At 44.4% G+C, this 144,097-nt stretch overlaps 1 protein-coding gene across 4 annotated transcripts; it reads left to right on the forward strand.

Moving 5' to 3' along the window:
- Nucleotides 1-5,574: 5,574 nt before the first annotated feature.
- SNX14 (sorting nexin 14) lies at nucleotides 5,575-120,658 on the forward strand. 4 transcript variants are annotated; one of them, XM_069726415.1, is made up of 30 exons: nucleotides 5,577-6,147; nucleotides 8,189-8,309; nucleotides 18,268-18,344; nucleotides 18,425-18,503; nucleotides 21,303-21,346; nucleotides 22,380-22,467; nucleotides 25,268-25,352; nucleotides 26,792-26,948; nucleotides 27,487-27,562; nucleotides 30,264-30,308; nucleotides 30,408-30,488; nucleotides 30,798-30,912; nucleotides 45,865-46,020; nucleotides 52,205-52,329; nucleotides 54,235-54,293; nucleotides 55,527-55,562; nucleotides 56,519-56,545; nucleotides 63,564-63,699; nucleotides 69,336-69,543; nucleotides 69,674-69,757; nucleotides 75,881-75,981; nucleotides 91,460-91,571; nucleotides 91,873-91,913; nucleotides 91,991-92,110; nucleotides 92,195-92,318; nucleotides 94,483-94,647; nucleotides 100,629-100,724; nucleotides 102,859-102,950; nucleotides 103,485-103,541; nucleotides 119,960-120,658. In XM_069726415.1, exons 1-30 carry the CDS (start codon nucleotides 6,008-6,010, stop codon nucleotides 119,969-119,971), a joined length of 2,859 nt encoding a protein of 952 aa, XP_069582516.1. In that variant the 5' UTR covers nucleotides 5,577-6,007; the 3' UTR covers nucleotides 119,972-120,658. The 4 variants fall into 4 exon arrangements, with proteins under 4 accessions (XP_069582518.1, XP_069582516.1, XP_069582517.1 ...); XM_069726417.1 differs by lacking the exon at nucleotides 55,527-55,562 and having other exon boundaries at nucleotides 5,575-6,147; XM_069726416.1 differs by lacking the exon at nucleotides 56,519-56,545.
- The last annotated feature ends 23,439 nt before the right edge of the window (nucleotides 120,659-144,097 follow it).

Below are 144,097 nucleotides of genomic sequence, written 5' to 3' on the forward strand. Positions count from 1 at the left end.
CCTGACTGCACACACACCCTCTGCTCTCCCTGCACTGAGGGCTGAGGCTATGCCCTGACTGCACACACATCCTCTCCTCTCCCTGCACTGAGGGCTGAGGCTATGCCCTGACTGCACACACACATCCTCTGCTCTCCCTGCACTGAGGGCTGAGGCTATGCCCTGACTGCAAACACACATCCTCTGCTCTCCCTGCACTGAGGGCTGAGGCTATGCCCTGACTGCACACACACATCCTCTCCTCTCCCTGCACTGAGGGCTGAGGCTATGCCCTGACTGCACACACATCCTCTGCTCTCCCTGCACTGAGGGCTGAGGCTATGCCCTGACTGCACACACATCCTCTCCTCTCCCTGCACTGAGGGCTGAGGCTATGCCCTGACTGCACACACATCCTCTGCTCTCCCTGCACTGAGGGCTGAGGCTATGCCCTGACTGCACACACACCCTCTGCTCTCCCTGCACTGAGGGCTGAGGCTATGCCCTGACTGCACACACATCCTCTGCTCTCCCTGCACTGAGGGCTGAGGCTATGCACTGACTGCACACACATCCTCTCCTCTCCCTGCACTGAGGGCTGAGGCTATGCCCTGACTGCACACACACATCCTCTGCTCTCCCTGCACTGAGGGCTGAGGCTATGCCCTGACTGCACACACATCCTCTGCTCTCCCTGCACTGAGGGCTGAGGCTATGCACTGACTGCACACACATCCTCTGCTCTCCCTGCACTGAGGGCTGAGGCTATGCACTGACTGCACACACACATCCTCTGCTCTCCCTGCACTGAGGGCTGAGGCTATGCCCTGACTGCGCACACATCCTCTGCTCTCCCTGCACTGAGGGCTGAGGCTATGCACTGACTGCACACACATCCTCTCCTCTCCCTGCACTGAGGGCTGAGGCTATGCCCTGACTGCACACACACCCTCTGCTCTCCCTGCACTGAGGGCTGAGGCTATGCACTGACTGCACACACACATCCTCTGCTCTCCCTGTACTGAGGGCTGAGGCTATGCACTGACTGCACACACATCCTCTGCTCTCCCTGCACTGAGGGCTGAGGCTATGCACTGACTGCACACACACATCCTCTGCTCCCCCTGCACTGAGGGCTGAGGCTATGCCCTGACTGCACACACATCCTCTGCTCTCCCTGCACTGAGGGCTGAGGCTATGCACTGACTGCACACACACATCCTCTGCTCTCCCTGCACTGAGGGCTGAGGCTATGCCCTGACTGCGCACACATCCTCTGCTCTCCCTGCACTGAGGGCTGAGGCTATGCACTGACTGCACACACATCCTCTCCTCTCCCTGCACTGAGGGCTGAGGCTATGCCCTGACTGCACACACTCCCTCTGCTCTCCCTGCACTGAGGGCTGAGGCTATGCACTGACTGCACACACACATCCTCTGCTCTCCCTGTACTGAGGGCTGAGGCTATGCACTGACTGCACACACATCCTCTGCTCTCCCTGCACTGAGGGCTGAGGCTATGCACTGACTGCACACACACATCCTTTGCTCTCCCTGCACTGAGGGCTGAGGCTATGCCCTGACTGCACACACATCCTCTGCTCTCCCTGCACTGAGGGCTGAGGCTATGCCCTGACTGCACACACATCCTCTCCTCTCCCTGCACTGAGGGCTGAGGCTATGCCCTGACTGCACACACACATCCTCTCCTCTCCCTACACTGAGGGCTGAGGCTATGCCCTGTTATGCTGTGCTATCAGGCAACACAGTGTGCAGTAATCAGCGCACATACAGTGATATGGCAATAACCCAAAAACAATAGAACAAGCTCTTAGACGTTGAATCTCTGCAGACTGCAATACCTGAACCTATCCTCACACAACTAAAAGCAGCAGTGGATTGCGCCTAACACTACCTATGCAACTCGGCACTGCCTGAGGAGCTGACTAGCCTGAAGATAGAAATACAAGCCTGACTTGCCTCAGAGAAATACCCCAAAGGAATAGGCAGCCCCCCACATATAATGACTGTTAGCAAGATGAAAAGACAAAACGTAGGAATGAAATAGATTCAGCAAAGTGAGGCCCGATATTCTAGACAGAGCGAGGATAGCAAAGAGAACTATGCAGTCTACAAAAAACCCTAAAGCAAAACCACGCAAAGGGGGACAAAAAGACCCACCGTGCCGAACTAACGGCACGGCGGTGCACCCTTTGCGTCTCAGAGCTTCCAGCAAAAGAGAATAGCACAGCTGGACAGAAAAAACGGGAACAAAAACAAAGTAACACTTATCTAGCAGAGCAGCAGGCCACAGGAAAGATGCAGTAGCTCAGATCCAACACTGGAACATTGACAAGGAGCAAGGAAGACAGACTCAGGTGGAGTTAAATAGCAAGGCAGCCAACGAGCTCACCAAAACACCTGAGGGAGGAAGCCCAGAGGCTGCAATACCACTTGTGACCACAGGAGTGAATTCAGCCACAGAATTCACAACAATGCCCTGACTGCACACACACCCTCTGCTCTCCCTGCACTGAGGGCTGAGGCTATGCCCTGACTGCACACACATCCTCTCCTCTCCCTGCACTGAGGGCTGAGGCTATGCCCTGACTGCATACACATCCTCTGCTCCCCCTGCACTGAGGGCTGAGGCTATGCCCTGACTGCACACACACCCTCTGCTCTCCCTGCACTGAGGGCTGAGGCTATGCACTGACTGCACACACACATCCTCTGCTCTCCCTGTACTGAGGGCTGAGGCTATGCACTGACTGCACACACATCCTCTGCTCTCCCTGCACTGAGGGCTGAGGCTATGCACTGACTGCACACACACATCCTCTGCTCTCCCTGCACTGAGGGCTGAGGCTATGCCCTGACTGCACACACATCCTCTGCTCTCCCTGCACTGAGGGCTGAGGCTATGCCCTGACTGCACACACACATCCTCTCCTCTCCCTGCACTGAGGGCTGAGGCTATGCCCTGACTGCACACACACATCCTCTCCTCTCCCTGCACTGAGGGCTGAGGCTATGCCCTGTTATGCTGTGCTATCAGGCAACACAGTGTGCAGTAATCAGCGCACATACAGTGATATGGCAATAACCCAAAAACAATAGAACAAGCTCTGAGACGTGGAATCTCTGCAGACTGCAATACCTGAACCTATCCTCACACAACTAAAAGCAGCAGTGGATTGCGCCTAACACTACCTATGCAACTCGGCACTGCCTGAGGAGCTGACTAGCCTGAAGATAGAAATACAAGCCTGACTTGCCTCAGAGAAATACCCCAAAGGAATAGGCAGCCCCCCACATATAATGACTGTTAGCAAGATGAAAAGACAAAACGTAGGAATGAAATAGATTCAGCAAAGTGAGGCCCGATATTCTAGACAGAGCGAGGATAGCAAAGAGAACTATGCAGTCTACAAAAAACCCTAAAGCAAAACCACGCAAAGGGGGACAAAAAGACCCACCGTGCCGAACTAACGGCACGGCGGTGCACCCTTTGCGTCTCAGAGCTTCCAGCAAAAGAGAATAGCACAGCTGGACAGAAAAAACGGGAACAAAAACAAAGTAACACTTATCTAGCAGAGCAGCAGGCCACAGGAAAGATGCAGTAGCTCAGATCCAACACTGGAACATTGACAAGGAGCAAGGAAGACAGACTCAGGTGGAGTTAAATAGCAAGGCAGCCAACGAGCTCACCAAAACACCTGAGGGAGGAAGCCCAGAGGCTGCAATACCACTTGTGACCACAGGAGTGAATTCAGCCACAGAATTCACAACAATGCCCTGACTGCACACACACCCTCTGCTCCCCCTGCACTGAGGGCTGAGGCTATGCCCTGACTGCACACACACCCTCTGCTCTCCCTGCACTGAGGGCTCAGGCTATGCCCTGACTGCACACATATCCTCTGCTCCCCCTGCACTGAGGGCTGAGGCTATGCACTGACTGCACACACATCCTCTGCTCTCCCTGCACTGAGGGCTGAGGCTATGCCCTGACTGCACACACACCCTCTGCTCTCCCTGCACTGAGGGCTGAGGCTATGCCCTGACTGCACACACATCCTCTGCTCCCCCTGCACTGAGGGCTGAGGCTATGCCCTGACTGCACACACACCCTCTGCTCTCCCTGCACTGAGGGCTCAGGCTATGCCCTGACTGCACACACATCCTCTGCTCCCCCTGCACTGAGGGCTGAGGCTATGCACTGACTGCACACACATCCTCTGCTCTCCCTGCACTGAGGGCTGAGGCTATGCACTGACTGCACACACACATCCTCTGCTCTCCCTGCACTGAGGGCTGAGGCTATGCACTGACTGCACACACATCCTCTGCTCCCCCTGCACTGAGGGCTGAGGCTATGCACTGACTGCACACACACATCCTCTGCTCTCCCTGCACTGAGGGCTGAGGCTATGCCCTGACTGCACACACATCCTCTGCTCTCCCTGCACTGAGGGCTGAGGCTATGCACTGACTGCATACACATCCTCTGCTCTCCCTGCACTGAGGGCTGAGGCTATGCCCTGACTGCACACACATCCTCTGCTCCCCCTGCACTGAGGGCTGAGGCTATGCACTGACTGCACACACACATCCTCTGCTCTCCCTGCACTGAGGGCTGAGGCTATGCACTGACTGCACACACATCCTCTGCTCTCCCTGCATTGAGGGCTGAGGCTATGCCCTGACTGCACACACACATCCTCTGCTCTCCCTGCACTGAGGGCTGAGGCTATGCACTGACTGCACACACATCCTCTGCTCCCCCTGCACTGAGGGCTGAGGCTATGCACTGACTGCACACACACATCCTCTGCTCTCCCTGCACTGAGGGCTGAGGCTATGCACTGACTGCACACACATCCTCTGCTCCCCCTGCACTGAGGGCTGAGGCTATGCCCTGACTGCACACACATCCTCTGCTCCCCCTGCACTGAGGGCTGAGGCTATGCCCTGACTGCACACACATCCTCTGCTCTCCCTGCACTGAGGGCTGAGGCTATGCCCTGACTGCACACACACATCCTCTGCTCTCCCTGCACTGAGGGCTGAGGCTATGCACTGACTGCACACACACATCCTCTGCTCTCCCTGCACTGAGGGCTGGGGCTATGCCCTGACTGCACACACATCCTCTGCTCTCCCTGCACTGAGGGCTGAGGCTATGCCCTGACTGCACACACACATCCTCTGCTCTCCCTGCACTGAGGGCTGAGGCTATGCCCTGACTGCACACACATCCTCTGCTCTCCCTGCACTGAGGGCTGAGGCTATGCCCTGACTGCACACACATCCTCTGCTCCCCCTGCACTGAGGGCTGAGGCTATGCCCTGACTGCACACACATCCTCTGCTCTCCCTGCACTGAGGGCTGAGGCTATGCACTGACTGCACACACACATCCTCTGCTCCCCCTGCACTGAGGGCTGAGGCTATGCACTGACTGCACACACATCCTCTGCTCTCCCTGCACTGAGGGCTGAGGCTATGCACTGACTGCACACACATCCTCTGCTCTCCCTGCACTGAGGGCTGAGGCTATGCCCTGACTGCACACACATCCTCTGCTCTCCCTGCACTGAGGGCTGAGGCTATGCCCTGACTGCACACACATCCTCTGCTCTCCCTGCACTGAGGGCTGAGGCTATGCACTGACTGCACACACATCCTCTGCTCTCCCTGCACTGAGTGCTGAGGCTATGCCCTGACTGCACACACATCCTCTGCTCCCCCTGCACTGAGGGCTGAGGCTATGCCCTGACTGCACACACATCCTCTGCTCTCCCTGCACTGAGGGCTGAGGCTATGCCCTGACTGCACACACACATCCTCTGCTCTCCCTGCACTGAGGGCTGAGGCTATGCACTGACTGCACACACATCCTCTGCCCTCCCTGCACTGAGGATCTTCTGACAACTCGGGCAGTAGTATCACAGGTTATCAGAGGGGCGGGGCCTCGCCAGTGACGCAGTTTGTCACATTCCAGGAAGAAGACCGGAGCCGCCGTCATGTCCGCGGCCTGCAGGATGTTGTGGCTGCATGTGAGGCAGCGGCTGCGGACCGGCGCAGTGCGGGACATCTGCCGGCAGTATCCGCTGCTCTGCTTTATCCTCATCGTCCTGTCGTTGTCCACCGTCCTGCTCCTCAGGTAACGCTCCCGGTGTCTGGCTTCCACCCGTGCTGCTGTATGTGTGCACTCCATGACAGCGGTGCTGAGTGATGCAGTATGTATCCAGAGGGGAGCAGGCAGACGCTAGAAACAGCCGGATAATGTACATTAGGGGTCTTCTGGGACCCCCTATAGCTCCTTATACTTCACCCAGGTGTCAGCACCAAATACCCCAACTGTGAAAGTCAGTAATAAGTTGACACTTGCGTTGTGCAGTCCGTTCAACACATCCGTAAACGGACTGCACTAGCGCAAGTTACGACGTTTGCACAGCGCTAGCACACATAGAGCATCTGCGCTATCTGCGCTAGCAGTGACGGACCCGGAAACACTGCAGCCCGCGATGACGGCACATCGCTAGTGCTCCCCCATTGTGGGCGTACGCTAGTGATGCGTTCGACATTGCAGTATATGGCGGCGTTAACAGACTACGTTACACCGTGTTATGCCTCGGTGTAACGTAGTCCGTTAAACGGGTCACACTATTGCAGTGTTAACCCTTCCCCCACCTCCTTGGAAATTCCATGGCTTCATAGGCTCTGATGGAGGGAAGTCACCATCTCAGACAGTCATGAGTGCTGCCTTCGTGATGACATTGCATGGACTGAACCCCTCAGGCTCTCCACAGGAAAGAAGAAGCTTCCATCACAGTTCATGATGATTAGTTCTAGCACAGCACTGTGGTCTGCAACCTCTGACCTAGAAAGCCATACTCCGCTGTGAGAGCTAGAATGCGGCTCGCCAACTACGTGACGACATTGTAGAAAACGAGAGGACTGGAAACTTCTCCAAATAACAAAAACATACGGTAGATTAGACTTCACTGTTTTAGCAGTGCCATGAAACTATGTTTGGCTGCATGAAGCGAGTCACTGTATAAAGAAAAAATGCAGCAACTTTTTTCATGTCCTGGAAACCTATTTAGTTATTGAAGATATTATCACCAAAATGAATAACATATCCACACTGTTATCTTAGTGGCGGTTAGCACTAGTGATGAGCGAATATACTCATTACTCGAGATTTCTCAAGCACGCTCGGGGGTCCTCAGAGTATTTTTTAGTGCTCGGAGATTTAGTTTTCAGTCCCGCAGCTGAATGATTTACATCTGTTAGCCAGTATAAGTACATGTGGGGGTTGCCTGGTTGCTAGGGAATCCCCACATGTACTTATGCTGGCTAACAGATGTAAATCATTCAGCTGCGGCAATAAAAACTAAATCTCCGAGCACTAAAAAATACTCTGAGGACCCCCGAGCGTGCTCAGGAAATCTCAAGTAACGAGTATATTCGCTCATCACTAGTTAGGACATAAGTGTATCAGTGTTTTCTCTCATGTTTCAATAAAGCCATTGTGAGACAAATGTAGAGCCTTTTATGCCCTGGTCTTGAGCATTACACTCATTATGAGCATGACTAACACCTGTACCAAGAGGGAAGTACAGAGCAAGGAAAAGAGATGGAACAGGAGGGAGCGGAGCAGGAACATGCTGCTTAGGAACTACCGTACCTAGGAGGAGATGGCGGCCAAGCAAAGAAGGGTGACGTCACCAAACAGGAGGACGAGGCCGCCGCAGCACCGCTGAGCCGTTTTCTGATTCATCCTCCATCCCCAATGTGTCTGCTACATCTGACATGAGCCACGGGTTACAGGTCCCTGGTGTAGAAGATGACAGATGAGCCCCCTAACTGTATGGTTGTGTTACCACAGCACACAGAGATGCTACTGGCTCTATCTGGGCATGTGATGATTTACTCATGCATCATGGGACTTATAGAAGATCAAAATATGGGGTGAAATCTGGGAATCAAGATGAAGGATCAAAATAACCTAAAGGATTCTGTACCACATGGAGCAAAGTGCACCAGGTATAAAAGAAATGTGGAGTGTGACACTCGGGTCTGGGTGCATGGATAGGGGAAAGAACAATCACTAGACCGCTTCTTTAATATGTTTTGTTTGGTATAGTAGTTAGCCTTTATTTTTTTATATTAGTTCACCACGTTTTCTCTTTTTTCAGATACCTCCATATTCTTATGATCTTCTGGTCTTTCCTTGCTGGCGTTGTTACATTGTATTGCACTCTGGAGCCTGAAACTCTCCTTCCTAATATTCTTTTTAATATAAAACAAAAGCCCAAGGTACAGTATTTAATTACATCATTGCACGTTTGAGCCTCTATTAACAATAATGAGTCAGAATGGCCTAACGAGGCCAAAAAGCTCTGACTGCCCATCCCGTTCTGTCCTAAAGCTGCTCTGGCAATCTGCAGTGCTTATGTTATTACACACATTAGGTGAGATCTCCTGAAGTGTTGGAAAATCTGGTTTTACAGTAGACCGTGCCCAACACGCTGCTAATATATGACCGTTAAAGGGGTTGTCTGGTCTAGAATGAGAAGTCTGCAGTCACACACTTGTGAATCCCCCCATTACACGCACTGTGCGCTGCAAGGACTTGCCTGTTAAGTATTCAATATGCATAATCCTGGACAGAACCTGTCTGGTGGGTGCGACTTTGCTCCATACACTTGATAGATCAAGGTAGACTGAACTTCTTTATATTGACTCTTCTTACAGGGAAGGTGCCATAAAAAACTAAACAATTGAAAAAATGTAAAGTATTAATGTTAACCTTGTAAAAAAATATATAAAATTATCAAGTGTTTTTAATCGAGTAAAATATGAAAAATAATCATAAAAAAATGTTTGGTATTTCCACTATTAAACAATTGGGGGAGCAGCTGCCTAAATTTGCAATGAAAACCTAGTATACAACTAGCTCACTTTACGACTGCAGCACATATGGGGGGGGGGGGGGGAGTTGCTGACATGTGAAGCCGCTTCCCCTTCTCTCAAAAAGATCAAAGAGGATGAAGTTTAGGATCACAGTGCAGAGCCATTTTGTTGGTGACTGCCAGTGATACTGACAAGTAGATAGTGTCACTGAGGATGGCCGGCTGCACCGATTCTGTTGGTGCTGCTCGCTGTATCATAAACTGGGATTAGATACACATAGTGTGTATCACAGTGGGATTATTCACATCACATGTTACACTACACATATCTAGATATAGGAATAGGTGTAGTGTATAATATGATTGGATTAGACACAGTGGTCAGGGGCATATCATGCAAGATGGGTTTAGATACACTGGTCTGGGGTGCATCTTGCATGATGGGATTAGATATACCGGTCTGGAATGTATTACCCATGCCCATGATAGTAATAGATACATGGGTCTTGGGCGTATCACCCATGCCAATGATGGAATTATATGCACTGGTCTGGGGCGTATTACCCATGCCCATGATGGAACTAGATACACGGGTCTGGGGCGTATCATGCTGGATAGGGATTACATACATGGGTATGGGGTGTATGATGCCGGATGGGGATTACATACACGGGTCTGGAAAGTATCATGCTGCATGGGGATTACTTACATGGGTATGGGGTGTATGATGCCGGATGGGGATTACTTACACAGGTCTGGGGGCGTATCATGCCGCATGGGGAATACATACACAGGTATGCGGCGTATGATGCCCGATGGGGATTACTTACACGGGTATGGGGTGTATGATGCCAGATGGTGATTACTTACACGGGTCTGGGGAGTATCATGATGCATGGGGATTACTTACACGGGTCTGTGGCGTATCATGCCGCATGGGGATTACATACATGGGTCTGGGGCGTATCATGCAGGATGGAGATTACATACATGGGTCTGTGGCGTATCATGCAGGATAGAGATTACATACATGGGTCTGTGGCGTATCATGCAGGATAGAGATTACATACATGGGTCTGGGGCGTATCATGCAGGATGGCCGGCTGCACCGATTCTGTTGGTGCTGCTCGCTGTATCATAAACTGGGATTAGATACGTAGAGTGTATCACACTGGGATTATGTCTGGGGCATATCATGCAAGATGGGGTTAGATACACTGGTCTGGGGTGCATCTTGCATGATGGGATTAGATATACCGGTCTGGAATGTATTACCCATGCCCATGATTGTAATAGATACATGGGTCTTGGGCGTATCACCCATGCCAATGATGGAATGATATGCACTGGTCTAATAGATGCGCCTTCTCTGGGCAGCTGGGGGGACAATATCCATGGCATTTCTCCATCGTCTCATTGGGGGACACATGACTGGGTGTAGGCTACTGCCGCCTTGAGGCTGACACTAAGTAGACACAAAAAAAGTTAGCTCTTCCTCCGTAGTATACACCTTGACACTGGCCCTGACAGCTCCAGTTTATGCTTAGTGTCCGTAGGAGGCACATCTCTGGGTTTCCCTAGATACATTTTCTCTGAGGATGAGACAGGGACGACGGATCCTTTTGAAGGGGTCCGATCTCCCCAAACCAACAACGGGCGAGCACGTGGAGTGTCGCCTCCACGTATCCTCTCCCGCAACGTGGGACCTCGTTTGCCGGACTAAAACCTGACCACCCTGAGGTAAAGGAACCCTAGGTTGTACAGGCATACATGCTTTGTCCGTGCAGCCTCCACTTCATCACCAATGCACTGACTGCGGAGTTTAAAGGAGGCAGGCGGTCCCTCTCCTCACCTTCTGAAGGGTCTACGGAGTTAGGGTGCCTGCACCGTCTTTCTATATATATATATATATATATATATATATATATATATATATATATATATATATATATATATATATATATGCTTCGTCACGCGTTCTGCTGGTGCAAAGTGCCATACTGCACCCGGCACAGTGCTGTTTTCCGGATTCACGTGCGCTGCTTATTTGTTATTCCCCAGCACGGGCGGAAGTCCCGCCCCTATCGGCTACTTCCAGTTTTAGACCCTCGGCCTGTTGCATCATGGATCCTGTAGTTTCCAGCAAGGACACGGCCCCATCGACCGCGTTTACTTCCGGCCGCGCGTGCGCCCAGCTTTCCTGGGAGAGTTCAGGGAATTAAAAATCAAGCCCCCTGCTTCGGCCTATTTGCGGGCCGTGCGCCAGTAACTCCTCCCCCTTTTTTTCTCGGGCACATCCGCCCTGTAATCTGGAACATAAGGAAGGTTTTGCACAGAAGCATGGTTCAGTGTTGGATCAAGACATACGGGGACACAGGACTGGGGTAAGTGCTACTTCCCTCAGCCTGACAGCGGCATTGTTTTAGATCCAGTAGCTCATAAAGGGTACGGACAATAGCAGCAGCAGAGTCATCATGTCTAGAAAGACTAAGACTCATACAGTCCTGTATACCTCATGTATTACCTGTCGGTCTACTTTTCCACATGCGCAAACTAACCGTTTCTATGAGGCTTGCGACTCCGAACGCGCTCAGGAACCCCACCCTGCGACCCTGTCCGGTGTGCCTGTACCTGAGACAGCGGTATCGCCCCCTGAGCCGGTCATATCCTTAACGCAATCTATGGCGTCACTAACAAGGGCGGTTGAGTCCCTTCAAGCCCCTGTCAGGGACATTCATCTGCCTGTCTTGGAAAGATCCTCCGATTCTCAGGATCCTCCGGCCTGCAGGGGCCGTGTTCCCTCTAGGCAGATGCAGTGGAAACGAACCCACACAGCGTCTCTCGGTCCGTTGGATGCATCAGCATCTTTGAGTTCCGTCTCTCGTTCTCCCTCACCTGTGGAAATGAGTGAACACGGTTCGGACTATGACTCAGAAGGGTCTCTTGATTTAGAAGCTCCTGATTATCAGGAATCAGTTGAAAGTCTCATTGAGGCCGTTAACTAGACTTTGGGAGTAGAGGATGTAGCCATCTTACTGTACCTTCGGGTCATAAGGTGTCTTTTAAGAAATTCAAGCAACCTCATAAGGTGTTTTCTACTCATCCTGAGTTTGAGGATTTAGTCCAACGCCACATGGAGCGACCGGATAAACTTTTTTAGGCCAGAAGGCCCTAGGTGCAAGGTATCCTTTCGCACCAGAGCTTCGTAAAAAGTGGGCAGAATCCCCTTCAGTGGATCCCCCCGTGTCCCGTTTGGCCGCTAACACGCTGCTGTCTCTGCCCAATGGGTCTGCTATTAAGGATCCGACTGATCGGCTCATAGAGAGTCTAGCTCGGTCTGTGTTTGAGGCTTCAGGTTCAGCCCTCGCGCTGTCTTTTGCGGTGACATGGGTTGCCAAAGCCATGATAGCTTGGTCAGAGTCCGTAACTAAGGCTCTTAAGGATAGGGAGTTACCTATAGAAGTGACGGAGATGTCTAATCAGATATCTTTAGCTGGAAGCTACCTGATTAACGCAGCCCTGGATGCGGCAAATTGTGCAGCATTGGCAGCTGCAAATGCTATTTCTATCAGAAGGGCTCTAAGGCTGAGAACTTGGTGGGCGGACTCTATCTCAAAGAAATCCCTTACATCTCTTCCTTATCAGAGTGGCCGACTATTTGGCGCAAAGTTGGATCAGCTTATATCTGATACCACAGGAGGAAAGAGCAATTTTCTTCCACAACAAAAGGTTAAACAACCGTTTCGTCGCCAATTTCAAGCAAGGTTTAAATCCTTTCGTAACACCCGGTGGACTGCAGCGCCAAGCTCAGTTCCTCCAAGTCGGTCTAACCAAGACAGAGAGCACCAGGTTTCATATAGGGCCAATCCATTGGCAAGAATGCGATCCCAACCGCCAAGATCAAGGGGATCTAGGTATCCTCGGTTTTTGGCTAAATGACTGGAGGCAGCCTCAGGTTGCTTCCAACAGAGTAGGCGGTCGCCTACTTCTGTTCCATCAGTCCTGGCTGTCAGTCGTTCACGACAGATGGGTTAGAGAACTGGTGGTTTCAGGGTACAAAATAGAGTTTATCACTCTCCCTCCAGGCCTTTTTTTCCGTCCAGTCTTCCCAGTTCAAAATCCCACTTACGAGCTTTATTCAAGGCAGTCGAGTCTCTTCAGTTCAACGGGGTCATTGTTCCCGTTCCAAAGGAAGAAAGGTTCCAAGGATTCTATTCCAATCTGTTTATAGTTCCACTTATAATAATTCAAATACTATAAATTGGGTAAGTATCAAAAGCATAAATCATACAATTCCCCATAAAACTCAATTTTATTATATAACTCTTAAAATGCCACCAACCTGTGGCGCCACAGGTTGGTGGCATTTTAAGAGTTATATAATAAAATTGAGTTTTATGGGGAACTGTTTATAGTTCCCAAGAAGGATGGGGCCGTAAGACCCATTCTGGACCTAAAGTGTTTTAAACAAATTTGTCAGCACTCGTCACTTCCGAATGGAGTCTCTCCACTCTGTCATTGCGGCTTTGGAAAAGGGAGAATTCCTAGCTTCCATAGACATTCAAGATGCCTATCTGCACATTCCCATATTTCCTCCACATCAAAGATTTTTACGTTTTTCCATAGGCGAACTGCACTTCCAATTCACGGCGTTGCCTTTCGGGCTCGCCACCGCTACCAGGGTGTTCACAAAGGTAATGGCAGCAGTTGTGTCCATCCTGCACTCTCGGGGCATAGTCATTCTGCCATACTTAGACGACCTCTTGGTCAAGGGGTCAACTTTTCGGGCATGCAAAGAGAACGTCAGCATCACTCTGGACACTCTATCCCGCCTAGGGTGGCTGGTCAATTTAAAGCAGTCATCTCTAGTACCATCTCGAAAGATTTCTCTTTTAGGGATGGTCTTCGACACCTCTCGGGGTCTGACTGTCCTCCCCCAGGACAAGGTACTCTGCCTCCAGCAGGAACCGAAAATTCTTCGGCAGCCGAGTTCCCACACAATCCGGTTTTGCATGAAGGTCTTGAGAAGGATGGTGGCTGCTATAGAAGCAGTACCATTTGCACAATTCCATCTTCGCCCACTCCAACATGCACTTTTGACAGCTTGGGACAGGAGTCCTTTTTCACTCAATCTCAGGTGTCGTTTGTCACTCCGGGTCAGGCAATCCCTGATATGGTGGATAAGGAGTTCCTCTCTGCAGCAGGGGAAAGCCTTTCCTCCAGACCATTGGCTGGTAGTCACTACAGACGCCAGTCTTCTCGGTTGGGGAGCAGTGTTTCGCCAACACAGAGCACAAGGACGTTGGTCCCCAAGGGAGTCATCTCTTCCGATCAATCTGTTGGAATTAAGGGCGATTTGGCTGGCACTGCAGCACTTTCACCATTTTCTGCCGGGTCGCCCGGTTCGGATCCAATCGGACAATGCTACGGCTGTGGCCTACATAAATCAGGGGGGCACCCGCAGCAGGTCAGCCATGCACGAGGTAGAGCAAGTCCTCCGCTGGGCCGAAAACAACCATTCGGTGATCTCGGCAGTTCACATCCTGGGCAAGGAGAACTGGGCGGCGGATTTTCTGAGCCGACAGGGTCTTGCGTCCGGGGAATGGTCTCTTCACCCCGACGTTTTTTGGCAGATATGCCAACGCTGGGGAACCCCGGACGTGGATCTAATGGCCTCCGGGTTGAATGCCAAGGTACCCAGGTTCGTCACATGGTATCAAGATCCAAGAGCAATTGCCGTAAATACATTAGTCCTATCTTGGAACCAATTTCGTCTCCCATATCTGTTTCCCCCTATGGCGCTGCTCCCAAAGGTAGTCAGGAAGATCAAGACAGAGGGAGTTCCTGCAATACTAGTCGCTCCAGATTGGCCTCGGCGGTCATGGTATGCAGACCTGATACAGCTGATTGCCAGGGTTCCTTGGCAACTTTCAATACAGCCAGATCTTCTGTTGCAGGGGCCGATATTCCACCAGAACTTAGAGGCCCTGCGTTTGACGGCCTGGCCATTGAATCTTGGATTCTAACCCAGGCCGGTTTTTCTCAAAAGGTAGCTTCCACTATGATTAATGCTCGAAAGACAGCCTCGGCGCGCATTTACCATCATACCTGCAGTAACCACCGATTGACCAAACCGCTGCACGGCCAGCTCTACCCTCACCTACTGTATCCTCACCCATCCCTTGTAGATTGTGAGCCCTCGCGGGCAGGGTCCTCTCTCCTCCTGTACCAGTTGTGACTTGTATTGTTCAAGATTATTGTACTTGTTTTATTATGTATACCCCTCCTCACATGTAAAGCGCCATGGAATAAATGGCGCTATAATAATAAATAATAATAATAATACCTGGAAAGTCTTTCTCTCATGGTGCAGGAAGCAGGGTCTTCCTCCACTATGGTTCTCCATTCCTAATATTTTAGCTTTTCTCCAAGCTGGTCTGGATTCAGGTCTCGCACCAAGTACCCTTAGAAGGCAAATATCAGCCTTATCGGTTCTTTTTCAGCGCAGGATCGCTATCAATTCGCAAGTAAAAACTTTTTTGCAGGGAGGCTCTCACATGGTTCCCCCTTACAGAGCTCCACTAGAACCTTGGCACCTTAACTTGGTCTTGAGTGCTCTTCAGGAAGCTCTATTTGAGCCCCTCCAAGACGTCTCTTTAACGTATCTTTCTTGGAAGGTTTTGTTCTTGGTAGCTATAACCTCCATTAGGCGGGTGTCGGAATTGGCAGCCTTGTCCTGCCAGGCTCCGTTTTTACAATTTAATCAGGATAAGGTGATGCTAAGACCAGCACCTTCTTTTTTGCCAAAGGTAGTTTCCTCATTTCACATCAATGAGGATATTGTCTTGCCTTCTTTTTGTCCCGCGCCAACACACCGTGTGGAAAAAGCTCTTCATACCCTGGATCTGGTGAGAGCTCTGAGAAGATACGTTTCTCGGACAGCTTCTTTTCGACAGACGGATGTGCTGTTCATTCTTCCTGTGGGTCATAGGAAGGGACTCGCAGCCTCTAGATCGACCTTAGCCAGATGGATACGAGCCACCATTCAGGAGGCCTACCGCATCAAGGGCGTAGCCATCCCGGCTGGGATCAGGGCACACTCCACTCGAGCAGTAGGGGCTTCCTGGGCACTTCGGCACCAAGCATCAGCAGAACAGGTTTGCAAAGTGGCAACTTGGTCCAGTCTGCACACCTTCTCCAAACATTATAATATCCACACTCAGGCCTCTGCTGATGCAAGTTTGGAAAGAAGGATTCTTCAGGCTGCGGTATCACAACTATAGGCGGTAAGTGCCTAGGGGTTTATTCCAGGGAGTCTTCTTCCCACCCTGGGGCTGCTTTGGGACATCCCACAGTCCTGTGTCCCCCAATGAGACGATGGAGAAACAGGGATTTTTGTGTTACTCACCATAAAATACTTTTCTCTGAGTCGTTCATTGGGGGACACAGCTCCCGCCCTATTCATCTTTTGATTGTCAATGGGGTTGTTCAGTCAGTAGAATTATTATAGACATGTTGACCTTGCACTAATGCTGTTTTGTTTTTTCTATCTCCTACTGCTTGTGCACCAAACTGGAGCTGTCAGGGCCAGTGTCAAGGTGTATAGTACGGCGGAGGAGCTAACTTTTTTTGTGTCTACTTAGTGTCAGCCTCCTGGCGGCAGTAGCATACACCCACAGTCCTGTGTCCCCCAATGAACGACTCGGAGAAAAGGATTTTACGGTGAGTAACACAAAATCCCTGTTTTTCTTTCATTCATTCTTCCCTGTTTGCCGGCTGAGCTGGGGAGAATAATGACAGCTGCGTTCAGCACCACATGCAGGGGAGCAGCGCTTTCTGCAGCATTTCTTCCCCCGCGGCCGTCCGTGTAGTACTTATGCGGCACACGGATGTATCACACGGACACGGATATCTCCGGTACCGTGTTTACCGGTACTGGAAATATCAGGACGTGTGAAACCGGCCTGAGAAGGAGTCCTGGAGGAGTTCTAAGTGACTGTTGTTTGGTTTGTATGCTTGATAATCCCTTATCTTTCCCTGTTTTGCTTGCTTCCCCTTCCTGCACACCCTGATGGATTCCTCTTTTATATATGAGTAAATATTTTGTGTGTGTAGTTTTCAGTTTACCCTCGTCTTTGTTGCCCTGTTTGTCGGGTTGGTGTACTGTGGTGCACGGTATCTCCCCCTCTTCTCTCGGTGGGGGAAGGGGGCAGACGAAGGGGTAACTTAGGAGATAAGGCAATGGCGGAGACCCCGGTGTCTTCGCCATCTGAAGTATCCCAGGGAACAAGGTGAGCTAGGGAGCCCCCTAGTGTTAGGGCCAGGAAAGGAGCCCCTGGTCCCAGGTCTCTCGACAGCTTTTGTTGTGACATCTGGTTCTAGAACCCGCTGGCAGTCAACTGGTTTTACTAAAGATATACGCACATTTAATGCCTAGTGGTGCTCATGTCTTCAGTGCAGGAGCCGCCTTTCCCCCTTTGGTTCTGTTCTCAATGCATTTGAGCCTTCAGTAGGAGGTATGCATTGAAAGTAATTTCCCAAAGTCTATATACTTCTAATAAAAGGTTTTAACATGTGCAATTGTATTGGTATACACTGAGGCTTGTAGGCCTCCATAAATTACATGATATAAGATTTGTTTTTTTGTTTTTTTTTGCTGTATGGCAAACAGGGCTTGGTAAGTTCATTTGCATATATGTCGGATGCCGTGCTCCACTGTTGCCACCACATTGGTCAATAAGGGAATCGTGTCACCAGGTTTTAATCTTGAGAGCAGCATAATGCAACATAATGTGAAGCGGAGACCCTGATTCCAGCAATGTGTGACTTATTGGGCTGCTTGCTGTAGTTTTAATAAAATCACTGTTTATCATCAGGGAATTATCACTAGTAGACTAGTAAACTAGATGCCAGATAGTCCCACCACGCCCCCACCACTGATTGGCAGCTTTATGCCTATGCACAGTGTACTCAGAAAGCTGCCTATCGGTGGTGTGGGCGGGGTTATACAGAGGTCAGCATTCAGAGAACTGCTAGACCTGCAGCAGATAAAATAGTGATTTTATTAAACTTTCAGCAACCAGTAAGGTAAGTGATAAATAACTAGAATAGGGTTTCTGCCTCCACATTGTGCTGCTCTCTGATGGGGTAGCAAAAACCTGGTGATAAATTTCCTTTAAGTACTCTAATAGGACATATAGACAAGAATGGCATTAATGGGCTATCACGGTTTAAAAATCCCGTGGTCACCTTACCATGTCATTATAGTGTGTCGCTTCTTCCTCATTGCAGCTTGTATACTAGTAGTTCTACAACTATAGTAACTGTTCACATAACAGAGCTGGTCTATTTCTTCTCTGTAGCAGGCAGAAATACAAGAGCTTTTCCCACAAGGCCATAGCTGTGCAGTGTGTGGGAAAGTTAAGTGCAAAAGGCATAGGTAAGTTCAAGCCTAATGTAGACTAGAGCTGCACCATACTTCATTGTATTTCTAGGAGTAAAGGTTGTAATGTATTTCAGGCCAACACTGCAGCTGGAAAACTATCAGCCATGGCTGGACTTGAAGGTTTCTTCCAAAGTGGATGCATCACTCTCCGAGGTATTCCTGTTTTCTATGGGCATACTCTCAGGCTACGTGCTTACATTGAGCTTTTTGTGCGTTTTTTATGCTGCGCAGTTTTGCTGCTGCAAAAACACAGCGTCTTACAGTTCCAGTACAGTTGATGGGAATTATAGAAATCTCACGCCCACTGGGCTTTTATTTTACTCAGTGTAAACTGAGTGCGTGTTTGAGATCCGCAGCATGTCAACTTCTGACTTTTCTTCTGAGGATTTTTCTCATAGACTTGCATTAGATGCGGAAAATCTGCAGAAAAAAACTGCTTGTGAGATTTAAGGGCTTTTTCCGCTGTGGAAATGTTTTGTCAAAGCAAAAAGACAACAAACAAACAACAAAACAAAAAGTATCAAAGTATAAAAAAAGGTATAAAATATAAAGCAGCTTTATTTATAGCATGACACATTGAAAACACATGGGAGAAAAAAAACAGCACACAAAAGCGCAAAGAAAAACCGCAAGTAACCCAATTTAAATAATAGGTGCAGGAATTCCTGAGCGCCAAAAACTCACCAAACACTCATAATAATTAATAACCTTTTGGGGGGTTGTCTTGGCAAAAACATACCGTATATACTCGAGTATAAGCCGACCCGAGTATAAGCCCCGCCCCCTAATTTTGCAACAAAAAACTGGGAAAACTTTTTGACTCGAGTATAAGCCTAGGGTGGAAAATGCAGCAGCTACCGGTAAATGTCAAAAATAAAAATAGATACCAATAAAAGTAAAATTAATTGAGACATCAGTAGGTTATGCGATTTTGAATACCCATATTGAATCAGGAGCCCCATATAATGCTCCATACTGTTCATTATGGCCCCATAAGATGCTCCATATTAAAATATGCCCCATATAATGCTCCATACAGTTCATTATGGCCCCATAAAAAAATAGGCCCCATATAATGCTCCATACAGTTCATTATGGCCCCATAAGATGCTCCATATACAAATATACCCCATATAATGCTCCATGCAGTTCTTTATGGCCCCATAAGATGCCCCATATAATGCTCCATGCAGTTCTTTATGGCCCCATAGACGCCTCATATAATGCTCCATGCAGTTCTTTATGGCCCCATAGATGCCCCATATAATGCTCCATGCAGTTCTTAATGGCCCCATAGATACCCCATATAATGCTCCATGCAGTTATGTCCCCATAGATGCCCCATATAATGTTCCATGCAGTTATGTCCCCATAGATGCTCCATGCAGTTCTTTATGACCCCATAGATGCCCCATATAATGCTCCGTGCAGTTCTTTATGGCCCCATAGATGCTCCATATAATGCTCCATGCAGTTCTTTATGGCCCCATAGATACCCCATATAATGCTCCATGCAGTTATGTCCCCATAGATGCTCCATGCAGTTATGTCCCCATAGATGCTCCATGCAGTTCTTTATGGCCCCATAGATGCCCCATATAATGCTCCATGCAGTTCTTTATGGCCCCATATACGCTCCATATACAAATATACCTCATATAATGCTCCATGCAGTTCTTTATGGCCCCATAAGATGCCCCATATAATGCTCCATGCAGTTCTTTATGGCCCCATAGACGCCTCATATAATGCTCCATGCAGTTCTTTATGGCCCCATAGATGCCCCATATAATGCTCCATGCAGTTCTTAATGGCCCCATAGATACCCCATATAATGCTCCATGCAGTTATGTCCCCATAGATGCCACATATAATGTTCCATGCAGTTATGTCCCCATAGAAGCTCCATGCAGTTCTTTATGACCCCATAGATGCCCCATATAATGCTCCGTGCAGTTCTTTATGGCCCCATAGATGCTCCATATAATGCTCCATGCAGTTCTTTATGGCCCCATAGATACCCCATATAATGCTCCATGCAGTTATGTCCCCATAGATGCTCCATGCAGTTATGTCCCCATAGATGCTCCATGCAGTTCTTTATGGCCCCATAGATGCCCCATATAATGCTCCATGCAGTTCTTTATGGCCCCATATACGCTCCATATAGCATTGTGCCACATGTAATGCTGCTGCACTAAAAAAAAAAAAAAAAAATGACATACTCACCTCTCGTTGCTGCCCGCTGCTCCTCAGCGTCCCGTCTCTCCGCAGTGACTGTTCAGGTAGAGGGCATTGTGCACACTAATGCGTCATCACGCCCTCTGACCTGAACAGTCACTGCAGACGACACGGAAGATGAGGCAGTGCTGGAACGCGGAAAGGTGAATATGACATACTTATCTACTCCCGGCGCTCCTGACGCTGTCCCTGCCTGTCCCACGTCTCCGGGAGTCAGCAGCTTCTTCCTGTAGTGAGCGGTCACGTGGCACCTCTCATTACAGTAATGAATATGCGGCTCCATCCCTATGGGAGTGGAGTCCATATTCATTACTATAATGAGCGGTACCAGTGACCGCTGAACAGGGAAAGAAGCTGCCGCGCCCCAAGACCGTGGGACATGTGGGACAGCGCCAGGAGTGCTGGGAGCAGGTGAGTATTTGACAGTCCTCGCTCCCCCTCACCTGCCGATCCCCCCGCCTTCCATTACTCGAGTATAAGCCGAGAGGGGCACTTTCAGCCCATTTTTTTGGGCTGAAAATCTCAGCTTATACTCGAGTATATATGGTATATATATTTCTTTTTAATTCATATTTTAGTATTTTGAGCTAAAAGGTATACATTGAGTACTGCTATACCTAGTACAGTGTTTTAGGAGGTGCATGGATTCGAAGAAAAGAATGTTCTGATTATGACTGTTCAAAGGCTTATCATGCGTTATTTTCTTTATAGGTGTTTGAACTCGTACTGGAAAACTTTGTTTACCCCTGGTATCGGTACGTTGGTATCCCAAATCATTGCCTAATTGATAAATCTGTGGCTCACTTCATTATATTTTTTCTTTTTTCAGAGAAGGGTCACATGCTCAGATCGCCCCTGTGTAGTAGAATTAGAGCATTGCTATGAGCGTCGACCACAGGGTGGTTCTCATAGCAATCTGGCATCAACAACCATAGAGGTCTCAAGGAGACCTTTGGTTGTCATGCCGACACACGGCTGACCCCGATGGCCGAAAGCGTTTGTTAAATGCCGCTGTCAGAGTTTGACACTGACATTTAACTAGTTAATAGATAACTAGTTAATCACTGTCCGCCCGCGCCTATTGCGGGCACATGTCAGCTGTTCACCGTCGGAGCTCTCATCAAAGCGGGGGTTCTGCCATCAGACGTACTATTCTGTCCGATGGCAGAAAAGGGGTTAATTACTTTTTTTAGTGATTTAATTCAGAATTGAAGTGAGTTTAATGGACTTATTTATAGGAAAAAGTGATACTATTTTAAAAACCGTACCCCTCAACATATTCAAAACTGCTGTCAGGTAGTTTAACCCTCGAGGTGCTTTTCAGGAATTAACACAAAATGGAATGACAAGACTGAAAAAGTGTATTTTTTCCCACTAAAATGTCAGTAACATCTGAACAGGCCATTGTAGCTGTCAGACTCTAAAGCCATTAACTGGCCTTGTATTGACATGGCAACCATCAGGACCACACAATCGTGATCTCAGAAGGGAACCCCCACACTATTGAGCATCTAGAGGCCGATGTCACTATTGACAGCCGCATCTATGTGCTTAACCGGCTGTGGTCAGTCCCAGTAGGAATCGTGGCAGAGGCAGCATTGTGTCAGATATAGTGTTCAGCTGACAGATTCAACATTTCCCCTGTTGGATGCTATCCTCTTATTTCAGGCCAGCTAAAAGGTGTATGGGTGATCATTAAGAGGTTAATGTAATTTGTTTTCTCCGCATGTGAAGGATTTCTTTGCGATATTCTAGTAATAAATGTATTTTTGTTTTAATTTATGACAGTCACATAACTGAAGATGAATCTTCCGTAGATGAACTGAGGTTGACATTGAGATTCTTTGCGTCAGTTCTTGTGCGAAGAATACAAAAGGTGATCACATGATAATTTTATTACTATTTTATTTTTACATTTGTCATGGATTAATGGTGCTATTAAATAATGATGATGTACAATCAAAAATTATATTGTGGTACTGTGTTGGCCAGAAAAATCATAAATTATTTCATGTCCAAAAAGACACAAGCATTCTGCATGTCATACATTTGTTGGCTAACCAGAATCAGCTGTGACCCCCATGCTGTCCTGTCTGTATACTCTTTTGCTTCCTCCCCTGCCCAGGAGCTGTGGTATGATCAGACCATGTCCCTGTATGGTCAGACACACCCATTACACAGTAAACAGCAGGGGCACATTAATAAGATTATATCAGCACAGGGACATTTTATTTAATCACATCCAATTGTGGAAATTATTATTATTCCAAGATCTACTGATTGAAATGTATTTTGCTGTGGTAGCTATTAATAAACAAATCAAATGTCACCCACCCACCCTGATGTTTAAGATGCTATTGCTGCAGTAAAGGTACCGTCACACTCAGCGACGCTGCAGCGATATAGACAACGAGCTGATCGCTGCAGCGTCGCTGTTTAGGTCGCTGTAGAGACGTCAAACACAGCAACTTCAGAACGATGCAGGAGCGATCCAGTGACGTAACGGTGACTCACTTATCGTTCTCGCTGGTTGTTGGCTCCATGTAATAACATTGCTGGCATCGTTGCTTTTGATGTCAAACATGACAATACACAACGACCTGACGACGAAATAAAGTTCTGGACTTCTAGCTCCGACCAGTGATGGCACAGCGGGATCCTGATCGCTGCTGTGCGTCAAACACAACGAGATCGTTATCCAGGACGCTGCAACGTCACGGATCGTTGTCGTTCTCGTTGTAAAGTTGCTGAGTGTGACGGTACCTTAACTGACGTCATATGAGTCATGGTCAGAGCTTCTGAGCTCAGTAATTGACTGCAGCACTGTTGACCTAATATTAGCACTGCAGACAAACAGAGACTTCGGCAGCAGCGGAGAACTGACATTTGACCTAAGGACAGTCATTCATCCCTTGGATGTATCCATACCTCCAGGTTGGTAAAGACATACCACTCTTGGACGTATGGATACTCCATAGCTTTAATGCGGCGCTGCAGCAGGGCACCAAAAGGCATCAGTCAACAGGAGGAGTGGGGTAGTGCTGCACCTCTGCAACTACGATCTCTGTTATTGGCTGTTCAATTATCAAACAAATTTTACCACTGTCATGATTTACAATAAGTCACGAAAAAACAGTCTCAGAATCACTGTGATCTGTTGAAGCGTTCTAGAGTTGTTACAACAGAAAGTGACAGTGGTCAGAATTGTAAAATTTGACCTGGTCAGGAAGGTGAAAACAGGCTTGGGAGGTAAAGGGGTTAAATGAGTTCATTCTTGGTTTGGTTCTAAAAGGTGATAACCCTTTTATAAAGCTACATTAATCATAAAAAAACTGAGCCTGCTCCATACTCAGCAGATAATGGCTTAACAAAGATCGGGAGCAGCCGATCTCCGTCTTTGCTGTTAACTTAAATGTCACTGTCGATGTCAGACAGATGCATTTAAGTTATGTGGTCTAGGGGCACACGTCATTCCACATGCCCCATGTGTCCTCCTCTGCCTCGTGGTTGCGGAGTGCTGGTGGGTTATTTGGGGTCTGATGAAGACCACTGTACCTGCTGTTAAAGGGAGTCTGTCAGCAGGTGAAAGAAAGCATGTCACTTAATCAAAATGACGGTGCCTGCGCGCCTTCTCTTATTGGCTAGTGTCTATTACCTTCCTGTGTTTCAAAGAACAAAAATTGCCATCTATATGGCGCCGTCGGGTGCACCTGCGCATTAGCATCTATTGCGTTCCGATAAATGCTGCGCAAGGACCGCCACCAGCTCCTTGTTGCTGCAGCCCTAAAAAATGTACACTGCAAGAAAATAGCACCAGCTCTGTACGAGATAGATGCTACTGCCCAAGCACCTCCGCTGGCTTTTTGTTGCTGCAGTAAAAAAAAAAAAAAGTACACTACAAGAAAATGGCGGTGGTGCTTGCGCAGTAGCATCTATCGGAATGCGATAGATGCTAATTTGCAGGCGCACCCAACGGCGCCATATTGATGGTGATTTTTTTGTTCTTTGAAACACAGAAAGATAATAGGCATTAACCAATAAGAGAGAGTGCGCAGGCGCCGCCATTTTGATGAAGTGACATGTTTTTTTCAAATACACACATTAGTATATTCATTATGCAAACTAGGGGGCAGGTCAGTGAGGGGTCAGTGAGCTGTCAGCAGTCTGCATTATGAATATCTAATGAGAGCACCACATACACCAACCACACCTTAGGACATAGCATATCATTAACACAAAACTGAAAGTAAAGATTGCGAAACAACCACGAGGGATTTCATCAACCAAGGTATCATTTCATTCAGTATAACGGCGCTGACCTGACACTGTATGTGGGTTACTGTGCACAATCCCACTGACAGGTTCCCTTTAAGTCATGGACACTCCTTTTTAAGATAATCCATTAACACAGTAAAGAAAAAAAAATTAAAAGGCCAAAATAGCTGAGCTAGCCCCCTCCACAACACAGCACTAACTACGTGCCAACACTGCACACTCTTCCCTGTGTTGGCTAAAGCCATTCCTTGAGGTGCCACCGTTCATAATTGAAGCATATTAGGAAGTTGTTTCTTTCTTTCTATTTAAAATGCATCCAAATATTTTTTTACCTATTTTTTTTAGCAGGATAGCCTTTCCTAAAGTGCAGATTAAAAAAAAAAATGTTTTCTCATTTCTAGGTGGATATTCCATTTGTTATAACGAGAAAACTATTAAAAGCTGCTATGAAGCATATTGAAATAATTTCAAAAGCCAGACACAAAGGTAAATTGGCTTTCAGGATATTACAGCATATTTGACATCTCCGAATCAACCCTCTGGTCTTTATTATCTTTTTACTTTCATGATTAGGGAATTTCGTGAACACATCAAAGACTTAGGCTACGTTCACATTAGCGTTGTGCACCGCTGCGTCCACGACGCACGCAAAAACGCACCAAAACGCACGCAGAAACGCTGCGTTTTGCGATGCATGCGTCGTTTTTTGCCGAAATTTGGACGCAAGAAAAATGCAACTTGTTGCGTTTTCTTGGTCCTACGCTTGCGGCAAAAAAGACGCATGCGTCGCACAACGCAACAAACAAAAACGCATGCGTCCCCCATGTTAAATATAGGGACGCATGCGTCGCCGCTGCGTCGCCCGACGCAAACCCGACGCAAACTAGCATAACGCTAGTGTGAACGTAGCCTTAGTGAACCTGACAGCTGATACATGCTGGCCAATCAGTCTGCAGCATGTCTCCTCTTGTAGAAAACTTGTCACTCGGGTAAATGTTGTAAACACATGATTTTATTGTGTGCAAGCAATAAAAAGTGAGGAAGACATTTGAGTCCTACAACGACCTTCATCAGTCAGACAGATTGCAGTGTGCACAGGGTTCCAGGCAGAAACGACCGCTCAGGATCAGCAGCACATGTATCAGGCACTGGCTGTATTATCTCAGCCTGGTAGGTTTGACTCTGAAATGCAGCAGCGTTTCCGAGAGAAAACTTACTTTTAGTAGCTGGGGGGACTGAGCCGCACTGTACACTAGTCGTACAGGCAGGTCCCCGGCGGTTTCTCCCTTTCCTGTGAAAGTGGCTGACAGGTCTGTGCCTATACGCGTCCCGTACATGTCAGTTACTGTCAGCGGGCAGGAAGAAGCCGAAGGTGCGGATCGGTCCCCCGTGCAGCAACATTCATTTTGCATGGTCCTTTTGGTATACTGTGTATGGTATGGCTAAACAAGGTCTCGCTCACGTTTATCAACGGATTATAATTGAAGGATGCCGATAACACGGTGTGTTGTGAGGGACAATGTCCTCAGAACTGTTGCTCTGAAACTGCAAATCTAACATACTTGAAGACACAAAAAGAGCATAGCGAGGTCAAAAATACTCTGTTGTAATGAAGTCACAGTAAATGAGCAAGTGCTAGTCAAAAAATGAAAAAAAATACAGGGTATTTAGTTAATAAGTTTTTTTGAAAAAAAATGTATATTAAGCTGTTCCACCAATCGCCAAGGTATACCCATATAGAGCAGTCCTATCTAATGTATATAATCCCTATCTGATGTATTAAAAACCTGATCATCTGTATAATACCTGTATAAGCAGGGTTCAGAGAGAAAATCTATCTAACATACTGTAATGGTTGGGGAAACGGTATTGGTTCAGATCGTTAATTTTTTAATACTTTTTTTCATTTTTTTTATTTCAATAAGTAAAAAACTCAGAGTTTCTGCAGCAGGCGGCACTCGAGGAATATGGACCTGATCTTCATGTTGCATTGAGAAGTCGCAGAGATGAACTTTGCTACCTCCGAAAACTTACGGAGCTTCTTTTCCCATTTATTCTACCACCAAAAGCAACAGAGAGCAGGTGAATTTTCAGTTTTGTCCTAAGTGACAACATCCTCCTTTCAGTTTGTGCTTTAGTTATGATCAGATCTTCCTAGATGTACAGCGGGATATTTTGTAGTTTGTAAATGCCAATATTTTAATACTCTTTATTGTCAGTCCATTTGATGGTAAACGGTAGTCTTATCAATGTAATCCCCTCTCTAAAGTAAGCTGCTCTGGCGACAAGTGAATTTTCATGGGTTCAGCTCCTGAGACCCCCAGCAAGTTGCCAGTGTCTGTATATTCCCCTATCTAGTGTCTATTGATATGTATGTAATGCATGGATGGGCTAGACCACAGTGACCGGAGCCGCTCTTACACTCATGGCTCTCTGCTCTGCTTTCATGATGTCCATACGCTTTAACAGGGCACATGTGCAAGAATTATATCCAGGGAAAAAAATGTAAACGTCTCTCTAGTAGTAGTATAATATTTCTGAAGCAAAATTCTTTTTTTTGTCAAGTATGCACAACAATATCCATTTCTAATACCACGTTTTTGTATGTTAATTATTGCAGACCTTTGACATTGCTTCTGAGAGAGATTCTTTCTGGTTCTGTGTTCCTCCCCTCAATGGACTTCTTGGCTGATCCAGTAGGTTTCTATGAATATATTGCAGATTTGTTAGTTTGTAGGTGGGGGTAATATTATGTGCTCATATGGTAATATAGATCTTTGCATCAATAGTTGAAAAAACAAGCAAAAACTAATTAGTCCGGGGTCACTTTACCGTATAAAATGGCTGAGCTCTGAGATAAAAAATTGCATAGCATTTGTGATTTTCTCATGTTGATTAGGCATGAGAGAAGAATGGCAGCATGCTGTGATTTGCAGGGAGACTCTGCTCACTCTCACCCATACAAGTCTATGGGTGAGAGTGACAACGCACAGCACTCGGATATCACCTGAGTGCGGTGTGATATACGTCGGCAGCAGAGGAGGTGGAGAAATGAATTTCTCCACCTCCTCCACAGCTGTGAGAGATGATCAGAGCCCAGTAGCATGACCCTCGGCTCCCGCTCGCAGCAGAGCTGGAGCTGAGGGTCATTAGCATATCACATCCGATGCCATCTGCTAGTGTGACCCCAGCCTTAGTTGTGTACTCCAAAAATCTGGTCTTTTATGGAAGCGTGCCATTTACAGTTTACACAAAGCCATATGAGGGGGTACCACAAAAAAAATGAGAATTACTTATTCATTTTTTTTTTATTCAAGATAAAATTTTGGAAATATTAATCCCCTTCAAAATACTGTGCATTAGATAATATGCACTTGTCCCAACAGTTTTTCCATTGTTCAAAACATATATTCTTCTTAAGTGATGCTGGTAAGTGCCTCCAGCTATTTTTTCTTAACCTCTTCTACGTCCTGATAACGCTTTCCCTTTGGGTTTTTGTTTGTTCTTTGGGATCAGAATCCGTCGCAACTAGCAAGGGCTAGGTCTGGTGAGTAAGGGGGGTCAAACTGCTGTCATGCCGTTTTTTTTCTAAAAACTAGTTGATTTTCAATGCTGTGTACGCAGACTAATTGTCGCGATGAAGCAGCCAGGCCACCTATCACCACTATTCAGATTTTTTTTTTGTCACTGCCTCACACAATCGCTTCAGTACCTCCAGAAAGTAATGTTGGTTCACAGTGGTTCCTTGAGGAGCAAATTCAATGTGAATGACTCATTTGATGTTGAAAAAATAAGCAATCATGGTCTTTTAAACTTGATTTCACTTGCTGTGCTTTTTTTTGGTCTGGGCTATGAAGCGGTCTTCCATCGGCTGGACTGCTGGTTTTGTTTCAGGATCATAAGCGTAACACAAAGATTCATCACCTGTGGTGACTTTTGACAAAAAGAAATCATGGTCAGTCTGTGCCTGTTCTTTCAATACCCAACACATTCTCATACGGTTCTCCCTCTGGTCATCGGAAAGAACTCCTGGAACAAACGTTGCTGCTGCGCATTTCATATTCGACTCTTCAGTTGGATTCTTTGGCATGAACCCCAGGAAATTCCAGTTATTTCCTGCAATTTTCTGATTGTTTTGCGATGATCAAGCATGTTGAGGGGCAACCTGAAGAGGTTTCATCTTTAAGTGACATTTGGCCTCTTCTGAACCTGGCAGACTACTTGTAAATCCTGGCTTAGAGCTTCCTTCCCATAAGCTTCTAGAAGCATTGAAACGGTTCCTGCCTTTGCTTTCTTTAACAGGAAACAGAATTACATGTTTGCAGGTTGGTTCTTAAAATTTGCCATCGAAGAGAGCGTTGGGAGAGTATAGTTTTTTGGTGAAATGCAAAACAGTTTGTGGCAGAAAATTAATACTGCACATCACCCTGAAAACACCATCCCCACCGTCAGACATTGTTGTGGCAGCATCATGCTGTGGGGATGTTTTTCCTCAACAGTGACACGGTAGCTGGTCAGCGTTGATGGTTGGAGCTAAATACACTGGAATCCTGGAGGAAAACCTTTTGAATTCTGCAAAATAGGGTTTAAATCAAAGCATATCCATGTGTGTGAATGGCTGTCACAATCTTGACCTAAATCCCTTTGAGAATCTGTGGCAAGGCTTGAAAATTGCTGTTCACAGACGCATCCATCCAATCTCACGGAGCTAGAGCTAGTTTGAATGGGCAAAAATGTCAGCCTCTGGATACGCAAAGAAGGTAGAGACATACCCCAAAGATATATCGCAGTAATTGCAGCAAAAGGTGGTCCTACAAAGTATTAAGTTGGGTCTGAATACAAATGCACGTCACAATTTTCAGTATTTATAGTTTTTCAATATTTAGAAAACCAGGTATCATTTCCTTTACATTTCACAAATACTTGATACTTTGTGTTCGCATATCAGATCAAATCCCAATAAAATATATTTAAGTTTGTGGGTGTAGCGTGATAAAATATTGAAAAGTTCACCGGGTATGAATACTTTTTCAAGGCACTATGTGACATATCATTTCTGAAGGCCAAGCTCTGAAATTGTAAGCAAAATCCAAAAAGATTTGGTGCAGATTTCCCTGTGGATTCTTTCAGAGTTACTAGGGATGACATAGCTATTCCTGTGTGTGATTTTAGCATTATAATTGGATGTGCCATCTTTTTATCTTATAGATGTGTGATCTGTCCTTTTTGTATGTCAATATAATAAATAGAAAATCTACTTAATTTCATCAAATGTAAAAGTTTGTTTCTAGTTACCAGTAATTGTTTTTTTTTCTCCCTGTGCGTGAGCGAATAGATATATTCGTATATGTGTGTGCAACACTGTTTATTTGTAATGTATGTGAATGTTTTTTCTAGGACAATGTTAACCGGTTGCTCCTTATTTTCATTGACAATAGTCCTGTGAGTATTTTTTTATTTTTGGCATACTATTTGCTCTTCAAGTCTTCTAAGTTCTTTTCATTTTTTTTTTTAACATGTGTCGATTAAATTTTGTTTTAGCCTGAACAAGCAACTGAGCCAACTTCCAGTTTGGTACCATTCCTCCAAAAATTTGCAGAGCCTAAAAACAAGAATCCTTCGGTACGTGCCATGCTTTGCTTTAAATAACAAAATCATACTCTTAAATTAAATCAAAATTGAAATATATCTGAAGTCAATGACCATAAAAAATGTATTACAGATATTTTTGGGTGTCCTGTTCTGGACGGTTTGAATTAGGAAAAATGAGCAATAGTTTATTGTGAAAAATTACATATCTAAAATTTCAATGATTGAATTACCATTGGGATAGCACTGTTTTATTGTTGTTGTGAAATCATACTTTTTTGCCCGATTTATGTTGTGTTCTACCAGTTTCTTAATGATTTAGTGGACTTATTTAATTTCCAGGTCCTGAAGCTAGAGTTGAAGGAGATCCGGGCAGAGCAGGACCTTCTTTTCCGCTTCATGAATTTTTTGAAACAAGAAGGAGCTGTGCATGTTTTACAGTTTTGCTTGACCGTGGGTAAGTTAATGGAAAATCACAGAAGCCATGTGCAAGCTAAAAATGAGAATTAAAATGATTTAAAACCCCTTCATGACCAGGTCTGCCAGCTGCTGTGACCTGTTCAGACCATGCTATCAGCATGATCTAAGAGGCTTCTGTCAGAGTAGCACTGACCAGTGATTAAAATAATAAAAGTCCCATAGAGGGACTAAGTAAAAAAAAAAATTGTAAAATTCTAAAAAAAATAAATAAAATTCTACCAATAAATACATATGAAAAAGACAAAAATTTAGCGTGGTATACTTGCAGCTCATAAACGCATGTTCACTTTGGCCATAAAGCATACAAAACCTACAAGAAGCAAAATAAACATAAATCCTGCTGTAAATAAGTAAAAAGCAAGAGGGCATTTAAATAACACAGGGTTCTTTGTAATAATGTTTTTGATCAAAAATGGCATAAAATCCATCCCACAGTCGACAAGGTGATTCTGATCTGGACGGTCCTACGCTGTCTAATATTAAAAACCTTACCATGTGTCAGAGTTGACCTCCTTGTGTGAATAAGGGCAGACAAAAGGACTGGGTCCCGACCTGTGGACACCAGCCTGGGGAAGCTTTTAAATGTAATTTCCAGCTCAAGGGAGAGAGGGAGGCCACACCCCGGCTTGCACAGAATGCAAAAATACAAAAAAACAAACAAATTGAGCTTGGTATAAGTTGGTATACATGTAGCACATAAATGCATGTTCACTTTGGCCATAAATCATACAAAACCTACTAGAAGCAAAATAAACATAAACCATGCTGGTAAGGTTTTTAATATTAGAAAGTGTAGGACCGTCCCAATCGGGGTCACCTTATCAATGGTGGGATGGCTTTTATGCCAATTTTGATCAAAAACAGTATTACTATGAACCCTGTGTTATTTAACTGCACTCTTGTTTTTTACTTATTTAGTTACAGCAGGGTCTGTTTATTTAGCTTCTTGTAGGTTTTGTTTTCAATAAATACAGGTTTATGTAAAAAAAATACACATAGAGAAATAAATTATATCTCTTAGAATTAGAGCGATGCGATAATTCTTTTTTCTATAAAATAGTTTTTGTGTAAAAGCACGAAAACATAAAATATACAAATGTGGTTTCACTTAAATCATACTGACCCGAAGAGTAAAGCTGTTTCATAACTTTTACCACACGGTGAACTGCATATACCTTCCCCCCCAAAAAAAAAAACAAAAACAAAAAAAAAAAAAAACTTTTTTTTAATAATTCTGTCTCCCTAAAATAGGAATAGAAAGCGATCTAAAAATGTCATGTGCCCAAAAATGGTAACCATAATAAAAACCTCAACTCGTCCCGCAAATAAACTGTCACATGGCTGTCGTTAGAAATGTAGAAAGAGTATAACTCTCAAAATATGGAGATGCAAAAACTTGTGTTTGCAAATAATAGCATCTTTTAGTTTGACAGCAGCCAAATGGTACAAATAAAAGTAAATTTTTAGAGTATCCTCTAGGCTGGTAATATGCTTATGTGGTTATACTGAGGAGGTGCCATGTTTTATATAAAACACTAGCTGAAGAGCCCGGCGTTGCCTGGGCATAGTAAATATCTGTGGTTAGTTATAGCACCACACTTCTCTTATTTTCCCATCACGCCTCTCATTTTCCCAATCACATCTTTCATTTTCCCCCTCACATCTCTCATTTTCTCCCTCACACCTCTCATTTTCTCCCTCACTCCTTATTTTCCCCCTCACTCCTTATTTTCCCCCTCACTCCTTATTTTCCCCCTCACTCCTTATTTCCCCCCTCACTCCTTATTTCCCCCCTCACTCCTTATTTCCCCCCTCACTCCTCTCATTCACCCCTAACACTTGTCATTTCGACCTCACATCTGTCATTTTCTGATCACTCCACTATTTTCCCTCACTCCTCTCATTTTGCACTCACACCTTTTCATTTTCACTTCACACCTCTCATTTTCACCTCAGTATATACATGTTTGTCATCTCCCTTATATATAGTATACACCTGTATGTCATCTCCTGTATATAGTATATACCTGTATGTCATCTCCCCTGTATATAGTATATACCTGCTGTGTGTCATCTCCCCTGTATATAGTATATACCTGTATGTCATCTCCTCCTATATATAGTATATACCTGTATGTCATCTCCTCCTGTATATAGTATATACCTGTGTGTCATCTTCTCCTGTATATAGTATATACCTGTATGTCATCTTCTATATATAGCATATACCTGTATGTAATCTCCTCCTGTATATAGTATATACCTGTAGGTCATCTGCTCCTGTATATAGTATATACCTGTATGTCATCTCCTCCTGTATATATATGTACCTGTATGCCATCTCCTCCTCTATATAGTATATACCTGTGTCATCTCTCCTGTATATAGTATATATCTGTGTGTCATCTCCCCTGTATATAGTATATACCTGTGTGTCATCTCCTCCTGTATTAGACCTCGTTCACACGTTATTTGCTCAGTATTTTTACCTCAGTATTTGTAAGCTAAATTGGCAGCCTGATAAATCCCCAGCCAACAGGAAGCCCTCCCCCTGGCAGTATATATTAGCTCACACATACACATAATAGACAGGTCATGTGACTGACAGCTGCCGTATTTCCTATATGGTACATTTGTTGCTCTTGTAGTTTGTCTGCTTATTAATCAGATTTTTATTTTTGAAGATAATACCAGACTTGTGTGTGTTTTAGGGCGAGTTTCGTTTGTCAAGTTGTGTGTGTTGAGTTGTGTGTGGCGACATGCATGTAGCGACTTTTGTGGAATGAGTTTTGTGTGGCAACATGCGTGTAGCAATTTTTTGTGTGTGAAGTTGCATGTGACAGGTTAGTGTAGCAAGTTGTGTGCAGCAAGTTTTGCGCATGGCGAGTTTTGCGCGTGGCAAGTTTTATGTGTGGTGCCTTTTGAGTATGTGCAAGTTTTGTGTGAGGCAACTTTTGCATGTGTTGCAACTTTTGTGCATGTGGCAATTTTTCCGCGTGTGCAAGTTTTGCGTGTGGTGAGTTTTCCATGAGGTGTGTTTTGCACTTGTGGCGAGTTTTGCGTGAGCCTAGTTTTTGCATGTGGCGAGTTTTGAGCGGCGACTTTTGTGTTTTGACTTTTATGTGGCGAGGTTGGTGTATGTGTGGTGAAATGTGTGCTGAGGGTGGTATATGTGTTCAAGCACGTGGTAGTGTGTGGCGCATTTTTTGTGTGTGTTCATATCCCCGTGTGTGGTGAGTATCCCATGTCGGGGCCCCACCTTAGCAACTGTACGGTATATACTCTTTGGCGCCATCGCTCTCACTCTTTAAGTCCCCCTTGTTCACATCTGGCAGCTGTCAATTTGCCTCCAACACTTTTCCTTTCACTTTTCCCCATTATGTAGATAGGGGAAAAATTGTTTGGTGAATTGTAAAGCGCGGGGTTAAATTTCCACCTCACAACATAGCCTATGATGCTCTCAGGGTCCAGACATGTGACTGTGCAAAATTTTGTGGCTGTAGCTGCGATGCCTCCAACACTTTTCCTTTCACTTTTTTCCCCATTATGTAGATAGGGGCAAAATTGTTTCGTGAATTGGAACGCGCGGGGTTAAAATTTCGCCTCACAACATAACCTATGACGCTCTCGGGGTCCAGACTTGTGACTGTGCAAAATTTTGTGGCTGTAGCTGCGACGGTGCAGATGCCAATCCCGGACATATACACACACACACACACACACACACATTCAGCTTTATATAGTAGATATAAAATAAAACATATAAATCTGGTATTGCTGTAATTGCACCGACGCAAAGATTAAAATTGTCTGATCACTTCTATCGCGTGAGGAATGGCGTAAAAAATAAAATCAATACTTCACCTGCTGTTGATTGTTTCACTCTACCTCCCTTAGATGAATTAAATGTGAGGTGTACTTAGGATAGTGGGGGTCATTTATGGGAGAGTTCTGCTGTTTTGGCACCTCTCCAGTGGGTCATGGCACCCACAAACCATAACTGTAAAATCTGCACTATAATCTGGAGCTCCTTCCCTTCTGAGCTTTATACTGTGCCTGAAAAGTATTTCCCCATTACATGTAGAGTATTAGTGCATTCAGGAGAAATTGCACAACAAACTGACGTTCGTTTTTTCCTATTAGCCCTTAAAAAAAATCAACAATTTGAGGCTAAAACAGTTTAGTGGTAAAAATGTAGTTATCCTTTTTTCACCTCCCAATGGTATAACATTCTGCGAGGCACATATGGTGTCAATATGATCACTCACCCCTAAATGAATTAATTGGGAGGTGTAGTTAATAAAATGTGATCACTTATGGGGGCTTCCGCTGTTCTGGCACTTTAGGGGTTTTGCCAACGTGACATGGCACCCTCAAACCATTCCATCAAAATCTAAACTCCAATATGGCGCCTCTTCCCTTCTGAGCTTTGCACTGTGCCTCAAAAGTAGTATTCCCCCAAATATGGAGCATTGGCGTACTCCGGAGAAATTGCGTAACAAATTGTACTGTTCATTTTTTCCTATTATTCTTTTTGAAAATTAAAATCATGGGCCAAAGCAACATTTAAGTGCAAAAAATGACAACTTTTCATTTATTAAGTCTAATATGATACAATTCTGTGAATCGCCTGAGGATTAAAAATGGTCACTGCACCCCTAGATGAATTCCTCAAGAGGCGTAGTTTCCAAAATTAGGTCACTTGTGGGGGTTTCTGCTGTTTGTGAATTTTTTGCCAAAATTACAATATTTTCACAAATAAATGTCAACAAAAGGTCAACCTAAATTTACCACTAACATAAAGTGCAGTCTGTCAAGAAAAAACAGTCTCAGAATTAGTGGGATCCGTTGAATTGTTCCAGTGTTATTAACCCATAAAGTGACATTGGTCCGGAAAGTGAAAATCGGCTCGGGGGTGAAGGGACCCAGGTTGTGGTAATAGGAAAAAGACATCATATGCTCATTTACTACACCGGTACTACTCCTCCAAACTCAATGATGTGTAACAGGGGGCATCAATATCTGGTAGGGCATCATGTGACCGCTGCAGCCAATGAACACAGTTTATTATTCCGATTAAATGTGAAAGTAGCAGATAATTACCATACAGTAGACGCTAGAAGCCCCTACAGTAGTGCATAAGGAGGAGCAGTGCCATACCCCATCTGGGCCCATTGAGAATAACATTTTAACCCCTTCAAGACCCAGCCTATTTTGACCTTAAAGACCTTGCCGTTTTTTGCAATTCTGACCAGTGTCCCTTTATGAGGTAATAACTCAGGAACGCTTCAACGGATCCTAGCGGTTCTGAGATTGTTTTTTCGTGACATATTGGGCTTCATGTTAGTGGTAAATTTAGGTCAATAAATTCTGCATTTATTTGTGATAAACACGGAAATTTGGCGAAAATTTTGAAAATTTCGCAATTTTCACATTTTGAATTTTTATTCTGTTAAACCAGAGAGATATGTGACACAAAATAGTTAATAAATAACATTTCCCACATGTTTACTTTACATCAGCACAATTTTGGAAACAAAATTTTTTTTTGTTAGGAAGTTATAAGGGTTAAAATTCGACCAGCGATTTGTCATTTTTACAACGAAATTTACAAAACCATTTTTTTTAGGGACCACCTCACATTTGAAGTCAGTTTGAGGGGTCTATATGGCTGAAAATACCCAAAAGTGACACCATTCTAAAAACTGCACCCCTCAAGGTACTCAAAACCACATTCAAGAAGTTTATTAACCCTTCAGGTGCTTCACAGCAGCAGAAGCAACATGGAAGGAAAAAATGAACATTTAACTTTTTAGTCACAAAAATTATCTTTTAGCAACAATTTTTTTATTTTCCCAATGGTAAAAGGAGAAACTGAACCACGAACGTTGTTGTCCAATTTGTCCTGAGTACGCTGATACCTCATATGTGGGGGTAAACCACTGTTTTGGCGCACGGCAGGGCTTGGAAGGGAAGGAGCGCCATTTGACTTTTTGAATCAAAAATTGGCTCCACTCTTTAGCGGACACCATGTCACGTTTGGAGAGCCCCCGTGTGCCTAAAAATTGGAGCTCCCCCACAAGTGACCCCATTTTGGAAACTAGACGCCCCAAGGAACTTATCTAGATGCATAGTGAGCACTTTGAACCCCCAGGTGCTTCACAAATTGATCCGTAAAAATGAAAAAGTACTTTTTTTTCACAAAAAAATTCTTTTAGCCTCAATTTTTTCATTTTCACATGGGCAACAGGATAAAATGGATCCTAAAATGTGTTGGGCAATTTCTCCTGAGTACACCAATACCTCATATGTGGGGGTAAACCACTGTTTGGGCACATGGTAAGGCTCGGAAGGGAAGGAGCGCCATTTGACTTTTTGAATGAAAAATTATTTCCATCGTTAGCGGACACCATGTCGCGTTTGGATAGCTCCTGTGTGCCTAAACATTGGCGCTCCCCCACAAGTGACCCCATTTTGGAAACTAGACCCCCCAAGGAACTAATTTAGATGCCTAGTGAGCACTTTAAACCCTCAGGTGCTTCACAAATTGATCTGTAAAAATGAAAAAGTAATTTTTTTTCACAAAAAAATTCTTTTCGCCTCAATTTTCTCATTTTCACATGGGCAGTAGGATAAAATGGATCATAAAATTTGTTGGGCAATTTCTCCCGAGTACGCCGATACCTCATATGTGGGGGTAAACCACTGTTTGGGCACTCGGCAGGGCTCGGAAGAGAAGGCGTGCCATTTGACTTTTTGAATGGAAAATTAGCTCCAATTGTTAGCGGACACCATGTCGCGTTTGGAGAGCCCCTGTGTGCCTAAACATTGGAGCTCCCCCACAAGTGACCCCATTTTGGAAACTAGACCCCCCAAGGAACTTATCTAGATGCATATTGAGCACTTTAAACCCCCAGGTGCTTCACAGAAGTTTATAACGCAGAGCCATGAAAATAAAAAATAATTTTTCTTTCCTCAAAAATGATTTTTTAGCCTGGAATTTCCTATTTTGCCAAGGATAATAGGAGAAATTGGACCCCAAATATTGTTGTCCAGTTTGTCCTGAGTACGCTGATACCCCATATGTGGGGGTAAACCACTGTTTGGGCGCACGGCAGGGCTCGGAAGGGATGGCACGCCATTTGGCTTTTTAAATGGAAAATTAGCTCCAATCATTAGCGGACACCATGTCACGTTTGGAGAGCCCCTGTGTGCCTAAACATTGGAGATCCCCCAGAAATGACACCATTTTAGAAACTAGACCCCCAAAGGAACTAATCTAGATGTGTGGTGAGGACTTTGAACCCCCAAGTGCTTCACAGAAGTTTATAACGCAGAGCCATGAAAATAAAAAAAAAAATTATTTTCTCAAAAATGATCTTTTAGCCTGCAATTTTTTATTTTCCCAAGGGTAACAGGAGAAATTGACCCCAAAAGTTGTTGTCCAGTTTCTCCTGAGTACGCTGATACCCCATATGTGGGGGTAAATCACTGTTTGGGCACATGCCGGGGCTCGGAAGTGAAGTAGTGACGTTTTGAAATGCAGACTTTGATGGAATGCTCTGTGGGCGTCACGTTGCGTTTGCAGAGCCCCTGATGTGGCTTAACAGTAGAAACCCCCCACAAGTGACCCCATTTTGGAAACTAGACCCCCAAAGGAACTTATCTAGATGTGTGGTGAGCACTTTGAACCCCCAAGTGCTTCATAGAAGTTTATAATGCAGAGCCGTGAAAATAATAAATACGTTTTCTTTCCTCAAAAATAATTATTTAGCCCAGAATTTTTTAATTTTCCCAAGGGTAACAGGAGAAATTTGACCCCAATATTTGTTGTCCAGTTTCTCCTGAGTACGGTGATACCCCATATGTGGGGGTAAACTACTGTTTGGGCACATGCCGGGGCTTGGAATTGAAGTAGTGACGTTTTGAAATGCAGACTTTGATGGAATGCTCTGCGGGCGTCACGTTGCGTTTGCAGAGCCCCTGATGTGCCTAAACAGTAGAAACCCCCCACAAGTGACCCCATTTTGGAAACTAGACCCTGAAAGGAACTTATCTAGATGTGTGGTGAGCACTTTGAACCCCCAAGTGCTTCATAGAAGTTTATAATGCAGAGCCGTGAAAATAATAAATACGTTTTCTTTCCTCAAAAATAATTATTTAGCCCAGAATTTTTTATTTTCCCAAGGGTTACAGGAGAAATTGGACCCCAAAAGTTGTTGTCCAGTTTCTCCTGAGTACGCTGATACCCCATATGTGGGGGTAAACCACTGTTTGGGCACACGTCGGGGCTCAGAAGGGAAGTAGTGACTTTTGAAATGCAGACTTTGATGGAATGGTCTGCGGGTGTCACGTTGCGTTTGCAGAGCACCTGGTGTGCCTAAACAGTAGAAACCCCCCACAAGTGACCCCATTTTAGAAACTAGACCCCCCAAGGAACTTATCTAGATATGTGGTGAGCACTTTGAACCCCCAAGTGCTTCACAGACGTTTACAACGCAGAGCCGTGAAAATAAAAAATCATTTTTCTTTCCTCAAAAATTATGTTTTAGCAAGCATTTTTTTAGATTCACAAGGGTAACAGGAGAAATTGGACCCCAGTAATTGTTGCGCAGTTTGTCCTGAGTATGCTGGTACCCCATATGTGGGGGTAAACCACTGTTTGGGCACACGTCAGGGCTCGGAAGTGAGGGAGCACCATTTGACTTTTTGAATACGAGATTGGCTGGAATCAATGGTGGCGCCATGTTGCGTTTGGAGACCCCTGATGTGCCTAAACAGTGGTAACCCCTCAATTCTACCTCCAACACTAACCCCAACACACCCCTAACCCTAATCCCAACTGTAGCCATAATCCTAATCACAACCCTAACCCCAACACACCCCTAACCACAACACTAACCCCAACACACCCCTAACCCTAACCACAACCCTAATTCCAACCCTAACCCTAAGGCTATGTGCCCACGTTGCGGATTCGTGTGAGATATTTCCGCACCATTTTTGAAAAATCTGCGGGTAAAAGGCACTGTGTTTTACCTGCGGATTTTCCGCGGATTTCCAGTGTTTTTTGTGCGGATTTCACCTGCGGATTCCTATTGAGGAACAGGTGTAAAACGCTACGGAATCCGCACAAAGAATTGACATGCTGCGGAAAATACAACGCAGCGTTCCCGCGTGGTATTTTCCGCACCATGGGCACAGCGGATTTGGTTTTTCATATGTTTACATGGTACTGTAAACCTGATGGAACACTGCTGCGAATCCGCAGCGGCCAATCCGCAGCCAAATCAGCACCGTGTGCACATAGCCTAATTCTAAAGGTATGTGCACACGCTGCGGAAAACGCTGCGGATCCGCAGCAGTTTCCCATGAGTGTACAGTTCAATGTAAACCTATGGGAAACAAAAATCGCTGTGCCCATGCTGCGGAAAAACTGCACGGAAACGCAGCGGTTTACATTCCGCAGCATGTCACTTCTTTGTGCGGATTCCGCAGCGGTTTTACAACTGCTCCAATAGAAAATCGCAATTGTAAAACCGCAGTGAAATGCGCAGAAAAAAACGCGGTAAATCCGCCATAAATCCGCAGCGGTTTAGCACTACGGATTTATCAAATCCGCAGCGGAAAAATCCGCAGAGGACCAGAATACGTGTGCACATTCCTAACCCTAACCCTAGCCCTAACCCTAACCCTACCCCTAACCCTACCCCTAACCCTACCCCTAACCCTACCCCTAGCCCTACCCCTAGCCCTACCCCTAACCCTACCCCTAACCCTAACCCTAACCCTATTCTAACAGTGGAAAAAAAAAAAATTCTTTATTTTTTTATTGTCCCTACCTATGGGGGTGACAAAGGGGGGGGGGGGGGTAATTTATTATTTTTTTTATTTTGATCACTGAGATAGATTATATCTCAGTGATCAAAATGCACTTTGGAACGAATCTGCCGGCCGGCAGATTCGGCGGGCGCACTGCGCATGCGCCCGCCATTTTGGAAGATGGCGGCGCCCGGGAGAAGACGGACGGGACCACGGCTGGATCGGTAAGTATGATAGGGTGGGGGGGGAGCACGGGGGGAGGAATCGGAGCGCGGGAGGGGTGGAACGGAGCGCGGGGGGCGTGGAACGGAGCACGGGGGGACTGGAATGGAGCACGGGGGGGTGGAACGGAGCACGGGGGGGGGGTGGATCGGAGTGCAGGGGGGGTGATTGGAGCACGGGGGGGTGATTGGAGCACGGGGGGAGCGGGCACGAGCACGGGGGGGAGCGGAGCACTGGACGGAGGGGAGCCGGAGCAGTGTACCGGCCAGATCGGGGGGGTGGGGGGGCGATCGGAGGGGTGGGGTGGGGGCACACTAGTATTTCCAGCCATGGCCGATGATATTTCAGCATCGGCCATGGCTGGATTGTAATATTTCACCCGTTATAATGGGTGAAATATTACAAATCGCTCTGATTGGCAGTTTCACTTTCAACAGCCAATCAGAGCGATCGTAGCCACGAGGGGGTGAAGCCACCCCCCCTGGGCTAAACTACCACTCCCCCTGTCCCTGCAGATCGGGTGAAATGGGAGTTAACCCTTTCACCCGATCTGCAGGGACGCGATCTTTCCATGACGCCGCATAGGCGTCATGGGTCGGAATGGCACCGACTTTCATGACGCCTACGTGGCGTCATGGGTCGGGAAGGGGTTAAGTAAGGGATAAACTCCTTTAACCCCTTTCTGCCAGCTGACGGGATAGCACATCAGCTGGCAGACTCCCCCTGCTTTTCTGGCGGTGAGCCCACCTCAAAGCCGCGACATGTCAGCTGTTATCAATGGGGCCGCAATGGGCGCGAGTAGAATCGCGATCCGCCATTTAACTAGTTAAATGCCACTGTCAAACTCTAACAGCTGCATTTAACAAGCGCCATCAGCCGCCACTGCTTACGCCCGTCACATGATAGGGGGTCAGCGGTGCATTGCCATAACAACCTGAGGTCTCCTTGAGACCTCTATGGTTGTTGATTGCAGATTGCTATGAGCGCCACCCTGTGGTCAGCGCTCAAAGCAATGCTACATAGAGGTGATCTGTGCTTCACCTCTATGTTGCAGAGGCGATCGTGTAGTGCATGCTTCTAGCCTCCTATGAAGGCTATTGAAGCATGCCAAAAAAAGTGTTCAAAAATATATAAAAAATATAAAAGTTCAAATCACCCCCTTTCGCCCCAATGAAAATAAAATACCGTATATACTCGAGTATAAGCCGACCCGAGTATAAGCCGACCCCCCTAATTTTGCCACAAAAAACTGGGAAAACTTATTGACTCGAGTATAAGCCTAGGGTGGAAATGCAGCATTTACCGGTGAATTTCAAAAATAAAAATAGATCATTATTTCCCCATAGCTGTGCCATATAGTACTCTGCACCGTTCATTATTGCCCCATAGCTGTGCCATATAGTGTTCTGCACCGTTCATATTGCCCCATATCTGTGCCCCATATATGCTCTCCACCGTTCATATTGCCCCATATCTGTGCCCCATATAGTGCTCTGCACCGTTCATATTGCCCCATATCTGTGCCATATAGTGCTCTGCACCATTCATATTTCCTCATAGATGCCCACATAAATCTGTGCCGCTGCTGCTGCTGCTGCAATAAAAAAAAAAAAGCCATACTCGCCTCTCTTGATTGCAGCTCCCAGCGTCCGGTCCCGGCGTCTCTCCGCTCTGACTGATCAGGCAGAGGGCGCCGCGCACACTATACGCGTCATCGCGCCCTCTGACCTGCACAGTCAGAGCGCAGATAGACGCCGGGAAGATGGAGCGGCGCCCGGCGGCTGGAACGTGGACAGGTGAATATGACATACTTACCTAGTCCCAGCGATCCTGGCGCTCCCCCTGCCGTCCCACGGTCTTCTGTGCTGCGGCCTCTTCCTCTATCAGCGGTCACCGACAGCGCTGATTAGAGAAATGAATAGGCGGCTCCACCCCTATGGGAGGTGGAGCCGCCAATTCATTTCTCTAATGAGCGGTCCCACGTGACCGCTGAAGAGGGGAAGAAGCTGCAGCACAGAAGACCGTGGGACGGCAGGGGGAGCGCCAGGATCGCTGGGACTAGGTAAGTATACCTCAGCGCCCTCTCCCCCTCACCCGCCGACCCCACCGCTACCGTGACTCGAGTATAAGCCGAGAGGGGCACTTTCAGCCCAAAAATTTGGGCTGAAAATCTCGGTTTATACTCGAGTATATACGGTAATAAAAAAAACAGACCTACACATATTTGATATTGCCGCGTTCAGAATCGCCCGATCTATCAATAAAAAAAAAGGATTAACCTGATCGCTAAACAGCGTAGCGAGAAAAAAAATCAAAACACCAAAATTACGTTTTTTTGGTCGCTGCGAGATTGCATTAAAATGCAATAATGGGCGATCAAAAAAACGTATCTGCACAGAAGTGGAATCATTAAAAACGTCAGCTAGGCACGCAAAAAACAAGCCCACACCCAACCCCAGATCACGAAAAATGGAGACGCTACGGGTATCGGACAATATGGCGCAATTTTTTATTTTTTTAAGCAAAGTTTGGATTTTTTTTTCACCACTTAGATAAAAAGAACCTAGACATATTTGGTGTCTATGAACTCGTAATGACCTGGAGAATCATAATGGCAGGTCAGTTTTAGCATTTAGTGAACCTATAAAAAAAGCCAAACAAAAAACTAGTGTGGGATTGCACTTTTTTTGCAATTTCAAGGCACTTGGAATTTTTTCTTCCCGTTTCTGTTACGCTCTATGGTAAAACCAATGATGTCGTTCAAAAGTACAACTCGTCCCGGAAAAAATAAGCCCTCATATGGCCATATTGATGGAAAAATAAAAAAGTTATGGCTCTGGAAAGAAGGGGAGCGAAAAATGAAAACAAAAAAAGCTCCGGGGTTAATGCATTACATTCGGCGGCTGTCACTGACTGTTCGCGATCGGCCGCGTAGTATATAGCACAGCCACGTAGTATATTGCACAGCCCACGTAGTATATTGCACAGCCCACGTAGTATATTGCACAGCCCACGCAGTATATTGCACAGCCCATGTAGTATATTGCACAGGCCACGTAGTATATTGCACAGCCTATTGCACAGCCCACGTAGTATATTGCATAGCCCACGCAGTATATAGCAATGTAGGCATCATATCCCTATTAAAATAAAAAAGTTATTTACTCACCTTCCGTTGGTCCCCGGATCATGGCGAAGCGGTTACCGACGCTCCTCGCGCGCTCCGGTCTCAAGAGTGCATTGTGATCTCGCGAGATGATGACGTAGCGGTCTCGCTTCGCTAATTGGTAGCGGCCGGCCGAATCTTGTGTATAAATTGCATTATTCTGAAAACTTCATAAATAAACTACATACATATTCTAGAATACCCGATGCGTTAGAATCAGGCCACCATCTAATATATATATATAGTCTTGTATCTTGTACCATATATGTATATGGTCTTGTATTCTTTTGCTTTGATGACTGCTTTGCACACTCTTGGCATTCTCTTGATGAGCTTCAAGAGGTAGTCACCGGAAATGGTCTTCCAACAATCTTTGAAAGATTCCCAGAGATGCTTAGCACTTGTTGGCCCTTTTGCCTTCACTCTGCGGTCCAGCTCACCCCAAACCATCTCGATTGGGTTCATGTCTGGTGGCTGTGGAGGCCAGGTCATCTAGCATAGCACCCCATCACTCTCCTTCTTGGTCAAATAGCCCTTACACAGCCTGGAGGTGTGTTTGGGGTCATTGTCCTGTTGAAAAATAAATGATGGTCCAACTAAACACAAACCGGATGGAATAGCGTGCCACTGCAAGATGCTGTGGTAGCCATGCTGGTTCAGTATGCCTTCAATTTTGAATAAATCCCCAACAGTGTCACCAGCAAAGCAACCCCACACCATCACACCTTCTCCATGCTTCACGGTGGGAACCAGGCACGTAGAGTCCATCCGTTCACCTTTTCTGCGTCACACAAAGACACGGTGGTTGGAACCAAAGATCTCAAATTTGGACTCATCAGACCAAAGCACAGATTCTCACTGGTCTAATGTCCATTCCTTGTGTTCTTGAGCCCAAACAAGTCTCTTCTGCTTGTTGCCTGTCCTTAGCAGTGGTTTCCTAGCAGCTATTTTACCATGAAGGCCTGCTGCACAAAGTCTCCTCTTAACAGTTGTTGTAGAGATGTGTCTGCTGCTAGACCTCTGTGTGGCATTGACCTGGTCTCTAATCTGAGCTGCTGTTAACCTGCGATATCTGAGGCTAGTGACTCGGATAAACTTATTCTCAGAAGCAGAGGTGACTCTTGGTCTTCCTTTCCTGGGGCGGTCCTCATGTGAGCCAGTTTCTTTGTAGCGTTTGATGGTTTTTGCAACTGCACTTGGGGACACTTTCAAAGTCTTTCTTTACTTAGCTGCTTTTTTCTTGCCATAATACAAATTGTAACAGTCTATTCAGTAGGACTATCATCTGTGTATCCACCAGACTTCTGCTCAACACAACTGATGGTCCCAACCCTATTTATAAGGCAAGAAATCCCACTTATTAAACCTGACAGGGCACACCTGTGAAGTGAAAACCATTACCGGTGACTACCTCTTGAACACTTTTTTGTTAAGTATATAACTCCACGTTTTAATTCATAGTTTTGATGCCTTCAGTGTGAATTTACTATTTTCATAGTTATGAAAATACAGAAAAATCTTTAAATGAGAAGGTGTGTCCAAACTTTACTGTGTGTGTGTGTGTATATGTGTATATGTGTGTATGTGTATATATATATATATATATATATATATATATATATATATATTGTTTAGCCTTAAATTGGGCTTATATTAGTGTTATCCTTATTGCTTTGTCTTTTAATTGTGGAAGATGCTTAACAAATGTTCTCTTTGTAGAGGAATTTAATGACAAGATTTTAAGGCCAGAGCTGTCGGATGACGAAATGCTTGCTCTTCATGAAGAAGTGAAAAAGATCTATGTTACGTATTGCTTGGATGAAAGCATCGATAAAATCCAATTTGACCCTTTCATCGTGGATGAAATCCAAAGAAGTAAGTGTACATGTCTCAAAGCAAAACCTCCAATGATCATGTGATTGACCTTCTAATTAGAGTTCTAACCTGAATTAATTGCCCTCAGATTAGGAATCTTTTTTTCTCTTAATTCTGCTTGTTCATTTGTTTTATTGCATTGTATTTGTTTGGTTCTCTATTTGTGAAGTGTTGTAGAATATGTTAACGCTATATAGATTAAGACTTTTATTGGGTAACAAGTGTAGATACATTTTGGTACCATTGTTATTTTGTATGAATATCAGAAGTGTTTCAGTGGCACTTTTTAGTTGGGCCTTGAAGAAGGACAACATCTACAAGGAGTTTGTATGTTCTCCCCGTGTTTGTGTGGGTTTCCTCCGGGTACTCGGGTTTCTTCTCACATTCCAAAGACATACTGATAGGGAATGTACATTGTGAGCCCCATCGGGGACAGCGATGATAATGTGTGCAAAATGTAAAGCGCTGCGGAATATGTTAGCGCTATATAAAAATAAAGATTATTATTATTAACCCCTTCCCGACCCATGACGCCTCGTAGGCGTCATGAAAGTCGGTGCCATTCCGACCCATGACGCCTATGCGGCGTCATGGAAAGATCGCGTCCCTGCAGATCGGGTGAAAGGGTTAACTCCCATTTCACCCGATCTGCAGGGACAGGGGGAGTGGTAGTTTAGCCCAGGGGGGGTGGCTTCACCCCCTCGTGGCTACGATCGCTCTGATTGGCTGTTGAAAGTGAAACTGCCAATCAGAGCGATTTGTAATATTTCACCTATTATAACGGGTGAAATATTACAATCCAGCCATGGCCGATGCTGAAATATCATCGGCCATGGCTGGAAATACTAGTGTGCCCCCACCCCACCCCACCGATCGCCCCCCCAGCCCTCCGATCTGGCCGGTACACTGCTCCGGCTCCCCTCCGTCCAGTGCTCCGCTCCCCCCCGTGCTCTTGTCCGCTCCCCCCGTGCTCCAATCACCCCCCCGTGCTCCAATCACCCCCCCTGCACTCCGATCCACCCCCCCGGTGCTCCGTTCCACCCCCCCGTGCTCCATTCCAGCCCCCCCGTGCTCCGTTCGACGCCCCCCGTGCTCCGTTCCACCCCTCCCGCACTCCGATTCCCCCCCCCGTGCTCCGATTCCCCCCCCCCCCCCCCGTGGTCACCCCCCACCCCATCATACTTACCGATCCAGCCGGGGTCCCGTCCGTCTTCTCCCTGGGCGCCGCCATCTTCCAAAATGGCGGGCGCATGCGCAGTGCGCCCGCCGAATCTGCCGGCCGGCAGATTAGTTCCAAAGTGCATTTTGATCACTGAGATAGATTATATCTCAGTGATCAAAATAAAAAAAATAATAAATGACCCCCCCCCCCTTTGTCACCCCCATAGGTAGGGACAATAAAAAAATAAAGAAATTTTTTTTTTCCACTAATGTTAGAATAGGGTTAGGGTTAGGGGTAGGGGTAGGGTTAGGGTTAGGGGTAGGGTTAGGGTTAGGGGTAGGGTTAGGGTTAGGGCTAGGGTTAGGGGTAGGGTTAGGGCTAGGGTTAGGGTTTCGGTATGTGCACACGTATTCTGGTCCTCTGCGGATTTTTCCGCTGCGGATTTGATAAATCCGCAGTGCTAAACCGCTGCGGATTTATGGCGGATTTACCGCGGTTTTTCTGCGCATTTCACTGCGGTTTTACAACTGCGATTTTCTATTTGAGCAGTTGTAAAACCGCTGCGGAATCCGCAGAAAGAAGTGACATGCTGCGGAATGTAAACCGCTGCGTTTCCGTGCAGTTTTTCCGCAGCATGGGCACAGCGATTTTTGTTTCCCGTAGGTTTACATTGAACTGTAAACTCATGGGAAACTGCTGCGGATCCGCAGCGTTTTCCGCAGCGTGTGCACATACCTTTAGAATTAGGCTATGTGCACACGGTGCGGATTTGGCTGCGGATCCGCAGCAGTGTTCAATCAGGTTTACAGTACCATGTAAACATATGAAAAACCAAATCCGCTGTGCCCATGGTGCGGAAAATACAGCGCGGAAACGCTGCGTTGTATTTTCCGCAGCATGTCAATTCTTTGTGCGGATTCCGCAGCGTTTTACACCTGTTCCTCAATAGGAATCCGCAGGTGAAATCCGCACAAAAAACACTGGAAATCCGCGGAAAATCCGCAGGTAAAACGCAGTGCCTTTTACCCGCGGATTTTTCAAAAATGGTGCGAAAATATCTCACACGAATCCGCAACGTGGGCACATAGCCTTAGGGTTAGGGTTGGAATTAGGGTTGTGGTTATGGTTAGGGGTGTGTTGGGGTTAGGGTTGTGTTTAGGGTTATGGCTACAGTTGGGATTAGGGCTAGGGGTGTGTTGGGGTTAGTGTTGGAGGTAGAATTGAGGGGTTACCACTGTTTAGGCACATCAGGGGTCTCCAAACGCAACATGGCGCCACCATTGATTCCAGCCAATCTCGTATTCAAAAAGTCAAATGGTGCTCCCTCACTTCCGAGCCCTGACGTGTGCCCAAACAGTGGTTTACCCCCACATATGGGGTACCAGCATACTCAGGACAAACTGCGCAACAATTACTGGGGTCCAATTTCTCCTGTTACCCTTGTGAATCAAAAAAAATGCTTGCTAAAACATAATTTTTGAGGAAAGAAAAATGATTTTTTATTTTCACGGCTCTGCGTTGTAAACGTCTATGAAGCACTTGGGGGTTCAAAGTGCTCACCACATATCTAGATAAACGCAACGTGACACACACAGACCATTCCATCAAAGTCTGCATTTCAAAAGTCACTACTTCCCTTCTGAGCCCCGACGTGTGCCCAAACAGTGGTTTACCCCCACTCATGGGGTATCAGCGTACTCAGGAGAAACTGGACAACAACTTTTGGGGTCCAATTTCTCCTGTAACCCTTGGGAAAATAAAAAATTCTGGGCTAAATAATTATTTTTGAGGAAAACGTATTTATTATTTTCACGGCTCTGCATTATAAACTTCTATGAAGCACTTGGGGGTTCAAAGTGCTCACCACACATCTAGATAAGTTCCTTTCGGGGTCTAGTTTCCAAAATGGGGTCACTTGTGGGGGGTTTCTACTGTTAAGCCACATCAGAGGCTCTGCAAACGCAACGTGACGCCCGCAGAGCATTCCATCAAAGTCTGCATTTCAAAACGTCACTACTTCACTTCCGAGCCTCGGCATGTGCCCAAACAGTGGTTTACCCCCACATATGGGGTATCAGCGTACTCAGGAGAAACTGGACAACAACTTTTGGGGTCCAATTTCTTCTGTAACCCTTGGGAAAATAAAAAATTCTGGGCTAAATAATTATTTTTGAGGAAAGAAAACGTATTTATTATTTTCACGGCTCTGCATTATAAACTTCTATGAAGCACTTGGGGGTTCAAAGTGCTCACCACACATCTAGATAAGTTCCTTTGGGGGTCTAGTTTCCAAAATGGGGTCACTTGTGGGGGGTTTCTACTGTTAAGCCACATCAGGGGCTCTGCAAACGCAACGTGACGCCCACAGAGCATTCCTTCAAAGTCTGCATTTCAAAACGTCACTACTTCACTTCCGAGCCCCGGCATGTGCCCAAACAGTGATTTACCCCCACATATGGGGTATCATCGTACTCAGGAGAAACTGGACAACAACTTTTGGGGTCAAATTTCTCCTGTTACCCTTGGGAAAATAAAAAATTGCAGGCTAAAAGATCATTTTTGAGAAAATAATTTTTTTTTTTTTTTTCATGGCTCTGCGTTATAAACTTCTGTGAAGCACTTGGGGGTTCAAAGTCCTCACCACACATCTAGATTAGTTCCTTTGGGGGTCTAGTTTCCAAAATGGTGTCATTTCTGGGGGATCTCCAATGTTTAGGCACACAGGGGCTCTCCAAACGTGACATGGTGTCCGCTAATGATTGGAGCTAATTTTCCATTTAAAAAGCCAAATGGCGTGCCATCCCTTCCGAGCCCTGCCGTGCGCCCAAACAGTGGTTTACCCCCACATATGGGGTATCTGCGTACTCAGGACAAACAGGACAACAATATTTGGGGTCCAATTTCTCCTATTATCCTTGGCAAAATAGGAAATTCCAGGCTAAAAAATCATTTTTGAGGAAAGAAAAATTATTTTTTATTTTCATGGCTCTGCGTTATAAACTTCTGTGAAGCACCTGGGGGTTTAAAGTTCTCAATATGCATCTAGATAAGTTCCTTGGGGGGTCTAGTTTCCAAAATGGGGTCACTTGTGGGGGAGCTCCAATGTTTAGGCACACAGGGGCTCTCCAAACGCGACATGGTGTCCGCTAACAATTGGAGCTAATTTTCCATTCAAAAAGTCAAATGGCGCGCCTTCCCTTCCGAGCCCTGCCGAGTGCCCAAACAGTGGTTTACCCCCACATATGAGGTATCAACGTACTCAGGAGAAATTGCCCAACAAATTTTATGATCCATTTTACCTACTGCCCATGTGAAAATGAAAAAATTGAGGCGAAAATAATTTTTTTGTGAAAAAAAAGTACTTTTTCATTTTTACAGATCAATTTGTGAAGCACCTGAGGGTTTAAAGTGCTCACTAGGCATCTAAATAAGTTCCTTGGGGGGTCTAGTTTCCAAAATGGGGTCACTTGTGGGGGAGCGCCAATGTTTAGGCACACAGGAGCTCTCCAAACGCGACATGGTGTCCGCTAACGATGGAAATAATTTTTCATTCAAAAAGTCAAATGGCGCTCCTTCCCTTCCGAGCCTTACCATGTGCCCAAACAGTGGTTTACCCCCACATGTGAGGTATTGGTGTACTCAGGAGAAATTGCCCAACACATTTTAGGATCCATTTTATCCTGTTGCCCATGTGAAAATGAAAAAATTGAGGCTAAAAGAATTTTTTTGTGAAAAAAAAGTACTTTTTCATTTTTACGGATTAATTTGTGAAGCACCTGGGGGTTCAAAGTGCTCACTATGCATCTAGATAAGTTCCTTGGGGCGTCTAGTTTCCAAAATGGGGTCACTTGTGGGGGAGCTCCAATTTTTAGGCACACGGGGGCTCTCCAAACGTGACATGGTGTCCGCTAAAGAGTGGAGCCAATTTTTGATTCAAAAAGTCAAATGGCGCTCCTTCCCTTCCAAGCCCTGCCGTGCGCCCAAACAGTGGTTTACCCCCACATATGAGGTATCAGCGTACTCAGGACAAATTGTACAACAACTTTCGTGGTTCAGTTTCTCCTTTTACCATTGGGAAAATAAAAAAATTGTTGCTAAAAGATAATTTTTGTGACTAAAAAGTTAAATGTTCATTTTTTCCTTCCATGTTGCTTCTGCTGCTGTGAAGCACCTGAAGGGTTAATAAACTTCTTGAATGTGGTTTTGAGTACCTTGAGGGGTGCAGTTTTTAGAATGGTGTCACTTTTGGGTATTTTCAGCCATATAGACCCCTCAAACTGACTTCAAATGTGAGGTGGTCCCTAAAAAAAAATGGTTTTGTAAATTTCGTTGTAAAAATGACAAATCGCTGGTCAAATTTTAACCCTTATAACTTCCTAACAAAAAAAAATTTTGTTTCCAAAATTGTGCTGATGTAAAGTAAACATGTGGGAAATGTTATTTATTAACTATTTTGTGTCACATATCTCTCTGGTTTAACAGAATAAAAATTCAAAATGTGAAAATTGCGAAATTTTCAAAATTTTCGCCAAATTTCCGTTTTTATCACAAATAAACGCAGAATTTATTGACCTAAATTTACCACTAACATGAAGCCCAATATGTCACGAAAAAACAATCTCAGAACCGCTAGGATCCGTTGAAGCGTTCCTGAGTTATTACCTCATAAAGGGACACTGGTCAGAATTGCAAAAAACGGCAATGTCTTTAAGGTCAAAATAGGCTGGGTCATGAAGGGGTTAAGGTTAGATGACAGGTATCTCTAACTGACTAGAGTTCCTCATAATGTTCACAGATATGTTCCAAAAATTTCTTTGTGCCTTTTTTTTTTTTTTTTAGAAAAGCAAAAGATACAACACAGTATCTGCCTGTCAGTGCTAAATTTGAATATTCTGTTTCTAGCTGGATCAGTGATACTGATCTTTCCACCAGACAAATTTTTAGTTGAGTTTGGATATGCTTGTGTTTATTATTATTATTATTGTTATTATTATTATTATGATGAGTAACCTCATGCTTTAGTTGCAGACGGCCCCTACAATGAAGTGGTGAAGCTTCAAACTATGAGATGCCTATTTGAAGCCTATGAACATGTCCTCTCCCTCCTTGAGAATGTTTTCACGCCCATGTTTTGTCACAGTGATGAGGTAAATAATGACATTTGGTCGTACAACACAAGTTTAATATTTCTTCCTGAATTAAACCCCGTTTTATGTTACTAGATTCATGCTGCCCAAACTACAGGCAGCATGAATCTGAGCCTTGCTGCAACATTACAGCAAGTACTGTATGTTTCTGAAACACTCCAGCATTTCATAGAAAATATCAGTTTATAGATCCCGAGCCGGGTTCTCTCTGCGCTGCTCCAGGTGATTGACAGGTCTATGGCTAAGTACACACATGGAGGAGACCTGTAGTTCACTTAAAGTGGCGCCGGATTAGTCTTGTAACTGCTTATGATTTCTTGTGGGGGGAAAAAAAGCTGCAGAAGTCAATTCAATAAATTAAAAAAAAAAAAATACATAGCCGATTAATCAAGAAATAATGTTCTGGTCATTGAGGCTCTGACTACTACTCTTACTGTTAAGGGTTAAATAGTGTAACATACAAAGCCAAGTTCTGCTGATATTAGCTGCTGTACCATTCATGCGGTCTCAGGTGGAGACACAAATATGAATTAAAGTAGTTGACCCCAATAAAATAAAAAAGCTTATACACGCCTCTCATGCTTGCGCCGTTCCCGCAGTATCTGCACTTGCTCTCCCGGGGCTCCCGTGCGGTTATGACATGTGACCCTGGCGCCCAATCAGTGCTGGCATCACTGTCTCCGCCTTCAGACAAATCCAACATGAAGAGGAAGTCCCGGCTGCCGCTGATCTCGGACTTCCTCTTCATTCTCAATTCGACAGGAGGGGAGGACAGTGATGCCAGCGTCACGTGTCATAACAGCACGGGAGCCCCAGGGAAGCGGGTGCCAACACCACTGGAACAGCGCCAGCACGGGAGGTGAGTATAAGCTTTATTTTATCTGGGCCAAGCAAGGGGTATGACAAGAAGTTGTCCAAGTAGTGGGCAGCTTCTTCAATTAATGACAGCAAAGTATAATGGTTCTCAGTGGCTTGCTGCTACACTGTTACCCCCTATATGTTACGGTCAGGCAGGAGATTTACATTATGTTAATGATCTCAGATGGTGTATCGTGCCGGGTGCTCCTGCCTAAATTAGTAGGGTCATACAGATGCAGTGTGAGCAGTAGAAGAGTTATTTTCTAGCGCTAAAGCCTTGCTACAGTTTACATACTGGACACCCACAGAGTCTAAATGTGATTTTTACATATAAATATAGCTCAATAATTATTACTACCTACTCGGGCTACTTTGTACAATGCCTGAGGCAGGTCGTAGGCAGGAGGCATCATTTTAGCAGAGGGTGGATGCTTCTTTCTCCTTTTAGTTCAGGCAGCAAAAATAAAGCTAAATATCCGGCGATTTATTTATAATCAAATTCAAGTTATGGTACATTTGTTGCCACCTATTTTGCTTATTATTCCCTTTTATGGTACTCAGTAGAGGTAGGAGTGGGATACATTCTCATGTAGTTCTGTAACATGCTTTACTTTAAAGGGAATCCGTCAGCAGTTTTTTTGCTTTGTAATCTGAAGGCAGCAGTTGATAGGGGCTGAAACACAGAATTCAGGGATGCGTCACTTGTCAAAGTGAGTGCTGTTGTCTACTAGCAGTGAAGGATTTATCACTAAGAGGTTAACATTGCCGGACTACACTAGTTTGGTAACGCCCCCTCCTGTGATAAGCAGCTCACTGTCTTTGTACATGTAGAACCTGGTGTGGGCAGCCTTCTCAGCTCTGCTTCATTCTACATCTAAACGCTCTGATTGTATCAGAATGGCTGCTCCCAGTAATCTAAGTGATACATCGTTGGATTCAGCTTCTTTTTGCCTACATCATGCTGCTCTCAGATGACGTAGCAAAAACCTGCTGACGGATGCTCTTTAACTGAATCTATAAAAATTATAATGCATTTTTTTCCTCTAGTATTTTATGCAGTTGCTTGAAGGTGCAGAGTCGCCTACCCGCAGTTCAAAATTTAACAGGTAGGGTTAAAATTATCATATGTCTTGTTTAGTATTTATTTTATGTGTGCACATAATTCTATTTTATTGCTAAATACAATTTTTGCTCATTTTAATACTTATTTTTTCTGCCTCTTTAGAACTTAACGGGGTTGTCCCATAACAAAGTACATTTTAATCAATATATCTTGAAATAATAATTTCTACAATTGGATGTGTTTAAAAATAAAATGTTCTTGTGCTAACATATTGTAAATGTACCCCCACTATGTACTGTGTGTAAGCTTTGCGGCCGTTGGAGAGCTCATATGTCACTGTCTTGATTTATGATGAACTCGTGGGACTAGGGACAAGGCAGAAACACTCGCTCCTGTGATAAAATCAGGCATGGAAATTGTTATCTCAGAAAGCAGCAGTTGCCAACCCATACTGTATTGTCTGTATACTCACTTATTATAAGTGACATATTCCCCCCCTTCCCAGCCAAGAGCTTTGCTATGTGCCCACCATGAACTGGAGTATCTCTGCATAGTCAGACACAGCCATTACACAGTACATAGCAGGGGCACATTTATACTATTATCTCTGCACAGGAGCATTTTTTAAAAACCTATTTAACCTCTTAACCCCCGGCCTTTTTTAGTTTTCGTTTTTCGCTCCCTTCCTTCCCATGGCCATAACTTTTTAATTTTATTGTCAATATGGCTATGTGAGGGCTTATTTTTTGCAGGACGAGTTGTACTTTTGAACAACACCATTGGTTTTAGCATGTTATGTACTAGAAAACCAGAAAAAAAATTCAAAGTCCAGTTAAATTGCAAAAAAAGCGCAATCCCACACTTGTTTTTTGTTTTGGCTTTTTAGCTAGGTTCACTAAATGCTAAAACTGACCTGCCATTGTGATTCTCGAGGTCATTATGAGTTTATAGACACCAAACATGTCTAGGTTCTTTTTTATCTAAGTGGTGAAAAAAAAATCCAAACTTTGCTAAAAAAAACAATTGTGCAATTTTCCGATACCCATAGTGTCTCCATTTTTCGGGATCTCAGGTCGGGTGGGGCTTATCTTTTGCGTGCCGAGCTGGCGTTTTTAATGATACCATTTTGGTGCAGATATGATTTTTTGGTCGCCCATTATTGCATTTTAATGCAATGTTGCGTCAACCAAAAAAACGTAATTCTGGAGTTTTTAATTTTTTCCCCGCTATGATGTTGAGCGATCAGGTTAATCCTTTTTTTTTTGTTTATTGATAGATTGGGCGATTCTGAACGCGGTGATACCAAATATGTGTAGGTTTGATTTTTTTTTTTTTTCAATTGTTTTATTTTGAATGGGGCGAAAGGGGGGCAATTTGAACTTTTATATTTTTTATTTTTTTCATATTTTTGAAAACATTTTTTTTTTTTAACTTTTGGAATGCTTCAATAATCTGCATGGGTGGCTAGAAGCTGGCATAGCCTGATCGGCTCTGCTACATAGGGGCGATGCTCAGATCGCCCCTATGTAGTAGAATTACAGGCTTGCTATGAGCGCCGACCACAGGGTGGTGCTCACAGCAATCTGGCATCAACAAGCATAGAGGTCTTCAGGAGACCTCTGGTTGTTATGCCAACGCACCACTGACCCACGATCATGTGACGGGGTCACCGGTGTGCGCATTTCCGGCCCGATGGCCGGAAGCGCTTGTTAAATGCAGCTGTCAGCGTTTAACAGCAGCATTTAACTAGTTAATAGCGGCGAGTGGATCGTGATTCCGCCCGCTGCTATTGCGGGCACGTCAGCTGTTCAAAACAGCTGACATGTCCCGGCTTGATGCGGGCTCACCAGCGGAGCCCCAATCAAAGCAGGGGATCTGCCATCTGCAAACACTGAGTTTAGGGCAGTACATAAGAAGCTCTGTTTACTAGCGTTGAAATTACCACGCTGGACCTTCCCAACTACTCTAGAAACCAGCAAGGTCGCTTTGCATGGTAAAAGGGTTGTTCAGATCCTCTGACTTCATTAGAGTTGGATTTGTGCAATATACCTGACAAATGAGCGACCAGGAATTGTATGTGCAGATGTTAAATCATTCACTGCCACTCGCCTCCGGATGTGGAAGTGAGCTGTGTCTGATAACCCTTGTAAAGAAGTTCTGGGGGGGAAATGTTTTGTACCTAATACAGAGGTGGCCAGTTTTCCCACTTCAGTACATAAGGCAACAATGTTTCTAACAGATTGATTACTGATTATATACTTATTGCAGAAATAGCCTCAGTTTGGATGATATACGGTGAGTTTCCAGCATGTTTGCATTGCTTCCCTGTAGTTATGTGGTTGCACTTTTGTTCTATATCTTGTGAATTCCTTTTGTCCTTAATAGAAGTTGTGTCCTATTTTCTACCTTTCCTAGTTAATGCATACATGATGTTGATTGGTGGAGGTCTAATTACCAGTGCTCTCAAAATCCTCAGACAAAACAGACTACAGTGCGCTTCATTTTGAGGAATGTCGCGTCCCCAAAATTGGACCTTCACCAATCATAATGTTATGGGTTGTCCTTGTGTTATAACTTTATACGATGCAAACATTCAAGTTACATTCAGGTACAATTTTTTTTTGTGACTAGTAACCATAGTGTTAATTATTGTATGAATCAAGTGCACATGAAAATAAGGAACTGTAAGATATTTGATCAGAGAAATCTGGTTCTTTTTTTCCTCCAGGACTTATCTCAACTCAATGCACAGATAAAATGTGTATTCAGTGAACACAACCTTTCACATTACTGAGATAGGAAGTGACAGTCAGTGCTTATAAGGTTCTATGGAGAGGCTATGGGGCTAGAGACTGTCACGGACATTCTGCTGCAAGTTCTCATGTACACATAGTTTAAATCTATGGTAAAAAAAAATAAAAGTTAGTGTACAGGAGAACTTGCAGCGGAATGTGTGTGTCTGCCTCTGGCCGCTCCCACCTCATCCTCCCCTCTCCATAGAATCTTATGAATACCAACTTTCATTTCTTACCTCAGTAATGTGAATAATTGTCTAGGAGCTGAGAGAAGCAGCTTTCTTTCATAAGGTATATTACAAAGTTGTTTATTTTCATGTGATTTCTGAAATAAAAATTAAAACAACAGTTTATCTTTAATGGTTGCTTCCAGCATTACAGCTACAGTGGCTTGCAAAAGTATTCCCTTCTCTTGGCTTTTTAACTATTTTGTGACATTACAAGCTGTGTTTAAATATTTTTGTAATCCGATTTGTGTGTGATGCATCTTCACTAAATAGTCTAAGTTGGTGAAGTGAGAAAAATATAGGCATAAATTAAATGTATGGGATCATGTACATATGTATTCACCCCTTTTGCTATGAAGCCACTAAAAATTTTAGTGCAGTCAATTACTTTCATAAGTCACATGCTTAGTGAAAGGAAGTCCACCTGTGTACAATCTAAGTGTCACATGGTCTGTCAGTATATACATGCCAAATCTGAAAGGCCAGAGAGGCTGCAACACCATTAAGCAAGAGGAACCACTAACCAAACACAATGAAGACCAAGGAGATCTCCAAACAAGTTAGTGACAAAGTTGTTGGGAAGTTAAAGTCAGGAATGAGTTATTAAATTAAAAATATCCCAATCTCTGATGATCCCCTGGAGCACCACCAAATCTATTATCAAATGGAAAGAACATGGTACCACAACATACCTGCCAAGAGAGGGCCGCCCACCAAACCTCTCAGCCCGGTCAAGGAGGACATTAATCATGGAGACGGCACAGAGACTAAAGGTAACCCTGAAGGAGCTGCAGAGTTCCTAAGCAGAGACTTGAGTATCTGTCCGTATGACCACAATAAGCCTTACACGCCACAGATATGGTCGTTATGGAAGAGTGGGCAGAAAAAAGCCTATACGTACACAAAATATTGTAAGGCTCGTTTTGAGTTTGCCAAAAGAAGTGGGAGACTCTCCCAATGTATGGAGGAGGGTGCTGTAGTCAGATAAGACCAAAATTGAACTTTTTGGCCAACAAAGTGAACGCTTTCTCTGGCGCCAAACAGGTTGGGAGGTAGTAAAACTCGAAAAATGCCAAGAGGGTGAATACATTCTCAAGCCACTGTAACCAGTGATAAGTCCCTGATCCCAAATCACCTGTTGGAAATTCTGTAGTCAAAAGTTCATTTGACCTTAAATGAGGCGACACCATGCATGACTGTAGCTCCAATGAAATGGGGACATGGGACCCCATTCTCTAGATTGGTCAGGTCCACTAATTACCTATCCCAAGGATAGGTGATAACTTGTGATTCTAGTACCGTATATACTCGAATATAAGCCGACCCGAGTATAAATCGAGACCACTAATTTTGCCACAAAAAACTGTGAAAACTTAATGATTTGAGTATAAGCTTAGGGTGGGAAATGCAGCAGCTACTGGTAAATGTCACAAATAAAAATAGATACCAATAAAAGTAAAATTAATTGAGACATCAGTAGGTTAAGTGTTTTTGAATATCCATATTGAATCAGGAGCCCCATATAATGCTCCATACAGTTCATGATACGCCCCATAAGATGCTCCATACAAAATACGCCCCATATAATGCTGCATAAAGTTCATGATGGGCCCCATAAGATGCTCCATATTAACATATGCCCCATATAATGCTGCATAAAAGGTTAATGATGGCCCCATAAGATGCTCCATAGAATATTGTGCCCCATATAATGCTGCATAAAAGGTTAATGATGGCCCCGTAAGATGCTCCATAGAATATTATGCCCCATATAACGTTGCACAAAGGTTGATGGCCCCATAAGATGCTCCATAGAATATTGTGTCACCATATAATGCTGCACAAAGGTTGATGGCCCCATAAGATGCTCCATAGAATATTATGCCAAATATAATGCTGCACAAAGGTTGATGGCCCCATAAGATGCTCCATAGAATATTATGCCCCATATAACGTTGCACAAATGTTGAGGCCCCATAAGATGCTCCATAGAACATTGTGCCCCATATAATGCTGCACAAAGGTTGATGGCCCCATAAGATCCTCCATAGAATATTATGCCCCATATGCTGCTGCTGTGATAAAAAAAAAAAAAGGCGGGGACACCTATGGGGGGAGCTATGGGGGCCAGGTGCAGCAGCCGCCGTTGGCTCAGGCCCTCAGAACTTGAGATATTCACCTGTCCTCGTTCCACCGCCGAGCGCCGCTTTGTCTTCCGGGTCTCTGCAGTGACTGTTCAGGCAGAGGGCGCGCACTAACCATGTCATCGCGCCCTCTGACCTGAACATCACAGCGAGAGGACGCGGAAGACACAGCCCGGTGGTGGAACGGGGACAGGTGAATATTGCATGGCTCACCCTCCCCCAGTCCTAATCACCCCATCCTGGCACGGTCCCTGCTTCTCCAATGGTCCCTGGCACCAGCAGATATGCACTCCATGCCTATAGGAGTGGAGTCGCGTCCATATTCATTACTTTAATGAGCGGTATCATGTGACCACTGAACACAGGAAGTGCTGTGGGAGACGGAGACCATCGGACAAGCAGGGAAATGCAGAGACCGTGCCGGGAGCAAGTGAGTATGATGTGACAGCTGCCGCTCCCCCGCCGACCCCTGGGACAATGACTTGAGTATAAGCCGAGAGGGGCACTTTTAGCCTAAAAAAGGGCTGAAAATCTCGGCTTATACTCGAGTTTATACGGTAACACCTTTTTAGCTCATAAATGTCATGTATGCGATCAAGGGTAAAAATAGGATACATCTTTCCTTTAAACAGCAATATACTGCCTTTACGTATGACTGCTCATGATCAAGAATCTTGTTTTCATGCAGCAATGTTTTTATATATGTAAAAAATATTAAACATAATGAATGTAAAATGTATGTTGGTGCAAAGCAGTAACCCGTTCACGCTGTTGTGAAGGCAGTACGTCTGGCTCTTGCATCATTACACAAAATGCATGACCAGTAAATGGATGCTATGCGTGGTATTGTTCCCGTAATGCACCTTTTTGTCCTAACATGGCTGCCTGGATGACCCAGTTGCCCCATAACCTAGCTGTATCCAGATTGTGACTGCATCTGTTTGTCACATGGCTGTATTAATAGATTTTGGTATTCCTTTGCTGTGCCTTTTTTTATACTAACTGCTGGCTTCTCCAGTATTTATTCTTTATTTGTTCTTGCCTATTCTCGGTAATGATCTTTTTGCCAGGTAATGTATCCTAGTTCAAATGTGTGGAAGATGCTTGTTTTGTTAGTCAAAAAGAAATACAGCTAGATATATAAATATGTAAATCATTCAGCTGCCAGGATGAAAACTAAATCTCTGAGCAGTCATAAATACTCGGAGGTCACCCAAGCGTGCTCAGGGAAAACCCGAGCAACGAGTACACTCGCTCATCACTAATATACATAATTTTCAGTGTCTCCTATGTGAATCATATGCAGCGGTCTCGGTGTCTCCTTTTTGATTTATATACCGCAGTCTTGGTATCTCATGATACATATACAACAGTATCTATGTCTCTTATGTGATGTATTAACAGCAGTCTCGGTATCTCCTATGTAATGTATATACAGCAGTCTAGGTGTCTCCTATGTGATGCATACACTGTGTTCCAAATTATTATACAAATTGGATTTAAGTGTTATAAAGATTTAATTGTTTTGTTTTTCAAATAAACTCGTGGATGGCATTGTGTCTCAGGGCTCAATGGTTCACTGAAATCAATCTTAAACACGTGATAATTAGTTTTCCAGGTGATTCTAATTAAACTACTTAAAAATGTTCCACATTATTAAGCAGGCCACAGGTTTCAAGCAGTATGGGAAATAAAAAGGATCTCTTTGCTGCTGAAAAGTGTTAAATAGTGCAATTCCTTGGACAAGGTATGAAAACATTAGAGATTTCACGAAAACTTAAGAATGATCATCATACTGTGAAGAGATTTGTGACTGAATCAGAGCACAGACAGAGTTCATGCAGATAAGCATAATGAGGAAGGTTTTCTGCCAGACAAATTCATTGGATTAAGAGAGCAGCTGCCAAAATACCATTACAAAGCAGCAAACAGTTATTTGAAGCTGCTGGTGCCTCTGGAGTCCCTTGTACATGAAGGCGTAGGATCCTTCAAAGGCTTGCTGTGGTGCATAAACCTACTATTCGGCCACCCCTAAACAGTGTTCACAAGCAGAAACGGTTGCAGTGGGCCCAGACACTCATGAAGACTAATTTTCTTGTTTACTGATGAGTGTCGAGCAACCCTGGATGGTCCAGATGGATGGGAGTAGTGGATAGTGGATGGTTGGTGGATGGCCACCATGTCCCAACAAGGCTGCGATGTCAGCAAGGAGGTGGAGAAGACATGTTTTGGGCAGGAATCATGGGGAAACAGCTGGTAGGGCTCTTTAAGGTTCCTGAAGGTGTGGAAATGACCTCTGCAAAGTATATAGAGTTTCTGACTGACAACTTTCTTTCATAGTATGAAAAGCAGAATCGTGCCTTCAGGAGCAAAATCATCTTCATGCATGACAATGCACCATCTCATGCTGCAAAGAATACCTCTGAGTCATTGGTTGCTTTGGGCATAAAAGGAGATAAACTCATGGTGTGGCCACCATCTTCCCCTGACCTCAACCCTCTAGAGAACCTTTGGAGTATCATCAAGCAAAAGATCTATGAGGGTGGGAGGCAGTTCACATCAAAACAGCAGCTCTGGGAGGCTATTCTGACTTCACGCAAAGACGTACAAGCAGAAACTCTCCAAAAACTCACAAGTTCAATGGATGCAAGAATTGTGAAGGTGATATCAAAGACGGGTTCCTATGCTAACATGTAACTTGGCCTGTTAGGATTTTTTGGAGTTAAATTGCTTTTTTGTTCAGTGAATGTGACTTCCTAATACTGCAAATTCCACAAATGAGCATTTTTAGTTCTTTTAGGCTATGTGCACACGTTGCAGATTATTTGCGGTTTTTTAGCGTTTTTGCGCTATAAAAACGCTATAAAACCGCAAATAATTTGCTTACATTAAGCATCCCATCATTTATAATGGAATCTGAAATTTCTGTGCACATGATGTGCATTTTTCCGCATGAAAAACGCATTGCGGAAAAATAATGAACTTGTTCATTAATTTTGCGTTTTTTTCGCGGATTTCCCACTGTCTAATGCATTAGGAAATGTCTGGGAAAAAACGTGCAAAAACCGTATCAAAAACGCGCAACAAAACGCATGCGGATTTCATGCGGAAATCTGGCAGAAATGTCCGGATTTCCACAGGAATTTTCTGCATGAATTCCTGAACGTGTGCACATAGCCTAAAACATATCAAATGTTTAGAAATTCTACTGTGCCTAATAATTTGGAACAGTGTATTTTGAGTTTTTATTCATTTTGGAGATTATACTGTTATCATTGGGAGTTTTTTTTCAACAAAATTCGATGTATACTCTTAACAGGTGATGACTTTTATTAGACTGACTCTCATTTGCACCAACTATTTAGGAAAATCCGAGAAAAATGTCATTTGCATAATAATTTGGAACATGGTGTATACAATAGCCTCTGTGTATCCTATGTGATGTATATACAGCAGTCTCTGTTTCTGCTATGTATCCTATGTGATGTATACACTGCAGATCTCCCACTGTTAGAGTTCTATAAATGTAATGTGAGCAGTGAAGGATTTCACACTGTGAGTAGACATGCAGTGTAATATACATCTATATTCGGTAAGATGTACTGCTGCAAGTTCTTTACAAAACTTAACGCAAAGAGTCGCCTGCACACCAGACTGACGCAAATCTGGAAAAGCAGTTACGAGTAGTAACATCATCCATACCACCTACCTTCACAGTTGCTCCAAAGAGAAGCAGTTTCATCCATCACATTATGGGTGAATTAATTAAATGTTTGACCAAATGTAACAAGGTACTTTTCAAGCTGATTTTGTACGGCCCCCGAAGGATGGTATAACTATCCTAATGGCCTTTGGTAGATAAAAGGTTCCCCATCCCGCCTTTAGATTATTGAAGAGGTCACTATAAATCCTTACACAGTGTATTAGTGGCATTTCATTCATTTTTTTATATTGTACGTCACAAATTCGATTGAAAGAAACTTATCACTTTTTTTTGTTTAGCAATACATTTTTAATCCATCTATATGTGAAAGACATTGTGAGCCCCATGGTGTGGAAGAAACGGATGTGAGTGATTGTAAGATATGCATAGCATTGCAGAATATTGCTTGTAATTAAGTTTCTATATATATTTTTTTACTCTTAGGACAACACAAAAAAGAGGAGGTGAACCCTCCGGAATTGGGAAGTTTGGCAGTAGGCTTAAAGGAGTCTTTAAGAGCACAACAATGGAGGGAGCAATGTTGCCGAATTATGGGATGGCCGAGGGAGATGAGTATGCAGTATGTAAAGAGTTCTCATTATTCTCAATAGTTTGAATATATACAGTAGGTAGCAGCAGTTGCCCAGCCTGGAGATGAATTATAAGGCAGCCACGTCAGTTCCACATTAAATGATCAAAAGGAGAAGAAAGCAGTAAAATATTGATGTGCATACCTGGGTATAATATGAAATATAATTTATTGAAAACTAAGAAATCAGTACTCCATTAAAACAAACTTCAAAAGAAAAGATCCACAACGCTGACATTCCAGCATAACTATGCATATACAAAAATAATAAATGGCATACACAGATATGGGTGACAATGTATTCAGGAGTAAACCCTAAGTATATGGGAAATGTGCAAGATACGGATCAAGGTGCAAGTATATGCTCATATTAAAGTGCAGACACCCCTGGTCAAAATTACTGTTATTTGTGAACAGTTAAGCAAGTTGAAGATGAAATGATCTCTAAAAGGGCTAAAGTTAAAAATTACACATATACCTTGAATTTTAGGCAAAAATTTTTTATATATAGTTTGTCATTTTTTACATTTAAAAAATTGCAAAAATGTAAAATTATGCAATTTTTGGCCACCCCTTTGAGATGTGTGGGCTCAGATACCTTTGAACAAGGTTTCAGATCTTAAAGGGAACCTGTCACCCCCCTCAGGCGTTTGTAACTAAAAGAGCCACCTTGTGCAGCACTAATGCTGCATTCTGACAAGGTGGCTCTCTTAGTTATGATGCCTGCACACGCTGAAATAAACGTTTATAAAATGCGCCCCCTCATACAGTGAAACCGTCTGGGAGGCGGGACTTTCCTTCCTTATCAGACGCAGCACAGCCGTCACTCCGGGCCTGTGCGCGCCGGGCGCCGCCTTATCTGGCATGATTATCGTCCCCGGCGCCTGCACTGTAAGTAAGAAGGGCAGCGCAACTGCGCATGCCCGAAAAAAAACTTAATGCGCAGGTGCCGGGGACGATAATGCTGCAAGAGGAGGCGGCGCCCGGAGTAATGGCTGTGCTGCATCTGATTAGGAAGGAACGTCCCGCCTCCCAGACGGTTTCACTGTCTGAGGGGGCGCATTTTATAAACGTTTATTTCATCGTGTGCAGGCATCATAACTAACAATTCGGCAATTGCTATAGTGTTACAAAGAAAAATAAAATGATAATCTATAGGTTCCATTCTACTGCAGTACAGTGTCACTACTAACAGGTAGATATGTAGGAAACCTGCTTAGTGCAAACAATAAGGGTATGTTCACGTTCCTGATTTCCATCCTTTTTTTTTCAGGACTGTTTTTTAAAAAAACTGCAGCTCTTGGCAGAAAACGCAGGTCCTTTTTTTGTCCTTTTTTGATGCGTTTTTTGATCCTTTTTTTGATCCTTTTTTTTATGCAGTTTTCTATGCAGTTAAAATGGCTGAAAATACCCTAACCCTACCCCTAACCCTACCCCTAACCCTACCCCTAACCCTACCCCTAACCCTATTCTAACCTTGGTGGAAAAAAAAAAAATTCTTAATTTTTTTTAATTGTCCCTTCCTATGGGGGTGACAAAGGGGGGGGGGTGTCATTTACTATTTTTTTTTTATTTTGATCACTGAGATAGGTTATATCTCAGTGATCAAAATGCACTTTGGAACGAATCTGCCGGCCGGCAGATTCGGCGGGCGCACTGCGCATGCGCCCGCCATTTTGCAAGATGGCTGCGCCCAGGGAGAAGACGGCCGGACGGACACCGGGACGCCGGGTAAGTATAAGGGGGGGAGATTAGGGCACGGGGGGGGGGCATCGGAGCACTGGGGGTGGGCATCGGAGCACGGGGCGGTGGGATTGGAGCATGGGGGGACGGGATCGGAGCACGGGGGGGCAGCCACACTCCGCCCACGCACTTCCGCCCGCTTCCCCGCACTTCCTGCTGCAGCGGTTCGGCACCACAAACCGCAGTAAAACCCGCAGATATTTTTTTCATCTGCGGGTTTTACTGCGGGTTTGACCTCACAATGGAGGTCAATGGGTGTAGAACCGCTTCGGCTCCGAAAAAAGAAGTGACATGGTACTTCTTTTTTCCCGCAGCTATTCAGCGCGGTTTTTTTTTTTATTTTCCGCATTGTGGGCACAGCAGTTCCTGTTTTCGATAGGGTACAATGTAATGTACCCTGCATGGAAAACAGCTGCGGACCCGCAGCGGGAAAATCGCGGCAATTCCGCATGAAAAAAAGGATCGTGTGAACATGGCCTAATTATTCATAGAAAATTAATAATTAAACATTTAAGTAATACTATTTACAAATATCCAGTATTGTGCAATAAGTATGCAAAAAGTGACTGCACAGTGCAAAAAGAGTGCAACATATAATATGCTGCATACCATTGCATAAATGTCTCCCTCATAATCATTTATTGGAGGAACTTGTCCTGATGTGTCCACATAAGTGGATCAAACACATTTTTGCCAGATTTTTAAAATGGACCTGTCACTAAGCTCAGTGTCCAGATTTTGCTCTTATTTTTTTTCCCCTTCTCCATTGGAAAGTTTTTTTTTTTTTTATTTGTTTGAGTCCTCCATATAGTTCCAGAGATGGTCCTTATTATTTAGCCCCTTTCTGACTTCAGACGTACTATCCCGTCGATGTGGTTTTGGCCCGTATGACCACCGACGGGAAAGTACGTCATCGCCGATCAACCGCTCTCACGGGGAGAGCGCGGCCGATCAGGGCCGGGTGTCAGCTGACTATCGCAACTGACATCCGGCACTATGTGCCAGGAGCGGTCACACTGCGATCAAAGATGACCGCAGCATTCCGGCGGCACAGGGAAGCATCGCGCAGGGAGGGGGCTCCCTGCGTGCTTCCCTGAGACCCTCGGAGCAACGCGATGTGATCGCGTTGCTCTGAGGGTCTCCTACCTCCTCCTCCTTGCAGGCCCGGATCCAAAATGGCCACGGGGGACCTTCTGGGTCCTGCAGGGAGGTGGCTTTCAAGCGCCTGCTCAGAGTAGGCGCCGGGAAGCCTCCCTGCACTGCCTGTCAGATCGCTGACCTGACACAGTGCATTGCAATGTGTCAGATAAGCGATCTGTCACTTTACTGTGATGTCCCCCCTGGGCCAATGTAAAAAAGTAAAAAAAAAAAAAAAATTCCTAGATAAAAAAAAATATTGTTCCAATAAATACATTTCTTTATCTAAGTTAAAAAAAACCCAAAAGTACACATATTTAGTATTGCCGCGTCTGTAATGACCCGACCTGTAAAACTGTCCCACTAGTTAACCCCTTCAGTGAATACTGTAAAAAAATTTTTTTTAAAAAGGCAAAAAAAGACGCTTTGTCATAACGCCAAACAAAAAGTGGAGTAAAACGAGATTAAAAAGAGGGATATAAATAACCATGGTACCCCTGAAAACGTCATCTTGTCCCGCAAAAAAAGAGCCGCCACGCAGCGTCATCAATGAAAAAATGAGTTATAGTCCTCAGAATAAAGCAATGCAAAAATAATTTTTATATAAAATAGTTTTTATCGTATAAAAGCGCCAAAACATAAAAAAATGATATAAATGAGATATCGCTGTAAACGTACTGACCCGAAGAATAAAACTGCTTTATCAATTTTACCAAACGTGGAACAGTATAAACGCCTCCCCCAAAAGAAATTCATGAATAGCTGGTTTTTGTTCATTCTACCTCACCAAAATCGGAATAAAAAGCGATCAAAAAATGTCACGTGCCCGAAAATGGTACCAATAAAAACGTCAACTCGTCCCGCAAAAAACAAGACCTCACTTGACTCTGTGGACCAAAATATGGAAAAATTATAGCTCTCAAAATGTGGAAAGCATCTTTTAGTGTGTGACGGCTGCCAATCATAAAAATCCGCTAAAAAACCTGCTATAAAAGTAAATCAAACCCCCCTTCGTCACCCCCTTAGTTAGTGAAAAATAATAAAATTTTAAAAAAATTATTTCCATTTTCCCATTAGGGTTAGGGCTAAAGTTAAGGTTGGGGCTAAAGTTTTGGTTAGGGTTGGGGCTAAAGTTAGGGTTGGGATTAGGGTTAGGGGTGTGTTTGGGTTAGGGTTTCAGTTCAAATTGGGGGGTTTCCACTGTTTAGGCACATCAGGGGCTCTCCAAACGTGACATGGCGTCCGATCTCAATTCCAGCCAATTCTGCGTTGAAAAAGTAAAACAGTGCTCCTTCCCTTCCGAGCTCTCCCATGTGCCCAAACAAGGGTTTACCCCAACATATGGGGTATCATCGTACTCGGGACAAATTGGACAACAACTTTTGGGGTCCAATTTCTCCTGATACCCTTGGGAAAATACAAAACTGGGGGCTAAAAAATAACAAAAAAAAAGACACTAGTGAAACACTTGGGGGTTCAAAGTTCTCACAACACATCTAGATAAGTTCCTTGGAGGGTCTAGTTTCCAATATGGGGTAAATTGTGGGGGTTTCTACTGTTTAGGTACATCAGGGGCTCTGCAAATGCAGCATGACGCCTGCAGACCAATCCATCTAAGTCTGCATTCCAAACGGCGCACCTTCCCTTCCGAGCTCTGCCATGCACCCAAACGATGGTTCCCCCCACATATGGGGTATCAGCGTACTCAGGACAAATTGGATAACAACTTTTGGGTCCAGTTTCTCCTGTTACCCTTGGTAAAATAAAGCAAATTGGAGCTGAAGTAATTTTTTTGTGAAATAAGGTAAATGTTCATTTTTTTTTTTTTGAACATTCCAAAAATTCCTGTGAAACACCTGAAGGGTTAATAAACTTCTTGAATGTGGTTTTGAGCACCTTGAGGTGTGTGTGCAGTTGTTAGAATGGTGTCACACTTCGTTATTTTCTATCATATAGACCCCTCAAAGTGACTTCAGATGTGATGTGGTCCCTAAAAAAAATGGTGTAAAAATGAGAAATTGCTGGTCAACTTTTAACCCTTATAACTCCCTAACAAAAAAAAAATTGGTTCCAAAATTGTGCTGATGTAAAGTAGACATGTGGGAAATGTTACTTATGAAGTATTTTGTGTGACATATCTCTGTGATTTAATGGCATAAAAATTAAAAGTTGGAAAATTACGAAATTTTCAAAATTTTCGCCAAATTTTTTTTTTTCACAAATAAACGCAGGTAATATCAAAGAAATTTTACCACTATCATGAAGTACAATATGTCACAAGAAAACATCACCGGGATCCATTGAAGCGTTCCAGAGTTATAACCTCATAAAGGGACAGTGGTCAGAATTATAAAAATTGGCCCGGTCATTAACGTGCAAACCACCCTTGGGGCTAAAGGGGTTAGTGGTAAATTTTATGACTCTGCATTATCACCCCGCAAACAGTGTCCCCTTTATAAAGACAATAAAAAATAAACTATGGTACATAAAAAACGCAAAAAAAGGATTTCTCAGCGGAGGGGCAGAAATAAAATGAGAGCAAAAATTCACCACTTGTAGCAATGTCCGCAATTTGGGGACTCGGCCTTTATGTGAACATATAAGGTACAGTAGATGAAGGGCTAGCTTTATATTCTACTTTTCTCCTTCGCCCCCATGGTCTGTGTCCCCCAATGAATGGCTCGGAGAAAAGGATTTTACGGTGAGTACACAAAAATCCCTATATACCACTTTGTATTTACTCCCAGATTGAAGAAGGAATTATGGTATTAGAAGATGACTCTCCTGTCGAGGTTCTCACCGCAACCACTCCAAACACACCCCGAAATCTCTCCGCATGGAAAATCAGCATTCCATTTGTAGATTTTTTTGAAGACACAAGTCAGGAAAGAAGAGATCGAAAAGAAAGAATTCCTGTGTTTTGTATAGATGTAGAAAGAAATGATCGAAAAGCAGGTACTTTGTGCTGAGATTGTGTATGTCAATTGTACTGTACAAAGTCTGTATGTCAAATTATGAATGTAAAATGGTGTCCTAAAATTTATCTTTGGAATGATTGCAATTGTTTTCTGTTTCTTTTTTTTAGTTGGACATGAGGCAGAACATTGGTCCGTCTACAGAAAATATATAGAATTTTATGTTTTGGAGTCAAAACTTACAGAATTCCATGGTATGTTACCTGCATAAAACTCCTGTCTATTTACAATACCTAAAGCAAGGTTTAAACACAGCTTTTTAATTTAGTTTATGCAAACAAGGCTGAAGAAAATGTACAATACTAGAAGACGTATGACATACTTTTAACTCCTTCACAACCGATGACATTTATTTATTTCTCATGACAGCCGGGGGTCTTCAGAAGACTTCTGCGCCAGTCATTGTGAATATCCTGTGAACGTCGGCTCGTTGCCAGCGTTCATAAGTGATCGTGATTCTAGCTATACATAGCAAGGCTGAAGCTGTATCATCTCGCCTAAGGGAACTATTAAAGGGAACCTGTCACCCCGTTTTTTGAGATTGAGCTATAAATACTGTTAAATAGGGCCTGCTCTGTGTGTTCCTATAGTGTATGTAGTGTACCCCGATTCCCCACCTATGCTGAGATATAACTTACCAAAGTCGCCGTTTTCGCCTGTCAATCAGGCTGGTCAGGTCGGGAGGGCGTGGTGACATCGCTGGTTCTTCCTCAGCTTTACGTTGGTGGCGTAGTGGCGTAGTGGTGAACAAGCAGCGCGCGATCTGCGCTGTCATCCCTTTCGTCGGTGGGGGCGGCCATCTTCCTGGGGCCGCGCGTGCGCAGATCGAGTGCTCTGCTGCATAGGGGTTCAGGAAAATGGCCGCAGGATGCCGCGCGTGCGCATTAGAGATCGCGGCGGCCATTTTCCCAAAGCCGAGTTTGCATCTCGGCTTTGGGAAAATGGCCGCCGCGATCTCTAATGCGCACGCGCGGCATCCCGCGGCCATTTTCCTGAAGCCCCGTGCAGCAGAGCACTCGATCTGCGCACGCGCGGCCCCAGGAAGATGGCCGCCCCCACCGACGAAAGGGATGACAGCGCAGATCGCGCGCTGCTTGTTCACCACTACGCCACTACGCCACCAACGTAAAGCTGAGGAAGAACCAGCGATGTCACCACGCCCTCCCGACCTGACCAGCCTGATTGACAGGCGAAAACGGCGACTTTGGTAAGTTATATCTCAGCATAGGTGGGGAATCGGGGTACACTACATACACTATAGGAACACACAGCGCAGGCCCTATTTAACAGTATTTATAGCTCAATCTCAAAAAACGGGGTGACAGGTTCCCTTTAAATAAAGTAAGAAGTGAAAAAAAATAAAAAAAAATAAAAGCACAAGTTCAAATCACCCCTCTTTTGCCCAATTAAAAATAAAACAATGAAAAAAAAATATACACACATTTTGGTATCGCTGTTTTCAGAAATGTCCCAGCCAGCTATCAAAGCATAAAGTAAATCAATCTGATCAGTAAACAGTGTAATGAGAAACAAAACGCCAGAATTAGTTTTGGTTGCCAGGACATTGTTGTAAAATGCAATAAGAGGCGATAAAAACATCGTATCTGCCCCAAAATGGTATCCGTAAAAGCATCAGTTCAGGGCACAAAAAATAAGCTGTCACACAGCCCCACATCACGAAAGATGAGAATATTACAGGTCTTGGAAAATGTTCACCACTTAAATTAAAAATAAACTATATGTGTTTGGTATCTACATACTCGTAATGACCGGGGAATAGTATTGCCAGGTCACTTTTACAATATGTTGAATATGGTAAGTTAAAAAAAAAAAAACCTAACAATTGTGGGATGCCACCATTTTTTGCCATTTCACCGCACTTAGAATTTTTTCCCGTTTTCCAGTACACTATATGGTAAAATTAATGGTGTCATTCAACAGTACAACTGGTCCCGCAAAAAACAAAGCCATATTGATGGAAAAATAAAAAACTTATGGCATTTGGAGGAATGAAAAAAAACAAAAAATGGAAGATTGCCCAGGTATAAAGGGGTTAAAGAATAACTTTTTTTCCCTTTCAATAATTTCATCTAACATGAAAAGTTTTGAAGTTTTGCAAATCACCTTACTAGATGATTTGTCTCCATTCCTGTTTCAACCAAGGAAGAACAATGTGTGCCAAGAACTAAATACAACAGTCTCTTGGTAAAATTTAACTTTTATTCAATAGATTAAAGGAAACGAGGGCAGGCAGCGATGACAAACGGAAAATTGGTGTATGAGTTAATCAGAAAAATATCTGTCAGCATGTATACCTTTCTGACTGCCTCACTAATTACCCCAGATGAAGCAGTAGGGGAAACACATGTCGGTTCTCTGGTGGGTGAGCTGGTCGTATGTATTTTTGATCTTAACATCTGTATACTGAACGTAATCTCCTATAGGTACCCTTCTACACATTACTATATCCTGATATTACTGATGTGGTCCCTGCATTTTCTCATTGTAAATGACCACGACTTCTCGCGAGATTTCGCAATGTATTACTAGGAACGCTAGCTGCGGGGGAGCATCACTGTGCGGGACGTCGGTAGGTGAGAATACTGCGTTTTTGTTGTTGTTTTTTTTTACCTGGTTTGTGTTGTGTATGCGTTTTCACAGCGGATAACCGCTGCGAAGACGCATACACAACATGTGCACATAGGCTCGACAGGTCCATCAGAAAGACGGGCACAGTGCACCTGTCACATACGTTTTGACACACGTCCGTCGCTACGTCTTGGCGACGCAGCAGGACGGGAGCGTCCCGACGGAAGTGTGAAAGAGGCTTAAGCAACAACAGATCAGTCATTTGATGGATAATGCTACTTTACTTTATTTTGTAGTTGATATACCTTTACATATGTTTATATGCCTATAAATACTATTGATAGATATTTTTCCAATTAGCTCACACACCAATTTTCTGTTTGTCATCTGTGCCTGCCCTCGGGTGTTTGCTTGCATTATAATATGTACTGTTTTTTGCCATATATACAAGTGTTTCTCACAAAATTTGAATATAATCAAAAAGATAATTTATTTCAGTTTTTTAATACAAAAAGTGAAACTCATATATTGTATAGAGTCATAAAACCAGAGTGATCTATTTCAAATGTTTATTTCTGTTAGTGTTGATGATTACGGTTTACAGCCAATGAAAACCCAAAAGTCATTATCTCAGTAAATTAGAATACTTCATAACACCAGCTTAAAAATTGATTTTAAAATCCAAAATGTTGGACTACTGAAATGTATGTTCAGTAAATGCACTCAATACTTGGTCGGGGCTCCTTCTGCATCAATTACTGCATCAATGTAGCGTTGCATGGAGGCGATCAGCCTGTGGCACTGCTGAGGTGTTATGGAAGCCCAGGTTGCTGTGATAGCTGCCTTCAGCTCGTCTGCATTGTTGGGTCTGGTGTCTCTCATCTTCCTCTTGACAATACCCCATAGACTCTCTATGGGGTTTAGGTCAGGCGAGTTTGCTGGCCAATCAGACACAGTGATACTGTTGTTTTTAAACCAGATATTGGTACTTTTGGGGTTGTGCCAAGTCCTGCTGGAGAATGAAATTTCCAGCTCTAAAAAGCTTGCCGGCAGAGGGAAACATGAAGTGATCTAAAATTTCCTGGTAGACGTCTGCGCTGACTTTGATCTCGATAAAACACAGTGGACCTGCACCAGCAGATAACATGGCTCCCCAAACCACACTAGACCTCAAGCAGCTTGGATTGTGTGCCTCTCCACTCACCTCCAGACTCTGGGATCTTGATTTGATAAAACACCTTGCACAATTGAGCAACAGTCCAGTTCTTTTTCTCCTTGGTTCAGGTAAGACGCTTTTGGCGTTGTCTATTGGCCATGAGTGGCTTGACACAAGGAATGTGACACATGTAACCCATGTCCTGGATACGTCTGTGTGTGATGGCTTTTGAAGCAATGACTCCAGCAGTGGTCCACTCCTTGTGAATCTCTCCCAAATTTTTGAATGGCCTTTTCTTAACAATCCTTTCAAGGCTGCGGTTATCCCGGTTGCTTGTGCACCTTTTTCTACCATGCTTTTTTCTTTCACTCAACTTTCCATTAATATGCTTGGATAAAGCACTCTATGATCAGCCAGCTTCTTTAGCAATGATCTTTTGTGGCTTACCCTGATTGTGGAGTGTGTCAAGCAACTGCCTTCTAGACATGTGTCAAGTTAGCAGTCTTCCCCATGATTGTGGAGCCTACTGAAACAGACTAAGGGACCTTTTTAAATGCTTAGGAAGCCTTTGCAGGTGTTTTTTGTTAATTATTCTATTTAACTGAGTTAATTACTTTTGGGTTTTCATTGACTGTAAGCCATAATCATCAACATTAACAGAAATGAACACTTGAAATGGATCACTATGTTTGTAATGACTCTATATAATATAAGAGATTCACTTTTTGTATTGAAGAACTGAAATAAATTAACTTTTTGATGACATTCTAATTTTGTGAGAAGCACCTGTAAGTTTCCTTTAATCTATTGAATAAAAGATAAATATTACCAAGAGACAGTGTTTTCTTTGCTGTTTTTTTCTGGCATACTTTTTTTTCTTCCTTGGTTGTATATGTCCTATTGTGCCTTTTGGGAACTTTACCAATTTAATACATTTAGGTTAGTCGAATCATGTCATAATTCATCCCTGTTCAAGTCTATTCCTCTACGTTAAGGCTTTGTGCACACGTCCGGAATTGCCGCGGAAATTTCTGCGGCAATTCCGGAACTCCCTGCCGCGGAATTGGCATGTGTTTTCCCGCTAAACACTAGCGTTTTACAATTGAAATTAGCTTGCATAATGCTAGCATTTTCCAAGCGATCTGTAACATCGCTTGGAAAACAGATTGACAGGTTGGCCAAACATAGTGTTTGAAAAGTGTGACCAACTTCTTATTTTTAACATTAGATCTTTTACTATTGATGCTGCACAGGCAGCATCAATAGTAAAAGATCTAATGTTAAAAATAATTAAAAAAAAATTAAAAATCGTGATATTCTCACCTTCCGGCAGTCTTCCCGTTCCTGGCGATGCTCGCGTTCCCAGTAATGCCTAGCGGCAATGACCCCAGATGATGTAGCTGTCTCGCGGTAGCGGTACCGCACGTCATCACAGGTCATTGCCACAAAGCATCCTTGGGAACGCGAGCATCGCGAGGAGCAGGAATGCTGCTGGGGCCGCCGGAAGGTGAGAATATCGTGATTTTTTATTTTAATTTTTTTTTTTTTAACAATTATATGATTCCCAGGGTCTGGAGGAGCGTGTCCTCTCCTCCACCCTGGGTACCAATCGCACATGATCCGCTTACTTCCCGCATGCTGGGCATAGCCTCATGCGGGAAATAAGCGGATCAATGCATTCCTATGTGTGCGGAATCCCTGCGATTCCGCACAAAGATTGATCATGCTGCGTTTTTTTCCAGAATGCTATTCCGCCGCGGAAAAAAACGCAACATGTGCACAAAAAATGCGGAATGCTTTCTAACAATAGGATGCTTAATGTATGCGTTTTTTTCACGGTTTTATCGCGTTTTTATAGCGAAAATTCCTGAACGTGTGCATATAGCCTTAGGGCTATTGATATCAGTACGTACTGATATGGAGTACAGATGATAGCAATGAAAGGGTTTGGTCAGGACCTGTGTCTCCATAACTCTGGGGAAGGGTTGGTGCAGGGGATTATTCTGTTGAGCACAACACTCAGAGGACGAAAAAGGTGCAGACCCTTTCACTACCATCATCTGTACTCTGGAGAGCTGCATTCTGATACCAATGCAGCTGAAGGCAGGCAAATAGACCTGGGAAAAGCAGAGGTTTGGAGGCCACTTGCATGATTTTTTTTCTCCACAGGAATGAATACAAATTCGCTAATAGAGAGATACAAAGTTTCAGAACTTTCCATGCTGGACAGATTTCTTGAACTGTTACTATTTTATTACTTTATAGGAACGCTAGATGGCAGCAATGTAGCTTTAGTCAAATAGACTCTGCAGACATCTCAGTTCTCAACACAATATGCATATGGACTAACAACTATCATCAATGTATATTGTAATGTACATTTTTCAGAGCTTTGGGAAGGCGTCTATAAGAACAAAAGGCTCTGCGTATATATAGGATCGATGTAGGGTATAGCTTTTCCTTTTATAGGAGTAGCAGGTGTCAACATTGCCATCTACATAGGAGCACTGTAAGATTTAATTGCACTAGGTGCCCCACTGCCTTTATTTTATGCCACGTTCTTCATATTTAGGCACTTTTCCAGATGCCCAGCTTCCATCAAAAAGAATTATTGGTCCTAAAAACTATGAGTTTCTAAAATCCAAAAGAGAAGAATTTCAGGAATATTTACAGGTAAAAAACGTTTTCTTTTGAATTTATAATATATTAAGTTATTGGCTTGCACAAAAAATATTGTGTATAGACAGAATTTATTGTCCCGCAGAGATGGCCTAATAATTCACTGATTACCTGTTTTGTTTTTTTGTTCATTTTTAAAAAACCCGATCAGTATAGCCAAACTGTGTTATTTTTTTTTATTTTTTTGGGGGGGCAATGTATTTAAAGGGAATCTGTCAGCAAGATTTCAGAACTCAAACTATTAATATGTGTGTATAGCTCTTTAAGAGACAAGTTCGGCAATTCCTTTACATGGCCAGTCAGTTCTTACATTACTGAAAAATCAGTGTTTTAAGTGATATGCAAATAAGGCAGTAGGTCTGAATCTTCTGTCACTCCAGCTCTATTTCCCCCCAAGTGCCACCTCCTCCCACTTCTTGACTAACAGTCTTTGTGCTGTGAGACTTAAGGCAAAGTAGCCTCGAGTCTAGCAGGAAGCGGCGGTACTCAGTGGGGAACAGAGCTGGAGTGACAAAGGTCTAAAGGTACCGTTACACTGAATGACTTACCAACGATCACGACCAGCGATACGACCTGGCCGTGATCATTGGTAAGTCGTTGTGTGGTCGCCGGGGAACTGTCACACAGACAGCTCTCTCCAGCGACCAACGATCAGGGGAACGACTTAGGCATCATTGAAACTGTCTTCAACGATGCCGAAGTCCCCGGGTAACCAGGATAAATATTGGGTTACTAAGCGCAGGGCCGCGCTTAGTAGCCCGATATTTACCCTGGTTACCATTGTAAAAGTAAAAAAAAACAAAAAAAACAGTACATACTCACATTCCGATATCTGTCACGTCCCCCGACGTCCACTGTGTCAGCACCGGCCGGCCGTAAAGCACAGCACAGCGGTGATGTCATGACGTCACCGCTGTGCTGTGCTTTATGGCCGGCCAGCGCTGACCCAGTCAGTGCGGGAAGCTGACGCCCGGGGACGTGACAGACATCGGAATGTGAGTATGTACTGGTTTTTTTTTAACTTTTGCAATGGTAACCAAGGTAAATATCTGTTTACTAAGCGCGGCACTGCGCTTAGTAACCCGATATTTACCCTGGTTACCAGTGAACACATCGCTGGATCGGCGTCACACACACCGATTCAGCGATGACAGCGGGTGATCAGTGACCAAAAAAAGGTCCTGATCATTCCCTAGCGACCAACGGTCTCCCAGCAGGGGCCTGATCGTTGGTCGCTGTCACGCATAACGATTTCGTTAACGATATCGTTGCTACGTCACAAAAAGCAATGATATCGTCAACGAAATCGTTGTGTGAAGGTACCTTAACCCCTTAACGACCACTGATACGCCTTTTAACGGCGGCAGTTAAGGGTACTTAAACCACAGCGCCGTTAATTAACGGCGCTGTGGAAAAAGAAAATAGCGCCCCCCAGAGTCCGATTTTCTCCGGGGTCTCAGCTGCCGGGGGTAGCCGAGACCCCAGAGAACATGATTCAGGGGGGTTTTTTACCGACCCCGCTTTTGCGATCGCCGGTAATTAACCGTTTACCGGCGATCGCAAAAAAAAAAAAACGCGATTTCCCTTTTAATTTCTGTCCTCCGATGTGATCGCCCATCAGAGGACAGAGAAATGGGGTCCCAGATAGCCCCCCAATACTCACCTGTCTCCCCCGGTGCTCCTCGTGGCTCCCGATGGGCGCCGCCATCTTTTTCCGGCAACCGGGAGGATCTTTGGGGTCTCGGCTGCCGGGGGTAGCCGAGACTCCAAAGAACATGATCAGGGTCGGTTATACCATCGCCGGTAATTAACTGTTTACCGGCAATCGCAAAAAAAAAAAAAGTGGTGTATAATTCTCTGTCCTCTGATGTGATCGCACATCAGAGGACAGAGAAATAGGGGGATTCGGGGACCCTATTATACTTACCGGTGTCCCTGGGTCCTCCTGGGTCCTCTCTTGCCCGCCGGCGTCGTCTTTGGGAAACAAAATGGCGGGCGCACGCGCAGTGCACCCGCCATCTGTCGCCATCTGCCGGCCGGCAGGAGAAAGCAGTTGGGGCTAAAATCAGGGTTAGGGCTAGGGTTAGGGCTAAATTTAGGGTTAGGGTTGGGGCTAATTATAGGGTTAGGGTTGGGGCTATATATAGGGTTAGGCTTCTTTCACACTTGCGTCGTTACGGGGCCGTCGCAATGCGTCGGCCCGACATACCGATGCACGTTGTGAAAATTGTGCACAATGTGGGCAGCGGATGCAGTTTTTCAACGCATCCGCTGCCCAATCTATGTCCTGGGGAGGAGGGGGCGGATTTACGGCCACGCATGCGCGGTCGGAAATGGCGGACGCGACAACCAAAAAAACGTTACATTGAACGATTTTTTGTGCCGACGGTCCGCCAAAACACAACTGATCCAGTGCACGTCGCGATCCGTCGGCAATACAAGTCTATGGGCAAAAAACGCATCCTGCGGGCACATTTGCAGGATCCGTTTTTTGTCCAAAACGACGGATTGCGACAGATGCCAAACGACGCAAGTGTGAAAGTAGCCTTAGGGCTAGGGTCAGGGTTGAGGCTAAAGTTAGGGCTAGGGTTAGGGTTGGAGCTAAAGTTAGGGTTAGAGTTGGGATTAGGGTTAGGATTTGGATTAGGGTTGGCATTAGGGTTACGCTTGGGATTAGGGATAGGTTTGGGATTAGGGTTAAGGATAGGTTTGGGATTAGGGGTGTATTGGGATTAGGTAAAAATCATGTACGTAACCACATATTCTTTATGATTAAAATCAACGGCAAACCATGCCACCAACCGTGACCAACCAAAAAAACCAAAACAAAAACAAGTGTTCAACCCAATTAAAAACTATGGGTAATACTAGTAGTCCCTGGATAGGAGCCTAGATGCGCCCTACCTGCCAGCGGAGGTTGGCACCCTAGGGGGGAACGTTTTGGCGCCCCCGCTCCACGATGACTAGCCCTAGGGGCCCTGATAAACCCTGCAGACTCTAATGAGACCCTCTACCCACAGACTAAAGGATCTCTATCGCTAGACAAGAAAAAACTAACCTAGGGAACAACTACCACCCAGAATAAACATAAAAACAATATGAACACATAACAGGCAATAACCGGTGTCATGGATAGTAACTCTCAGCAGAATATGGTAACCACTCAAATAGTTGGTATCAAATATAAATTCTCGCTATAAACGGGGTTATATACATCCCCAAGGATTATATCTCTAGTGCCTTGGACCCTTACAATCAGGGGTCTATTTGGACCTTCAAGAAAACACACTTGGTGATTCAGACACCGGGTATACGGAGCGCCATAAGCAGTGATAACAGGGTACAGACCATACTCGTATAACACGAGTTTGATATGAAGGTCATACACCTACCACAATTTGTTTCACTGCAAGTACACCCGATACTCCATCTGTCTATACACACCGGTGATGATACCTCATATCTTAAAGCCTTAAGACGTGGAAACCATTGATACTCATCTGCATTTCAAGGAGTACTGTACACCATCTGCTTTTCCACTGTTAGCGCCTCAACGCGTTTCGCCTACTCAGGCTCATCAGGAGGCCTGATGTACTGATGATCTGTGTCACAAAAAATATACGGTAGCTCAATGCCGACTGATACACACCTCCTTTTATATCTCCCGCATACAGTGCCGTGCATTTGCGCCTCCCATCCATTTCCTGCGGCGTGTGACGTGTACCAGTGTCATGCCCGGCGCCACACTTTGGAGCGCATGCACACGCTGGAACGCTCAATTTCCATCCACCATGCATCACAACGGCACATATCGCTGACCGCTTCCGGTTTGCTAAGGAGCTGCTTCCTGTCTGTCGCTTTCTCAAGCGCTCACCGAGTCTATGCAGACGGTTGCTAGGCCACCATGCAAATACTGACATCGCAGTCACGATCCATCCTACCAACCATGGCTCCGCCCCCTTACTTAATGCTTACACGCAAGATACAAACTACAGAGCATCCTGCCTGGATCCCATTAGCGAGCCAAAACTTGCACAGAAATCAAGTGCTCCATATTTGTTGTCACATACCCCCATAGAGATCGATATCCATATAGTGAGAGTTATACAAAAGCGCTGCATACATTAAGATACTCCCCTATTCTTGCACTTAAAATGAGGGGCTTTTTCTCAGCCGCTATGCTTTAGATACATATAGCCATATGGTGTAAACTAAATGCACATGCATGGAGAAACACACAAAAGGAGGAGAAACGATGTTATTAATATACCATATAAATATATGTGCTTCCTGAATACTAGGAAGTCATTTAGCATAGTCCATGAACCCATAGTACTGTAAACTCATAAAAGGAGAAAAACGCACATCAGACAAGACAACGTATGGCTACAGGAAACAGGCATATGACACCTGTTCATTAATTCCGCGTGGTTCCCGGGATTCCATTCTAAATATCCATTCGCATTCACGACGTAGGATCAATCTGTCCATATAACCCCCCCTAGGGTTTGCCTTGACTACCTCAATGATAGTAAACCTAATTCCTGTGGTATCCTCACTATGGTATCTCCGCATGTGTTTGGCCAGTGGGGTATCCCTATTATTTCTGATGTCTCCCATATGTTCCCCCACTCTCCTCCTGAACTCCCTTTTTGTTTTTCCCACATAATCTTTTGGGCATGAGCAGGAGGCCAAGTACACTACACCCATAGTCTTACAGTTTGAAAACTCTCGTTGATAAAACATTTTCCCTGTGGCGGAGCTCTGAAACTGCTTACCAGGTTTCATCCACTTACAGAGGCTACAGTCGCCACACCTGAAGAATCCACATGGTCTCCTGTCAAGCTATGTACCACTGATCCTAGGTCTTAGATACTGGCTATGTACCAGCATATCTCGAATCGACCTACCCCTCCTGAATGTAGTATTTGGCCGTTCGCCCACTGTCTCCTTCAGATCCGGGTCAAATTTTAAGACGTCCCAATGTTTTGCGAAAATCCGTCTTACATCCTCATGTCGCGCATCAAAGGTGCCAATGACCCTCACCTCCGCCCCAGAGTCATCCTTAGTCCGTTTCTGTAGCAGACTCTGACGATCCACTTTTTTAGCGACATTAAACGCTTTGTCTATGACATATCTCGGGTAGCCCTTTTCTTGAAACCTATTAGACATGTCTGCTGACTGACTTTTGAACATGTCGAAGCTGGAACAATTCCTCCTCAACCTAAGAAACTGTCCCTTAGGGATCCCTCTCTTCAGAGGAGCCGGATGGTGACTATGCCAGTGCAGTAGACTATTCTTACTTGTCGGTTTACGGTATATACTGGTAGACACACCTCCATGTGCCTCGCTCTTGATCTTAATGTCTAGAAATGCCAATTCTGCCTCATTAATCTCTGATGTGAATTTAAGACCTATGTCATTGATATTAAGGACTCGGAGGAACTCATAAAACTCCTCTTTCTTACCCGTCCACACTACCAGCACATCATCAATATACCTATACCACATAGATATATAGTCATGCCACCACTCCTCCTCGCCTCCAAACACAACGGTCTCCTCCCACCAGCCCAGGAACAAGTTTGCATACGATGGGGCACAGGGACACCCCATCGCGGTGCCCCTGAGCTGGTGGAAGTGTTTACCATCGAAGGTGAATGCATTGTGGGTCAGCACATATTCTAATAATGACAAAACAAAGTCATTGTGCTTATTGCAGGTCACCGATCTCTGTTGTAGAAAATATTTTACACCCTGTATCCCTGCTCCATGCGGGATGCTGCTGTACAGTGCCTCTATATCAATAGAGGCTAACCACGCATTTTGACCCAAGCAGACCCCTTCAAGTTTGAGTAATAAGTCTGACGTGTCTCTCAGGTAGGAGGGGATCGAGAGAACAAATGGCCGGAGAATCTGATCTAAATAAAGTCCACAGTTCTGTGTAAGGGAGTCCACCCCAGAGACTATAGGCCGTCCCTTCAATGGGTGGAGACCCTTATGGACTTTAGGGAGTACATAAAATGTAGCTATAAGGGGGAATTCAGGTAGCATAAAGTCAAACTCACTTCGTGAAATTAGACCCTGAGACAACGCTAACTCTAGTATGGCCCTCAATTCTTCCTTAAAGGTACCCAATGGATTCATGGTAAGAGGCTCATATGTTGTATTATCCCCTAAAATTGAGGTACAGATTGCCCGGTATTCAGGGTGGTTTATAATGACCAGATTTCCCCCTTTATCCGAGGGTTTTATAACGATCTGGTCATTCTTCCTGAGAGTATCCAATGCTCGCCGTTCATTCTCCGAGAGATTGTCCTCGGTTTGCCAATCTATCCTTTTCAACTTTTTGAGGTCCCTCTCAACCAATAGTGAGAATAGATCGATACTGCTCATTTCCCCCTGTGGTGGCATTCTCCCACTCTTATTTTTTAAGGAGGTAAACGGACCTCTACCCTCCTCCGGGGGCCTGAATGAGGAGGATTTTGAAGGGTACGAGGCACTCCGGGGACTGCTACAAGAAAATGACAGGACCCCGGAGGAGGGTAGAGGTCCGTTTACCTCCTTAAAAAATAAGAGTGGGAGAATGCCACCACAGGGGGAAATGAGCAGTATCGATCTATTCTCACTATTGGTTGAGAGGGACCTCAAAAAGTTGAAAAGGATAGATTGGCAAACCGAGGACAATCTCTCGGAGAATGAACGGCGAGCATTGGATACTCTCAGGAAGAATGACCAGATTGTTATAAAACCCTCGGATAAAGGGGGAAATCTGGTCATTATGAACCACCCTGAATACCGGGCAATCTGTACCTCAATTTTAGGGGATAATACAACATATGAGCCTCTTACCATGAATCCATTGGGTACCTTTAAGGAAGAATTGAGGGCCATACTAGAGTTAGCGTTGTCTCAGGGTCTAATTTCACGAAGTGAGTTTGACTTTATGCTACCTGAATTCCCCCTTATAGCTACATTTTATGTACTCCCTAAAGTCCATAAGGGTCTCCACCCATTGAAGGGACGGCCTATAGTCTCTGGGGTGGACTCCCTTACACAGAACTGTGGACTTTATTTAGATCAGATTCTCCGGCCATTTGTTCTCTCGATCCCCTCCTACCTGAGAGACACGTCAGACTTATTACTCAAACTTGAAGGGGTCTGCTTGGGTCAAAATGCGTGGTTAGCCTCTATTGATATAGAGGCACTGTACAGCAGCATCCCGCATGGAGCAGGGATACAGGGTGTAAAATATTTTCTACAACAGAGATCGGTGACCTGCAATAAGCACAATGACTTTGTTTTGTCATTATTAGAATATGTGCTGACCCACAATGCATTCACCTTCGATGGTAAACACTTCCACCAGCTCAGGGGCACCGCGATGGGGTGTCCCTGTGCCCCATCGTATGCAAACTTGTTCCTGGGCTGGTGGGAGGAGACCGTTGTGTTTGGAGGCGAGGAGGAGTGGTGGCATGACTATATATCTATGTGGTATAGGTATATTGATGATGTGCTGGTAGTGTGGACGGGTAAGAAAGAGGAGTTTTATGAGTTCCTCCGAGTCCTTAATATCAATGACATAGGTCTTAAATTCACATCAGAGATTAATGAGGCAGAATTGGCATTTCTAGACATTAAGATCAAGAGCGAGGCACATGGAGGTGTGTCTACCAGTATATACCGTAAACCGACAAGTAAGAATAGTCTACTGCACTGGCATAGTCACCATCCGGCTCCTCTGAAGAGAGGGATCCTTAAGGGACAGTTTCTTAGGTTGAGGAGGAATTGTTCCAGCTTCGACATGTTCAAAAGTCAGTCAGCAGACATGTCTAATAGGTTTCAAGAAAAGGGCTACCCGAGATATGTCATAGACAAAGCGTTTAATGTCGCTAAAAAAGTGGATCGTCAGAGTCTGCTACAGAAACGGACTAAGGATGACTCTGGGGCGGAGGTGAGGGTCATTGGCACCTTTGATGCGCGACATGAGGATGTAAGACGGATTTTCGCAAAACATTGGGACGTCTTAAAATTTGACCCGGATCTGAAGGAGACAGTGGGCGAACGGCCAAATACTACATTCAGGAGGGGTAGGTCGATTCGAGATATGCTGGTACATAGCCAGTATCTAAGACCTAGAATCAGTGGTACATGGCTTGACAGGAGACCATGTGGATTCTTCAGGTGTGGCGACTGTAGCCTCTGTAAGTGGATGAAACCTGGTAAGCAGTTTCAGAGCTCCGCCACAGGGAAAATGTTTTATCAACGAGAGTTTTCAAACTGTAAGACTATGGGTGTAGTGTACTTGGCCTCCTGCTCCTGCCCAAAAGATTATGTGGGCAAAACAAAAAGGGAGTTCAGGAGGAGAGTGGGGGAACATATGGGAGACATCAGAAATAATAGGGATACCCCACTGGCCAAACACATGCGGAGATACCATAGTGAGGATACCACAGGAATTAGGTTTACTATCATTGAGGTAGTCAAGGCAAACCCTAGGGGGGGTTATATGGACAGATTGATCCTACGTCGTGAATGCGAATGGATATTTAGAATGGAATCCCGGGAACCACGCGGAATTAATGAACAGGTGTCATATGCCTGTTTCCTGTAGCCATACGTTGTCTTGTCTGATGTGCGTTTTTCTCCTTTTATGAGTTTACAGTACTATGGGTTCATGGACTATGCTAAATGACTTCCTAGTATTCAGGAAGCACATATATTTATATGGTATATTAATAACATCGTTTCTCCTCCTTTTGTGTGTTTCTCCATGCATGTGCATTTAGTTTACACCATATGGCTATATGTATCTAAAGCATAGCGGCTGAGAAAAAGCCCCTCATTTTAAGTGCAAGAATAGGGGAGTATCTTAATGTATGCAGCGCTTTTGTATAACTCTCACTATATGGATATCGATCTCTATGGGGGTATGTGACAACAAATATGGAGCACCTGATTTCTGTGCAAGTTTTGGCTCGCTAATGGGATCCAGGCAGGATGCTCTGTAGTTTGTATCTTGCGTGTAAGCATTAAGAAAGGGGGCGGAGCCATGGTTGGTAGGATGGATCGTGACTGCGATGTCAGTATTTGCATGGTGGCCTAGCAACCGTCTGCATAGACTCGGTGAGCGCTTGAGAAAGCGACAGACAGGAAGCAGCTCCTTAGCAAACCGGAAGCGGTCAGCGATATGTGCCTTTGTGATGCATGGTGGATGGAAATTGAGCGTTCCAGCGTGCGCATGCGCTCCAAAGTGCGGCGCCGGGCATGACACTGGTACACGTCACACGCCGCAGGAAATGGATGGGAGGCGCAAATGCACGGCACTGTATGCGGGAGATATAAAAGGAGGTGTGTATCAGTCGGCATTGAGCTATATTTTTTGTGACACAGATCATCAGTACATCAGGCCTCCTGATGAGCCTGAGTAGGCGAAACGCGTTGAGGCGCTAACAGTGGAAAGGCAGATGGTGTACAGTACTCCTTGAAATGCAGATGAGTATCAATGGTTTCCACGTCTTAAGGCTTTAAGATATGAGGTATCATCACCGGTGTGTATAGACAGATGGAGTATCGGGTGTACTTGCAGTGAAACAAATTGTGGTAGGTGTATGACCTTCATATCAAACTCGTGTTATACGAGTATGGTCTGTACCCTGTTATCACTGCTTATGGCGCTCCGTATACCCGGTGTCTGAATCACCAAGTGTGTTTTCTTGAAGGTCCAAATAGACCCCTGATTGTAAGGGTCCAAGGCACTAGAGATATAATCCTTGGGGATGTATATAACCCCGTTTATAGCGAGAATTTATATTTGATACCAACTATTTGAGTGGTTACCATATTCTGCTGAGAGTTACTATCCATGACACCGGTTATTGCCTGTTATGTGTTCATATTGTTTTTATGTTTATTCTGGGTGGTAGTTGTTCCCTAGGTTAGTTTTTTCTTGTCTAGCGATAGAGATCCTTTAGTCTGTGGGTAGAGGGTCTCATTAGAGTCTGCAGGGTTTATCAGGGCCCCTAGGGCTAGTCATCGTGGAGCGGGGGCGCCAAAACGTTCCCCCCTAGGGTGCCAACCTCCGCTGGCAGGTAGGGCGCATCTAGGCTCCTATCCAGGAACTACTAGTATTACCCATAGTTTTTAATTGGGTTGAACACTTGTTTTTGTTTTGGTTTTTTTGGTTAATCACGGTTGGTGGCATGGTTTGCCGTTGATTTTAATAATAAAGAATATGTGGTTACGTACATGATTTTTACCTTTGGAAACCCTGTATAAATTATCTAAATCTTTATATTTCTGTGTATTGGGATTAGGGTTAGGTTTGAGGTTAGGTTTGAGATTAGGATTAGGGGTGTGTTGGATTTAGGGTTTTGATTAGGGTTAGGGTTGACATTAGGGTTGTTTTGGGGTAAGGGTTGTGATTATCGTTAGGGTTGTTATTAGGATTATGGATCGGGTTGGGATTAGGGTTAGGGGTGTGTTGGGGTTAGGGTTGGAGTTAGAATTGGGGGGTTTCCACTGTTTATGTACATCAGGGGTCTCCAAACACAACAGCCAATTTTGCGCTCAAAAAGTCAAATGGTGCTCCCTCCCTTCTGAGCTCAGCCGTGCGCCCAAACAGTGGGTTACTCCCACATATGGGGCATCAGCGTACTGGGGATAAATTGGACAACAGCTTTTGGGGTCCAATTTCTCCTGTTACCCTTGTAAAAATAAAAACTTGGGGGCTACAAAATCTTTTTTGTGGAAAAAAAAAATATTTTTTATTTTCACGACTTATAAACTTCTGTGAAGCACTTGGGCATTCAAAGTTCTCACCACACATCTAGATAAGTTCCCTGGGGGGTCTAGTTTCCAAAATGGGGTCACTTGTGGGGGGTTACTACTGTTTAGGTACATCAGGGGCTCTGCAAACGCAACATAACACCCACAGACCATTCTATCTAAGTCTGCATTCCAAAACGGCGCTCCTTCTTTTCTGAGCTCTGCCGTGCGCCCAAACAGTGGTTTACCCCCACATATTGGGTATCGACGTATTCAGGAGAAATTGCACAACAACTTTTGTGGTCTAATTTCTCCTGTTGCCCTTGTGAAAATAAGAATTTGTGGGCGAAAAGATCATTTTTGTGTAAACAAATGCGATTTTTTATTTTCACGGCTCTACGTTATAAACTTCTGTGAAGCACTTGGGGGTTCAAAGTGCTCACCACACATCTAGATAAGTTCCTTAAGGGGTCTAGTTTCCAAAATGGTGTCACTTGTGGGGGGTTTCCACTGTTTAGGCACATCAGGGGCTCTCTAAACGTGACATGGCGTCCGATCTCAATTCCAGCCAATTCTGCATTGAAAAAGTCAAACGGCGCTCCTTCACTTCCAAGCTCTGCGGTGCGCCCAAAAAGTGGTTTACCCCCACATATGGGGTATTGGCGTGTTCAGGATAAATTGTATAACAAAATTCATGGTTACATTTCTGTTTTTACACATGTGAAAATAAAAAAAAATGGTTCTGAATTAAAATGTTTGCAAAAAAAAGTTAAATGTTCATTTTTTCCTTCCACATTGTTTCAGTTCCTGTGAAGCACGTAAAGGGTTAATAAACTTCTTGAATGTGGTTTTGAGCACCTTAAGGGGTGCAGTTTTTAGAATGGTGTCACACTTCATTATTTTCTATCATATAGACCCCTCAAAATGACTTCAAATGTGATGTGGTCCCTAGAAAAAAATGGTGTTGTAAAAATGAGAAATTGCTGGTCAGCTTTTAACCCTTATAATTCCCTAACAAAAAAAAAATTTGTTTCCAAAATTGTGCTGATGTAAAGTAGACATGTGGGAAATGTTATTTATTAACTATTTTTCATGACATATCTCTCTGAAGTTTGAAAATTGCAAAATTTTAAAAATTTTCGCCATATTTCCATTTTTTTCATAAATAATCGCAAGTAATATCGAAGAAATGTTACCACTATCATGAAGTACAATATGTCACAAAAAAACAATCTCAGAATCAGCGGGATCCGTTAAAGCGTTCCAGAGTTATAACCTCATAAAGGGACAGTGGTCAGAATTGTAAAAATTGGCTCGGTCATTAAGTACCAAATTGGCTCTGTCACTAAGGGGTTAACATTTACAAATGGTTCTTTTGCCTCATTTGCATATCTATTCAATAGCTGATTTCCCAAAACAGAGGAATTGACTGACCATGTAGGGACTTTGGTATACTTGTCTTTAAAAGCGCTACATGCACATAGAAATATTTTGGGGGTGAAATCCTGCTGACAGATTACCTTTAACTCCTTAACGTCCAATGATGGGCAGAGTCCATCATTGGACGTTTGATGCAGGCTCCGGTGATGAGCCCGCACCGTTTCTGGCACATGACAGTTTCTGGCACATGACAGATGATCTGATCAGCTGACATGTTCCCCTAACAGCTGCTGGTGGAATCTCGATCTACCCGCGGCTGTTAACATGCACGCACAGGAAGCGCGTCATTTACCTCCTCCCATTGGCACCCGTGTCATATGACCTCGGGTCGCCTTGACAACCCGTGGTCAGCAAGGCTAGGAAACCCCTGTGGTTGTTATAGTTGGATAGCTACAAGCGCCGCCCAACAGCAGCTGGATGATCGCAGCTTCTAGTCTCCCAAGTAAAAGAGAAATGTTTTTAAAAAAAGAAAAATATAGAAAAATTCAAATCACCCCCTTTCACCCCATTCAAAATAAAACAACAAATAATATCAAATATACACATATTTGGTATTTCCGCTTTCAGAATCGCCCGATCTATCGATATAATAATATGAATCCAATCGGTAAGCAGCGTATCGAGAAAAAAAATCGAAACACCAGAATTACATTTTTTTTTATAACATTGCAATAAAATGCAAAAAAGGTGATCAAAAGATCGTATACACCAAAGTGTTATCAATAAAAATGTCAGATCGTCGCACAAAACATAAGCCCTATTCCGGCCCCAAATCCCCAAAAATGGAGACGCCACGGGTCTCGAAAAATGGCAACATTGAGAATGGAGAAACATAATGGCAAGTCAGTTTTAGCATTTAGTGAACATGGTAAAAAAAAATCCAAAAAACAATTGTGGAATTGCACTTTGGTAAATATGGTAAAATCAATGTTGTTGTTCAAAAGTACAACTCGTCCCGCAAAAAACAAGCCCTCACATGGACATATTGACAGAAAAATAAAAAAAGTTATGGCCGTGGAAAGAAAGAAGGGGAGCAAAAAAATGGAAACGGAAATACCTCTGGTCTTTAAGGGGTTAAATAAAACAAAAAAAAAAGCCAACTTTATGGAGAATTTGTAAAACCAAAGTTAATCATAAAGTTAAAAAGACTGTTTTCAGGATTTTATACCCCAAACTGAGGACATGCATACAAAGGTGCCTTAAAGGAACCTGTCACCCCCAAAATGGAAGATGAGCTAAGCCCACCAGCATCAGGGGCTTATCTACAGCATTCTGTAATGCTGTAGATAAGCCCCCGATGTATCCTGAAAGATGAGAAAAAGAGGTTAGATTATACTCACCCAGGGGCGGGCGGTCCTGTTCTGGTACGATGGACGTCGCGGTCCGGTCCAGTGCCTCCTATCTTCATCAGATGACGTCCTCTTCTTGTCTTCACGCTGCGGCTCCGGCGCAGGTGTACTTTGTCTGCCCTGTTGAGGGCAGAGCAAAGTACTGCAGTGCGCAAGGCCTCTGACCTTTCCCGGTGCCTGCGCACTGCAGTACTTTGCTCTGCCCTCAACAGGGCAGACAAAGTACACCTGCGCCGGAGCCGCAGCGTGAAGACAAGAAGAGGACGTCATCGTAAGAAGATGGGAGGCCCCGGACCGCGACGTCCATCGTATCGTGACCGCCCCTGGGTGAGTATAATCTAACCTCTTTTTCTCATCTTTCAGGATACATCGGGGGCTTATCTACAGCAGTCTGTAATGCTGTAGATAAGCCCCTGATGCCGGTGGGCTTAGCTCATCTTCGATTTTGGGGGTGACAGGTTCCCTTTAATGCTGAGTAAATCCTCACCTTGTAGAAATCCGTAGTTGAAATTGTATGTAATGAGTTGTATGTGCAGTGGGCGGGCGGACACTACACTTCCAGATCTCCGGCGTTTCTCTCTATCCCCACCCGCTCTCTGCCAACTGTCTCTGACAGATCACTCATGTTTCAGTTCTGGTTCTGTCAGACAGGAAGCAGGTATTGGGCAGGGAGAAGCCAGAGAAGCAGGAGCAGTAAAGGTATGTGCACACGATGCAGATTTAGTGCAGAACTGCAGCAGATTTTTCTGCAGCAGAAACGCTGCAGATCTGCACTGTGATTTACAGTACAATGTAAATCAATGTGAAAAAAAAGCTGTGCACATGGTGCAGAAAAATCTGCGCAGAAACACTGCAGATTTCAAAGAAGTGCATGTCACTTCTTTTGTGCAGTTCTGCAGCGTTTCTGCACCCTCCATAATAGAAATCCATTGGTAAAAAACGCATCAAAAACGCACAAAAAACGCACCTGCGGATTCTGCCAGGAGATGCAGATTTAGTGCAGATTTTATGCAGAAAATTCTGCACCAAATCTGCATCGTGTGCACACAGCCTTAGTGTAGTGTCCGCCCGCCCGCTGCACTTTAATGTTACTAGAATAAAATTTCAACTATGCATCTAGAAAAAAGACGACTGAGGGGCGATCTAATAACCATGTATAAGTATATAAGGGGACAATACAAATATCTCGCTGAGGATCTGTTTATACCAAGGAAGGTGACGGGCACAAGGGGGCATTCTTTGCGTCTGGAGGAGAGAAGGTTTTTCCACCAACATAGAAGAGGATTCTTTACTGTTAGGGCAGTGAGAATCTGGAATTGCTTGCCTGAGGAGGTGGTGATGGCGAACTCAGTCGAGGGGTTCAAGAGAGGCCTGGATGTCTTCCTGGAGCAGAACAATATTGTATCATACAATTATTAGGTTCTGTAGAAGGACGTAGATCTGGGTATTTATTATGATGGAATATAGGCTGAACTGGGTGGACAAATGTCTTTTTTCGGCCTTACTAACTATGTTACTATGTTTCTATTTCTCTAAAACCGCAAAACAGATTTCTACAAGAAAGGTGTGGATTTACTCAGCATTACAGCACCTTTTATATACATATCATTAGTTTGGAGCATAAAATCCAGATGACAGGTTCTCTTTAAGCACGATATCGCTATTGATTAGAATAGTTTTATGAAATTGTTAGCAGCATTACTGTGTAATGGTAAGAATTAGCTCTTCCAGCATCAAAGCAAAGAGAAAGTCCTTGTATTTTTACAGACTCTGTTTGTGTCTTCTTCACCGGCCATTCTCTGTGATTATCATGGGGAGCTGCATGGGGCAGGGGAAATATCACATTACATACCAGCCTCACAAATCTGTCGATATAATTGCTCATTTTGTGATTTATTTATTTTTTTTTGTTACAGAAACTGCTGCAGCACCCAGAGCTGAGTAATAGCCAATTGTTGGCCGATTTTTTGTCACCTAACAGTTTGGAAACCCAGTTTCATGATAAAATCCTTCCAGATGTCAATCTTGGTATGCCATGTTGAGTTTTCAGCAGCTTGTACTGTAATAAGAAGTGATCGAGTCCGAATAGTGATGATCTTATTAATACAATTATTATTTATCTGTGATTATAGAACACATTATTGTATTATTTTTTGCAATTTGGCCCCAGTGCTTTAGAGATGTTTCACCTTCTCACCAGTGTGGTGGGCCAGCTGCCAAAGAACATATTTCACTGAAAGGAACATGATATTTGAGACCTTGTAAATATTTTGTGTGAGTGTTACTATAACAGTGTGAATATTTCTTGTCTTTGTGTTCTAACTTGCAGGCAAAATGTTCAAGTCTGTGCCAGGCAAATTAATTAAAGAGGTGAATTCATACTTATTATGTAGATATATGAGCCTGATCTTATGTTCCAAAGTTTAGAACATGTCTTTGCCTTGCAGAAAGGCCAACATTTGGAGCCCTTCATCATGAATTTCATCAACTCTTGTGAATCTCCAAAGCCTAAACCCAGCAGACCCGAACTAACAATACTCAGTCCTACATCCGAAAATGACAAAAAGGTTTGGCTGCAGTCAGTAATATTGTCTACATGTAATGGGTGATATTTTGACTTTTTGTTGATTTAATGCTTATTTCAAATGTAGCTGTTCAATGATTTGTACAAGAACAATGCCAACCGCTCGGAGAACATAGAGAGAAAACATAACCTGAATTGCTTCATGGAGGTTATGACTGTGGAAGGAGTTTATGACTATCTCATGTATATAGGTAAGTAGGGAGAAATGCGATCCTAACAGACAATATTTTCTTCTGTCATTTTCATTACTAGAAGTACAGTCCGACAGCTGCAGTATGAATTCCTTTAATAGGGCAGCATAATTATATAACAGATCCATTTTATAGGTCGTCAGATCCACAAGGTATAGTGTTAAACGAAAAGATCGTGGCTCCTGCTGGCGCTTCTAGAGGGCACCTACTGTATCCTGTTTATTACTACCATACAAATATGTAAAAAAAATAATAATAAGAACTTTGTCCCAGTTTAAAGAGAAAAATCAACTATTAAACAACCTGTTCCTGCCGGGGCAATTTTTTTACGTTTTCGTTTTTTTTCTTTTCCTTTTTCCAAAAGCCATAACCTTTTTTATTTTTACATCCTCGTAAATGGATTTTTTTTTTATTTTATTTTGCGGGACGAGTTGTACTTTTGAATGACACCATCCTTTTTATCACACAATGTACTGGAAAACGTGAAAAAAATTCCAAGTGTGGTGAAATTGCAAAAAACAAAACCCTGCAGTTTGACATTTTTTTTTGTGATTTTATTTTTATGGAATTTGTTGTTCAGGGAAAATGGCGTAGCATCAAGTTTCTCCAGTTCAGTATGATTATGGAGATACTGAATTTGTCCAGTTTGTTTTTACTATTATTATTATTATTTTAGTAGTTGAAAAAAAAAATTGGAATTGGTTACAAAAAAAAAATTTCTTCATTTTCTGAAGCCCGTAATGTTTTCATTTTTGGCTAATGGAGCTGGTTGAAGGCTTGTTTTTTTTCTTTTTTTTTTTTTTTTCAAGGCAAGAAGATTTATCTTATTTATTTTATCGATCCCATTTTTGGGATAGGTATATCCTTTTTTATATATATGTTTAAAAAAAATACAGCATTTTGGCCATTTTCGCAGTTTTAATTTTTTTTTTCTCTGATATCATCTGTTTTTACCTTTTTTTTTAATGGGTGGAAATGTTTTTTTTTTCCTTTGTGTTAGTCTCCACAGGGGACTTGTACTGTACCCAGTAATACTAGTAAAAATCATTGCCGTTTTTGAAGCCCAGCCACAGGCTAGTTTTCAATGTGATGTCAGACACGTGGCGGGATTAGCAGATCCATGATTGCCATAGCAATTCCTCAATGGTCTCTGATTTCGACAGGTAGGGGGATGTTGAAAAGGGGTTAAAAATAAAAAGAAAAGTATTTATGGATGTGTTTACTTCTTTTAGAACCTTTGATCCATAGACCTGTTTTTCAGTGGAATCGCTGCCATCTTGTTGACGGCAACGCTTCTCATTGATACCTCTACGTGTCTCATGTTTCTAATGCAGGAAGCGCTCTGCTGCCGTGTATATAGTGTTACTACTTTACTAGAGGAGTTTTCCCTGCCTCTCCGCAGCACTTCTCTGTCCATGGCTGTGCTACTGCTCTGATTGTTGTGAGATCAGTCAGAGTGGGGTACACACCGGTGTGACAGTCCTGGACAGAGAAGCGCTGCTGAGAGGCAGGGAAACTCCTCTAGTAGTAAAGTTAGTACACTGTCTGTAGCGATAGTATGTAATGTATATGTCAAGCCATGGCCGTGAAGATGATCTCTGCTCTAAGCAAGGTCACGCTGCTTAGGGCAGATAGATCACTTCTATGCTGTGGAATGACATGATAGTCGGGTTTGCATACCATGCTTGTGCCCTTTGCAAATGCCTTTACTTAGCATTTTTTTTATTATATTTAGAAATGTTTTTATGTGTAACAGCAAATTAAAATAATAAAATTTGTATTTTTTTTTTAAATTATAACAAAAAAAGCAAAACTGTCCCAAGCATCAAATAAAAGAGCACACTCCCTGTTTGGCTTCCCCATGAAGTAGATGTTTTCCAGGAGGTTGTGCATACTGGAAAACCTTACCGGGCAAGATGTCAAAGACATTTTCTCATACTCCATTCACACTGTATTTACATACGGCTTGTCATAAAAAAAAAAAATTAAACTGTATTGGAAATCATTGTGTTTCAAAATCAATGTATCAAAGTAAGAAGATTTTATAAGTATATGGGAAATATATTACTGTCTGTACCTGTATAAATTCAGAGAGAATACACTTAACACCTTTCATCAGTTATTAATTCTGTATTTTTCATGCTTTATTACGAATTACGTGCAGGGCGTGTTGTCTTCCACATTTCTGATTGGCTACATCACCTTCTAATGGGAGGGCGAATCCTTTTAAAAAACACCCTAGAGACCTACACAGACCACTACCTACAATGTAAACTGGAGCAGCTTAGTCAAGAGCATCGACTGGTTTCACTTATTACACTTCTCAGAGGTATGGGCGCTACAATCTTTTCCTTGTCAATTTGCATGAATATTTTGTGTTTTATTACCTAGTTTCCCACATTAGTTATATTTACATATCTCCAGGAAGGGTTTAAGTATATTCAGATTTTAGATATAGGAGTAATAGTATGGCTCTATAGCGATTTTCAACCAATAAAAATGATCCTTTTTTTTTTTTTTTTTTATTAAAAAAAAAAGAGATCTGATGCACCAGTAATGAGAAATCTAGTGTATGAGCCATATTTAAATAATGGTGGAAGTGCACTGAGGGCTTGTCACTGCACTTGGAAGAAATGGTCCAAGCGCTTCTAATGCACTTCCAGCCTGATTTGCACATGGCTTCTTTGCTAGCTTTATCATGATTGGCAAATCGAATGTTTTCATTAAAGATCGCATTTTTATTGGGGAAAAGCCACATTTCTTTTCTCTGTGCCCTATGAAGGCACCACGGAGAGGGGATCTGCCCATCAAGGACAGGAAACCTACAGATAAAAAGACGGTACCTCTCTCCCGCATAAGTTGGTTTCCTGTCCTTGATAGGGAACCTACAGTCGACGCAAGCATCATACCTGAGGATCTTCGTGGGATGCCAGGCCTGGCCAGGTCGATCCAGGCAGCGGGGGTTCCCTGCCTCAGCTGGCGCGGTATCCTGAGGCGCCACCGCTGGGCCTTTAGGGTGTGCGGGGAGAGGCAGCAGAGAAGAGGATTGCCGCATGCTGCCTCTCCCAGAATATTCTCCAGAGAACGCAAAGACCAGTGAGTGGACAAGGCTCCAGGGTAGAGCAGCTTCCTCCCGAAGTGGAGGCACTCGGCTCCGACGCCGGCTGGCAAGCCACCGCTACTTCCGTTGCCAGGCCAGACTGATCCAGGCAGCGGGGGTTCCCTGTTTCAGCTGGCGCGATATCCTGAGGCGCCACCGCTGGGGTCAGCGGGCCTTTAGGGTGTGCGGGGAGAGGTGACGGAGAAAAGGAGGTATGGTGGAGAAGGCTGTCGCACTTCAGCTGACGTCAGAGCAGGACGCTGGGGCATAAGGTCGCCTTGCATTCCATGGTAGAAAGTGTGGAACGAGACAGGCAACAGACTGGTTTCCTGGATCTCGTGGGGCACAGGAGAGAAAATCGACAGCAATGCGGCATTCCTGATGGGACGCCGCTTCCCTTCATGATGGGCTCTCGGCGTTACCAGCGCCCACTTTTTTAGCAGGTATGGAGCCAGCACAGGTAAAGGCATGGTGGAATGTTGTGTTGATGGACTCATGCCTTTGTTCCAAAGCTGTGCCTAGAGCCTCATGTGCGGGGTATGTTTTCACATATACACAGCTAGGCCTTGGACCTCTAGTCTATAATAAGGCCATGTGTCCAGGCTACATCTCATGATTTGACAGTTAGTTGCATGTCTTGTCTGCGCGGAGCCTTATGATTGGACTTCAGAGTGACTTTTTGGTTCGATAAACAGGTATTTCACTTTTCTTTGCAACTTAACTACTCTATGCCTTAGGAGGACACATAGTGTTAATGGAGCACTTTGTCTCCTGGAAGACTGCCCTTCAGCTGCTGCTCATTAATTTGCTCCTTCGGGTGGGGTCAGTCTGACAAATGAGATGTACTATTCAGAGTGGGGGCTTATCCGGATCTCTGAGAAATTGCTTGTAACTGTGGGCCTGTTTGGCATCTTCAAGCATGGCTGTACCTCTAGGCATCATATTGAGCGCTCTGTGTTTCATATTGAATCATAGTGCCTTTATGCATTATATTGAGTGCCTCTGTGCATCATATTTCATCATAGTGCCTCTATGCATTATATATGGTGCCTCTGTGCATTATATTGCATCATAGTGCATCAAAGTGCCTCTATGCATTAGATTGCATGCCGCTGTGCATCATATTGCGCCATAATACCTCTGCATTATATGGAGTGTCTATGTGCATCATATTGGCTCTATGCATTACATTGCGTGCCTCTGTATCATATTGCATCATAATGCTTCTATGCATTACATTGCGTGCCTCTGTGTATCATATTGCATCATAATACCTCTATGCATTATATTGCATCACATATATATATATATATATATATATATATATATATATATATATATATATATTGCATTATATTGCATCATAGTGCCTCTATGCATTATATTGCGTGCCTCTGTGCATCACATTGCATCATAGTGCATCTGCATTATATTGCGTGCCTCTGCATCATATTGCATCATAATACCTCTATGCATTATAGTGAGTGCATCATATTGCATCATAGTGCCTCTGTGCATCATGTTGTATTATAGTGCTTCATATTGCATCATAGTGCCTCTGTGCATCATATTGCATCATAGTGCTTTTTTGCTTCATATTGCATCAGAGCTTCATAGCGGCTCTATGCATCAAATTGTATGCTTATGCGCATCTTATTGCATCATATTGCTTCAGTGCCCCTGTGCCTCAGGGGGTATCATTAGTGTGTCATAGTGCCTCTGTGCTTCATAGTACTTTGGGCTTGGTACCTTTTTTCGCCTCTGGCTGTGGGCCTCTGGGTTAGACCTTCTAACTTGTGCCTTGTTGTGTGGCTGCACATTGTATTGTCGGCCTACCACTTCACATTTTTGTCTTGGGCCCCAACTCGGGCTTGTAGAGTCCTAGTGGTTTTGTACCCAGATCCAACTTCTGTTGCTTCATTCTTTACAACAGGGCTTAGCCAAACAAACAGCTATGCTTGAATTGGCTTAGTAAATTGGCAGTTCTTCCGTGTAAAACAGATCTCTCAAGTGAGCTACTACCTTGAGTGCTAAAGGCAGGTCTCTTTCATAGCTTTAAAAGGTGACATATGTCTTTTTTTTTTTGGTTCATCCTATAAAAGGAAATTCTACTGTCCTGGGAGCAGAAAATACCACGAGGTGGAAGGAAAGAATCCTTCCTGACTCCACATACGGCAATCAGACTAGTTTCCTTGATCAACATCCGGTAGACAGATTCTCGTCCCCTAAGTCCTTTGTATTATGGTTACCAGGGACGGCATCACTGCCTTGGTACCTTGTAGTGAATCAGCAGCACTGAGCCAAGTGGCAGAGGATCCCATACTCTCTGCTCTTAGGGCTCCAAAGATAAATGAAACTGTATCCAGGACTCTTACAATTGAGAATCCATAGTCCCACTGCCTCACAGTAGATAATCTACCTCAGTGGTTTGAAGGAACCTGTTTTTCTCTAGAGTAGAGTATGGTTACTCTCTCCATGGCTGTCTGGGTGTATAAATATCACTGACAAGATTGCCTTTTAGGATATGTATATGTGTGTAATATCAGTAAAATAGGAGTGATGATCCACGTTTCCCTTTCAGCGCTTCTGATGAGAAGCACAACACTGGTAATGTCAGGAGATATTACCTGCCAGACGACATATTCCTTAGTTTCAATAATATCCAACCCTTACATGGGGTTTAGACATTTAAGGATTCGGAATAGACGTGATCTCCTGGATGAGTAATGTGCGTACATCCCAATGCTCTGGCATTATCCATGTACTAACTGTTATTGGTTGATCTTCCCGCAGTCCAGGACCGGAGGCTAGTGCGCACGCGCGGTGTGAGCTTGCCCCTATGACGCAAGCAGACGCTGCGGTGCATGACTGGGTAAGCCAGTCTGAACAGGCACGCGTCGCTTCTCCAAGTCCCCTCCTCGTGGAAATATAGTACAGGTGGTCGGGGGCCAGTACTCTGAGCCCTAATATCTGGCAATGGTCAAAAGTCTGGTCACCCAGACTTCAGTGGTGCAACTCCTCAGAATATTAACCATAATATTGATTGTGAATGTTTCCAGGAGTTGAGAAGACCATATAGGAACCACCAAACTGCATGGGGGAAACCTGGAGGAACTTCTTTTCAGCTTCAGGTTCCAAGTTAGAAGAGGGGGTTTCCTATAACAGCCGTCTTAGAGTTTCTGCACAAGGTGTTGGAACAGGGGCTGCGCCACAAATACTTTAAAAATTCAAGTCCTGGCTTTATGGGCCCTGTACAATTTCGACCCGGCTGGGAATCGGGTTCATCAAAGCGTTGGCCAGGTCTAGACCGATCCCCTCTTGCTTTACTTCTCCTTGGGATTTAAACTTGGACCTTACAGCCCTATCCAAACCTCCTTTTGAACCCCTGTCAGAGGCTTCACTTGGAATCTGTCCCTTAAAACATCACTTGTAGTTCTCATAAGAGCTCGTAGGTTCAGTGACATTCACACATTGTCAAGCCATCCCTTGATTCACACAAAGCTTAGAGGATAGGGTTATTCTTAAGATTGACCCGGCCTAACTTCCAAAAGTGGCATCACGGTTTCTCAAGATCTCAGGAGATCTCCCTTTCTGCTTTTTGTCCCAATCTCAAAGATATTGAAGAAATCTTACATACACTAGACGTGGGGAAATGCCTAATCCAGTACCTAGCGACCAAAAGGGAGCGTAGGAAGCATAGGTTTCTCTTTGTGTGCTTTCAGAGTCCTCGAGAGGGGCGAAAAAGCTTCTAAGGGCACCCCGGCAAGATGGATAAAGGACGCCATCACCCTGGCATACTCCTCGCATGAAGCGGCCATCCCGGAGAAAAATTAAAAGCCCATTTATCAGGAGAGGTGACAGCCTCCTGGGCAGAAAAAGCCGGGGCCTTAATAGAACAGATATGTAGAGTTGCTACGTGATCTTCCCCCTCTTCGTTCTTTAATCATTATCGGCTGAATCTAGCCTCTTCTTCAGACCTTACCTTTGGGATTACGGTTCTGGAAGCGGTGGTTCCTCCCTAATGTACAATCTCTGCAAATCTCTCCGTGGTGCCGTCATGGGGGACAGAGAAAAATATAGTTACTTACCGATAACTGTATTTCTCTGGGCCCATGACGGCACCCGTACATTCCCTCTCTTCAGGTGTGGGTGTGCACACTAGTTAAAATTTTGCTAGTTCTTATGAAATCACGCGGTATCTCTGTTAAGACTTTGAGTAATGTCGAATATATATTTTTTTATTAACCTAAGTTCCCATCATGCTCTGTAAACAACTGATGCGGGAAAGTGGTACCGCCTTTTTATCTGTCGGTTTCCTGTCCTTGATGGGCGGATCCCTTCTCCGTGGTGCCGTCATGGGCTCAGAGAAATATCATGATCGGTAAGTAACTATATTTTTTCCATATGTGAAAATGTATTGACAGGTTCACTTTTATGAAGACCAATAAAAACATTTGCGTGCTAGACCTGCAAATACAGGATCGAAAACTCTGATTGCACATATTGCTTTTTAATAAATTAATTTATTTTGTTTTTAGAAGACCTTTGGGAAATATAAAAGTCAGTAGGGCGAAGTTAGAGGTTTCCGTAACTTCTTTATCAGGAGTACACCGCTTCCCTCCACACTTGGGGGACGATGTGCTCCTGCTTCAATGACTAGGAGCATCACTGGCCCCAAATTTTGTGTGCTTTGCCTTTGCAGGAGTGCCAGGCCAATTAGCCAGGCTGGACACAACTATCCGTCCAGCTTCAGAGCAGCGCTTACATTAACTATTGGAAAGGGCATGTAAGCACTGCTCTCCTTGCCAACGGGCAGGAAACAAATTAAAACTCCCTCTGTTCTTGAGGACATTGAGGATTTTTAACCCCTTCAAGACTTTGCCCTCTTTCGGTTTTGCGTTTTCGTTTTTTGCTCCCCTCCTTCCCAAGTACATTGCAATTTTAACTATTTATGCTGATGAGAATAACCCTTTAAGCATCAGCCCTTCTTTATGCCAACCTTCTTGCTATGTACCGATGATACTGTTTTTGCTATACATCCTTGATCGCCCTTGCCGTTCTCCTAAAGACGAGGCTTAAGCAAAGCTTCCCCTGGGTAAAGAATTAAAAATAGTACAATCGTTCAGTCGTATCGTATCAAATTTTTATCTCCTGATATTCACTGATGATCTATATTCACAGAGCATTACCGGTATTTGTTTTCTTTGTAGATGCTGTCTTCTGTGAAACTACCGAACCTAGAGCTGTTTCTGCAAAGCAGAAACGAGCAAAGCAGACATTTGAAGAAATGATGGCTTACATTCCAGGTTTGCGACATTTCATAGGAAATTTAAGCTTACTTAGACTATAGCACCAGCACCGTGTTTCCCTGACTCTTTTTTAATGCCAGTTTAAACGAATTGCTCCCTCTCCTACTCTTAGAACAGGCACTGATTTCATCTGGCGTCAGAGTTTCAGATAGTGCAGCGTGAAGCTATATGGTTAAATGGGCATCTAAGAAATGGAGAAAGATTCATTTTTCTTTAAGTTTAGGTTTGTGTAATGGCAATTATAGACATCAGTCAGAATTTGTATAGGAAAAATAACAGATAAGTCCTGGTCATTACGGACGTTATTCACTACTTTGTCAAGACCTTGTCATAACCCATGCTTGGCCCTGATAAAATAAAGAAAGCCTATACTCAGCACCTGTGGCGTCGGCACTTGCTCTACCCGGGGCTCCTGTGCTGTTATTGTGACACATGAGCCCGGCGTCCAATCAGCGCTGGCATCACTCTCCCCGCCATATGTCGAATTGAACATGAAGAGGGAGTCATCGATCAGCTGTCGCCCTGATGTTCTCTTCATGTTCAATCGCACAAAGGTGGAGACAATGGCGCCGGGTTCACGTGTCACAACAACCGCACAAGAGCCCCAGGATCGTGAGTGCAGACACTGCTGGAACTCTGCCAGCATGGGAGTGTAGTGGACAACCACTTTAAGGTCAAACTTGGTCACTAAGGGGTTAGGCAGACAATAGTTTGCTGGAGCCAATAATCATGACTAATTTCAAAACTACCGTAGTTGTCCTTAAATGTGAAAATTGGTCATTTTCGACAACTTTATTTTAAATGTGTCCCACTCTCACATCTGCCTTGAGGTTAGGGTAGGAGAGATCTGGTAAAGTTATGCTGAAATGGGAGTTTTGTTTTGTTGTATAAGTAACACCTTTACTACCTTGGGATTTTCTGCTTTTGTTTTTTTGCGCCCACCCTTCCCAGAGCCATAACTTATTTCTCTTGTCAATGTGGCCGTATGGGGGCTTGTTTTTTGCAGTACGAGTTGTACTTTCGAACGACACCATTGGTTTTACCATATAGTGTGCTGGAAAACAAGGGAAAAAATCCAAGTGCCGTGAAATTGCACTAAAAGTGCAAGTCCACAATTGTCTTTTTTTTTTTTTTTTTTTTTTAAACCTGTTTACTGAATGCTAAAACTGACCTGCCATTATTATTCTCCAGGTCATATCGAGTTTTAAGATAACAAATATGTATAGGTTCTAAAATAATGATAAAAAAAAAATTGTGCCATTTTCCGACACCTGTAACGTCTCCATTTCTCAGGATCTGGGGCTGGGTAAGGGCTAATTTTCTGCATGCCGAGCTGACTTTGTTCATTGATACCATTTTGGGGTAAATACAATATTTTTATCGCCTGTTATTGTATTTTATTGCAGTATTGCGGCAACTCTTGTGGAGTTTTGATTTGTTTTCTCGTTACAACATTTACCTATCTGATCCTTTTGATATATTGATAGATCAGGTGTTTCTGAATGCAGCGATACCAAATATGTGTATTTATTATTTTTTTTATTTTGAATGGCGTAAAAAGGGGTGATTTGAACTTTTATATATATATATATTTTTTTTTAATTCTAAAAACATTTTTTTGATTTGCTTTAGTAGTCTTGAATAGACTTAATCGCATGTGTCACACATAGCAGAATTCAGCCTTGCTATGTGTAGCAGAAATTATCATCTGCTATGAACGCCGGCAATGGGGCGGCCCTCATAGCAGATCTGCAATGACAACTATGGGAGTCTCCTGCAGACCCCCAGTTGTCATGCTAATCCATTGGCCTTTTGCGATCAAGTGACAGGGGCACCGATGGGCTGGGTTTGTGACGCACTTTCGGTAAATGTTAAATGCCTGTGTCAGAGATTGACAGCGGCATTTAGCATGTTAACAGAAGCAGGTGGATTACGATTCCTCCCATGGCTATTAGATCAGATCAGCTGTCGTGTCTGAAAAGAAGCGGACTCAGCGTTGGAGCCCACATCAAAGAGGGGGAGGTGACCTTTGACGTACGGACACGTCATAGGTCATAAAGGGGTTAAAAATATAAATATGTGTTGTTTCTTTGTCAACAACCAACAGTTTGTCCTTCATCCTGTACATTAGATTTAATAGGAAAATGTATCGGGGAAGAAGCGAAGTATGAAGGAATTCGATTATTATTCGATGGTTTACAGCAGCCTGTGCTCAACAAGCAGGTAATCGTGAATGCATGATGATTTTTGGTTCACACAGTTCGTCATCTTTCTCTCTGTAGAGGCAACTTGCATATTTATAATTTACCAGATGAGCGCTGCATGGCCCACACGTCCCTTTACACTGGCATGTCAGGCATTTAATTCTGCACAAGGAGAGACGTTACCCCTTAGACCTCAGCTATAGGCCTCTGCACTGAGGAGAAGCAACACCCCCGAAAATAGTGATTCTGATTTGGCTTTTATCCTGTCATATCGCAAGGCACAATATTGACTTTTAGGATGGCTATTCGTGGCACTAGCTTTCAAGTACTCTTCCTCTCTAAAGAGGCAATTTGCATTTTTAATTTCCCAGAGGAGCATTTCATGGCTTATAAGTCTCCTAACACTGGCATGCCAATCTCCACATGGAGAGGCATTAGGCCTTCGACACCTGTTCAAACCTTGATTTTGGAAAATGTAGTTTTAATTTATAAGTATTTAATTTTTCATACCTACTGACTTTACACTAACACCAAGTATCTGATGTCATTTCAGCTGTCGTATGTTCTGCTAGATATTGTTATCCTTGATATATTCCCAGAACTTGGAAAGGTACGGTGTATTTTTATACTTGTACAAATAAAATTATATAGAATTTTGTATTTTATTTCTAGAACTTATAAGATGTTACGTATTGAGAGTGTCAGAAAATGACCCACTGATTAAATGTTTTTATGTTACATGTACCATATTTTTCGGACTATAAGGCTACTTTCACACTTCCGTCTTTTGCAGACGGTCACAATGCGTCGTTCTGTGGAAAAAAACGCATCCTGCAAAGTTGCCCGCAGGATGTATTTTTTGCACATAGACTTGTATTACCGATGCATCGCGACGTATGGACACACGTTCCATACGTCGTGCACTGGATGCGTCGGTATTTGACGGGCCGTTGTATCGAAAAAACGTTCAAGGAAGCGTTTTTTTCGTACATCGGGTCCTGCATTTTGAACTGCGCAGGTGCGGCCGGAACTCCACCTTCTCCTCCCTTGGACTTCACAATGGGCAGCGGACGCGTTGAAACACTGCGTCCGCTGCCCACGTTGTGCTAAAAAAAACTTCAACGTCCGTCAGTACGTCGCGCCGACGCTTAGCGACTGCTGCGTACCGACGGAAGTCTGAAAGAAGCCTAAGGCTTCTTTCACACTTCAGTTGTTTGGCGTCAGTCAGCTCCGACATAGTGACTGATCAACGGATCCATCACAATTGTTGAGAAAACGGTTCTAACGGATCCGTTTTTTTGACGGATCAGTTACTTGGGGGTTGTCTGGGAAAAGTATCTACTTTTTGGAGCATGCGCAATTGAAAAAGCGGATTGGGGCGACGGATCCGCTGAAATGACAGTCGCGACTGATCTGTCGCCCATAGGTGGCCATTCTATGGAATGGCGGATGCAACGGATCCGTCGCGAACCGCCATTTCGGCGCAGACAAAAAATGTTACAATGTCCGTCAATGTTTAGATGACGTCCGCCAAATTTCGACGGATCCGTCACATGGCGGATGGAATGGACGACCATCCGCCACAATCCGTCGCTAATACATGTCTATGGGAAAATAGCGGATCTGCCAAAAAAAAATGGCGGATCCGCTATTTGAGGAAAATGGCGGTTTCAGACTGACGCCAAAAGACTGAAGTGTGAAAGAGGCCTAAGACACACTTTTGCAGTCTTACCGGGGGGTTATAGCAGTGGTGTAGCAGCATCCCTTACTCAAGGGACAGGCGGTGGCAGAAGTGTGGTGATGCTGAAGCTTGGTGTCAGCGATGAGCAGTGCGGAGTGCATCATTGGTTTCCCTGCGACCATCTTCATGAAGCCATGGGCCGCCGGAGGCGGCGCATACGCAGATTGCGATCTCGGCTGGGCCTCCCACGCTCCATTTTCCTAAGGCTGTGTGCTTCAGGAAAATGGCCACAAGAGGCCACGCTTGCGCAGATTGAGATAAAGACAGCCCTCAGCGTCAGGAAAATGGCCGTCGGAGGCTGTTTTTGCACAGATTGAGATCTCAGCGGCCCTGACCTTCAGGAAAATGGCCGCCGAGAAACCAATGATGCACTCGGCTCTACTCATCGTTGACACCGGGCCGCAGCATTGCCACGTTTCTGCCGACGGCATCCTGAGACCTTAAGAGACCCCTCTCCATGCAACGCACTCTGCTCTGCCTAACACCGGACCAGCAGCATCGCACCTCTGGGATACCCTGGAATTGCAGCATTGCCCCACTTCTGCCGTCACCGGCTTCCTGAGGAAGGGACCATGCCTCCTGTGACCCCGCTCTACCACCGTCGGCCCTCAGGTAAGATACCTTAAATTCGGAAAATATGACGGACCCCATCATGTATAAAAAATCTTTTTTCTTTATCGCCTCTCATTGGGGGACACAGGAACCATGGGTGTATGCTGCTGCCACTAGGAGGCTGACACTATGCAAATAAAAAAGTTAGCTCCTCCTCTGCAGTGTACACCCCACTGACTGGCATTATACTCTTCAGTTTAGCTTAGTGTCAGTAGGAGGTGGACACGGGTCTTTCATTAGACCCTTATCTACCTCAATGTGCGTCGTTTCTTTTCAGGTTTTTCCGGAGGGATACAGGGTGAGCAGTCACACCTGTAGTCCCACAAAGCGGACTATGAGTACGGCGTGTACTGCCACCCCGTATCCTCATAGATCCCTCTCCAGGACCAAGATCCTAGCACACAAGCGTGCTCAGAAGTCCGGTCCTGGCTCCGTCCCCCACCCACTCGCCGACCAGAGCCTGTCGGAGGAGACGAGGACGTCCACCAGCTCCAAGGACGTCTAATATCTTCCATGTTTTTTTAAGGTTAGTACGACTGCGTGGGATGTTAGGTGAGTATTGGTGACTCCGAGTCCCTATCAGTGCTTAGGGGGCCTCTTGGATTCCCTACCTTCCCTGCTTCTTTGTGCGGCGCCTTACAAGCAGCCGCACTACTATTTCGGCGACCGCACTACTATCCCTGCGGCTGCACCTTTTCTGCTCTGGGGCTATTAGTGACAAAAGCCGGGGCCCATCTTTTTGCGCGGCGGCTCTGATGTCCGGCCGCACTGCTTACCCACGGCCGCGATCGCTTTACCTTCTGCGGCGCAGCCCCCCATACAGGCAGCCGCGCTGAAATTTTCCACGGCGGTTATCCCCTTTTAGGTGACTCGCGGCCGCGATCCTTCCCAGCGGCCGCGGTCGCCTCCTGCGGCCGCCGGCTTTTAATATAGGTCCCGGCTCTTCCCGGGGCCTACTTCCGGCACCGGCCCTCCTCTTTGCATGCGGCGGCTGCCGCGCCTGTCAGCGGGACGCCCGCACCTTTTTCTTTGCGCCCCCACACATTTGAGCGGTCACCGGCTTCTAATTTAGGCCCCGGCTTCTCCCGGGGCCTACTTCCGGTGCCACGCTCCGCTCACTTCCTGTTTCTTCGGGCGGGCTTTTCTCCCGCCCGACATCTGTGCCCTGCTCACTGGCGCCTCTGTGGCTGGCTCTGCCCCCTCCCTCCCCCATGACAAGGGACAGCGTCTGTGTGTCCTCACAGCTTCACAGCTGCAGGAGCTCACGCAGCGCGCCGCATCTTCGCCACCGCACTCTCCTGTGGGCACACGATCTGCGCAGAATACAGGGAGGTCTGCACCGCAAGTGGGACATTTTCCAGGACCTGGTCCGTGAGTAGCTGCACTGCAGACTGACACCCTCCTCTGCCCCACTGTCCCTTAACCCACTGGCATTTTCTTCAGGGACCTCTCAAAATGTCTACCTCAAAAGGGGGCCGCTCTCGTCCCCCCACCTCTTCTTCTTCTGCCTTAGTCACGTACTTTGCATGTTCGTCCTGTAACAGCAAACTTCCCTCAGGTCAGTCCTCCCCGCTGTGTCAGTCCTGCAGCAACCCGATTGTTCCACCGCCCAGGATCCCCCGGCTGTTCCGCCCGAGAGTGATCCCCCCATCCCAGGCTGGGCCGCCTCTCTGTCACAATCGGTGGCCGATTTAACATGGGTATCTCAAACCCTGGTGTCCGTGCTGGATCGGTTACCCCTGCAGACCCCTGCAGTGGCCAGCGGGTCGCAGGAACCGCCGCCCGAGCCCTCCTTGATTAGCCACAAAAGGTCCAGACAGGAACGTCGGTCTGAGTCCTCTTCTCGTTCCATCTCGCCGCACAGCCTTCCCCCACAGTTGGTGTCCCACCGATCCTCCTCCCCTGAGTCAGGCGAGGCGTTATCTGATGCGCCCTCGGAGGATATTTCGGAGCTGGATCCTAGCCAAATCGCCACCATGAGTGAGACGGTCCAGAACCTCATTGGGGCAATAAACCAAACCTGTGGCATCAAGGATCCCTCTACGGAACCCACAGATCAGGCGGTTTCGTTTAGACGGGCCAAACCACCTTCTAAATTTTTCGCTCCTCATCCTGAATTCGAGGAAATCTTGTCCAGAGAGAGAGAGAATCCGACCAGACGTTTTCAGAGGGGAAAACGCCTGGGGGTGTTATATCCTTTTTCACCCAAACTTACCGCCAATTGGACGGTCTCCCCCTCGGTGGATCCCCCTGTTTCCAGGCTGTCCACCAACACGGTGCTCCCACTGTCCGGCGGAGCATCTCTGAAGGATTCGAACGATAGAGTTATAGAATCCTTTGCTAAATCTGCTTTTGAAGCGGCTTCAGCGGCTCTATGTCCAGCTTTTGCTTCCACTTGGGCTTCAAAATCCATCTCAAAATGGGCCAAGGATCTACGGCGAGGTATCCTGGACGGGTCGCCTCCCGCGCAATTAGCGGAACTTGCCAACCAGATTTCCCACGCTGGTGAATACCTGGTCTCCGCCTCCCTGGATGTCGCGTCTTGTGCGGCTCAGGCTTCCAGCAATGCCGTTGCCATCTGCTGGACCGTTTGGCTCAAGGCCTGGCAGGCAGATTTGTCCTCCAAAAAGTCCCTCACTAGTCTGCCCTTCCAGGGCTCTCGTCTCTTTGGTTCCCAGTTGGACCAAATCATTAAGGACGCTACCGGGGGTACAAGTTCTCTTCTCCCCCAGGCTAAGCCTCGTCGCCCTCCTCCTAGACGACAGTTTCGTTCTTTTCTGCCTTTTCGTCGCTTCGCTGCGTCAAGCTCCTTTTCCCAGCAGCAACAGAGGCCACAGGCACGTCAAGAGAAGAAGGCGGTGTCCTTTAGGCCCACTCCGTCATGGCGTCCTCGCTACTCCCAGGGTAGATCCTCCAGGCCCTGGTCTGGAAGATCCACCTCAGCATGACTCTTGGCAAGACTCCAGCCCAACTCCCAGATTGGGCGGCCGTCTTCTCCCTTTCAGGGACGTCTGGTTTTCCGCAGTAGAGGACGCTTGGGTCAGGGAAGTTGTATCCTCGGGATACAAGATAGAGTTCGCTTCCAGACCCCGGGATCGTTTCTTCCAATCCCGTCCTCCAAGAGATCCCGCTCTAGTTCCGGGCTTCTTCGCAGCCATCGCTTCTCTGCTCAAATCCGGGGTAATCGTTCCCGTCCCAGAAAAGGAACGGTACACGGGTTTCTACTCAAACCTTTTTGTGGTACCGAAAAAAGACGGCATGGTTCGTCCCATTCTGGACCTCAAATTGCTGAACAGGAGAGTTCGCCTGAGACACTTCAGGATGGAATTTCTTCGTTCAGTAATTGCTTCCTTGGAGGCTCAGGAATTTCTATGCTCAATAGATATCCAGGACGCCTACCTCCATGTCCCGATATTTCCCGGACATCACCGTTTCCTGCGCTTTGCAGTGCAACGAGATCATTTTCAGTTCGTCGCCCTGCCGTTCGGTCTTGCAACCGCGCCAAGGGTGTTCACGAAGCTCATGGCGGCGTTGATGGCCATCTTGAGAGTCAGAGGCTTGGTCCTATTTCCATACCTCGACGACATCCTCATCAAGGCTCCATCCTTTGCTCAGGCCCACGAAAGCCTGTCCATTGTTCTCAACACCTTAACCCGTTTCGGGTGGCTGGTCAACCGGAAGTAGTCCTGCCTTATTCCTTCTCAGCGCATCATCTTTCTGGGCATGCTTTTCGACACTCGTCAGACCAGAGTCCTCCTTCCCAAAGACAAGAGATCCACTCTTTGTCGGGACATACGCTTGCTTCAGTGTCCTCGGCCTCCCTCCCTCCGTTCGGCCATGAAGGTTCTGGGGAGGATGGTAGCTACATTGGAAGCGATTCCCTTCGCCCAATTTCATTCGCGACCCCTTCAGCAAGCCATTCTGTCTCAGTGGGACAGGTCTGTCTTCTCCCTGGATCGGCCGATCAGACTCTCTTCTCGGGTCAAGCGGTCCCTCAACTGGTGGCTGACGTCACCTCTCATCTCCCAGGGCAGGTCCTTCCTTCCAGTTCACTGGCAGGTGGTGACAACGGACGCCAGCCTGATCGGCTGGGGTGCGGTTTTTCACCACCTGACGGTTCAGGGCCGTTGGTCGTCGCAGGAGTCATCTCTGCCGATCAACGTCCTCGAAATTCGGGCCATCTTTCTGTCCCACCGCCACTGGGAAAGGATCCTCAGGGGCCTTCCAGTCCGGATCCAGACGGACAACGCCACGGCTGTGGCATATGTCAACCATCAGGGGGGGACCCGGAGCTCCTTGGCCCTTGCCGAGGTATCCAAGATCCTCCTTTGGGCAGAGGCAACGGTTCCGGTGATATCCGCGGTGCATATCCCCGGCGTGGACAACTGGGCCGCCAACTTCTTCAGCCGCGAGCGCCTCGCGGCAGGGGAATGGTCCTTGCATCCGGAGGTCTTCCATCAGATTTGTCTTCGATGGGGGACTCCGGACGTGGATCTCACGGCGTCTCGAATCAACAGGAAGGTTCCGCAGTTCGTCTCCAGGTCCCGCGATCCTCTCGCAGTGGGCGTCGATGCTCTGGCCATTCCTTGGTCACAGTTCGAGCTGCCCTACATGTTCCCACCCCTTCCATTACTTCCCAAACTGTTGAAGAAGATCAAAGCGGAAGGGGTGCCGGTCATCCTCATCGCCCCGGACTGGCCCAGGAGAGCTTGGTTCGCGGAGCTCGTCAACCTTCTCGCGGACGCTCCCTGGTGCCTTCCAGACAGGCCCGATCTGCTGTCCCAGGGTCCGATCTGCCACCCGAATTCTCGGTCGCTCAGTTTAACGGCGTGGCTGTTGAGACCGCAGTTCTAAGAGCGTCCGGCCTTTCGGACCGGGTGATTCTCACCATGATTCAGGCTCGGAAGCCTTCGTCTTCCAGGATATACTACCGCACCTGGAAGGCTTACTTCCGTTGGTGCGAGTCCAACCGCGTTCCGCCTATGGTTTTTTCCCTGCCTTCTCTTTTGGCCTTCCTTCAGGCAGGACTGGATTCGGGCCTGGCTCTTAGCTCCCTGAAGGGTCAGGTCTCTGTGCTTTCCATCCTCTTTCAGAAGACCTTGGCCTCTCGGCCACAGGTTAAGACCTTCTTTCAAGGGGTAGCCCACGCTGTCCCGCCGTACAGGGCCCCTGTTGAGGCATGGGACTTAAACCTGGTACTGGACGTTCTGAGGGTTTCTCCCTTTGAACCTCTTAGGGAGATTCCTCTATCAGTTCTATCTTGGAAGGTGGCCTTTCTTGTGGCATCACGTCCATTCGCCGCGTTTCCGAGCTGGCGGCCCTGTCTTGCCGTCCTCCATTTTTGGTCATTCACTAGGACAAGGTGGTCTTCCGGCCCCCACTTTCTTTTCTTCCTAAGGTGGTTTCCACCTTCCACCTCAACGAGGACATCGTTCTACCTCCCTTTTGTCCAGCTCCGACTCATCCTCTGGAGCGATCGTTGAACAAGCTGGACCTTGTCAGGGCAGTGAGGATCTATCTGGACAGAACGTCCACTTTCCGGAAGACTGATTCTTTTTTCGTCATTCCTGATGGCACGCGCAGAGGTCAACCGGCTTCTAAAGCGACTATTGCTCGCTGGATCAGAATGGCAATTTTGGAGGCTTACCGGGTCAATAACAGAGTGCCCCCTCCTGGGATTAAGGCTCACTCTACCCGGGCAGTCGGCGCCTCCTGGGCGGTGCACCACAGGGCTTCCACCCTACAGCTTTGCAAAGCGGCAACTTGGTCTTCCATCCACACGTTCGCCAAATTTTACAAGGTCCATACCTACGCTTCGGCGGACGCCAGCCTAGGCAGAAGGATCCTGCAGGCGGCAGTGGTGAGTCCTCTGACCTGATGGAAGTCTGTTTTTCCCACCCGTGGGACTGCTTTGGGACGTCCCATGGTTCCTGTGTCCCCCAATGAGAGGCGATAAAGAAAACAGGATTTTTGGTTGCTTACCGTAAAATCTGTTTCTTGAAGCCTCCATTGGGGGACACAGCTCCCTCCCAATGTTTCTGTTGTTATCTGTTCTATGACTGTTCTCACGTTTACAGTTTTCAAGTTTGTGGTTATGGTTTTTCAACCTTGTTTTTCTCCTACTGCTTTCTCACTAACTGAAGAGTATAATGCCAGTCAGTGGGGTGTACACTGCAGAGGAGGATCTAACTTTTTTATTTGCATAGTGTCAGCCTCCTAGTGGCAGCAGCATACACCCATGGTTCCTGTGTCCCCCAATGGAGGCTTCAAGAAACAGATTTTACGGTAAGCAACCAAAAATCCTGTTTTTTGCTACTTTCCATCCTGAAATTTGGGGTGCTGTTATGATAAGGTAATTCAGTACCACAATGGACATAGAAGTCAGAACACATACAGTGATCTGACAATAACCCAAAAACATAGAACGAGCTCTGAGACGTGGGAACTCTGCTGACCGCAATCCCTAATCCTCTCCAACCACACTAGAGGCAGCCGTGGATTGCGCCTAACGCTCCCTATGCAACTCGGCACAGCCTGAGAAACTAGCTAGCCTGAAGATAGAAAATAAGCCTACCTTGCCTCAGAGAAGTACCCCAAAGGAAAAGGCAGCCCCCACATATAATGACTGTGAGATAAGATGAAAAGACAAACGTAGAGATGAAATAGATTTAGCAAAGAGAGGCCCGACTTTCTGAACAGAGCGAGGATAGGAAAGGTAACTTTGCGGTCAACACAAAACCCTACAAAAAACCACGCAAAGGGGGCAAAAAGACCCTCCGTACCGAACTAACGGCACGGAGGTACACCCTCTGCGTCTCAGAGCTTCCAGCAAGCAGAAAACAACAACTAAGCATGCTGGACAGAAAAAAACAGCAAACAAAATAGCAAAAGCGGAACTTAGCTATGCAGAGCAGCAGGCCACAGGAACGATCCAGGAGGAAACAGGTCCAATACAAGAACATTGACTGGAGGCCAGGATCAAAGCACTAGGTGGAGTTAAATAGAGCAGCACCTAACGACTTCACCACATCACCTGAGGAAGGAAACTCAGAAGCCGCAGTACCACTCTCCTCCACCAACGAAAGCTCACAGAGAGAATCAGCCGAAGTACCACTTGTGACCACAGGAGGGAGCTCTGCCACAAAATTCACAACAGTACCCCCCCCTTGAGGAGGGGTCACCGAACCGTCACCAGAGCCCCCAGGACGACCAGGATGAGCCATATGAAAGGCACGAACAAGATCGGGAGCATGGACATCAGAGGCAAAGACCCAGGAATTATCTTCCTGAGCATAACCCTTCCACTTAACCAGATACTTGAGTTTCCGTCTTGAAACACGAGAATCCAAAATCTTCTCCACAATATACTCCAACTCCCCCTCCACCAAAACCGGGGCAGGAGGATCAACAGATGGAACCATAGGTGCCACGTATCTCCGCAACAATGACCTATGGAATACGTTATGTATGGAAAAAGAATCTGGAAGGGTCAGACGAAAAGACACAGGGTTAAGAACCTCAGAAATCCTATACGGACCAATGAAACGAGGTTTAAACTTAGGAGAGGAAACCTTCATAGAAATATGACGAGAAGATAACCAAACCAAATCCCCAACACGAAGTCGGGGACCCACACAGCGTCTGCGATTAGCGAAACGTTGAGCCTTCTCCTGGGACAAGGTCAAATTGTCCACTACATGAGTCCAAATCTGCTGCAACCTGTCCACCACAGTATTCACACCAGGACAGTCCGAAGACTCAACCTGCCCTGAAGAGAAACGAGGATGGAACCCAGAGTTGCAGAAAAACGGCGAAACCAAGGTAGCCGAGCTGGCCCGATTATTAAGGGCGAACTCAGCCAAAGGCAAAAAGGACACCCAGTCATCCTGATCAGCAGAAACAAAGCATCTCAGATATGTTTCCAAGGTCTGATTGGTTCGTTCGGTCTGGCCATTAGTCTGAGGATGGAAAGCCGAGGAAAAAGACAAGTCAATGCCCATCCTAGCACAAAAGGCTCGCCAAAACCTCGAAACAAACTGGGAACCTCTGTCAGAAATGATATTCTCTGGAATGCCATGTAAACGAACCACATGCTGGAAGAACAATGGCACCAAATCAGAGGAGGACGGCAATTTAGACAAGGGTACCAAATGGACCATCTTAGAGAAGCGATCACAGACCACCCAAATGACTGACATCTTTTGAGAGACGGGAAGATCTGAAATAAAATCCATAGAGATATGTGTCCAAGGCCTCTTCGGGACCGGCAAGGGCAAAAGCAACCCACTGGCACGAGAACAGCAGGGCTTAGCCCGAGCACAAATCCCACAGGACTGCACAAAAGAACGCACATCCCGCGACAGAGATGGCCACCAAAAGGATCTAGCCACTAACTCTCTGGTACCAAAGATTCCAGGATGACCAGCCAACACCGAACAATGAACCTCAGAGATAACTTTATTCGTCCACCTATCAGGGACAAACAGTTTCTCCGCTGGGCAACGATCAGGTTTATTAGCCTGAAATTTTTGCAGCACCCGCCGCAAATCAGGGGAGATGGCAGACACAATTACTCCCTCTTTGAGAATACCCGCCAGCTCAGATAAACCCGGAGAGTCGGGCACAAAACTCCTAGACAGAGCATCCGCCTTCACATTTTTAGAGCCCGGAAGGTACGAAATCACAAAGTCAAAACGGCCAAAAAACAGCGACCAACGAGCCTGTCTAGGATTCAACCGCTTGGCAGACTCGAGATAAGTCAAGTTCTTATGATCAGTCAAGACCACCACGCGATGCTTAGCTCCTTCAAGCCAATGACGCCACTCCTCGAATGCCCACTTCATGGCCAGCAACTCTCGATTGCCAACATCATAATTTCGCTCAGCAGGCGAAAACTTCCTGGAAAAGAAAGCGCATGGTTTCATCACCGAGCAATCAGAACTTCTCTGCGACAAAACAGCCCCTGCTCCAATCTCAGAAGCATCAACCTCGACCTGGAACGGAAGCGAAATATCTGGTTGACACAACACAGGGGCAGAGGAAAAACGACGCTTCAACTCTTGAAAAGCTTCCACAGCAGCAGAAGACCAATTGACCACATCAGCACCCTTCTTGGTCAAATCAGTCAATGGTTTAGCAATACTAGAAAAATTGCAGATGAAGCGACGATAAAAATTGGCAAAGCCCAGGAACTTTTGCAGACTTTTCAGAGATGTCGGCTGAGTCCAATCATGGATGGCTTGGACCTTAACCGGATCCATCTCGATAGTAGAAGGGGAAAAGATGAACCCCAAAAATGAAACCTTCTGAACACCAAAGAGACACTTTGATCCCTTCACAAACAAAGAATTAGCACGCAGGACCTGAAACACCGTTCTGACCTGCTTCACATGAGACTCCCAATCATCCGAGAAGATCAAAATGTCATCCAAGTACACAATCAGGAATTTATCCAGGTACTCTCGGAAGATGTCATGCATAAAGGACTGAAACACTGATGGAGCATTGGCAAGTCCGAAAGGCATTACTAGATACTCGAAATGGCCCTCGGGCGTATTAAATGCAGTTTTCCATTCATCGCCTCGCTTAATACGCACAAGATTATACGCACCACGAAGATCTATCTTGGTGAACCAACTAGCCCCCTTAATCCGAGCAAACAAATCAGATAACAACGGCAAGGGGTACTGAAATTTAACCGTGATCTTATTTAGAAGGCGGTAATCTATACAAGGTCTCAGCGAACCATCCTTCTTGGCCACAAAAAAGAACCCTGCTCCTAATGGCGACGATGACAGGCGAATATGCCCCTTCTCCAAGGACTCCTTCACATAACTCCGCATAGCGGCGTGCTCAGGCACAGATAAATTAAACAGTCGACATTTTGGGAATTTACTACCAGGAATCAAATCGATAGCACAATCACAATCCCTGTGCGGAGGTAGGGCATCGGACTTGAGCTCATCAAATACATCCTGGTAATCAGACAAGAACTCTGGAACCTCAGGAGGGGTGGATGACGAAATAGACAGAAATGGGACATCACCATGTACCCCCTGACAACCCCAGCTGGACACAGACATGGATTTCCAATCTAATACTGGATTATGGACTTGTAGCCATGGCAACCCCAACACGACCACATCATGCAGATTATGCAACACCAGAAAGCGAATAACCTCCTGATGTGCAGGAGCCATGCAAATGGTCAGCTGGGTCCAGTACTGAGGCTTATTCTTGGCCAAAGGCGTAGCATCAATTCCTCTCAATGGAATAGGACACTGCAAAGGCTCCAAGAAAAACCCACAACACCTAGCATACTCCAAGTCCATCAAATTCAGGGCAGCGCCTGAATCCACAAATGCCATGACAGAATAAGATGACAAAGAGCAGATCAAGGTAACGGACAAAAGAAATTTTGACTGTACCGTACCAATGGTGGCAGACCTAGCGAACCGCTTAGTGCGCTTAGGACAATCAGAGATAGCATGAGTGGAATCACCACAGTAGAAACACAGCCCATTCAGACGTCTGTGTTCCTGCCGTTCAACTCTGGTCAAAGTCCTATCGCACTGCATATGCTCAGGTTTATGCTCAGATAATACCGCCAAATGGTGCACAGATTTACGCTCGCGCAAGCGTCGACCGATCTGAATGGCCAAAGACATAGACTCATTCAGACCAGCAGGCATAGGAAATCCCACCATGACATCCTTAAGGGCTTCAGAGAGACCCTTTCTGAAAATGGCTGCAAGCGCACCTTCATTCCATTGAGTGAGTACGGACCACTTTCTAAATTTCTGACAATATACCTCTATCTCATCCTGACCCTGACACAGAGTCAGCAAATTTTTCTCTGCCTGATCCACTGAATTAGGTTCATCATACAGCAATCCGAGCGCCTGGAAAAACGCATCGATATTACTTAATGCAGGATCTCCTGACGCAAGAGAAAATGCCCAGTCCTGTGGGGCGCCACGTAAAAAAGAAATAATGATCCTAACTTGTTGAACTGGGTCACCAGAGGAGCGAGGTTTCAAAGCCTGAAATAGTTTACAATTATTTTTGAAACTCAGTAATTTAGTTCTATCTCCAAAAAACAAATCAGGAATAGGAATTTTTGGTTCTAACATAGAATTCTGAACCACAAAGTCTTGAATATTTTGTACTCTTGCCGTGAGCTGATCCACACATGAAGACAGACCTTTAATGTCCATCGCTACACCTGTGTCCTGAACCACCCAAATGTCTAGGGGAAAAAAAAGGCAAAACACAGTGCAGAGAAAAAAAAATGGTCTCAGAACTTCTTTTTTCCCTCTATTGAGAATCATTAGTACTTTGGGCCTCCAGTACTGTTATGATAAGGTAATTCAGTACCACATTGGACATAGAAGTCAGAGCACATACAGTAATCTGACAATAACCCAAAAACATAGAACGAGCTCTGAGACGTGGGAACTCTGCTGACCGCAATCCCTAATCCTCTCCAACCACACTAGAGGCAGCCGTGGATTGCGCCTAACGCTCCCTATGTAACTCGGCACAGCCTGAGAAACTAACTAGCCTGAATATAGAAAATAAGCCTACCTTGCCTCAGAGAAATACCCCAAAGGAAAAGGCAGCCACCACATATAATGACTGTGAGATTTGATGAAAAGACAAACGTAGAGATGAAATAGATTTAGCAAAGAGAGGCCCGACTTTCTGAACAGAGCGAGGATAGGAAAGGTAACTTTCGGTCAACACAAAACCCTACAAAAAAACACGCAAAGGGGGCAAAAAGACCCTCCGTACCGAACTAACGGCACGGAGGTACACCCTCTGCATCTCAGAGCTTCCAGCAAGCAGAAAACAACAACTAAGCAAGCTGGACAGAAAAAAACAGCAAACAAAATAGCAAAAGCGGAACTTAGCTATGCAGAGCAGCAGGCCACAGGAACGATCCAGGAGGAAACAGGTCCAATACAAGAACATTGACTGGAGGCCAGGATCAAAGCACTAGGTGGAGTTAAATAGAGCAGCACCTAACGACTTCACCACATCACCTGAGGAAGGAAACTCAGAAGCCGCAGTACCACTCTCCTCCACCAACGTAAGCTCACAGAGAGAATCAGCCGAAGTACCACTTGTGACCACAGGATGGAGCTCTGCCACAGAATTCACAACAGGGTGCGTCTTATAGTCCAGTGCATCTTATAGTCCGAAAAATATGGTATGTTTTTACATTTTTTTTTTTATTTTTCATATCACACTGGCGCTATTCTAGACTTCTATTTCCAGTTCTTTCAGGAAATCCACATGGCATGTACGTTAGGAGCAATGGACTGACCATTATTTTGTATTTAAGCATCTAATGATTGTGTGTACAGCAGAGGTGTCAAACTGCATTCCTCAAGGGCTGCAGACAGGTCATGTTTTCAGGATTTCCTTGTACTGCACAGGTGATAATTTAATCACCTACACACATAATGATTACAGCACCTTGTGCAAAGCTAAGGAAATCTTGAAAAGAAGCATGGTTTGCGGCCCTCGAGGAATGCAGTTTGACACCCCTGGTGTACAGAGGTCTTTGTAGTGAGAGAGGGAGCAGGGTCAGTTGTGACCTCGCCTACTGTGATTGGTAGATCCTGATTCTATTTTATTGGCTGTGTATAGAGTTAACTGTCATTGCAATCCTGCCTGTGATGATAATGACTGCTGAAAAATCTTCGGAAAGTGCAAGCTTAAAATAGCCCCAGTGTCCATTGTGAAAATTATGAGATTTCTATTTTTTTTTTTAAATACAGATCATGTAATGAAAATGATTTATACCTTAATGAAATAAGAAAAAAAAACATTTAACATAAAAATGTGGTTTAAATAGTAGGTCATTCTCTGATGATATATTCACTTTAAAGAAGCAGAACTACGTAAAGACAGAGACCCTGATTCCAGTGATGTGTCCCTTACTTGGCTGCTTACTGCGGTTTAATTAAACTAAATAACTGGTATTTATTTATACCAGTACATTAAATGCTGAGCTCTGTATGACCACACCAGCGATTGACTACTTTCTGTGTACACTGTGCATGGGCAGAAAGCTTCCAATCATTGATGTTAACATGGTTATAATACAGATAAGAAAAAATAGCGTCACTCAATACCAAATAAAATGCTGATATTTTATTGAATCATAAAATTCCTAAGCCGGGCTGAAAACCCAGTCGGCCAACGTCGTTTCGCTTGATCACATGCTTTTTCAAGGTCTTTATCTGCTAAAAATCTACCAGTTCTCTAAATGCTGAACTCTGTATAGCCCCACCCATACCACTGATTGGCAGCATTCTGTGGACACTGTGCATAGGCAGAAATCTGCTAATTATTGAAGGTGTCTTGAATATGGAAGTCTCAGTGACAGCAGGTTTGCTAGTCCTTTAGTGATTATCTTCTGAACAACAGTGAGCAGCCGAATAAGTGAAACATACCTGGAGTTGGAGTCTCTGTCTCTGCTCTTCTCAGATTAGGTGACAAGAAAATTAAGACTTTACAATATTCACACTACCAATGGTTTTACTCTGTTCTTTGTGATTTGATAGTAAATATAGCTTGATTCTTGTCATCAGAATTAAAAAAAAAAAAAAAATTTGTGTACATTTATAGCTTAAATTGGGTCAATCCAGGAGCCAATCCTGATATGTAGAATTGTGGGGTGAGGGTAAGACAACAGTCTGAACCAGTGATAGATGTAAGATTACCTTTGTACTCCCTATAGACTTTAGGCCTGATTCATTAAGGTCTTTACACTGGCGTACAAAGTTTTAAAAGTCACAACATTTTGGCGCATCGCAAGACTGTGCTAAAATTTTGCAACTTTTGGTGTTCTCACGTCATTTCCACCCATCTCCGAATAAATGGGCAGAGCTGGCAGAACGACGACATGGCAACACCCATTCATTAAATTCATGATGAACGTCAGTGTTCTTCATGCTGCTTGTGTAGGATCATGGGGAGGGAGATGGATGTCATGGGAAATATTTAAAGGGAATGTCACCCCCATTTTTCGCCTATAAGCTAAGGCTACCGCCCTCAGGGGCTTATCTACAGCATTCTGTAATGCTGTACATAGGCCCCCGATGTAACCTGAAAGATGAAAAAAACAAGTTTGATTATACTCACCCAGGGGCGGTCCCGCTGCAGTCTGATGGGTGTCGTGGTCCGGGTCCGGCGCCTCCTATCTTCATACGATGACGTCCTCTTCTTTGCTTCCTGCTGCAGCTCCGGCGTACTGATTTGCCCTGTTGAGGGCAGAGCAAAGTACTGCAGTGTGCAGGCGCCGGGCCTCTCTGACCTTTCCCAGCGCCTGCACACTGCAGTACTTTACTAGTTATATCACTAGTTACAATTTGTTAGTTGCTGGGGATCCAATCAGCAAGTTATCCCGTCTTATTGATAGATGATACTGTTGTTTTTTTATCTAAAATTTTATTTCCCAGGATAAAATGTAGTCATTTTACTTGGTAACATCCTGAAAGTGTAAAACCATCTATGATTGCTTTTAATTAGTCAAGTGATTCAATTTCATACATGCATCAAAGATTGGCATTAGATGGGAAATGATAATACCATGCAAATTTGACTTTTAATGTTCAGACAAGATGCCTGTATGCATACAAATAATTTTCTTGATATTATTTCAGCCTCAAAAGTAATTGCCCTATATGCCAGCCAGAGTGTGATGGAGACCACTGTAATTCAACAGCTATTTCCTTGTTCCTTGGCTGTGATTCCAAAAGCCTCAGCTTGTTCCAATCACTTGGCACATACAACACAAGAAATGAGTGTGGATATTGGCTAATCAGAACTCTGAAACTGAAATTGAGTTGCCTGGTTTTGAACTAATCAATGAAAGTTCAGAAATTTACAATATACTATTTATTACCAAGTTCAATCTACAGAATGAAAACCATAAAAAAACACTGTAATAATGTTTTTGCAAAGAAATAGCAAATTTTATAGGCTATAGTCCATAAAAGTAAAAGGCCCGCAAAGTCAAAACAGTTATTAACAAAAATCACAAGGATTACCTTAAACCAGTAAATACTCGGCCTATTTGGCTCAGTTATATAGTGTAAAGCCTAACAGCCAGTATTTTTACCTATTTTTATCCTTATGTTTTTTTGTGATAATTTTTTTTGCCTTAGTTGGCCCCCTGCATCTATAGTGGCCGTATTCCTTAGTAAAGTCCATTATTAGTGTTAAATTAATTTTTTTTGTCCCCTTTAGCTTGCGCTCCGTGTACTGTGATGATGTGAACTAAGGTTTTTGTACATTAGACTGTAAATATTTAACTGTAAACACATTAACAATCCTCAAACGAATAAAACTTTTAACAAGTATTATAGTGCTTGATTTATTTCTTTTTTTAATTTGACCTGCCATAAAACCAGATGATACATTTCAAAAACCTTACCTGCACATCCAAACATAGACTAAGTGTGAACAGGTGCTGAACCTAGAGTCGCCAACTCGTATATAGTTAAATAAATAAGGCAGCACATTGCAGCGCTAGAACATACAAACTTGAAATACGAAATTTGAACTGCATTACTGCACTAGAAATATGAAAAATGAGAGCGTTTAGCACATAAAAATGGCCAATTTTATGTGTACCTGATAGCCACTTTACGGCATCTCTCTTATACCAGGTCCTACGCTTGCCTTACCTCGCTGAGAATAAACGTCTCCATCTGAATGGGTACATGTGAAACCGCTTCCTAGACTAAAATTCTCTCTCTCTATGGAGGGGTATTGGACCTGCTGTAATTAAAACACCTGTGGCTAGAAGGCGGAGTGCACGATCAGAAGGCTAGAGAATACATTTCAAAAACCTGACCTGCACATCCAAACATAGACTAAGTGTGAACAGGTGCTGAACCTAGAGTCGCCAACTCGTATATAGTTAAATAAATAAGGCAGCACACTGCAGCGCTAGAACATACAAACTTGAAATACGAAATTTGAACTGCATTACTGCACTAGAAATATGAAAAATGAGAGCGTTTAGCGCATAAAAATGGCCAATTTTATGTGTACCTGGTAGCCACTTTACGGCATCTCTCTTATACCAGGTCCTACGCTTGCCTTACCTTACCTCGCTGAGAATATGTACCCATTCAGATGGAGACGTTTATTCTCAGCGAGGTAAGGCAAGCGTAGGACCTGGTATAAGAGAGATGCCGTAAAGTGGCTACCAGGTACACATAAAATTGGCCATTTTTATGCGCTAAACACTCTCATTTTTCATATTTCTAGTGCAGTAATGCAGTTCAAATTTCGTATTTCAAGTTTGTATGTTCTAGCGCTGCAGTGTGCTGCCTTATTTATTTAATTAATAAAACCAGATGAGGCCTGTACAACATACGGACCGCATGCGTCCTGCCAAAGGGTTTGTTGAGATTTGCAGAGCTGTCTGGGAAAGGCAGGCTCCCTTCTTTCTTTCTTTCTTTCTTTCTTCCCAAAGCAGGCTATGAGCATAAATTGATTTGAATGAGAACCTGCTTCCAGAGCTTATTTTTAATAAGATGACCACAGTGAGACATATAACTAACACATCTGTCAACTGAACTTTGTCTCATAACAAATGTGTTGGCAGCTACAGCTCTCACAGCTCTGCTGTATTGCAACATTGGCTGTGACATGGAAGCTGAAATACACAGAGGAATCTGCAGATGCCAGTTACAATCACATAGAGCTCTACAGTGAGATCAGGAGAGCAACCATTACACATTATTATCATTATTTATTATAGCACCATTTATTCCATGGCGCTTTACATGTGAGGAGGGGAATACATAATAAAAAACAAGTACAATAATCTTAATCAATACAAGTCACGACTGGTACATGAGGAGAGAGGACCCTGCCCGCGAGGGCTCACAATCTGCAAGGAATGGGTGAGAATACAGTAGGCGAGCGTAGAGCTGGTCGTGCAGGGGTTTGGTCGATCGGTGGTTACTGCAGGTTGTAGGCTTGTCGGAAGACGTAGGTCTTCAGGTTCTTTTTGAAGGTTTCGATGATAGGCGAGAGTCTGATGTGTTGTGGTAGGGAGTTCCAGAATAGGGGTGATGCGCAGGAGAAATCTTGTATGCGATTGTGGGAAGAGGAGATAAGAGGGGAGTAGAGAAGGAGATCTTGTGAGGATCGGAGGTTGCATGCAGGTAAGTACCGGGAGACGAGGTCACAGATGTACAGTCATGGCCAAAAGTATTGACACCCCTGCAATTCTGTCAGATAATACTCATTTTCTTCCTGAAAATGATTTCAAACACAAATTCTTTGGTATTATTATCTTCATTTAATTTGTCTTAAATTAAAAAACACAAAAGAGAATGAAGTAAAAAGCAAAACATTGATCATTTCACACAAAACTCCAAAAATGGGCCAGACAAAAGTATTGGGACCCTCAGCCTAATACTTGGTTGACAACCTTTAGCCAAAATAACTGCGACCAACCGCTTCCGGTAACCATCAATGAGTTTCTTACAATGCTCTGCTGGAATTTTAGACCATTCTTCTTTGGCAAACTGCTCCAGGTCCCTGATATTTGAAGGGTGCCTTCTCCAAACTGCCATTTTTAGATCTCTCCACAGGTGTTCTATGGGATTCAGGTCTGGACTCATTGCTGGCCACCTTAGAAGTCTCCAGTGCTTTCTCTCAAACCATTTTCTAGTGCTTTTTGAAGTGTGTTTTGGGTCATTGTCCTGCTGGAAGACCCATGACATCTGAGGGAGACCCAGCTTTCTCACACTGGGCCCTACATTATGCTGCAAAATTTGTTGGTAGTCTTCAGACTTCATAACGCCATGCACATGGTCAAGCAGTCCAGTGCCAGAGGCAGCAAAGCAACCCCAAAACATCAGGGAACCTCCGCCATGTTTGACTGTAGGGACCGTGTTCTTTTCTTTGAATGCCTCTTCTTTTCTCCTGTAAACTCTATGTTGATGCATTTGCCCAAAAAGCTCTACTTTTGTCTCATCTGACTAGAGAACATTCTTCCAAAACGTTTTTGGCTTTTTCAGGAAAGTTTTGGCAAACTCCAGCCTGGCTTTTTTATGTCCCGGGGTAAGAAGTGGGGTCCTCCTGGGTCTCCTACCATACAGTTCCTTTTCAGTCAGACGCCGACGGATAGTACGGGTTGACACTGCTGTACCCTCGGACTGCAGGGCAGCTTGAACTTGTTTGGATGTTAGTCGAGGTTCTTTATCCAACATCCGCACAATCTTGCGTTGAAATCTCTTGTCAATTTTTCTTTTCCGTCCACATCTAGGGAGTTTAGCCACAGTGCCATGGGCTTTAAACTTCTTGATGACACTGCGCACGGTAGACACAGGAACATTCAGGTCTTTGGAGATGGACTTGTAGCCTTGAGATTGCTCATGCTTCCTCACAATTTGGTTTCTCAAGTCCTCAGACAGTTCTTTGGTCTTCTTTCTTTTCTCCATGCTCAATGTGGTACACACAAAGACACAGAACAGAGGTTGAGTCAACTTTAATCCATGTCAACTGGCTGCAAGTGTGATTTAGTTATTGCCAACACCTGTTAGGTGCCACAGGTAAGTTACAGGTACTGTTAATAACACAAATTAGAGAAGCATCACGATTTTTTTGAAAAGTGCCAATACTTTTGTCCACCCCCCTTTTTTATGTTTGGTGTGGAATTATATCCAATTTGGCTTTAGGACAATTATTTTTGTGTTTTTTCATTTAAGACTAGCTAAATGAAGATAATACCAAATAATTTGTGTTTGCAATCATTTTCAGGAAGAAACTGAGTATTATCTGACAGAATTGCAGGGGTGTCAATACTTTTGGCCATGACTGTATGGAGGACACAGGTTGTGGATGACTTTGTATGTCTTAGTTAGGGTTTTGAACTGGAGCCTTTGGGCAATGGGGAGCCAGTGCATGGATTGACAGAGGGGAGAGGCTGGGGAATAGCGGTGGGCAGGGTGATTAGTCGGGCAGCAAAGTTTAAAATAGATTGGAGGGGTGCGAGAGTGTTAGAGGGGAGGCCACAGAGCAGGAGGTTACAGTAGTTGAGGCGGGAGATGATGAGGGCATGTACTAGGGTTTTTACAGATTCTTGGTTTAGGAATGTACGGATCCAGGATATATTGTTGAGTTGAAGTCGGCAGGAAGTGGAAAGGGCTTGGATATGTGGTTTGAAGGAGAGATGAGTATCAAGGATTACCCCGAGGCAGCAAGCTTGTGGGACTGGGGAGAGTGAGCAGCCATTTACTTTAATGGATAGGTCTGTTGGGGGAGTCGAGTGAGATGGGGAAAGATGATGAATTCTGTTTTGTCCATATTAAGTTATACTGAGAAAAAGCAACCATTCCCACATGGGTTAAAAATGTATTTTTATTAACAATTCCAAAAAATAAACAATGATAGTCATATAGTTAGTCCAATAAGTATAGCACAGAAGGGGAAACATAAAACCAGGGACAGAAAAAAAAGTGGAAACACCTGGAAATAGCAAAGCAAACAACAATCCAATATTAATATAAGTTGTTTGCTACTAAAGGAATATAACATGCCTATGTATCTCACAAGTGTCAATATAATTATAAATAAAGTGCATTTGCTGTAAACTCAATAGACCACACAGTTGATCTAGACACGGTAAATATCCTCTTAGACAACAGAGGCAAAAGTAAGACAAAGTGTCACATAGTTCAGACCATAGGTCCTACAAATATGATCAAATATAAATAGTTCATGACAAATAGTCAAAGCAATGCATATTTACCTCTTAGTGTAGGTATCCAGGTGCCCACCACACCCGACGAAGCTTTCAGAGTGAAACATGCGTCTAGGGATATTTACCGTGTCTAGACCAACTGTGTGGTCTATTGTATTTACAGCACATGCACGTTATTTATAATTATATTGACACTTGTGAGATATATAGACACGTTATATTCCTTTAGTAGCAGACAACTTATATTAATATTGGAATGTTGTTTACATATTGCTTTGCTATTTATTTATGAAGACTAGTGAGGTTTGAGATGAAATGGGATCGGGTCAAGTGCACAGGTGGTGAGATGTGATCTTGAGCTTAGAGTGAAGAGAGACACATCACACTGGTAACGTCCCCTTTCATGTAAAATAAGCTCTGGAGTCAGATTTTCATGCAGATCTTCCAGTTCATAGCCTGTGTAATGCTGGCATTCCTGCTTGGTTCCTCACCATCCCCCCTGGCAGGAACTCCAACATTCTCCACAGCCGCTCAGTGGCGTCTCCTGCTCTGGCTCCAGCCGCGGCTTCAGAGTTCCAGGGTTCACGCAGGTCTCCCGCTAAGTGTCCGCAGCCTTAAAGCTGAGAGGCATTAGGCATCGCAATTTAAATATATATATATATATATATATATATATATATATATATATCCTTTGCCACTAGTCTGGATCATCTTAGAGGTGCCAGCATTTTCACCAAGCTCGATCTGACAGGAGCCATCAACCTTATCCGCATATGCTAAGGAGATGAGTGGAAGACTGCTTTCAACACCCGCAACAGTCATTGTGAGTATTTTGTTATGTTGTTTGGGCTCTGTAACGCCTCCGAGTTACAAGAATTTGTGAATAACATCTTCTGAGAACTCCTTTACTCTTGCGTGGTGGTTTACCTGGATGATATCCTGGTCTTCTCTCCAGATTTCCCTTCTCATAGGATGGATGTTATACAGGTCTTGCAAAGACTTGGGGAGAATCGCCTGTATTGCTAAATTTGAGAAATACGTCTTTGAACAGCCCTCTCTTTCCCAGGATGTATCATCTCCGACACGAGTTTGAAGATGGATCCTGAGAAGGTGTCTTCAATTCTTAAATGGCTGGAATTAAGGCAATATAGCAAAGTTTTTATTGGATTTGCTGAGTATTAATTCCAGTTTATTCCTCACTTTTCGCCTTGGACCTCCTTCATCTCAGTGATGATCCGTAAAGGCGCTAACTCTGGAGGCTATCGCATTTCTTTCCCTTTAAATAGGCCTTCTCCTCTGCTCTGTACTACATAGACCTGCAATCAATACATTATTCTTCTTGGAGGTGGAAGCTGCATCCTATGGGGCAGGGCAGTTCTCACATAGATCTTCCTCTAGTCGAATAGTTTCTTGTCCAAGCCCTTCTCTGCCCCTGAACATAACTACTCCTTTGGCGATCATGAATTGTTGGCAATTAAGATGGCTTTAGAGGAGTGGCGTTAACTTCTCGAGGAGGCAGTTCTTCCGGTCATCATCTACACTCTGTTTAAGAACTTTGCTTACCTGCAGTCCGTACAAAGGCTGTTTCCGCGACAAGCTAGGTGGTCGCTTTTCTTTGCCCACTTTGACTTTGTCCTACATAATTGGCCGACCAAGAAGAACATCAAGGTGGATGCACTTTCTAGGTCCTTCCTACCCACTGAACAAGAAGAGGAAACCCAACTTACCATGGAGTCTTCCAAGATGGTTACTGTGAAGCACTGGTGAGGGACAGAAGTGCACACAAAACAGTCTGCAAATGTTAGGTATAAATGATGGTAGCATTCACCTAAAGGTGTTATGTGCAGACAGAACATTTTTAAAGGCATGGAAAGCCATTGCTGCTGCCCTGTTGCTGGAAGAAATGTTTCTTCCAGATGTATAATGGCAAAAAATTGATGACGCGTTTAGGTGGGCTGTGCTGTGGGTATGAAGAGCCTGGGATTCTAAAATGGTTTTTATTAATGACAACTCGTTTCAGTTCTGGAATCAAGTGAGCAGAGGGTACAGCATTTGTTTTTGTTTTTTATACCTTGAGAAAGGCGCTTCATTCCCACAGCGCAGCCTGCCTAAATGTGCTAGCATCCATTTTTTGCCAAGATGGTTACTGTGGCTCCTGTAAACTTGTCTCCGATTCCTCCATTTAAGACTTTAGTGTCAGAATCGGTCAGGAGGCAAGTATTGCTGTGGGGTCACTCTTCAAAGATGGCTGGTCATAAGACTTTGTAACTTGCGTCATTATAGGTGACCAACCATATGAAAGGATATTATGGAATTCAATTCAGCTTATCCTTCCTGTGCTTTTAACAAGACTCCCGGGCAACTTTTACTACTTCCTTTGCCTTTTGCACACTGGCAGCACATTGCTATGGACTTCATTATGGATCTCTGTGTGTCCTCTGGATTCTTTGTAATCTGAGTGGTGGTGGACCGCTCCTTGAAGATTACTCACTTTACCCCATTACCTGGTCTTTCGTCTGCTCCCATGCTTGCTGAGAGGAAGTTTATTAAGCACATCTTCCGCCTTCATGGTTCCCTCTTCACATTGTATCTGACGGGTGTCCAGTTCACATGCAGATTCTGGAGAACCATTTGTAAACTTTTGAACTCGATCTTGGAATTCTCTTCTGCATACCATCCTCACCCCAATGGTCAGGGGGAAAGGGTGAACAAGATTCTGTCTAATTTTCTGCAGCATTTCACGATTATGAACCATGATGACTGGGTCAGGCTTTTGCCCTGGTCGGAGTTCTCCTATAATAATCATGTAAACGAGGACTACAAAATCTGGGAGGACACCAAAGCCATTCTTGAGAGGTCATCTGAAAGGATGAAAAGGCACACTAACAAAAGGCGCATATATCCGCCATTTTTTCCTCCAGGTGGTAAAGAGTGGCTCTCCTCAAGATACATTTGTCTCAAGGTTCCATCTTACAAGTTGAGTTCTTTCTTCTGAGGTCATCAGCAAATAAATGACTACAAATTGAAGCTTCCTTTCATTCTCTATCAAGAATTACCATCCCGCTCCAGTCACCCCCACTTTCCACACTTATAGAAACATACAGGCCATTAACACCCAGAAACTTATGAAGAATTTGCAGTCCTCATTGGCCCCTATCTCCTCCTGCTCATGTCCTGATCCTGGACTGAAGCATTACAATGAAACCCTGCAAAGTGCCCTGGATGAAATTACACCTCCTACACATAGAACAACGTGGCACAGACGTTGACAACAGTGGCACTCTGCAAACACGTATCCTGCAGCGGTGCTCCAGGTGTTCCAAATGCCTGTGGAGAAAATCTAATCTACCCGAAGATTTCATCCATCATAAGTTTATGCTTAAAACATATAACTCTACCCTTCACCTCTCCAAAAAAACCTATATCAACACCCTCATCACCTCACTGTCCAATAACCCTAAACATCTCTTTGACACTTTTCATTCCCTACTCAACCCAAGAGTGCAGGCCCCAACCACGGATCTCCATGCTGATGATCTGGCCAATTATTTCAAAGAAAAAATTGACCATATCCGACAGGAAATTATCTCCGAATCCCCTCATATCATGCACTGTCCTCCCTCCCCCACTGCATCTAGCTCACTCTCTGACTTTGAACCAGTGACAGAAGAAGTAGTAATCAGGCTCCTTGCATCTTCTCGCCCGACCACTTGCACCAGTGACCTCATTCCGTCACATCTCCTCCAGACCCTTTCCCCTGCTGTCATCTCTCACCTAGCAAAAATATTCAACCTCTCTCTCTTCCGGTATCTTTCCCTCCTCATTTAAGTATGCCATCATACATCCAATACTTAAAAAACCATCCCTCAACCAAAACTGTGCTGCTAGCTATAGACCTGTCTGTAATCATCCCTTCATCTCTAAACTCCTTGAATGCCTGGTCCACTCCCGTCTTATCCGCTATCTCTCAGATAACTCTTTTCTCTACCCTCTTCAATCTGGTTTCCGCTCTTTACACTCTACTGAAACTGCCCTCACTAAAGTTTCTAATGATCTACTAACACCTAAATCTAATGGTCACTGCTCCATGTTAATTTTCTTGGATCTCTCCGCAGCATTCGACACTGTGGATCATCAGTTCCTCCTCACTATGGCTACGTTCACATTGGCGTTCCGCCAATGTGCGTCGCTGTTGCGCCGGCGACGCAGCGGCGACGCGCCCCTATGTTTAACATAGGGGATGCGTGCGTTGTTTTGGTGGCGTTTTTCGCCACGTGCGTCGTTTCCGACGCTAGCGTCGGACGCAAGAAAACGCTACATTGTAGCATTTTCTGTGCGTCCGATTTTCGTCAAAAACGACGCACGCGTCGCAAAACGCGCGCGTTTTTGCGCGCGTTTTTACGTGCATCGCGCGTTGCGTCGCCGACGCAGGGCGGCGCAACGCTAGTGTGAACCTAGCCTATGCTCTGCTCCAATGGCCTTAAGGACACCATTCTCTCCTGGTTCTCCTCCTATCTCTCTGAACGCTCTTTCACGGTATCTTTTGCTGGTTCCTCCTCCTCATCTTCCTCTTACTGTTGGGGTTCCTCAAGGATCAGTCCTGTGCCCCCTCCTTTTCTCTTTGTTTACCACCCCTATTGGACAAACAATCAGTAGATTTGGGTTCCATTACCATCTCTATGCTGATGACACCCAATTATACACTTCTGCTCCTGATATCTCGCCTGCCTTTTTTTAGAAAACACCAGTGATTGTCTTACCGCTGTCTGTAGCATCATGTCCTCCCTCTATCTGAAACTGAACCTGTCAAAAACTGAACTCCTCGTTTTTACTTCCTCTACTAACCTACCTTTGCCCGACAATGCCATTTCCGTGTGTGGTTCCACCCTTACTCCCAAGCAACATGCCCGCTGCCTTGGTGTCATACTTGATTCCGAGCTTTCATTCGCCCCCCCCCCCCCACATCCGATCACTGTTATCTGCACCTTAAAAACATTTCTAGAATTCAACCTTTTCTTACTTTCGACTCTGCAAAAACTCTTACTGTTTCTCTTATTCATTCTCATCTGGACTATTGTAACTCTCTACTAATTGGCCTCCCTCTTACCAAACTCTCCCCTCTCCAATCTGTCCTGAATGCTGCAGCCTGGATCATATTCCTCACAACCGTTATTCCAATGCCTCTACCATGTGCCAGTCATTACACTGGTTACCCATCCACTCCAGAATCCAGTACAAGCTTGTTACCCTCACCCACAAAGCACTCCATCGTTCAGCTCCACCTTACATCTTCCTGTCTCAGCCTACCACCCTACCCGTGTCCTCCGTTCTGCTAATGACCTAAGGTTAACATGCTCAATAATCAGAACCTCCCACTCCCATCTCCAAGACTTTTCACGTGCTGCTCCAATTCTTTGGAACGCACTATCCAGGTTAATACAATTTATCCCCAATCCCCACAGTTTTAAGCGTGCCCTAAAAATGCATTTGTTCAGACTGGCCTACCCTCTCAACGCATTAACCTGACTATCCCTGTGTGGCCCATTCAAAAAAATTAAATCATAATCAGGTTCCTCGCATCATGTTCTCATACGCTTTATGCATTTAAAAGCCCTCTGTCTGTACTATTACATACTTAGGCTGATTATTGATTCATGCAGCATTACATGATCACCCGATTCTTGCACTATGGCTGGTCTGAACAACGAAAGCAATTGTTATCATCCACCTCTCGTGTCTCCGCTTTTCCTCATAGTTTGTTAGCTTGCGACAGGGCCCTCATTCCTCTTGGTATTGATCTGTGTTTGTTATGCTGTAATGCCTATTGTCTGTACAAGTCCCCTCTATAATGTAAAGTGCTGCGGAATATGTTGGCGCTATATAAATAAAAATGATTATTATTATAAGAGCATCTCGGCCACTAGGAAAGTGAGGGGTAAAACTAACGCTGTTGTCCCTGCATGGTATTTCAACCCCCCCCCCACCAGCAGCAACGCCAACATACCGCCACGGCCACTCAGTGGCATCTCCTGCTCTAGCTCTGCCGCTGCTCCCAGATTCCAAAGCTCGTGCAGGTCTCCCAACGACGCTCTCCCGCTTCTTAAAGGGGCAGAGCGCGCACTCCGGAAGTGTTTCCAGCCTATAACTGGGAGGCATTAGGTAGGTAAGGAATCCTCCCCTGTAGAGAGCTGACTGAGCAACTTCTGTACCTAGTTTGTTTTCTACCTACTAGTCCATTGTCAGGTCCCTGTTCCTGAACCCGTTCTGCAGCCCTGTACCAGTGCCTGTCCAGTAATCCTGAGCCAGTCCTGTCTGAGCCAGCCGTTTTGTTCGAAGCTGAACTCATTCTGTCTGAACCCTGCACCAGTATCCGTACTGCCAGTGATCTTGATCCTGTCCAGCCTAACACTTCGAGTCTGTACCTGCATTCATGACCCCTGAGGTCAGCTGCTGCAGAACCAGGGATTGCCCTGGAGTGGTACCTCGTGTCTACCTGCAGCTGAAGCCTAACCTCAATATCAGAGGTTCTAGTGAAAACCAGGTAGGCGCTTAGTTGCGCCCTTCCAGGTTAAGCTGTCCGTTACTTCCTGTAACAGCTCATTTACATATAATGGACAGCATTGGCTCTTTGAAAAGATAACATAATCTTTGAGGGCAAAGAAAAGGCTGTTATTAAACATGCAATTTTCATCTGCGTTCAGCAATGAACTGACTGTTCCAGTTCCAGGGCTCATTCAACAAGGCAAACATCAAAGTTCACCAACTGATATAACTAATGTAACTCAAGAAGTACTCCTAAGGCTGCTGTCACACTATCAGTATTTGGTCAGTATTTTCAATCACTATTTGTAAGCCAAAACCAGGAGTGGAACAAATAGAGGAAAGTATAACAGAAACATATGCACCACTTCTGTATTTATCACCCACTCCTGGTTTTGGCTTACAAATACTGATGTATAATACTGACCAAATACTGCTAGTGTGACGGCAGCCTAATACTGAGCAAATTAAATATTGATAAATCCCCCTGGTCAGACACATTCATCCACGGATATTGAGGGAATTGAGCTTAGCAGTTGACAGATTGCTGTATCTCATTTCCTGAGACTCTTTTAACAGGGTTGGTAACACAGGATTGAAGGATGGCTCACATGGTACTGATATTTAAGAAGGTGGTTCCAGGCAACTACTGTCCGGTAAGTCTGATATCAGTAGTGTGCAGAGTTTTTGAGAGCATTATTAGAGATGACCTGCAGAAATCTATTGCAAATAATATAATAACTGACTACCAGCACAGATTTATGAAAGATAAGTGGCATCTAACAAACATGTTGGGTATCTATGAGGAGGTAAATGCAAATCTGGATGTTGCTAATGTGGCTGATGTGATTTAGCTGGACTTTGCAAAGACATTTGATTCTGTACCAGATAACAGCCTTATATTGAAGCTCAAGAAGCAAGAACGGGGAAACTACAGTATACGCATAGAGGTAAGGCATTGTCTAAAACACAGGAAATAGTCGTCGTAAATGGTACGTTCTCTAAATGGGATATAGTCATCAGTGGAGTACTGCAAGGATCTGTGCTAGGACCGATTCTTTTTAACCTCTTTAGTAGTGACCTTGTGGATGGGATTTAGAGTAAAGTATCAGGCTAGGTGCACATGTATATTGGTCCACTGCGGATTTTTCCGCAACGGATTTGATAAATCTGCAGGGCAAAAACTCTGCGTTTTTGCTGCAGATTTATCGCTTTTTTCTGCAGATTTCACAGCAGTTTTACAACTGCGGTTTTCTATTGGAGAAGCTGTAAAACCGCTGCGGAATCCGCAGAAAGAAGTAACATGCTGCGGAATGTAAACCGCTGCGTTTTTGCGGGTTTTTTTTCCGCAGCATGTGCACAGCGTTTTTTTGTTTCCCATAGGTTTACATTGTAATGTAAATTCATGGGAAACTGCTGCGGACACGCAGCTGCGGAAACGCTGCGGATTCGCGTGCACATACCATTAGACTTTGCTGATGATGCCAATGTAGATATTAAAAACTTGACCTTTACAGTACAATATTACAAAACTACCTGGATAAGATGTCTGAATGGGAAAACACTTGGAAACCGCGATTTAATGTTGATAAATGTAGGTTAACTGCACCTGGGACAGAGTTAACCCTATTGCTGCATATACATTAAATGGAAGTATATTTTTCTATTACAGAACAGGAGAAGGGCTTGGGTATTCTGGTTACAAGTAAGCTGAGCAGCAATACTCAATTTCTGGCAGCAGCTGCAAAAGCAAACAAGATTTTAGAGTGTGTAAAACGAGAGATGAAATCCTGTGATCCCAATGTATTGTTACCCCTTTATAAATCACTTGCAAAGTCACGTCCAGTTTTGGGCTGCACATTTTAAAAAAGGATATTTGGAAGTTAGCTCAAAGGCAGGCAACTAGAATATTACAATAGATGGAAGGCCTATGATGAGAGGTTGGAAAAGTTCGGCTTGTTTAGTATAGAAAAAAGACTCCTAAAGGTACCGTCACATTAAGCGATGCTGCAGCGATATAGAAAACGAGCCGATCGCTGCAGCGTCGCTGTTTAGGTCGCTAGGAGACGTCATACACGGCAACAGCAGAACGCTGCAGGAGCGATCCAGTGACGTACTTATCGTTCTCGCTGGTTGTTACCTCTGTGAAAAAACATTTCAGGCATCGTTGCTTTTGCTGTCAAACATGACGAATCACGCCGACCTGACAACCAAATAAAGTTCTGGACTTTCAGCTCCGACCAGCGATGTCACAGCGGGATCCTGATCGCTGCTGCGTGTCAAACACAACGAGATCGCTATCCAGGACGCTGCAATGTCACAGATCGTTGTCGTTCTCGTTGGAAAGTTGCTCAGTGTGAAGGTACCTTTAGAGGAGATCTCATTTACATGTATAAATATGTGTGACCAGTAAAAAACATTGGCACATGACTTATTCCTTCCAAAGACCGTACTAAGGACCAGGGGGCACTGATTATGGGTTGAAAAAAGGCGACTACAGCAGCTAAATAGAAGATGTTATTTTGCAGTTAAAGCAGTCTGACTGGAATGCCCTACCTCAAGATGTAGTAATGGCAGATACTATAACTACTTTAAAAAAAGGGCAGGATGATTTCCTCAGTACACATGACATTGTGAGTTATAGATAATTTAATGACAAAGAATGTGTAATTGGTGGATAAAGATTGAAATTGAAGGACCTAGGTCTTTTTAAAAATTATGTAACTATGGATCACCGAAACCCAAGGTATCAATTTATTCAACTTCTTATGGACCTATCCATATAGACTGCTTAGAAGGATTAGACCAACTGATAGATATCCCTTTAACCCCTTTCTGCCATTGGACGTACTATTCCATCCATGTGGGGTGGGCCTTACTTCCCAACAACGGAATAGTACGTCCAGCGCGATCGGCCGCGCTCACGGCGGGAGCGCGGCCGATCGCGCCTGGGTGTCAGCTGCCTATCGCAGCTGACATCCGGCACTATGTGCCGGGAGCGGTCACGTACCACCCCCAGCACATTAACCCCTATCACCGCGATCAAACATGATCGCGGTGTGCCGGCGGTATAGGGAAGCATCGCGCAGGGAGGGGGCTCCCTGCGGGCTTCCCTGAGACCCCCGCAGCAACGCAATGTGATTGCGTTGCTGCGAGGGTCTCTTACCTCTCCTCCCTGCAGCAGGCCCGGATCCAAGATGGCCACGGCATCCGGGTCATGCAGGGAGGGAGGTGGCTTACCTCCCTCCCCCCCGGGACAAAGTAAAAAAGTTTAAAAAAAATTTTCCACATGTGTAAAAAAAAAAAAAAAAAAAGATTCCTAAATAAAGAAAAAAATATATAATTCCCATAAATACATTTCTTTATCTAAATTTAAAAAAAACAAACAAAAGTACACATATTTAGTATCGCCGCGTCCGTAATGACCCAACCTATAAAACTATATCACTAGTTAACCCCTTCGGTAAACACCGTAAGAAAAAAAAAAAAAAGCGAGGCAAAAAACAACGCTTTATTATCATACCGCCGAACAAAAAGTGGAATAACACGCGATCAAAAAGCCGGGTATAAATAACCATAGTACCGCTGAAAACGTCATCTTGTCCCGAAAAAACGAGCTGCCATACAGCATCATCAGCAAAAAAGTAAAAAAGTTATAGTCCTCAGAATAAAGCGATGCAAAAATAATTTTTTTCTATAAAATAGTTTTTATCGTATAAAAGCGCCAAAACATAAAAAAATGATATAAATGAGGTATCGCTGTAATCGTACTGACCCGAAGAATAAAACAGCTTTATCAATTTTACCAAATGCGGAACGGTATAAACGCCTCCCCCGAAAGAAATTCATGAATAGCTGGTTTTTGGTCATTCTGCCTAACAAAAATCGGAATAAAAAGCGATAAAAAAATGTCACGTGCCCGAGAATGTTACCAATAAAAAGGTCAACTCATCCCGCAAAAAACAAGACCTCACATGACTCTGTGGACTCAAATATGGAAAAATTATAGCTCTCAAAATGTGGAAACGCAAAAAATATTTTTTGCAATAAAAAGCGTCTTTCAGTGTGTGACGGCTGCCAATCATAAAAATCCGCTAAAAAAACGCTATAAAATTAAATCAAACCCCCCTTCATCACCCCCTTAGTTAGGGAAAAATTAAAAAAATGTATTTATTTCCATTTTCCCATTAGGGTTAGGGCTAGGATTAGGGCTAGGGTTGGGGCTAGGGTTAAGGCTACAGTTAGGGTTGGGGCTAAAGTTAGGGTTGGGGCTAAAGTTAGGGTTAGGGTTTGGATTACATTTACGGTTGGGAATAGGGTTGGGATTAGGGCTAGGGGTGTGTCTGAGTTAGAGGTGTGGTTAGGGTTACCATTGGAATTAGGGTTAGGGGTGTGTTTGGATTAGGGTTTCAGTTATAATTGGGGGGTTTCCACTGTTTAGGCACATCAGGGGCTCTCCAAACGCGACATGGCGTCCGATCTCAATTCCAGTCAATTCTGCGTTGAAAAAGTAAAACAGTGCTTCTTCCCTTCCGAGCTCTCCCGTGTGCCCAAACAGGGCTTTACCCCAACATATGGGGTATCAGCGTACTCAGGACAAATTGAACAACAACTTTTGGGGTCCAATTTCTCCTGTTACCCTTGGGAAAATACAAAACTGGGGACTAAAAAATAATTTTTGTGGGGGAAAAAAAAAGATTTTTTTTTTTCACGGCTCTGCTTTATAAACTGTAGTGAAACACTTGGGGGCTCAAAGTTCACACAACACATCTAGATAAGTTCCCTGGGGGGTCTAGTTTCCAATATGGGGTCACTTGTGGGGGGTTTCTACTGTTTAGGTACATTAGGGGCTCTGCAAACGCAATGTGACGCCTGCAAGTCTGCATTCCAAATGGCACTCCTTCCCTTCCGAGCCCTCCCATGCACCCAAACGTTGGTTCCCCCCACATATGGGGTATCAGCACACTCAGGACAAATTGGACAACAAATTTTGTGGTCCAATTTCTCCTGTTACCCTCAGGAAAATACAAAACTGGGGGCTAAAAAATAATTTTTGTGGGAAAAAATTTTTGTTTTATTTTTACGGTTCTGCATTATAAACTTCTGTGAAGCACTTGGTGGGTCAAAGTGCTCACCACACCTCTAGATAAGTTCCTTAGGGGGTCTACTTTCCAAAATTGTGTCACTTGTGGGGCGTTTCAATGTTTAGGCACATCAGGGGCTCTCCAAACGCAACATGGCGTCCCATCTCAATTCCAGTCAATTTTGCAATGAAAAGTCAAATGGTGCTCCTTCGCTTCCGAGCTCTGTCATGTGCCCAAACAGTGGTTTACCCCCACATATGGGGTATCGGCATACTCAGGACAAATTGTTCAACAACTTTTGGGGTCCATTTTCTCCTGTTACCCTTGGTAAAATAAAACAAGTTGGAGCTGAAGTAAATTTTTTGTGAAAAAAAAGTTAAATGTTCATTTTTATTTAAACATTCCAAAAATTCCTGTGACGCACCTGAAGGGTTAATAAACTTTTTGAGTGTGGTTTTGAGCACCTTGAGGGGTGCCGTTTTTAGAATTGGGTCACACTTGGGTATTTTCTATCATATAGACCCCTCAAAATGACTTCAAATGAGATGTGGTCCCTAAAATAAAATGGTGTTGTAAAAATGAGAAATTGCTGGTCAACTTTTAACCCTTATAACTCCCTAACAAAAAAAAAATTTGGTTCCAAAATTGTGCTTATGTAAAGTAGACATGTGGGAAATGTTACTTATTAAATCTGTGATTTAATTACATAAAAAATCAAAGTTGGAAAATTGCAAAATTTTCAAAATTTTTGCCAAATTTCCGTTTTTTTCACAAACACAGGTAATATCAAAGAAATTTTACCATTATCATGAAGTACAATATGTCACGAGAAAACAATGTCAGAATCACTGGGATCCGTTGAAGCGTTCCAGAGTTATAACCTCATAAAGGGACAGTGGTCAGAATTGTAAAAATTGGCCTGGTTATTAACGTGCAAACCACCCTTGGGGGTAAAGGGTTAAAAGGATTATTACACACGTATTCTAGGCCTTAAAAGTACAAGCAATGCACATTTGTGAGACAATGTAATGCTAGGCAGTGTCTTCACATGTACATGATGCCATAAAGTTTGCTCTCCTCAAGTTTCATGCAAAGTAATCTTCCCCCAGCACCACAAAACCCTTAGCACTAATAAACTTTGTGGAGCTACTGCTTATCATAGGAGGAGAATGGCGTTGTGTGAGAAGAAATGGCCAGAATTGTCAGTCTCGACACATTCAATAGGATGGACAGAGAAATGGGAACAACGCTTGCACAGGTGATGCTATAAAGATTTTGTAAAAATGGTTATATAAAATAGTTCTAATAGGATGAATCATAACATATAATTAAAATGTTGTCCCTACTGTATCATGGCCAAATTCTCTATTTACTGTATATACTCGTGTATAAGCCGAGTTTTTCAGCACTTTTTTTTGTGCTTAAAACGCCTCCCCCCGCCCCCTTGCCTTATACATGACTCATGGTCCAGAAAGCTGGTGGGGGAGGGGGAGCAGCGGCAGGAGCCGGCGGCTGTAACTGTGCCGCTGCTAAAGAGAAATGAATATTCATTTCTCTTATAGCAGTGACGGCTGCAGCCACCGGCTTTCAGAAGACATCATACTCACCCTCCCCGCGCTGTCACTGCATCTCCGTTGGTGCCGGATTTCAGCAGCTCTTCCGGCCAAGCGATCACGTAGCACCGCTCATTAAGGTAATATGCTCGCGTCCCATAGGCACGGAGCGCATATTCATTACCTTATTGTGCTGTGCCACGTGATCGCTCAGCACAGGAAGAGCTGCTGGAAGCCGGAATGAAATGCTGCGCCTGTGAGGGCACACTGGAGGAGGGTGCATAGGATGTTTGTTTTGTTTTTTCTACTAGGAAGCATGCATACCACGATGGGACCAGGGGAGCCATGTATACCAGGACAGGACCTGGGGAGCCATGCATACAACAACGGGACCAAGGGAGCTATGCATACAATGACAGACCGGGGGAGCCATGCATAGCAGGGCAGGGATGGAGGGGACAATGCATATCCGGCTTATACTCGAATCAATAAGTTTACCAAGTTTTCCGTGGCAAAATTAGGTGCCTCAGATTATGCTCGAGTATATACGGTATATGAAATCTGTCTGGTTATTGATGTCACATCTGTGTCAATAAGATTTGCCATTCAGAGCTATTGAAAAGGTGGATGACTACTCTATCACAGATGTCATACTGCTTCCTTACCAATATAACCAGGTACCGTCACATCAAACTGTAAAAATAACTTTGGGTCAATGCAAGCACCATATAATGAGGATTTTTAGAAGGAATGTAAATGTGCGAATCAGCTGATCTTTTTTCTACTTGTTATAGCCCCTGTATTTTTAGCCCATCCTTATCTAGGCCAAGAGAACATCCTGTCAATCTGTGCGATCCTCCACCTACTATTGTGAGGCTATTTGCAGCAGTTCTGTAGAATGAGATTAACCTGCTCTTTCATTCTGAATGCTTATCTCTGGTCACTCCTATAGAAGAGCAATAGATAGTATCTCATTGTTATTGCATAGAAATGCCAGAATAGAAAAATAGCTAACAATTGTAAGCAAAAAAAATGCTTTCCTTGAATAATGTTTTTTTTTTTTTTTTTTAAAAAGATCCTTTCTGATGGCAGTGTCCCATTAACTAACAACTATATTCTTTTTGGGATAACCCCTTTAAAGGCCATGAGAGCAAAGGCCTCCAGTATGGACAGGGTTTGTCTTTGCGAGATGACCCCTTTATTTTTGTGCATGATAACACACAGTTCTATGTTGTACCTGATATTTCCCTCTTACCTGCATATTCTTGCCACTTACAGTGGGGCAAAAAAGTATTTAGTCAGTCAGCAATAGTGCAAGTTCCACCACTTAAAAAGATGAGAGGCGTCTGTAATTTACATCATAGGTAGACCTCAACTATGGGAGACAAACTGAGAAAAAAAAATCCAGAAAATCACATTGTCTGTTTTTTTAACATTTTATTTGCATATTATGGTGGAAAATAAGTATTTGGTCAGAAACAAAATTTCATCTCAATACTTTGTAATATATCCTTTGTTGGCAATGACAGAGGTCAAACGTTTTCTGTAAGTCTTCACAAGGTTGCCACACACTGTTGTTGGTATGTTGGCCCATTCCTCCATGCAGATCTCCTCTAGAGCAGTGATGTTTTTGGCTTTTCACTTGGCAACACGGACTTTCAACTCCCTCCAAAGGTTTTCTATAGGGTTGAGATCTGGAGACTGGCTAGGCCACTCCAGGACCTTGAAATGCTTCTTACGAAGCCACTCCTTTGTTGCCCTGGCGGTGTGCTTTGGATCATTGTCATGTTGAATGACCCAGCCACGTTTCATCTTCAATGCCCTTGCTGATGGAAGGAGGTTTGCACTCAAAATCTCACGATACATGGCCCCATTCATTCTTTCATGTACCCGGATCAGTCGTCCTGGCCCCTTTGCAGAGAAACAGCCCCAAAGCATGATGTTTCCACCACCATGCTTTACAGTAGGTATGGTGTTTGATGGATGCAACTCAGTATTCTTTTTCCTCCAAACACGACAAGTTGTGTTTCTACCAAACAGTTCCAGTTTGGTTTCATCAGACCATAGGACATTCTCCCAAAACTCCTCTGGATCATCCAAATGCTCTCTAGCAAACTTCAGACGGGCCCGGACATGTACTGGCTTAAGCAGTGGGACACGTCTGGCACTGCAGGATCTGAGTCCATGGTGGCGTAGTGTGTTACTTATGGTAGGCCTTGTTACATTGGTCCCAGCTCTCTGCAGTTCATTCACTAGGTCCCCCTGCGTGGTTCTGGGATTTTTGCTCACCGTTCTTGTGATCATTCTGACCCCACGGGGTGGGATTTTGCGTGGAGCCCCAGATCGAGGGAGATTATCAGTGGTCTTGTATGTCTTCCATTTTCTAATTATTGCTCCCACTGTTGATTTCTTCACTCCAAGCTGGTTGGCTATTGCAGATTCAGTCTTCCCAGCCTGGTGCAGGGCTACAATTTTGTTTCTGGTGTCCTTTGACAGCTCTTTGGTCTTCACCATAGTGGAGTTTGGAGTCAGACTGTTTGAGGGTGTGCACAGGTGTCTTTTTATACTGATAACAAGTTTAAACAGGTGCCATTACTACAGGTAATGAGTGGAGGAAAGAGGAGACTCTTAAAGAAGTAGTTACAGGTCTGTGAGAGCCAGAAATCTTGATTGTTTGTTTCTGACCAAATACTTATTTTCCACCATAATATGCAAATAAAATGTTAAAAAAACAGACAATGTGATTTTCTGGATTTTTTTTTCTCAGTTTGTCTCCGATAGTTGAGGTCTACCTATGATGTAAATTACAGACGCCTCTCATCTTTTTAAGTGGTGGAACTTGCACTATTGCTGACTGACTAAATACTTTTTTGCCCCACTGTATATAAGTTTATAAATCTAACAGGAATTTTCTGCCAGTGTGACATCACACTAAGTCCTATCCTGACTAGTTCATCAGAAGTACATATTTACCTATTTTGTAAACTCCTCTTTTTATTTTTTTATCATAGTTACACAAAATCACAAACTACTTAAATACAATACAAGTGTACAATTACACTTAGAAATTTAATATACAAATGCATAAGTATTTAAATGGAACCTGTCAAGGGGATAGTGCATAGCAACCTACACACAGTGTCAGGTTGGCGCCGTTATGCTGATTAAACTGATACCTTTGTTGTGGAAATCTTTCTTGTGCTTCTTTTTTAATCCTTATTTTCAGTTTTGAGTTAATGATATGCTCATGCTCTGGTGCAGGGCTGTGATGCTGTAGTCTGCATGTGGTGCTCTGATTAGATATTCATAATGCAGACTGCTGACAGGTCACTGACCTGCCCCCTAGTTTACATAATGAATATACTAATGTGTGTATTTGAAAAAAACATGTCTTTTCATCAAAATAGTGCACAGGCACTGCCATCACTTGTCAGTGCCTGTTATATTGCTGTGTTGAAAAGAAACAAAATCATCAAAATGGCACCGTCGGCTGCGTCTGCGCATTAGCATCTATCGCGTTCCGATAGATGCTAGTGCGCAAGCGCCTCTGCCGGTTCCTTGTTGTTTCAGCCAAAAAAAACTTACGCTGCAACAAAATGGCGCCTGAGGCGGTGCATGCGCAGTAGCATCATTGGAAATCCATTCAGTCAATTTGCGCATACGCCGCACACTCTCTTCAGAGGACCAGTGCATGGAAGCGCACACACAGAGGAAATCCCCACTGGATTGTGATGGAAATATATATATCATGTAGATCTCACTTGCATGTATACTCAAATATATCTACAGTATATACTCAGCTAGTTTATAATCAATTGCTCAACTTGACCACAGGAGCTAGGCCAAATGGTTCCTCGGTACTTTCCAGACACCCAAAAACCGGAACTTAGGCCAGATGTCTTGAACTAATGTCTAAGAATCCTGCTGCGGATAGCAGGATAAATGTGACAGCTACATTTTAGTTGCTTAATCAGCATTCATATGTGCATTAATCACAATATTCCATATATATTTAGATAACCAATAACAGAGGAGCTAGACAATATGGTAATTAACTAACCACCCCTAACCACCTCCTTTCTATATGCAATTATAAAATCATTTATGTACAATAAATCATCAGTATTGGTGGAATGTTATTGTCACAATGGTGTACAGTCTCATTCCTTGAGTGCTCAAAATACTCAGTCTAATTGGGAACGGCCGCAGCACACACAGGGATAGATTTATCCAAACCAAATTTCCATAACACTGGAGCGAAGTACTCAGTACCCACAGTAAAATATTTATCAATTCTAGAATAATGTATTCAACCCCACTGTGCCGCCAATGTAATAAAATATAGAATGAATATTACTAACCTGGATGCCTGCATAATGAAATAGTAATAGGGTGAGACAGTATACTGTAGGTATATACATAGGCATATTTATCATAGCATACATTTTACACCATAGCACATCAGTTTGATTCATTAATAAAATATTTCATTTAATTATTTTAGTGTTTTTTTTAGTTACTCCTTTCTTTGGTGTTTACCATATCACATCTGTGTAACTATTCTCTGTGTATCTATTTATCAATCTATCTATGCATTATCTAGGTATTTATCTGTATGTATCTATCTACGTATTTATCCATTATTTATCTGTCTATTATCTATGTATTTATCTATCCATTATCTATGTATTTATCTATCATCTTATCTATTTATCCATCCATTATCTATTATCTTCCGTATATACTCTTGTATAAGCCGAGATTTTCAGCAGATTTTTTTGTGCCAAAACGCCCCCCTCGGCTTATACGTGAATATTGGTCCAGAAAGCCAGAGGAGGAGGGGAGCGGCGGAAGGAGCTGGTGGCTGTGACATCATACTCATTCTCCCCCTTGCATCTCCGTTGTCCAGGTGCTGCAGCGCTTCCTGTGCTGAGCGGTCACGTGGTACCGCTCATTAAGATGCACGCGTCTCCACTCCCATAGGCGTGGAGCGCATATTCATTACCTTAATGATCGGTACAACATGACTGCTCTGTACAGGAAGAGCTGCCTTCGGGACAATGGAGATGCAGGGACGTGGAGTGACTGCACGAGGAGGGTGAGTATGACGGGCGAGCCCAGCCGAGCCATGCATACAAGGATTGGATGAGGGAGGGGGGAGCCAAGCCATGCATACAAGATAGCCGGGGGAGCTATGCATGGAACCAGGGGACCGGGGGAGCCATGCATACAATAGGGGAGCAACACAGAGCAGGACAAGTCGGGGGTGGCCACACATAGGTGGACAGGGATGAGGGGACAATACATACCCAGCTTATACTCAAGTCAATAAGTTTACTCAGTTTTCCATGGCAAAATTAGGTGCCTCAGCTTATGAATCGGGTCGACTTATACTCGAATATATACGGTATCTATTATCTATCCATTATCTATGTATTTATTCATCCATTATATCTGTCTTTGTATCTATCTATTACAGTCATGGCCAAAAGTATTGACACCCCTGGAATTCTGTCAGATAATACTCATTTTCTTCCTGAAAATGATTGCAAACACAAATTCTTTGGTATTATTATCTTCATTTAATTTTGTCTTAAATGAAAAAACACAAAAGAGAATGAAGCAAAAAGCAAAACATTGATCATTTCACACAAAACTCCAAAAATGGGCCAGACAAAAATATTGGCACCCTCAGCCTAATACTTGGTTGCACAACCTTTAGCCAAAATAACTGCGACCAACGGCTTCTGGTAACCATCAATGAGTTTCTTACAATGCTCTGCTGGAATTTTAGACCATTCTTCTTTGGCAAACTGCTCCATGTCCCTGATATTTGAAGGATGCCTTCTCCAAACTGCCATTTTTAGATCTCGCCACAGGTGTTCTATGGGATTC

This window comes from Ranitomeya imitator, chromosome 5 (genome assembly GCF_032444005.1).
Source record: "Ranitomeya imitator isolate aRanImi1 chromosome 5, aRanImi1.pri, whole genome shotgun sequence".
In the NCBI taxonomy this organism is placed as follows: Eukaryota; Metazoa; Chordata; class Amphibia; order Anura; family Dendrobatidae; genus Ranitomeya; species Ranitomeya imitator.

Excerpts from the sequence above, each read along its gene's own strand:
- SNX14 (XM_069726415.1), top strand. The coding sequence starts at position 6,008 with ATGTCCGCGGCCTGCAGGATGTTGTGGCTGCATGTGAGGCAGCGGCTG. Across the intron at positions 18,504-21,302 it reads TGGATGCATCACTCTCCGAG|GTGTTTGAACTCGTACTGGA; the intron begins GTATTCCTGTTT and ends TTTTCTTTATAG. Across the intron at positions 69,544-69,673 it reads AAGAAATGATCGAAAAGCAG|TTGGACATGAGGCAGAACAT; the intron begins GTACTTTGTGCT and ends TCTTTTTTTTAG.